This window comes from Humulus lupulus, chromosome 7 (assembly GCF_963169125.1).
Source record: "Humulus lupulus chromosome 7, drHumLupu1.1, whole genome shotgun sequence".
Classification (NCBI taxonomy): Eukaryota; Viridiplantae; Streptophyta; class Magnoliopsida; order Rosales; family Cannabaceae; genus Humulus; species Humulus lupulus.
The window spans coordinates 174,552,705-174,696,883 of NC_084799.1; the positions used below are offsets into that span (position 1 = coordinate 174,552,705).

At 40.2% G+C, this 144,179-nt stretch overlaps 2 protein-coding genes and 2 non-coding genes across 4 annotated transcripts; 3 read left to right on the forward strand and 1 right to left on the reverse strand.

Moving 5' to 3' along the window:
- Positions 1 to 44,601: 44,601 nt before the first annotated feature.
- Positions 44,602 to 49,244, reverse strand: LOC133792383 (uncharacterized). Its single transcript, XM_062230284.1, has 7 exons — positions 48,644 to 49,244; positions 47,946 to 48,508; positions 47,622 to 47,816; positions 47,238 to 47,579; positions 46,630 to 46,934; positions 45,796 to 46,513; positions 44,602 to 45,498 (listed from the first exon to the last, which is right to left on the reverse strand). The coding sequence occupies exons 1-7, from the start codon at positions 49,242 to 49,244 to the stop codon at positions 44,602 to 44,604; spliced, it is 3,621 nt and encodes a 1,206-aa protein (XP_062086268.1).
- Positions 49,245 to 49,332: 88 nt separating this feature from the next.
- LOC133793328 (small nucleolar RNA R71) lies at positions 49,333 to 49,439 on the forward strand. Its single transcript, XR_009874776.1, has one exon. It is a non-coding gene; the product is annotated as a small nucleolar RNA R71 (small nucleolar RNA).
- Positions 49,440 to 57,970: 8,531 nt separating this feature from the next.
- On the forward strand, positions 57,971 to 69,943 carry LOC133788848 (serine/threonine-protein phosphatase BSL3). The gene is made up of 21 exons (XM_062226467.1): positions 57,971 to 58,894; positions 59,572 to 59,632; positions 59,751 to 59,829; positions 59,930 to 60,009; positions 60,104 to 60,198; positions 60,313 to 60,412; positions 61,987 to 62,056; positions 62,534 to 62,635; positions 62,746 to 62,827; positions 63,317 to 63,496; positions 64,828 to 65,095; positions 65,183 to 65,420; positions 65,490 to 65,660; positions 66,333 to 66,571; positions 66,792 to 66,876; positions 66,973 to 67,071; positions 67,154 to 67,353; positions 67,472 to 67,547; positions 68,811 to 68,946; positions 69,037 to 69,176; positions 69,281 to 69,943. The coding sequence occupies exons 1-21, from the start codon at positions 58,396 to 58,398 to the stop codon at positions 69,362 to 69,364; spliced, it is 3,084 nt and encodes a 1,027-aa protein (XP_062082451.1). The 5' UTR covers positions 57,971 to 58,395; the 3' UTR covers positions 69,365 to 69,943.
- Positions 69,944 to 141,559: 71,616 nt separating this feature from the next.
- Positions 141,560 to 141,666, forward strand: LOC133793125 (small nucleolar RNA R71). Its single transcript, XR_009874585.1, has one exon. It is a non-coding gene; the product is annotated as a small nucleolar RNA R71 (small nucleolar RNA).
- The last annotated feature ends 2,513 nt before the right edge of the window (positions 141,667 to 144,179 follow it).

Below are 144,179 nucleotides of genomic sequence, written 5' to 3' on the forward strand. Positions count from 1 at the left end.
AAATGGATAAACCGCTTATGTTGTTTTGTGACAATACAGGAGCGATAGCCAACTCGAAAGAACCTCAAAGTCACAAGAGGAGTAAGCATATAGAAAGGAAGTATCACATTATTCAAGAATATGTGGTCAGGGGAGATGTGAAGGTTATGAAGATTGTATCTGAAGACAATCTTGCGGATTCATTTACAAAGACACTACCAGAAGCTACATTTGATAAGCATATCAAGGAAATAGGATTAGTAGAATTAAGGCATTAGTTTCAATTAGTGCAAGTGGGAGTTTGTTAGGGTTTTATGCCCTAATTAAAACCCAAATTCTTTGTAATCTCATTTTATTATCAATAAAGGAATAGAAATCATTTTTTGACTTGGTCAATCAATTTGCTCACATGTTTTATTTTCATGATTATTTGATTAATATAAACTTCTATTAAATCACGAGCATATAGCTAATCGTATTTATAGTGACGTAATCACAGTAGAATATAAATATGATTATATGTTAAAAATAAGTTAGTCCTAAGATTAGTCAGTGCACAGGATTTACACTAACTTGCCAATCTACGATATGATCTACTTACACATTGTAGTGTTATGTTCTTTCTAGAACATTAGCAAAGTAGATAAGAACGGATGTATTTGTTACATCGGACTGGACCGATATTGACAATTGATAAGATAAGTAAACATACTGTTATTATCTATTCTAGTCATATCATAAAGTTGACCATAGGTCAATTCAATCTCAATTCTGAGTGGTTAGCCCATACTTACATCTTGGGAACTTGGTAGTATAATTGAGTGGGAGTGTTAATCATAGATATGAACATCTATAGCTTCTGATGAAAAAGTGAAACAATGGTTTCCTTTTAGTTTGGTTCATGGTGTTAAATGATAGAGATCTCATTTTAGTAATTAAATTAGTTTACTGAAATATCATTTACAAGGAACTAAGTGTTTTAAGGATAAAATACAATGAGGGGTAAAACGGTATTTTAGTCTTATCTCATTGTAGACCGTCTATAGAGGATTGAGTGACAATTTTGATTGTAACGATGGATAATTAATAACGTATCTATATTTGTTATAAAGTGTTCTATGAATTCAAGAGTGCATTCCCGAGTTTATAGTGGACTCACGAGGAATTAATAAGCTAGTAAATTTATTTGTTAGATTTATGATAACTTTTGTGAGCTTGATTTCATAGGCCCATGGTCCCCATTGTACCTTGGATAAAATCATCTAGATAGTCTCAATTAATTGATTTAATTATCAATGAGAATTATCAAAGTTGACCAGGTCAATTTTGGATAATTTCACAGAGTTATGTAATTTTGAGAAGAAAAGAGAAATTATGGCAGATTTATTAATTAAGATAAATTGGTATCTAAATTAATAAATAAGTTTAAATCAAGGTTCAAATTATAAATAATTAATTTAATAAAGGATTTAAATTATTATTTAATTAATTAAATCAATAGAAAATAATACAAGCTTTGATTTTAAGTCCAATGGGCTTATAATCAAATGAGAAATTTCACGGGCCTAAAGCCCATGATAATTTCGACCTAGGGCTTCAAATTGGATATTATTTTATTGATTTTTTAATTAAATTAAATGGCCCAATTGAGTCTATAAAAGGAGTGCTTAGAGAGAAGTCAATTCATAATTTATGAGAAGTTCATAAAGTCACAAGTCAGATTTTCTGATAGGTTTTAGATTCTCTCTTAACACAAGTCATTTTCTAAACCCCTTTGTTATTTTCTCTTCTTCTCTCTGTATCTATCTCATGTGTTGAGAATTGTACACTCTAGTCTAGGTGATTCTAAGGATACTTTGGAAGATTGTGAAGATTGTAGAATAACGGTTCAGTTTCTTGATAATACTATGCGACAAAAAGGATACAAGAGTTAGAGAAACTGAAGGAATGACTCTTTCACTCTGCTGCGTATACTGTAAGTATTCTTATAATTGTTTCTTTTTTAATTCAATTTTAGAAACATGTTCTAGGTTATCTCATATTAATTTGTTTAATATTAGATCTACATGAAAATAAATAAAGATCATGTATAAGTTTTCCCAACACTACTGATCTCAGTTTGAACGAGAGTGATTATTTCTCAGTGAAGTGGACTTGGGGGTTTAGGCTGACCACCCCATGAAAGATAGGGTGGGTCTATCACCTAGGTTTCTCTTGGGCCTTCTTAGGCCGACCACCCTAGGGGTTGAGGTCAGGCCGACCGCCCCTAGTGGTCCTTGGGCAAATTGGGGCCGACTACCCTAGGGGTTGGGGTCAAACCGACCACCCCTAGGGGCCTTGTGCATGCTAGGGCTGACCACCCCCGGGGTAGGGGGTCAGGCTGACTACTCCTAGGCTCTTGGGCCTACTTAGGCCGACCATCCCTAGGGGTAGGGGTCAGGCCTACCACCCCTAGGGGGTTTAGGCATGGTCGACTTTCCTAGGTCCTTGACCTATCTTTTTTGCCCTTTGTTCTTTTCTCAATACTTTGTCGTTTTTCACTGATTTGTGATGTCACGTGTCACATTCATTCGCCACGTCATCCTCGTATTTTTTAGGGATAACAGATAGCTTATGGATTATGTGAACTTCTTCTTCCTTACTGTATATTAGCTCATTATAGTTACTCTGGTTGTAGGTAATAAATGAGTATGTTTTCTTATGTATGGGGGTGATGGGAGGAGCCTGGACCTCATAGCATATGTATACCGTAAGGATCTATAAAACCTTATGACGATCAAGAATGATGGAAACATCAAGTTCTTTTAAGTTTCAATGTAGTTTATACAAGTTTTATTACGTGTTTAGACCAATGAGTGTTTTATTGCATTTAAATATGCTATTTTATTTCAAAGGTTTTAAATATTGCATGTTTTATGAAATTTTTTAATAAAGTTTTATTTTAGCAATATTTTTAGTTTTGAGTTATTGGATGATTTAAAATGTTGAGATCTCGAGGTTAGAATTTGGAGGAGTTACATCTAAGAATGTCTTAAAAGTTTGGAAGCATTTGGAGTTGTTTAAAGTCGCTTTTGAAGAAGTTGACCAACTATTCAGGCGATGTGTCGCCTATAGACACGCGACATATCGCCTGTCTGGTTCGTACAGTGTCATTTTTTTAGCCCTAAATGAAGTGTTTAGAAGCTATAATCACAATTGTAATGCCCCAAATTTCCTAATAAGGTTTAGGACTTTGATTAGGAGGCCGGGAGGGCCATAATTGATCTATTATGCTATTTAATAATCATAATCATATGCATGTTCATGTGAATTATATTATTATATGGTGGTAAATGCATGCATATGGGAGTATTTATAGTTATGAGGGCATTTTGGTAATTTGGCCTGTTGAGGGCATATTTGTAAATTGGGTGCATAATGTAATTTGTGAATGAGATTTTATTATTATGGAGATATATTCAAGCTATTCGACATGAGACGGTCATATATAATGGATTAGCGGTTTTGTCATAACGAGGTCAATTTCGGGGTAATAGAAATGTTTATTTGGTGATGAGTTTGGAGTATTTGAGATCAGGATGGAATTCTGGAAGTTTTGACTATAGTATCCCCGGGGGTGTTTTCGGGACCCCGAGCACTAAGTTTTATTTGAGGTTACTTAAGCTTGAAGTAGCTTGTCAGATAAGAACGTACGTTAGGAAACCTCTCGTTCTCTCTCTCGACTGTCCGTTTTACCGTTTGAGCGTTTTCGAAGATATCTTGAGTTCTAGGAGTCGGAATCAAGCGAGGGTCGAGGCATAGCTATCCTAGGAAAGAATAGAAGCTTCTTAACCGAAGGACTTGACGAAAAACAACCCAATCAAAGGTGACCGCTAAGGGCTTAAAGGTTGACCGTTCTCAAGGGTCGTTCTTATATTGGTTCTAGCTCAGATTTGAGGTAAGAAAGCTGCACCCTGTGTATATGTGACATGCATGGTTATTATGATGCATGTTGGTTGATTATTATGTATGACATGCATGGTTATTCTTGATGCATGTCGGTTGATTATTATTTATGACATGCATGGTTATTCTTGATGCATGTCGGTTGATTATTATGTATGGCATGCATGGCTATTCTTGATGCATGTTGGTTGACTGTTAAATGTGACATGCATGGCTGTTATTGGTGCATGTTGGATTGGTGGGTATGTTGCACATGATGCATGGGAAACATGTGATTAGGACATGCTTTGTATACTGGGTGTGATATCATTCAGAGCTTGAGCCTCTGTGTTAATGCATAGTCCTAATTGTACTAATATCTGTTAAGTAAGCATGTTGAATACCTTGTTTATGAATATTGGACATGTGATATATGTTTGGTGGCATGGCTTACCTGTGTATGGCACTGACTTATTAGTCAGAATCGACAATGGTGTCAGATCCGTCAGTGAAGCTGTGACTTATTAGTTAAGTTCACCACGGGCTGAGCACTGGTCGTGTTTTATCGACCCAAGGGTCAGAGGTGGCAGTGCGTTGCAAACGCCGTCCCAAATAAAGATTAGATCTAATCGAGGTCGGCATTGAATGACTCATATGGGGTATTAGTGCTGGACCGACCAGAAGGTCAATGAGAACTATAAGCGCTTGCCTGGTCTACGACCAGATGACTATAGCCAAGGTATATGACCCCGGTGACTGTTTGTCACAAGGCTAAGGGACGTTGTCCATAGTTTCGACTCTAGAGTCGTGAGGAAGGTTATGTTGGTGACAAATCATCTTGCACCTATCCTAACCAAGCTTATGAAAGAACCACCCTATCGTCACGTGGTTAGAGGGAGCGATGCTCATTACTGTGACTTTTGGCTATTGTCACCTATCTGTATGGACCGTTGGTTCCAAATGGTTACTATGTTTATTGTTGATATCATATCATGTTATATGGTGTTTTCTTGCTGGGCTTTGGCTCACGAGTGCTACGTGGTGCAGGTAAAGGCAAGAGGAAGCTGGACCATCCTTGAGTTGGAGAGCTTAGGTGATGACGTGCACATATGCAGTTGCTCGTCCGTCATGGCCGAGGTTTAAAGTGGAACTAGGGTTGAACCCTCTTTTGCCGCTTAGAACGGCCTGTTGTAAATATTTTCTGTAATAAACTCTCAAACTTTATTTTCGGGATCCCAATGTATATATTAAACGTTCTAGTGAAACGTTACATCTTAACCAAAATGTTTAGACCCTAAACCGCTAATCATACTTAGTTACACGTTTTGGCCAAATGACTCGATTAGCGAGTTTAGCACTGTTTACAAGGCACACCGTAACGGTCCCTGGAGTTTGGGGCGTTACAACAATCGCTTTTCTGATATGTACAATATCTTTTTTAAGCCCCAAATGATTTGTTTAAAAGCTCTAATATTATTTGTTAGACTTAATGATGGTACCTACACTATAAAAATGACTCTTTTAGAGTTGGAAGCTTCGATCACCTCTCTAAACTCTATCTCTCTCTAACCTCTTTCTAGCCTTCAAATCTCATAAGTTTTCTCCAATAAATTCATCGAGAAAGTGCTTATCTTGAGAATTTCAAAGGCCTGTTCAACTCCAATTCCCTTTCTTCTTAGAAAAAGCCTCAATCATCAAAAGTGGGCTAGGAAATAGATAGTTTGGACATCGATACTCCTCGTGTATAAGTCTTTTACTGTTCTCCCTCAAATTTTGTTGTTCTCTAACATAGAGCTATTTGGTTTTCGTCTTTTGATTTCCACTCTGTTATTTTGATTATTTCTAGGTTCATTGGATTGTGTTTATTGTTCAGAATCTATCTAAAGTGGTGGTGTAGTCTCACTCTCCCCAATAATCAAATTCTCTATTTTGTCATTTATATCACCATGAATGAGTTTTCTTCAATTTCAACTTTTAAATTTATGACTCAAGATTTTGTAAGACTTGATAAGTTTGATGGAACCAACTTTGTGAGATGGCAAGACAAAATAAGATTCATCCTCATAACTCTTAAGGTGTATTACATCTTGGACAAGGATTTGAAGGCCTTAGATCCACCAAAGGAGAATTACTCTCAAAAGGGCATTAAATAAAGGAAGAAGAGCTCATTTGTCGGGGCCACATCCTCAACCCTCTCTCAAATCGTCTCAACTACCTCTACACCAATACCAAGTCCGCCAAAGAGATATGGGAGACATTGGAAAACAAATACAAATTCTAGGAAGAATGTACATTGAAATTCCTTTTACTCAATGCATGGAATTTAAATTTATTGATGATAAACCCCTCTTTCCCCAAATCCATGAACAACATATTATTGTTAACAATATCTCCACCCTAAAGATTGTGCTGGTGGAGAAATTCCTTGTTGGTCAAATAATAGTCAAGTTGCATCCATCTTAGAGGGGCTATAGGAAGAAGATTCTTCATAAGAATGAGGAGATCTCTTTGGAAGAGATTCTAAAGCACCTAAGAATTGAGGAGTCTTATTCTAGGGACAAGCATGTAGATGAGTCCATTAGTGGGACCTCCAAAGTCAATGCAGTGGAAAAACCCCCTTACAACTAAGGAAAAAGGCATAAGAAACCCTTAGGCAAAAATGACAAGCCCTTGGACTCTAAGAAGAATGAAGGGAAATTCAAGAGCACCAAGGGTCCTTGCTTTTTATGCGGCAAGAATGGTCATTTTGCAAGGGATTGTAGCTTCAAAAAGAGCCACAACAATAAGGCCAAGGTGGTCACAACCGAAGAGAAGTTATTTGCAACCTTGAGTGAAGTGAATTCCATCAATAATAAAGTACAAGGGTGGTGGTATGATACGCGTGCCACCATCCATGTCACATATGATATGTCTCTCTTTAAGACCTTTGAGAACATAAGTGATGGGGATGAAATCCAAATGGGTAATGAGAAAAGATCCAAGGTTTAAGTCAAATGAACCATTGATCTTTTCTTCACTTCTTGAAAGAAGGTTCAACTAATTTTCTACATGTACCAGATATAAGTAGTTACCTAGTGAATGATGATTTGCTTGGTAAATCGGGCATCAAGGCGGTGCTTGAGTCTGACAAGCTCATTCTGTTAGAAGGAGGAATATTTGTGGGGAAGGGATATGCATGTAGTAACGCCCTACTTCCTTAGAGTCGTTACTAAGTGTGCTTAAAAACGTGCTAAACACTCTCTAATCGAGGTTTTAGATTAAAAGTGTAGCTAAGTTGAGATAAAAACCTGTTCCATTCATTAAATACAAAATATTTGGCTACTCATTGAAAATGCCATAAAGTTTTACAGTTGGGATCCCAAAACACTGTTTAGAAATATTTACAACTCAAAATACAATTAAGGTCGACTAAACGACAAAATTCAGGTTAATACATAACATTCCCCAAAAATACCCCTGGTCGTGGCAGCCAGGCAGGCCGAACATGTACACGTCGCTTCACGCTCTCCGTACTCGTGGTTGGTCAACCTTTCCTTTGCCCTTACCTGCACCATAGAGCACCCGTGAGCCAAAGCCCAGCAAGAAAACTCAACACAAACAATTAACATATGCATATCTCTCAATCAGCATATAACAAAGCATCCAGCAGGCTAAACACATAGCGACCATGTCGTCCCAGGCGCTTTACCAAGCCCTGGAATCATGGTCTACACCATGAGGATGACTCAAGCATCTAAGAAGGATCTCACCCTAACGGCTTGCACTCCGCGTGCTCAACGGCGCTTCCGGCCCTTTGCCGTACTCGGCCTTGCACTCCACGTGCTTAACGCCGTTCCTGGCCCCTTGCCGTACTCGGCTTCCTGTCGTTCTTGACCATCGTCATTTCCGGCCTTCGCTGTTCATTCAAAAATATGCAACACATAGCATATAATCAATTAATACTTAAACAAATACATAACATAAACAATAGAGCTACGCCCTGCAATTCAATCACATAGCGTCGTGCCCTGCAATACAAACTATAGGGCCACGCCTTGCTCTACGGGTACAACATTTTTCTTACCTGTGACCCAAGCTATCCGAGCACCGCTTCACGAGCACAGTTCTCTAACCCGAGCCTTGAAGAAATCCTAGTTACAATGCATGAATAAAAATCAACTATCAAGTTCTAATCCATTAAATAGCTTCGATACATAACTCTAGCCTCCGGGACCTTGGTTTCTACCAAACTAGGTAGTAGAAACCTTCTCAAGCCCTAACGTTTAGGTCCTCGAGCTAAAAACCCTCAAAAATCCAAAATCATGCAGGCCGCCAGCCCAGCCCCCCTTAAGGGTCGCGGCGTACCCCAAATCAGAGGCAAAATGCCTCTCTACTGGGCAACACGGGTCGTGGCACCCAAACCTTGCGTCACGGCGCCTGGGAAATTCTTCGATCTATAAACTCAAGCGGGTTGCAACACTGATGAACAGGGCCACGGCACAAGCCTGAAACCCAGAAATTTTCCTCCACTTTTGGACCTCTAAATCCCCTGCAATACAACCCAAACCTATACTAAAGCCATAATTCACTCCCAAACCACTCATACCAAACGCAGGGCAGCACAAAAACTTAAAGAAACTAAACAAAAGTCCTACCACAATCCAAGTATAATTATCTAAATTTCAACCTCCAAAACTCAAACAAAACAGAGAAACTCAACAACAACCTAGCCCTAATTCTTACCTCAAATATGTAGAACGACCTCCAGCTCCATTGGCTTCAATCCCTGGCCTGATTTCTCCCACTTTGATCCACAAACTCAGAAATCCTTCCTTGGGTTTTTAACTTCCTCTAGAGCTTCAAAAAGACTCAAGAAAAATGTCAAGGTGAGAAGAAAACGTGGAACACTCTCTTTAGCCAACTATCTATAATAAGGCCAATTACCACTTTGCCCCTCCTACCAATTAAATTCCTATACTAACCCCAAGGGCATTCCGCCCTTTGCCTTATTCCGCTAACTTTTCGAGTGAACCTACAAACCCCCATTTAATCCCGACATATTTCAATTATTACTAAATTACTACCTGTTACTCAATAATTCTCGAACACATATAATATTCCAAAAATACCCTTAGGCTCCTCCCGAGCCAAGTATTTGACCCCGTTGTGACTTTCTAGCTAAACTGCTCCCTAGGACTGTCTCGGATTGTGCATCACAAATATATCACCACTCACACGTGGTATCAACCACATAATACACAAATATTGCATTTATGCCCTTGGTGGGCTAAAATTACAGATATGCCCCTAACAACCAAATGGGGCCCACATGCATATTTAATTCACCTAACACATGCATTTCTAATCACATAATCATCAAATTCACATAAAAATATAATAGATCAATTATTGTCATCCAGGCATGTTAATCAAGGCCTTAAGCCTTATTAGCAAATTTGGGACGCTACATATGTGATGTGATATATAAACTTTGTACCTCAATTTATGTTGTGAAGAATAATAAAGCTTTCACTTCTTATTCTTATATGCTTGACTCATACTCTACTACTTTATGGCATAATAGACTTGCAAATATTGATTTTAGTACTATTAAAAGTACAATTAAGTGTGGGTTTATTTATTGTGATGTTTTTGAGGATGATAAATGTGAATTATGTGTGAAATTTAGGATTGTCAATTCATGTGTATCGTGTCGTTGTTCGAGTCAATACGATTTTCACACGACACAATTAAATAACTTGTCATAAAATGTAAATTCGAACCCATTACGTTTATAAACAAGTTAACCTATGACACGACACATTTAACACGATATTTAAATAGATCATATTCAGGTCGTGTTAACCTTACATGACACATTTATATTTTGGACCTATTTATAACATATTTAGCCTACATAGATAAAATAAAAATGATAAACATGTTCGAACAAGTCATTTTAACCCATATAACACCTATTTATATGTTACATAGATTAATTTTAACTGATGTTATAAACTCAAAATTAAAACATAAATCTAATATTCAAAATAGAAGATACCATACACTAAAATAGTAAAATACAACATTATATAGTCATAAAATCTCCAAAATAAATTTAAATGAATATAGTGAACATATCATAAATAGGTTAAGTTTAGGTTAACCTATTATGAACTGTTTAGTAATTTATACTAAATCGAGTTAAACAGGTTAATTTTGGGTTTAGTGGGTTAACATAATTTTAACCTGAAATTTAATCGTGTCTAATCAGGTTTAACCTATTTTGACCCGTACCTGTTTATACTAAACCCAAACCCGCTAATTTTGTATAATTTTCAAGTTGTGTTATCGTGTCGTGACCTATATTGCCAGCCTTAGTGAAGTTTAAATGGGTTAAGAAACATTTTCCTAGCGTTGATAGGAACTCTAACTTGTTAGATTTGATACATAGTGATTTATGTGAACTAAATAGTATGTTGACTAGAGGTGGAATTATGCATTTTATTACTTTCATAGATGATTGCTCTAGGTTCACATATGTTTATTTGCTTAAGAACAAAGAGAAATCATTTAATGTGGTTAAGATATATAAAACCAAAGTTAAAAATCATTTGGAAAGAAAAATAAAAGTGCTTAGAACTGATAGGGGTGATGAATACTTTTCAAATGATTTCAACTTGTTTTGTGAAATGCATGGTATAATTCATGAATATACCGCTCCATATACTCCACAACAAAATGGTATATTGGAAAGGAAAAATAAGACATTTTTGAAATGGTTAATGCTATGCTATTACATTATAAATTGAGTTTAAGTTTGTCGGGCGAGGCCTTGTTATTTGCATGTCATATTTTAAATCGTATTCCTATGAAGAAAAATAATATATCACCATATAAGTTATAGAAAGGAAAGAAACTAAACATTGGTTATCGTAAAGTGTGGTGGTGCTTATTACAAGAGCACGAAACCTAGAGGACCAAGTTGAGTCCTAGGACTGTAAGTGTGTTTTTGTTGGCTATGGCTCAAATAGTAAAGTTGATAGATTATTAGACTTGAAGTCTAATATGTTAATTGAATTTAGAGAGATTGAGTTCTCTGAGAATATGTTGTATGTGACAAAAACTCTGAAAAACCCATCATAATTAAAGAGTCTTAAAAGGAGATTTTGACAAAGGTTGATGAGCAACCTACATAGCCTAGAAGAAGCCAAAGGCTTACAGAATTGGAATAAAATGGGAAATGTTCTCCAGTGGAGAAATTTTACTTAGTAGAGGGAAACCTCGAAGAAGTCACTTAAAAATTTCTAATAGTTCTTCAAATCAATGACGATCCCAAAACTTACAAAGAAGTAATGTCTTCAAAGGACTCCACTTTTTGGAAGAAGAACATAAATGATTAAATTGATTTAATTACTTCTAACCACACTTGGGAATTGGTTGACCTTCACAAGGACCAAAATCAATTGGGTGCAAATGGGTATTTCGAAGAAATATCACACCGATGGCACTATATAAACCTTTAAGGCTAGATTAGCAGCCAACTGTTTTAGACAAAATGAAGGAATATATTATTTTGACATATATGCACCGATAGCAAGGAAAACTTCTATTAGAATGTTATTTGTCTTATCATCAATATAAAACCTTTATGTTCATCAAATGAATATCAAGACGACATTCCTAAATAGAGACCTTGAGGAGGAGGTCTATATGGAACAACCAAAGGGTTTTGTTCTTCAATGGAATGAACATAAAGTGTGTAGACTTGTTAAATCTTTATATGGTTTGAAATAGACACCAAAATAATGGCATGAAAAGTTTGATAAAGCCATTGTTTTGGATGGGTTTAGATACAACAATGTGGACAAGTGATTATATTATAAGAATTGCGTTGTTGGGGGAAAGTGAACTTACACCACTTATCTAGATATATTTTAGATAAAACTTACAGTATAGAAAATAAAAAAATCAAGAGAAAAACCAAGTGTGAATCGAAAGACGAAATCCAAACTATGACTAGAAAAAGAACACCACTTGAAAACTTCAAAGTTGGGGGAGAAACACCAAAAGGCTCACACACAAGGAGTATAGTTGTCCAAATTCTCTATTTCTTGGCCCACCATAAATGCTTGAGGTTTTTTCTAAGAGGAAAAGGAATTAGGATTGAACAAGCCTTTGAAAATTCTCAAGACAAACACTTTTTTGATTAATTTCTTGGAGAAAACTTATGATCTTTGAGAGCTTGAGAGAGAGAGACGCTAGAGAGAGTTGAGAAAAGTGATAAAGGCTTCAAAACTATATATTACACCCAAATTTCGAAAATAAATAAACAACCTCAAAATGTAGGCTCGTAAAGTGTAAGCTCGGGATTAACAAGTGATAGCATTATACTTGTACAAACTATCACGAAGTTCCAGAGCTACGTCATCAATGCTCGAGCATGAGTTGCAGGCTTGAAAGAAACAAGAGTATCCTCCAAAACATGAGTTTGAAATACTAATCAAGCAAAGAGGTAGTGACAACTGGAACGATGAGCTCGAAGCTACATGTGATCTCGAAGACGCGTTTAATAAATACACTGAGATGCTATTACGAACTCTCTATAATTAGGAGATTAGGTTCAAATCGTGTAATCAACCCTATTGATTAGGGATATTTATTTCCAATACATGTGATTGATTGTTTTTAATCTACGAGATTTGTTGTCCCAATTAAAACTTGATATGGGTAACAAAATATCCCTAAGCTTAAGGGAGGATTGTTATAACCAGGCCTATAAATAGTCTGGGAATAACCATTTGTAGATAGGGGATTTTGTACAAAGAAAGTCTCTGTGAAATTGCTCTCAAAATTATTGAACACAGACCTCAATAAAAGTGACCCGTGGACATAGGCAAATTTTAACTGTTGGACCACGTAAAAATCTATGTTCTTATTTTATTCCTAAATTATACATTTGTTTAATTACTCTTGTTTTTAGTTGATGAAAAATGTGGTCAACAATTTGATGCTTTCATTGAGAGCATTAAGCATTCTTGTTCTATATTCCTTTCGTTGAACAAACGATGGTTACACCCGCTAGCAACGACCCTGGGTCTAGAAATGGTCCACTATTACCCAGAATCCCCAAGGAGAAACTCAAACAGAAGAACCTCCCCATCAGCATGGCAAACAGTCGGTGAATGAGGAAGATCCTACAGAAGGAAGTCCATCTTCGGCCCCACGAGAACCTGGTCAGGGGTCTAGGCCGCCTAACGAGGATTATTATAATCCCGAGAGGTATGTGCCAATGGTGGAGTTGGAAAATCGGAGGCTGCGAGAAAGTCTGGCTGAAGCTACGCGGTTGAACGAAGAAATGATGATAATGGCCATAGAGTTGCAGGTGCCCCCATGATGGACTAGGGACGTCCTCGAGGTAGCACTGCGGCAATGGCGGTTGAGCAAAGAGTGGCCCAACAAGGTTAAGCTACAAGGGCTGGAGTGAGTACTATAATCAACCAGTCTGGGGTGTCATCTCGAAACCCCTCACGAACCAACCAGCCAAGAGAGTTTCTGATCTCCATTGGGAACAACTGAGCTACCCCACAAGTAGCCCAGAATCATAACCCAGAACTAGCAAGGCTAGCCGCAAACAACGAGAGGCCACCTCCATCTCTAATTAGGCATCCTCCATCGCCCATTAAACATCCATCTCCGGCTCGAAATGTACCCCAGCAAGCTCCTAGTGGAAATCGACCTGGGATAGAGTGCCTCAGAGGCCTACCCAAAGTGCTAGGAGTGGAATTCAGGACAGCAGCCATCAAGCTCGACCCAAGCAAATGGGTGACTGCGAGGTCCCACCAAGGGCACATCAAGGACATAGGCAGGCTAGACCACCCAACCATCAGGAACTTATGTGTCGAGGTCACGTGCTACTGGGGTTAGGGTGCATGTGAATAATCCACCTCAAAGACATGCCCCACGACAGTAGTAGCAGCCTTAAAGGACTATTAGCTCCCTAAAGGGAAGCCAGGATTATAGCAGGTCGGTGAGTGTCAATAACACTGAGCCTGGAAAATTCGAGAACTATCAGAATGATCATCCTGATCTTTGAGATCATCCAAACCAGAATCGAGGGCAATCCAACCAACCAAACCCGGACCTAATGACGCACTTATTTGCTCAAAGGGAGCCTTTACAACATGTGTACGAGAATTACTATAACCCTATACTGCAACAAGGAGCTGAAGTTCCTATGAACAATAACCAGTTCTCGGTGTACATGCTCCCCCCGGTAAAATCATTTCAAGAAAGACTTAACCAACTCAAGGAAGAATTCAGGCTTCTTCGAGATAAGAAAAACAAGGATAAGGCTTGCAACTCAAATGAGGAGCTTGAACCCTTTGCTCCACAAATCTTGAGTGTGCCTTTCCCCAATGGATTCAAGATACCTCAAATGGCACCCTACGACGGGACTACCGACCCGGGTAGCCACCTAAGCACCTTCAACATGGTAATGAGGGATAGTAATGTCGGATACAAGCTTAGACAAATGCTCTTCCCAACCATACTCACTAGACCAGCAAAGAATTGGTTTGACAGATTTCGAAGGCACTCGATCTCATTGCGGGAACAAATCTCTAAGGAATTCAAGAAATAATTCCAGGTTGCGAAAAGCACCAAGCCCGAGGCTTCCTCCTTGACAAATATAGGTCAACAACCGAGAGAATCGCTAAAGAGTTACTTGGCGAGATTTAATATAGAAGCATCCTGAGCTCACAACGTTGATGACATTGGTCATCCCATGGCAGTGCGAGCCGGAGTATTTTCGAGAAGTCCCTTTTGGGACGATATGCAAAGGAAGCCCATGAGAACGGTAACTGAGTTCACCACTCCATCTCAGAGGTTCGTCAATGTAGAAGAGGCAAGGTCAGCACTTAAACTGGCTCCCCCCCCCCCCCCTCAACAACTACAACAACCAACATTAACTCAACTACGAGTTCGGCCACGCCACCAGCGGCTCAACCTTCAGGAGACAATTCTTCTAAGAGAAATAAGAATAAGGGAAATAACCCTGAGGCAGACAGGGGTAAAAAGAAGAAATGAGATAAGCATTTCTCCATATACACCATGTAAATCGAGCTCACAGACACTCGTGAGAACATATTTTTCGCACATGAAAATCAGGTCCCGTTTAGACGACCTGAAGGAATGCAACATCGACGCAGAAAAAGAGATTTGAATAAGTTCTGTAGATTCCACAGAGACTCGGGTCATACAACTAAGGAATGTAGACAGCTGAAAGATGAGATCGAGGGGCTACCTCAGACAATATGTCTGAAACCGGAACCAAACCTAGGCTTCTCCTAATCAAAGGGGGGCTCTGGCTCAACCCCTCAACAAGTTACGGCACCACCTGCAAGGGAGGATAATCGACCTCCCCCGATCGATGGAGAAGTCGTAGTAACCATCGCTAGGGGACCTCACATTGTGGGGGCAAGCAGAAATGCTCAATTAATCAAGAGCTGAAGACAGGAGATGGATCTCCCTACGTGCCCAAACTGCGAGCTTTGAAATAACAGAGGGTCGAAACCCAACTGATCACTTTTATAGAAGAGGATGCTTCCCACGTCCAATTTCCTCACAATGACCCCTTGGTCATAACATTCCAGGTCACAAATAAGATGGTTCGCCGAGTCCTCATCGATAGCAGGGGCTCAGTCAATATCATTTATAAGGCAACACTGGAAAAAATGGGGTTATCTGTTCAAGACTTAACTTGCGCAACAATCCTGTACAGATTCTCAAGGGAGGGAATTGCAAGTACAGGATCCATCGAGCTCCCAGTCACCTTAAGAGACTATCCAGTCTTGATAACTAAGATGATGGAATTTATAGTAGTAGACACCCCATTAGCCTACAATGTCCTGCTTGGGAGACCAGCCTTAATCGAGCTTGGGGCAGTCACATCTGTTAGGCATTTGGTCGTAAAGTTCCCAATGTCTAATGGTATCGAGACGTTGAAAGGAGATCATTTAGCATCCCGAGAATGCTACAGTACCTCCATGAGAGGGAAAGGCCAAACTAGTGCACAGGCACATATAATTCTAGAGGAAATTGAAGAAAGAATCTACAAGGTCGAAGAAGAAATTGACCCCAGGATAAAAGAAGACAGGGCCGACCTCGGTCCCAGTGAAGAGCTTGAAGACATTCAGCTCGATGATAAGAAAACCACAAAGGTGGTCAGAATTGGGAAGAACCTCACAATGGAAGCGAGGTAGCAATTAATTCTCTTTCAAAAGGAAAATCAGGATGTATTCGTGTGGTCACACTCAGACATGATCAGGATTAGTCCCAATGTTATAAGTCACGCATTGAATAATGACAAAAACTTTCCTCCGAAGCAACAAAAGCGAAGACTCCTCGACGATGAGAGGAAAAAGGCCTTGAAAGAGGAGGTCGACATATTGAAGGAAAACCAGTTTATTCAAGATGCTTTCTACCCGAAGAGGGTAGCTAACCCAGTACTGGTTCCAAAACCAAATGGCAAGGGGTGAACTTGCATCGACTATTCAGACCTCAACAAAGCATGCCCGAAAGATTGTTTCCCTCTGCCTCAAATCGATCAACTTGTGGATGCAACCTCACATCACGATATCATGTCATTTATGGATATGTATTCTAGATATAACCAGATAGCCATGCATGCACCCGACCAAGAGCATACGAGCTTCATGACGGATAAAGGGATATATTGTTACAATGTGATGCCCTTCGGGCTCAAAAATGCTGGGGAAACATATCAAAGACTGGTAAATAGGATGTTTGCTTAACAAATAGGAAATTACATGGAAGTGTATGTGGACGACATGCTAGTCAAATTCAAACACAATTATAACCATGTTGACGACCTCACAGAATGCTTTGTTATACTTTGAAAATATAACATGAGACTCAACCCACAAAAGTGCTCATTCGGAGTATCTTCAGGAATTTTTTTTGGATTTATAGTGAATGCTCAAGGCATCGAAGCAACCCCAGATAAGATAAAAGCCTTAATTGATATGCCTTCACCTCGAAAGCATAAAGATGTCCAAATTCTAACTAGATGTATGGCGACATTAAGTAGGTTTATCTCAAAATCTACAGATAAGTGCCTACCATTCTTTAACCTTCTGAGAGGGGGCAAAAAGTTCGAGTGCTCAGATGAGTGCGAGCTCACCTTCCAGGCTCTCAAAAAGCACCTCGGTGAGCCACCAATGTAATGCCCCGAAATCCCTAATGTGGTTTAATGGTTGGATTAGCAGGCGGGGAGGGCCATAATTGATTTATTATGCCATTAAACTATTATATGCATGTTTATGTGAATTATATTATAATATGATGTTAAGTGCATGCATGTGGGTCCACTTTTCATTACAGGGGTATTTTGGTAATTTGGCCCGTTGAGGGCGTAATTGTATATTTGTATGCATGTCGGTGATATATTTTTGAGGCCACATTATAATGTGGATTTGTTCGAGCTATTCGGCATGAGACGATCTTTGAATATTCAGTAGCGGTTTAGTCATAACGGGATTAAGTTCGAGTCTCGGGATGTTTTAATGATTAGAACGTTGCCGTGAATTAAAGGGTAACGAGATGTGAATTTTTGGTATTTGAGAACATTGAGAATAGCAGGAATTGGAGAGCGTTCTTGAGGTAAGAAAATTGTACCCTGTGTATATGACATGCGTGGTTGTTATAGAGGCATGTTGGTTGTTAAATGTGGACATTGATTGCATATTAAATGCTTAGCAAATCTTGCTTACTTGTGTGTGGAACTAACTATTCAGAATCATCACTGGTCGCGTATTACTGACCTAAGAGTCAGGAACGGCATAAGCATCATGAACGCAGAGCCGATAAAAGATTATATCTAATCGATATCAGCGTTGAATGACTCTAGGAGCATTGATGCTAGACCGACCCTAAGGTGGATGAAAATTATAAGCGCTTGTCTAGTCTATGACTAGTTACTCAGAGCCAGGGCCTAAGGCCTAGGTGACTGTTTTGTCATATGGCTAGGGAGCGGAATCCCATGGTTGTGACTCTATGGTCATGCGGTAGGTTATGTTGGTGACCATTTCATCAAACACCTATCCTGTTTGAGCTATTGAAAGGATCACTTATTTGTATAGCCCAAGTGACCCTATCATTACACGACTAATAGGAACAGAACCCACCTTAGTGACTTTTACAACTGTCACTCCGCTATTTTGGACTGAAAGTCCTCAATGATTATTATGATCATTGTTGATATTATATTCATGCAGTATTGAGTTTTCTTGCTGGGCTTTGGCTCATGGGTGCTATGTGGTGTAGGTAAAGGGAAGGAAAAGCTCACCCAGCCTTGAGTGGAGAGCTTAGGTGGTGATGTGTACATATGCGGCCGCTTGACCACCACAGCCAAGGAGTTCTTAGGGGAACTAGGGGGTTTATCCTATTTTTTCCGCTTAGATTGGCGGGTTGTAAATTTCAAACTATAATGACCTTTTTGTATTGTAAACAACTTGTAAACATTTTTATGGGCCCATGAACAGTTTTATGTTTTAAATAAAATATATCATTTCCTTTTGATTGGTTTTCCACCTTAACCTATTAATAACACCTAGAAGCATGTTTTTAACCAAGACCTTAGAGTTAAATCACGGTTCAAAGTTCACCGTAACTGTCTTGGGGTAACAAGGGTGTTACAACCAATCTTATCCAAACCAGTAATGGGGGAAATATTGTACTTGTACCTCACTACAACCGAGCATGAAATTAGTACAACACTTGTCCGGGAGGATAAGAAAGTACAAAGACCAGTCTACTGCATTAGCAAAAGACTGTTGGAAGCTGAATCGAGATATCCACTGATGGAAAAACTAGCACTATGCCTAGTTCATGCATCTTGATTCTTGAAAGCTTTGACATTACTTTCAAATGCATCATATCCATGTGCTAACTGATCAACCACTAAGACAGATTTTAGTGAAACCTAAAGCATCTGGAAGACTATTAAAGTGGGCAGTTGAACTTGGGCAATTCAAGATAACATACCAGCCGAGAACGACGATAAAAGGTCAAGTCTTGGCTGACTTTATAGTTGAATGTACAGGAATCACCAATGAAGAAGTCATAATCCCAACTCATGAGTTATGGAGACTTTATGTCGATGGATCCTTCAATGAGACCCGATCAGGGGCATGCATTACCCTAATGACTCCGTCAGGAAACAGGTTTCACTCAGCCTTACATTGCTATAAAGATTCTCAGTTGGTAGTCAACCAAGTGTAAGGAGAGTATCAGGCTCGAGGGATTACGATGGCAGCATACCTGGAAAAAGTTAAAGAGGCATCCAAACAATTTGAGTTCTACGTGATCGAGCAGGTTCTGCGAGAACAGAACTTTAATGAAAATGCCCTAGCTCGACTCGCCACAACTAGGGAGGCTGACACACTCAACATGGTACCAATGGAGTTCTTGCTAGAACCAAACATAACCGAGCCTGACGAAGTCGAAGTCCACATGATAGGCTCGCAGCCTACTTGAATGACACCCATAATTGACTACCTAGAAATTGGGAACTTGCCTGTAGATCGGAACGAGGCCCAAAAGCTAATGTACAAAATACCAAGGTATACTATCTTCAATGGGAGATTGTACAGAAGAGGGTATTCCATGTTGTTATTGCGATGTGTAACCCCACTCGAAGCTAAGAAAATCCTTGAAGAAAATCACGAAGGATTTTGCAGAGATCACGCTGGGGGGCACAACCTCTCAAAGAAAGTAGTAAGGCAGTGATTTCTAGCCAACTGTAAAGGCAGATTGAACTCATTTGAATATGTAAAGCATTGCGACAAGTGTCAATGGTTCGCCTCGTTACCTCGAGCAACACCTACTGAGCTCGCCATGATGAATTTCCCCTTTGCCATTCGCGGTATGGGGAGTCGATCTCATTGGATCCTTGCCAATGGGAAAAGGTGGAGTCAAGTATGCAGTAGTTTCCGTGGACTACTTCACAAAATGGACCGAGGTTGAACCTCTGGCCACAATCACCTCAAAGAAGGTTCTGAACATCATGGTAAAGGACATCATTTGCAGGTATGGGATGCCAAGGAAGATAATCTCAGACAATGGAACCCAATTCAAAAACGAGTTGTTTACACAATTCTGCGATAAAAATGGGATTGTTGAAAGCTTATCCTCAGTAGCCCATCCCCAGGAGAATGGTCAGGTCAAAGCCATAAACAAAACTCTCAAGAGTTCTATAAAGAAAAAGCTTGAAGAAGCTAAAGGTAGATGGCCCAAATAATTACCACAAGTCCTTTGGGCCTATAGGACTGTTATCCCTCAAAAATATGAGGATGACGTGACAAATGAGAATGCGACACGTGACATCACAAATCAGGGAAAAACGATGAAGTATTGAGAAAAGACCGACGGGAGAAAAAGATAGGTCCAAGACCGATAGGGAAATTGACCAAGCCTAAACCTCCTAGGGGTGGTCGGCCTAAGTCGGGCCAAGAGCTCTAGGGGTGGTCAGCCTAATCCCTACCCCAGGGGTGGGTGGCCCTAGTGTGTCCAAGAGCCCCTGAGAGTGGTCGGCCTAACCCCTACCCCAGGGGTGGTCAGCCCCAGTATGCCTAAGGACCCCTAAGGGTGGTCGGCCTGATGTACTCAAGAACCACCTGGGTGGTCGACCCACCCTATTCTTCATAGGGTAGTCAGCCTAAACCCCCAAGTACACTTCATTGAGAAATACTCACTCTCGTTCAAACTGAAATCAACAGGCCTAGCACCCAGAAGGTCATAGGCCTAGCACCCAGAGGGTCAACAGGTCCAGCACCCAGAAGGTCATAGGCCTAACACCCATGCTCAGGTCGTCGAGCTTAGCACCTAAGTCCCATATACCAACAGAGACTTAACATCTTCCTAGAGGTTTCTATCGTGCATTATCCACCACGATCTAGGGAAACAACGAGAAGACCCACGATCTCATAATCATAGGGAGGTGGACACGTATCTCCACTACCTGATAATTATGTACCAAACCAAGATCCCAGTATTACTGGTCATGTAATAACCCTGGGTACTATAAATAAAGGACCCAGGGCTTCATTTCAAAGGATGAGTTTTTCTAAAAAAAAATTAGATCTATAGAACATTTGGGGAGAAATTATGGGAATATCATAAATGAGTGAATACTTTTTTTCATCAATGTAATTGTCGAGTAATTCAATACTAAAAGCTAAGTGAATTAGGTTATTACTGTTCATTAGAACAAGGCTGAACCACTATAAAATTTATGTGTGTTTACTTAAGATAATCGTACTCTGTCATTTATTCTATTTATTTCATTCAAAAGGTGTCGTATACTGTACATACAACCGTTGGCCAATTTCATAGGTCAACATTTTGGTGCTTTCATTGAGAGTACGAAATCAAGAAACACACTTTCATCATTTTTACGATGCCTCCAAAATCCAGTCAGACCAAGAAGACTGCTCCCAGGGATTCCACCACCCAGGATCCCATAGATCCCGTTAACGAACCTCAGGTGGAGGTTGGAGATCAACCTGATGAGAAAAATCCACAGGACGCTCACTAGGAGGAGATGACACAATTTCTGGCGAGGCAGGAGGCCTTTGCTGCAGAAATTTCCCTTCAGATGGCGACTATGGAACGTCAACAATGGGAGATAGATGAGTAGGTCCAGAGAATGATCCAGAGGGAGCAGGAAGCTGACTGGAGACATCAGGAGGCTGTTGTGGCCTTAGAGGTGGCTACTCAATTAGCCTGAGATAATGTTGAAGCTGTTGCTCAGGCGGTGAGGGAGGCTCAGGCCAAAGCAGCAGGAAATCAAGGCAATAGTAACAGAGAGTCCCAGGGGAGAAGTAGGACCCCAAGGACACTCTCAGAACCACTTTCTCAGAGATAGGATGAAGAGGCACAACCCAAGACTGCCTCCTCCATGACTAAGAAGAATAACACTTCATCTCGGAGTAGGGGTATTACTAACCCGAAGGCCCTCTCCCAAGGGGACCGACGAAACAACACAAGAGGTGAGGGTTAAACATCTGAGAGGTGTGACAGGAATGGAGATGGCAGCTCAAAATCAAGTAGGAGGGAGAGGCTTGGGGGCAGGTTCGCACCGACTGCGGCAAGGCGAACCTACCACCCCTACACCCTTAATCTCGCAAGTGAAATGAACCGATGAATAACACCAATGCTGTGTTCGATAGGCTAGGGAAAGATTCGCAGCCTTAGGATTTGAGGGAGGTCATCAACAGGAGGACCAACGCTCAGGAGGGGGTACCAGGGACATCTACCCCAACTGGAGCAGTGATCCCACCAGCAGTGCAAGCTTAAATAGATGCACTCGTTATGGATGTTCAGTGTTTAATAAAGAAACCTTCATATATCGAGCTAGCTCATAGAAGTGGGAGTCATTTTAGTGCCAAAATCCAAGCTACCCAACCACCACCGGAATACAAGACCTCAAAAATTCCTACATACATTGGGAAAGAGGACCCAGTACGACACATTGGGAAGTTCGAGGATCAGATGGAGTTACTCAATGTGGAGCATGATTATAGGTGCAGGGTATTCCCCACCATTCTCTCTGACTCAGCTAAGGAATGGTATTGGAAATTCAAACCTGGATCCATCACTTCCTTGGAGCAGTTCAGGAAAGAATTCTGCAAGGTATTTAGTGTTGGGCTGATTCAACCAGTTTATGCCAATTAGCTAGCTGACATCAAGCAAGGGAAAGATGAATCCTTGAAAGACTGCATCCAAAGATTAATGAGAGAGGCAAACTGAGTGTCCATGGTAAGAAATGAAGGGAAGTTCGTTGCCATCTCAGCATGAATAATTTATCGTAGTCCCTTGTGGGATAGTATACATAGGAAACCTATCAACACCTTGCAGGAGTTCCTAAACCAAGCTGACAAATACATGAAGCTAGATGATGCTATCATGCAGGAAGAAAAATGCAATAACCATCCGACCGCGGTCAAGTTAAATAAGAACAGCGCAAACCCTCAGGGCGCTAGTTGTAACATCCCAAATTTCGTAATGTGGCTTAGTGCCTAGATTACGGGGCTAGGAGGCAATAATTGAGTTATTATGTGATCTATATAATAATATAATTATGTTTGCATGTTAGAGATATTAAATATGAGTATGTGGGCCCGTTTCTTATGAGAAGGGTATTTTAGTAATTTGACTCGTTCGGGGAAATAAATGCAAATGTGTGTGTTTGTGTGATTGAGACCACATTATTATGTGGATATATTTGGGTTACTCGACGAGAGGCGATCCTGATGAGCAAGTTAGCAGAAAAGCCACAATGGGGTTTTAATACCCGGCTCAGGGTAAGCTTAGGGGTATTTTATTAATTTAGTACATTACCGGGAATTAGTGGGTAATGGGAAAATTTATTGGTAACCATGTGAGAAAATTGGAAGTAGCGGGAATTATAGGATGCAAATTGTGGATAGCGGGATTTAAGGAAAATGACAAAATTGCCCTTGTGAACATTTGAGGTATAAGCTAAGGACAAGGGGCAACTTAGTCATTTCCACTCAGGTTTAAGACTTAGCTGGCTGGGATATACTCAGAAAGTTTGAGAAATTACATGAAAAAGGAATTCAGCAGCTCCCTTTCTCTCTCCCTCGTTTACTCTAGGTGCCATGGAAGCTTAAGGAGTTTTTTTTTGGGAAATTAAGGATCAAAGCTTGGGAAATCAAGGTGTTATGCTTGGGGATTAGTTCAAGGGCATTTTTCATCTATGAGGTAAGATTTAAACTCTGTTTCTCTTGGTGATTCTGTGATTGTTGATTGAAGTTTAAAGTATATGCATGTTAGATAGTTGGAAGGTTGAGTTTGTGAATTTTGATAAGTTTTATTATGATATATGGCTGGGTTTTGTTTTTGGAAAGCATTGTGATAATTATGGGAATTGAATTGGAAGGTTAGGGTGGAATTAGATGGGTTTTAGTTGGGTTCGGCTGCAGAAAAAACCCATAAATTCTGGGTTCGTGGGGCTGAGCCGTGGCCCTTTTCTGGTGAGCCACGGCCTGCGAAGGGAATTTTGAGCTAGTAGGGCTCGATGGTAGGGGCGGGCCGCGGCGCCTCAGGGGCGCGCCACAGCGCGCGTTGGTTTTCAGGGAGGCCGAGCCTCTAGATTTTGAGGTGGGTCGCGACTCGGGTGTGAGGGGTCGCGGCCCTTAAGGGGAAAATTGGCTTAGATGGAATTTTCAGATTGGGAACTTAACCATTTGGACTCGGGATCGATTCTACTTCCTTGTTAAGTGGAATTTGATGTCCTGGAGGCTAAGATTTGGACTGGAAGCTTTTATTTATTTGTTGTTGATGGAACTTCCTTATTACGGTTGTGACTAGGTTTACGCTAAGGGCTCGAATCGGGGATCGTACTCAAAGGGTCGTCGTTAGTAACTCGCACTCGGACCGAAGGTAAGAAAACTGCACCTGTTATGTGAATGCATGATTCGAGCTTTTCAAGGTGATGAACATGATTATTATTATTATTATGTTGATGAATATCTGATTAGGTACATTGTAATGTGCATAATTATGATTATGCTTGTGACTGTTGTGTGAATGTATTATAATGCATTGTGATTATTGATAGGTATGCTATGTGAAACAAGTGACTGTATGTTATGACTGTGAAGCTTGGTTTATAACCTAGAGGATTATTAGGGTGTTAAGTGGGGATCAACTTATTAGTTGAGATTATATTGAACTCTGGGAGACTCGCCTCATAAGTTGAGAGTCCCAAAGCTTCAACTTATAAGTTGGAGGCATGTGGTGGCTTGACTTATAAGTCAAGGGCGTAAAGAACTTAGTTTATAAGCTCAGATTGGCATAATGCACATGGAGTGCAGGCCACCATGGCTGGGCCACCCTGGGAGTGCGACATGCACTTGACTGGCTCGGATGCCAACAGCTTGAAAGAAAGTGCAACATGCACTTGTGTGACTCTATGGTCTCCAATTTGGTTTAATGAATGCATCAGTTTCAGTTATTACTATTTGATAATTGTTTTATTCTGTAAGTTGTCGAATATGTTTTCTTGCTGAGTCTTCTGGCTCACAGGTGCCTTGTGGTGCAGGTAAAGGTAAAGAGAAGCTTAACCAGCCATGAGTCGGAGGGCATTAGCAGTGGTATGCACATATGCAGTCTGCTTAACCACCACGGCCGAGATGCTCAGGGGAACTAAGGTCAAACCCAACCTTTGCCGCTTAGGTCGGCTTATTGTGTAACCTGAGTATTGTAATTGACTTTTAAACTGATGTTTTTGGGATCCCATGTAAAGAACATGTTTTTTTTAACTTAATGGAAATGTTTATGAGTTGACCAAAAGTTTTAATACCTAAACCGTTAGTGGCTTAATCACATGTTTAGTCCAAATGACTTGTTTAGCAAGTCCAGCACTGGTTTTAAACACACTTGGTAATGGTCCCTAATTCGCAGGGCGTTACGGTAGTGGGGGCAATGGTAAGAAGAGGAATACCTCAGGGACCGAGCAGGGTGGAGAAAAGAAAGCTAAGTCAGCACCTGCCAACAAACAACCTAAGCATCAATCCTACCAGCCTAGGTTCACCAATTATATCGTCCTGACTACATCAAGGGCTGAGATTTACTTGGCAACATACCAAGAGGTACCATACCGAAAGCCACCACCCTTGTGTTCAGAAGGAAAGAGGGACAAGAATAAGTTTTGTCGTTTCCATAATGATTATGGGCACGATACAAACAAGTGCAAATAATTGAAAGATGAGATAGAGTTCATTCTCCGATCAGGAAAAATCTCGAGGTACCGAGTCAAGATCGAAACCCCGAGCAAGAATCCAGAATTCCAAAGGCAGAAAAGTCCACCACTGGAGCCAGCGATCGTAGACTTCACACTGGATACCATATATGGGGGGCCCCGCATAGTAGGTAACAGTAACAATGCTCGTGAGCGATATGCAAGGACCCTCAGACATGAGGTAGGGGAGTCTTCCTAGTGCATGGCAGTCGAGGAGCAGTCTCCAAAAAATTCGAAGTATGAAAGTGAAACTCTCACTTTTACAGAGGATGACGCCAAACACATGAGGTACCCCCACAATGACCCTCTGGTCCTTACCATTCAAATCACCAATGCCTGAGTGAAGAGATGCTTGGTGGATACAGGAAGCTCAGTAGATATCATCTACAAATTATCCCTCGAGAAGATGAAGCTCACGGTCAAGGACCTGACATTGTGTTCCCAAGTGATATATGGGTTCACGGGAGAATATCTTGCACCAGCAGGAACTATCAGACTACCGATCACGGTGGGGGATGCCCCCAGGCACGAGACTATGATGACAGAGTTCCTGGTAGTAGATTGCTCATTGACTTACAATGTAGTGCTCGGGAAAGGAACATTGATGGTGCTAAGTTGAGACCCTATAGTTTTTCGAGTTTTGGAAAGGAACTAGAGAACAAATAGAACAGAGTGGAAACCTGGAATTATCGGTTGATTGCAGATGGAATAGCAATCTGAAAGCTTAACAGTTATCTTAAGGAATTAAGCGTTGAGTATGCGAATACTTGAGATATTAAGGAAAGTGTAATCCTTGATGAGTTAGTCACGATGACGAATACTAGAGTACAACTAAGGTGACACGGCATAGGACATGGTAAGATAAAAAGCAAGGAGTATTATGCGAAGTAAAGAAGTGAAGGATAGTGGATACTACGGTTTAGTATTGGTTCAGGGGGAAAACCAAAGAGGTTGTTGGAATTCTTAAGGCAGGAGTGTCTGCCTATCTGAAAGGACATAAGAACTTGTAAATTGTTAATTTTGGAATATAAGGGGCTGATTGGTAGTTAATTCAAAAATATAGTTTTAGAAAATTATTTTCAAATCAAATGATTTGAAAATATTGAATTTAAAAATAAACTATAAATTTTTGAGATCTTGAATGGTTTAGTGTTTTTTAAATTTGAAATTCATGAAATACAAAGAAAACAACAAATTATTGTTTTCTCTTTTGCTGAAGGATTTTAACTCAGTTTTCAAAAATGGTTTTTTTTTATTTTCTAAAACAAGTGTGCCAATCAAGTTTTCATGGGAGTTTTTATTTTTTAAGTTTTGAAAATGATAAAATCATTTTTGAATCCCTTACCAATCAAACCCTAAAGTTCCGGGATGAGAGATTTGTATCTCTCCAAGTAAGTGTAGACAAGGAAAAATATGGTTTTCATAGAAAGAAAGGGGGACGTTTTGACTCCCAACTCGTCACAAATTCTGAAATTGTACCAAGGGTTAGGCCGAGGGCCTATAAACTGATCCCACCCTAGTTGGGGTGATGACTCATAGGTATTTCTGGTATCAAGGATAAGACAATGAAGTGATCGTTGTGAACTAAGCAGAACCTGAAGTTTTGGCAGGTTTGTGGTGAAAGCGGGGGTTAACGAAAGTATGACTATTCGACAAGATCTTGTGAAACAAGATTGTTACTCTCGTAGGAGTATTATCGAGGAGTAAAAGTAAAAGCATTGGACCTTGGGAACTATGGTCAGAGTTACGAGGTTTACTATCTGATGTGTTCAAATAAATTTCGAGGATGAAATTATTAGAAGGAGGGGATAGTTGTAACGACCCAAAATTACTAATAAGGCTTAAGGGCCTTGATTAGTGTGTCGAGATGGCACAATTGGAAGTTACGTGAATTAATGGTGAAAATGCATGATTATATGAAAAGCCTGCTTATATGATTATTTGGATAAATGTGATGCATGACTATGTGTATTAGTATCCATGTAGGCCCTGATTACGTTATAAGGGTATATTCATAATTTTGGCTCGTTGAGGGCATAAATGTAAATATTTGCGATAAATTGTTGAGATCACATCATTATGTGGATATATCTGCTGTTTGTGACTCAAGGCGATCCTAGTGAGCGGTTTAGCAGAAAAGTCACGGCGGGGATTTATTACCAGCTCGTGGGAGTCCAGGGCTATTTCTGGGAATTTGAGTAGTATGTTGGAGATTAGTTGATACTGAGGAAAATAATTGGTGATTAGTTAGGTGTCGGGATGTAAGCGGTAATTATTAAGGACACTCGAGGCATTAGCGGGAATTTGGAGCAAATGACTAAAATGCCCTTGGTATGCTTTAAGGCTTAGGATTTAATGGGAGGGCAAAATGGTCATTTGACTAAAAAGAGATAAGTGTTATATTGCCTTTTTAGTTTTAGTGGAGGCTGTAGAAAGTTTCAGAAGTTCAGGGAAAGAAAAGAGAAGGAAAGAAAGAAGAAAAACAGGGACTCTTTCTTCTCCATTCGGTTTGCTCTATTCCTCGCCATTCTTGTGAGTTTTGGAGCTCGAATCTCAGAGTAAGCTCAAGCTGGAACTTAGGGCTAAAGACCTTGGTGAAGCTAAAAGAGTTAGCAGGGATTAGCTACTCAATTGAGGTAAGTTTCAAGATTTCTGATGAGTTTTTCTGAGTTTTATTGAGGTGATTTCTAAGCTTGAGTTTTGGAAGGAATTAAAGGAAATAAGCTTGAGGAGTTGAAGGGCTTGAGGCTGGAAGGATACTAGAGATAACCTAAGGTCGAAATTCTCCATAGAAGGTAACAAATTCTGGCTTTGAAGTTCTAAGTTTCTGGTTGAATTCTTTTCTTAGTTTGATGATGCATGTGATTAAGTCTTGTGTTATTGGGTTGTGTGGGGTGAGACATAGGTGATGGTAGACTCAATTTGGTGTGTAGTTGAGGTTTGGAAGGGTTCCAAGGGGTTTTGGTTCCAGGAAAATCGAAGGAGGAAAAAAAAACAAGGTGTTGTTGGTCTGTGACTAGCGCTGTAGCGCTAGCCTTTGGGCGCTACAGCGCTAGGCTTGGGTTTCCTAGCGCTTTTTGCTCTGCTTGTAACGCTATAGCGCCCACTTTGTGGCGCTATAGCGCTACCCTGTTTCCAGAAGTGGGTTTTTGAGTTATTTCATAGGGTTTTTGCCCAAGGGCTCGGGGTTTGATTCCACCACCCCGTTTGGTGGAATTAGGGCTTCCCGAGGTTAGGTTTTGGTATTGAAGTTTAGTGATGGTTCTAATTTGTGGCTGTGACTAGGTGTATGCTAGGACTCGAACGGGATCGTGCTTGAGAGTTGACTTCATTGAACAAAGCTAGCGGAATCAAAGGTAAGAAAATTGCACCCGGTTATGTGAATGTTTTAGGACTAAGAGCACCCTATATCTGTGTGATGTCATAGATGGTATTATGCCATGGGACATGTGATAAATGGCCTAAGAGTGCCGAAATCAATATTTGTGCACAGGGCGCGGCTCGGCCACTAGTAGTTGAGGACAACTTGATATTCACTAAGCTCAGTTTAAGCGGCCGGGAGTCAGTGGGATAAATAAGGGGTGCGACCTAAGGGCATCGACCCTAGTTATTATATGTGAATCGGTTATTATGTGTGAATTGGTTATTATATGTGAATTGGTTATTAATGTGAGTTGATGAGCTTAGTATGCTAAATGCATGGTTATGAGAATGGTTTGGATTGTTGAGTATATGGTTATACTGTACGAGTTATCTGATTGTTTGATTGTTGATTATGCTCTGTTATCACGTTTTCTTGCTGGGCCTTGGCTCACGGGTGCTACGTGGTGCAGGTAAAGGCAAGGGCAAAGTGGACCAGCCTTGAGTTGGAGAGCTTTGGGCTGAATGTACATAGTCAGTTGATCGGTCGCCACAGCTGAGGAGTGGTACAGGATGGGAAAAGCCTAAATGTCAGTTTTACCCTTAGAGTTGCTGGTAGCTGTACTTTTAACCTGAAATTTTTGTAAACTGTCTTTTACACATTATTACTTTTGGGATCCCATGTAAAATAATGTTTGAATATATGAAATGTAACTTTTGTGACCGAAATCTTTTAACCCTAGTTCAAATATAGTCTCAGTAACACGTTTCTAATTAAATGACTTGATTAGCAAGTCTTGCACATTTATAAACACACAATGTAATAGTCTTAGCTATCCAGGGCGTTACACATATTCTGGGTATAATCAAATAATTATGCAACCTCCCGATGAGGAACATACCAGCTTCCGGACAGACAAGGGATTGTACTATTATAAGGTGATGCCATTCGATGTAAAGAATGCAGGAGCCATCTACCAGCGTTTAATGAATGGCATGTTTTGAGACTTGATCGGCAAAAATATGGAGGTATACGTCGATGACATGCTGGTCAAGTTCAAAGAAGCTGGAGGGCATGTGCAAGACTTGGAGGAATGCTTTGCAATACTTAGAAAGTATGGCATGAAGTTAAACCCTCTCAAGTGCTCGTTTGGAGTTGGTTCTGGTAAGTTTCTCGGATACATAGTCAATTCACATGGAATCGAGGATAACCCAAAGAAGATCAAAGCATTGATCGACAGGAAGTCACCTACCACAATCAAAGAAATGCAAAGCTTAATAGGAAAAGTAGCTGCCCTCAGTAGGTTCATATCAAAGTCTACGGACAAGTGTGTCCCCTTCTTTAACCTACTGAGGGGCAGCAAGAAGATCCAATGGACCGATGAGTGCGAGAAAGCTTTCCAAGCCTTGAAGGAGCACCTAGCTCAACCTCCCGTCCTAGCGAAGCCAATATATGGTGAAGTACTATTCATCTATTTGCCAATCACCGAGCATGCAATCAGCGTTGCTTTGGTAAAAGAAGAGAACATGGTACAACACTCTGTATACTATATCAATAAAAGGCGGGTAGGTGCGGAGTCTAGGTATCCCCCTCTTGAAAAGCTAGTCTATTGTTTAGTAATCGCCTCTCGAAAGCTGCATCCATATTTCCAAGCTCACTCGATCCGAGTCCTGATCGATCAACCGCTGAGACAAGTTCTTCAAAAACCAGAGGCCTCGGGACGATTACTCAAATGGGCGGTGGAACTAGGACAGTTCGATATCACTTATCATTCGAGGATGTGATAAAAGGAAAAGCATTGGCAGACTTCATAGTCGAAGGCACCAACCTTGAAGACCCTTCCTACCAATCGGAGAATGGAGATACCGAGAAGGAAGGAGATACTCTTGTATGGAAGCTATATGTTGATGTAGCATCCAATGAACACAACTCAGGTGCAGGAATCATACTAATCACTCCAGAGAATCACCAAATCCATTGCACTCTCCGATTTTGATCCAACACTTCAAACAACGAGGCTGAGTACGAGTCATTATTAGCAGGATTGCGCTTGTCTCGGGATGTGCATGCACAGTCCCTGGAGATATTCAGCAATTCCTAGCTAGTGGTGTACCAGGTACTGGGGGAGTATTAAGCCAAGGGACTTAGGATGGTGCAGTGTCTGAACAAGGTGAAGGACTTGTTGACACAGTTCAAGAGATACTCGATTACACAAGTCCCGAGGGAGCAAAATGCCAATACTGATGCCTTAGCCAAGCTTGCTAGTGCCAAAGATGCGGGCACCTTGAATGTCGTTCCCATCGAATCTTTGGCGGAAAGAAGCATAGCCAAGCAGATGCAAATGCATTATTTTCGAATAATCAATGTAACAGCCATTGTGCTTCAATGAATGAATGAATTTAATTTCTTAAGTTTCACTTAATTCTTTAAATTTCTTTCAATGAGGGACTTGTCCTTTAGACCTGTCATCCCCATCGGATCATGTTCGATTTTGGTCCTTGAGGGACCTATCGACCCATACGATCCAAACGAGAGACAGTTCCTAGGACCTTGTCGCCAAATTTATGGATCATGTTCAATTGTGGTTCTTGAGGAGCCTATCGACCCATAAGATCCTAGAAAGACAGGTCCTAGGACCTTGTCATCAAGTTATCGGATCATGTTCGATTCTAGTCCTTGAGGGACCTATCGACCCATAAGATCCAAATAAGAGACTGGTTTGAGGAACTTGTCGCCAAATTATTGGATCATGTTCAATCTTAGTTCTTGAGGAGCCTATCGACCCATACGATATAAAAGAGAGATAGGTCCTAGGACCTTGTCGCCAAATTTATGGATCATGTTCAATCTTGGTTCTTGAGGAGCCTATCGATCCATACGATCCAAACGAGAGACAGGTCCTAGGATCTTGTCGCCAAATTATGGATCATGTTCGATCTTGGTTCTTGAGGAACCTATCGACCCATACGATCCAAACGAGAGACAGTTCCTAGGACCTTGTCGCCAAATTATGGATTATGTTCGATCTTGGTTCTTGAGGAGCCTATCGACCCATATGATCTAAACAAAGAGACAGGTCCTAGGACCTTGTCGCTAAATTTATTGATCACGTTTGATTCTGGTTCTTGAGGAACCTATCGACCCTTATGATAAAAAAAGAGACTGGTCTGAAGACCAGTCGCCATCATTGGATCATAATCGAATCTGGTCCTTGAGGGACCGATCGATAATTTGATCTAAGACTCGTTACAGGCTTGATTCTCCCATCTAGACCTGGTTGGTCCAACTTAGACACTTCTGTATACAATCATTATAACGAGTACACAAGAGAGTACGTAGATTGTAATCGACACTTGCTACACAATATGCATCTATGTATAGGTATCATTACTACTGAATATGAAACCATCACCCGACTACCAATGAGGGGCAAGCATTTGCTGCTTGCATCATTGGGTGAAAAGGATAGTACTATGTGTCTAACGCTTGAAGCAAGGCATGGTCAAGTAGCAAGTGACCAAGGCTTTTAAACCCATGACCACTTGGGGGCATATAGTACATATTGATTGGGGTATACACAAGCAATGAGGGCGTGGCCTTAAGTACTAAGCAAGCTCAAGTTTTTCTAGGACATTTGTTCAAGATATGTTCTGAAAGTGCAAAAAACAAAAACAAAAAAGGCATTGGTAATTGACCTATCACCCATGGGGTGGTTGACTTGACCTATTTTGTTCATGGTACTTGGTGAAGTATCATACTACTCACATTACCATGGTTGTTAGCATGAAAAACATAAAAGAGTAAGGTTAGTATGGCACGTGAAATATATGTGTTCAAAGTATACTGATACCTGAACCAATGAGGGTTGTGAGTTGATATACTTAGTAAGCATTGGAAATAAAAAAATTCAATCAATACACTGAGTACTCATAACAAAAAAGCATAAAGGCATAAAATGTCATATGTAAAAATTGCCAAGTACAAGTACAAGGTGCCCCACCAATGGCATGGAAGGAAAGACAGAGTAAAAGACCAAAAGAAGACTAACTAGGGTGAGGAGTACCATCTGAAAGACCACCCTAAGCCTTGACAGCCTCACGAGCCAGACACTTCCTAAGCTCCTTCACTCGCGTCTTCTCTGGAAGGAAATCCAAGTTCAGATCTTTGTTTGACTTCCAGATCAAGTAGAAGCAAGAGAAAGTTGTCTCTGAATACTCCTCTCGAGCCTTATCCCGGGCAGCTTTGACCTCTTGCTCCTTCTCAACAAGAGTGCCCTTCCACAATTGGTCCATGTCAGCAATCAACTTCAGACTGTTGGAGCTGATCGACAAGTTTCACCTCCATCTGGGTTATCCTGAGAGTCAACTCGATCACTTCTTGCTGTTTGAGCTCCATGGTACTATAAAGGGTGTTGATCTCTTCATCCTTAGAAGCAATGTCAGCATCCCTAGAGCCAAGAACGCGCCTAAGGTCCAACACCTCTTGGCGGACAGCTTCAAGCTCAAATGAAGGCTGGAAAGCGTAGATGGTATACTCCACAGACCTATCACAGACACGAGAGACAAGCATCAGTGCCTCCAAAAAACATACAAGTGTTAGATAAACGTCAGAACACGAGCTAACTAGACAAGAAGAGAACTGTAAAGGACTCACACTCTGAATGTCTAGGAGTGACTTCGTTAGAATGGTGCTTAAGTCCTCATTCTTAATCTCATTAAAAGTTGTTGTCGTTTGCTCTAGATGAGATGCTCGGTCCATGAGGGCACCTAAGTTCCGTATAGCAAACTGATGTGGCTTAGGTAAGGGAGCAGGCGCAGAACAGGAAGCACCCGCATTAATGAAAATGGGAGGAACTGGTGTAGACAAAGATGGCTCTACCTCTGCGACAGGACTAGACGCCAAAAGAATTGGACTAGACACCGAAGGAGTTGGAGGAGACACCTCAAGAGGAACCTCCATGACCGACTCAACCTCAACCCTAGCCCTTTTTGCCACTCGAATAGAAGGACTGGCCTCGGTGGGAGTCTACCTCTGCTGCGTATGAACAAAACTAAACTTGTCTGAGCTCGCAAAAGAAGATAAAATGTTATAAGGATATTAAGCACACAAGAATCCTAAAATAAAGGTGATAAAGTGTCGAACCTTCTGAATGAGATTTGGGTTTGAACGTAGTTTCATCAAAGTCGTCCAAAGCAAGCAATGAGTACGCGACAGATACACCCACCTCATCACCCTCATGTCCTGCTGGCACCGGCGAAGAGGGTACCTCCTCGACATGAATGGGTCTCGGGGAGTCTATGGCGATCACGGGCTCACCATCGTCATCCGAAACATTAGCTATAGTAGGAGGAAACAGCCCCACCTTCCTAAGGTTCTCTGAAGTAATGAGGGTCTTGACATTCTTCTCCTCAGGGGTCATGGCAATCAGTGCCTTGGCCCTAACTTTCATAGCCTGGGTCAGGAGCGGTCTATAAAAAGGCCCAACATGTTTAATCTTGGAGTAGTTGGCCTCTGCATCCTTAGTAAAGAAATAGATGTCGACGTATCTAAATGCCTTGCTATTTCTAGAGATATCTTCCAAGAAGGTGTTGGTACCCTTGCTCATATAATGGTGGAAGTGGAAATACCCCGAGTTGTGCTGAGAAGGGTTTGTCTGCAGGTCAAACAAGTAGTGGATCTCATGAGGCACTAGAGCAGTCCATTTTCTGCAGTGATAGATAATGTACAATGCAGATAAGACCAAGAACGCATTAGAAGCCAGTTGAGAAGGACTTATAGCAAAATAGTCTGCAACACTACGAAAGTATGGATGAAGAGGAAGTAGGGCGCCATACTTAATGGCAGAACATGTCCAAGTGCACATACCCAGAGGGGGCTCCTCAGCTTTGTCATCTGGACCAGGGATAGTAATAGGCATTCTGGAGAGGTCATTTGGATTCCTTAAGTTTTTTACCTTCTCTTCAGTCATGTCAGAGGTTGCCCAACCAAACAACCTCATAATCAGCAGGGCGAGGCTTCTCAACCGGTTTCCATATGATCTCACTGGCGAAAGTGGCCCCAGAATCTGATGAATGGAACTCTTTTTGTCGTCTCTTCTTTTGTTGCGTAGCTGACGAGACTGTCTTGCTCTTGGAAGGGGGGCGAACCACCTTAGGCTGGTACCTATGAATAAAACGCTCCTAAGGATGAGTAGCATAGTGATGAGAACCCTTAGTATGTCCTTGCTGAGAAGAAGATGATGGGGAACCCGACTAGTATCTCGGTGCAAAGGGTGTTGCAATGAGTCTGGCTGACCTGACCTATGCCGCTGAGAAGAATGACTCTGCTAAGATGTGCCTTGAGAGCTGCGGGGCATACTGTGCTGAGAAGAGCCAGGCGAGGAGCCCTAAGTGATGTGCTTGGAAATATGAGGATCATCTTCAGAAGGTTGTTGAGTCGTCTGTTTTACTCTCGCCATTGGGCAATACCTTTTCAAAAGATCTTCCTCACTTAACAAATATAAAGCGGAGCGAGGGAGAATCCTTTTCACCATTTCTAAGAACTCCTGGGGAGTACACTCGCTTACTGAATTATCTGATGAAGAGGAGGTGGATATCTGCAACAGAAGAAAAATGAAGATTAAAGTTAGTAAATGAGCATAATGAAGCCAATAGCTGAGGGCATGTCCATGAGGAGTAAAAATGAAGAAATCAGGAGAAAAATTCTATATAGGGGGTCGACCTAGTGAGCTTAAGCCTGGGTCGACCACCTTGAATCCATCCAATTACAAAGCATGAAAAATGGGGCATAGGTGGTCGGCCTACCACCTTGGGCCAACCACCCCAAGGATGCAAGCCTCAGAAAAATGCCAGAGGATTGTTCAAGTCTCTAGAAAAAATAATTTTTACAGTACAAGGAAGATCCCCAAAGAGATCAGTTGAGAAGAGAAAAAATTATTTTTTAGGGTCCCCGGGGGGTCGGCTTATGCTTGGGCCGACCACCCTAGATCCCTGGAAATCGCCCAAGGGTGTGGTGCTCGAACCATGAGGTGAACACTGCTCGACCCATGAGGGAATAGACATCTCTGGAAATCTCCAGCAACATAAGGAAACTCTAGGGGTGGTCGGCCCTAACCCTAATCCTAGACCTGGAAATGGCACAAGGAGAGAAACCCTAGAGGTGCTCGGCCCATAATGAAGCCCTAGGAGTGCTCGGCCCATGAAGGAGTAGACATCCCTGGAAATCGCCTATGTTAGGGTTTGGAGTCCTAGAAATCGCCAGGCTAGTGAGGTGGTCGACCTAGGATCTTACTTCCCTAGAAATCGCCCATCTAGGGTTTCGCAAACCTAAAGTCGTATGTGCTAGGGTTTGTAACCCTGGAAATCGTCCAGGAATTTTACAGAGAAATCTTAACTTGATTCAAGTAAGTCAATTATTTTGGATCAAAATAAAACAAAACAAGAAGATTCAGACAAAATTCCTCAAAGATTCAAAGTGTTTCTTCTAAATCTAAGCACATTTTAATTAAATGGTGTAAGGATTAGAAGAAAGTACTTACCAAATATCTGAATTTGATGAGGAATTGGAGAAATCAGGCTTTGAATTCGTTTGGGAGAGGCGCATAAAGCAAGAATGAGAAGAGAAGCCCTACTTATAACCTCTCAGGCAGACAAGATATTTTTAGGAATTCAAATTTCCTTGAAAAAGATCTCGTATGGTTAAAATTTCAATTTCCTTGAAAAATATTTACAATTTTAGGAATTTAAAATTCCTTGACAAGTATCTATATTTTTAGGAAATAAAATTCCTTGAAAAAATATCTTATATTTTTAGGTTAAAATTCCTTGAAAAATATTTTGTATTTTTAGGACGTCAAAGCTCCTTGAAAAATATGTTATATTTTTAGGATTTCAAATTTCCTTGAAAATATATATTAGATTTTTAAGAAATTAATTTTCCTTGAAAAACCTAATTATTTTTAGGAATTACTAATTATCCGTGAAAAACTCGTGCTGAGCAAATTATCGATAGTTAAAAAAGTACTATGTAATGTCCTAAGGGACTTGACTATTTAAGTACTACTACGGTATGTTTCTTGGGTCAAGATCAAGTTTACCGTAATGTTGAAAACATTACAATAAACTTGGGGGGAAAGTTTTATCCCTAAAAAATACGAGGATGATGTGGCGAATGCGAATGCGACACGTGACATCACAAATCAGGGGAAAATGACGAAGTATTAAGAAAAGACTGACGGACAAAAAAGATAGGTCTAGGACCTATAGGGAAATCGACCAAGCCTAAACCTCCTAGGGGTGGTCGGCCTGACCCCAACCCCAACCCCTAGGGTGGTTGCCCTGACGTGCTCAAGAACCACCTGGGTGGTCAACCTAAACCCCCAAGTACACTTCACTGAGAAATACTCACTTTCATTCAAACTGAAATCAACAGGTCTAGCACCCATGCTCGGGTTGTCGGGCCTAGCACCTAAGTCCCATATACCAACAGAGACTTAACATCTTCCTAGAAGTTTCTATCATGCATTATCCACCATGATCTAGAAAAACAACGAGAAGACCCACGATCTCATAATCATGGGGAGGTGGACACGTATCTCCACTACCTGATAATCATGTACCAAACCACGATCCCAGTATTACTGGTCATGTAACAACCTTGGGTACTATAAATAAAGGACCCAGGGCTTCATTTCAAATGATCGTTTTTTCTGGAATTTTTGAGATCTGAAGAACATTTGGGGAGACATTCTGGGCAAATCAGAAATGAGCGAATACTTTTTTTCATCAATGTAATTATGGAGTGATTCAATATTAAAAGCTAAGTGGATTTAAATATTAATGTTCATTAGAATAGGGCTGAACCACTATAAAATTTATGTGTTTACTTAAGATAATCGTACTTTGTCGTTTATTATATTTATTTCGTTCAAAATGTGTCGTATACTATACATATGACCGTTGGCCAATTTCACAGGTCAACAAGGATGATAGCTTAAACCTCAACCAGACACAAACCATTCTCCCTAGCTTACGGCTGCGAAGCGATGTTACCAATTGAGGTCGAAGTTCCTACTATAAGGCGTGAAGAATATAACCAAGACATAAACCAATCCTAGCTCGAAGAATCCCTAGATCTAATTGAAAAAAGTGAGACGAAGCCCAGCTTAAAAATGGTGCATACCAACAAATGACTATAAGATATTTCAACAAAAGGGTTCGAGATAGACACTCTTGTGGATGCCAAAAATCCACCAAAGAAAAAAGGTCTGGTCCCATATTGAAATAAATGGCTAAGGGTCACTTAGTCATTCTGTCGGGCTCGTGCCTGTAGGTCTCACGAGACCACAATCTAGGCAACACTCCCAAGTGCCCCACGAGGTCCCTGCCTCATTGAAGACTCAAGCGCGCCAAGGAGAGGCGCGTCTTGCAAAGGTTGTACATCATGCCAGCAAAGGCGCCTAGCGCCTAGGAGGGACATGCCTCGCGCGCCCGTTTGACGCCACCACAAGTACCTCGTGCCAAAGGTGCCTCGCAGGAGCATCGGGCGCCTGGTGCCCCAGCTGCCTTGTGGGTGCATCATGCGCCTCGTGCTTCAGCTGCCTCACAGGTGCATCAGGAGCATTGCGCCACATGTGCATCAGACGCATCGCACCCTAGCTGCCTCGCAGGTGCATCAGTCGCCTCATGCCACAGGTGCATTCGATGCCTCGCACCCCAGCTACCTCGTATGTGCATCAGACGCCTCACGCCCCACCTTCCCCTCTAATGCATCAGGCGCCTCGTTCCACATGTGCACCAAGCACCTCGCGCCACAGGTGCAGCAGGCGCCTCGCGCCCCAACTACCTTGCAGATGCATTAGCTGCCTCGTGCCACAGATGCCTCACATGTGCATCATGCACCTCACGCAAGACACCTTTCCTTGCCCATAAGAATCCATGTGAGATGCCATCTCGATAGCCTCATCACAAACATCACCCTCCTTGTTGAAGAGGCCCTACCTCACCTTCTTAGGTAGGTGCCACTAATGAGGCACACCCTTACCAATAAGCCAGCCAGGACATTTTACAAGATACAAAGTTCGGAACTTCGTGACTATATGTAAGGGGAGGACTAACTCACAAATAATAGGAAATACCCTGTAATGATTTGGTACCAAGTTAGAATTGAAAAGGCCAACCAAGTATGTCGTTCAAGATATTCCACAGAAGACAAGAAGTACGATCAAGGTACCCTTAGGTAGGTACGTATAGGTCTGTAAGGATCAAGGCACATACCTGCCACCTGTACCGACAAGTAATGTAGGTAAGGGATAGTACGAGGAGTGGTAACACCACCTCCACGCCTCTGACATGCACCAGACCCACCACCACTCTCCCAACACCACTACCGTCTACACCACAACCATCTACAACACGTCAGTGTGCTATTGTATCCCCCTGAGACCATGATCACCAAAATATAACACGCAAGTATACGCGGTCTAACCAAGTAATATATGATAAGTCAAGTGTCGATCCCACGAAGACTGATATTAACCACCAACAATTAATTTCTAATTCTAATTGATTTGATTAATAATTTCAGATTGACAATTAAAATAATTATTACTAAAATTTAGGAAACTACTAATACTTAAATCAATGCAGTAAAAAGAGTTGATTTAATTTAACAGATGCAAAAGTTAGGGCTTTAGTTTCATCAACTTTCCACTTATGATTTCTAATCAATTCTCAAGATTTTTTTAATTCTGTTACGGTAGCAGATTACAATTATATATTATAGTCTTGTTAGGATCTATAATTCTCTACAATATATTATTTCCTACATCTCTGTGGTAAATCAATACATTGCAGGCTTTAAGCACAAAAACCCTAAACTACACAACTCATAAAAGTACTTTCGTCTAATATGAAATTGCGATTATTTATCTATAGCATAATTACCCTTTTCTTTTCAGAGTTTAGGTTAAAATCATATGAACATGTAAATGATGATCAAACATTCACAAGCATTAAATGTATGATAAATAATCCACAGCAGAAGAAAGAAATTCAGGAAAATTTCATTAAGAAATCAAAGTTTCAAGAAGAATCCACTAAAACCCTAATAACAAGATTAGTTCAAAGCAGACATAATGACATCAATCAAATTAAATATAAACATAAACATCAGTAGAGAAATTACAGAAGAGAATAAGAATTCAAACTTTAGGTCCTCAATGTTTTTCTTCTGCCTCCAAAGACTTATCTCTCTCTAATTCTGCATAATCCCCTAATAATTAACTCTAAAAACGTATTTAAACAAAAACCCTAAAAAATCTAACAAATTCGACAATTCTGAAATTCACGTTCAGCCACACGCGCCGCGACCCTAGCATCCAAGCGCCGCGGCGCGCGTCAATGTTTCAGCGCATCCTCTCTGACTTCAGCAAGCGCCGCGGCGCGTCCCTCAGGCACTGCGGCCCTTCAAAATTCCAGAATTAAGGCCCTTTCTGTTTCTCCCTTGCGCCGCAGCTCTCCATTCAAGCGCCGCGGCCCCTCAAATTCTTCCAAAATCTTGATTCCAAACTCCAAATCTACCAATTATTTCCGCAAATGAGTCTTCAGCTTCCTTCTTATCAACTTTTAGCACAAATTGCCCAATTTCAACTGATTTTTCAGTCATTTGCCAAACTTCACGATTTCTTCTCCTATTTCCTGAAAACATACCAAAACAAGCATAATACCGCAACACGCTCCACCAAAAGTGACTCAAACTTATCCTAACCACATGTTAAAACTATTTTAAAAACAGACTCATCAAATTCCCCCAAACTTGACTTTTACTCGTCCTCGAGTAAACCAAAACAAACAACTCAAAATACAAACAAACACACACACACACAATTTTTGAATCAAGCCAACAACAACAATAATACTAAGCCTCAAGCTATGACAAATAACTTACTTATATAATCTTCAAAGAACTTAACTTTAAATCCAGAATTTCAGTTGAAACAATTATTCCATTCAATCAAACAACAAAAATAATAGCTCTCAAAATCATGATTAACAAATAATATGTAATTGAATTCCTTTATGCTCACTGAGTTTCCATTCCAATCCACAACCAAATAAAATCCCATAAGCTTGCTATACTTGCTAATCTCCACTAATGTAGACAAAACATGCTCAGAAATCAGTAGGTCTTTTCAAGCTTATAACTGAACGGCTTAGGCAAAGGTGGATGAGAAAGTCATTTAAGCTTAACATATACCATGAACACTAACCAACCAACTCTATATTCAATACAAATCACAAATCCAATCCCACTGTTCCCAATATCTTATCATTTTTTAGAGAACTTACATAAACAAATATTTTCTTCTGTTTTTTTTTTTCATTTAACATTACACTCCCCCAAACTTATTCCTTGATAATACTATTTGGAGTGTAATGTTATCTCATCATTGAAATATATATATTTTTTTTTTCTTCTTTTTTTTTTTTTTCTTTTTTTAGATTCTCTCAAAATGATTTTCTTTCATTGTTAACAAACCTTTCCATACATAACCCCCCCCATTACAAATCAATCCCAATTATCATTCATATGTTCATGGTATACACAAGGGAAAGACAAAATAATAGTTAGGTTTTCTATAACTCAAAGCAAATGTCAATCAATAAAAGGTCAATTTAGGCTCAACAATGGGTAACTAAGGATTAAACATATCAAGGTTGGCTTGAAAGGCTCAAACGGTCCAAAAAAAAAAAATTTGCCTAAATCATTTTTCTAAGCATGTATGACCTAAGATTTCGCCTCAAAAAGCAAGCAAACAAGTTCTAGGATAAACCAATCCAATCTTCCTTTCCTATTTCAAACTTAGCAAGCATAAATTTTATTCTGTCACATACAATTTATTAAAATCATGATTAAGCTCTCAATTATTTAAGTGTTTGATAAAAATTAAACAAAATATTCAACCAAGCACACAGATTTTTGTTTTGCTTTATTCTCATTCAATTTACACAGTTCATCATTCAATCATAGTATCATTGGTAACTTGATTCAACTCACACCCTAAACAAAACATGACTAACACGATTAAAACCAAAACAAAACTACACAAAAACCAAAACAACACAAACACGACTCAGACAACAATAAATCTCTTCCCTCAAACTAAACCTAAACATTGTCCCCAATGTTTGCGAACAAAATAAAATAAAACAAAAATGTAAGGAAAAGAGACTTACCATAAACATTTAAAATGGTGGAGGCGGCGGTGGCGGTTGATACGGTGAAAACGGAGATGGTAAAGGAAATGGAGCCACATCTTCCTCGTTCCGGATAGACCACCGATTGACCAAAGCATTTAGTTGGTCCATGTGAGCAATTTGATACTCACTTTGCTGCGCCATGTAGTGCTGCATATGCTGCTGCTGCGCAATCTGATAATTGTTTTGCTGAACCAAGTACTGAAATTGATTCTGTATCAGCTGCATGTAAGGATCAAAAATACCCGCCGCAGGTTGAATAGGCGGCTGTTCAACCGGTACTTCTTGCGCAAACTCCTTCGGAATTGTACCCTCCATACCCGCTTCATTATCCTCTTCGTCAACTTCATCTACTCGGGGCCTTTTATCAATAGCACGCTGCCGAGGTGGTGGTGCTTCTAAGGTCGGTAGTTCATACCCCATCACCCTATTCGAAGAAATTGCCGACATGGGTTTCCGAACTACATCACTTCCAAACATAACCACTCCATAAGTTCGGCATAAATCAGTGATTAAGGAACCATGACCTAATCCTCCCGTAGTGGTCAACATACTGATATCATTCATACTCTTCCTAATCACTCGGCCTACATCAATTTTCATGCCAGTCATAATGGCATAAACCAACAACAGCCTCTCCTTGTTGATATCTGACATATGAGTTGTCGGCATTAGCCTTGCACTCACAAAGTGCACCCAAGCCCGCGCCACATGATTTAATTGATAGCGCCACATGTATTTTGGCACACCACCAACAACAGTAAACCGAGCTCCCGGTATACTCAACGTTTCCGCCACATGGGCCCAATCAATATCATCTCCATGAGCCCATTGATGATATTCATCATCCTCCCGTTCATATGGCGGCATATCATATAATTCAACAATAGTATCTATACCAACCGGAACTTGAACACCTCTAACAAATACGTCTACATTCTTCATCTCCACATAGTTTGCATAAAATTCTAATACCACTGACAAGTTGGCATGGCTAACATCCTCTGAAGCAAACATAGCCCAACCCCTGCTTTGAATTTCCCCCCTAATTTCTTCATAAGTTGAGAGTTCACATGGTGATTCCGTACACTCAAAACCCCGCTCACTGATTACCTTCCTCTTACGAATCCTTGTATAACGCTCAAAAGCGGCTTTACTTATGAATTTGGTAACATCATAATCTGGGGGTGGTTCGGGTTCCTTAGTAGTTGATGGCCTAGAAGAAGATGGTATATTGGTGTTCCTAGAAGAGGATGCCCTAGAGGGATTTCTCTTAGGTCCCATAATATGCTACCAAAATTTGGACAGCACCTCCCCTGTTTTTGCAATATTCCCCCAATTCCAAATAACTTCTCAAACAGAGGCAAATCAATGCACTACCAAACTACACAATCCCCACTATACTCTTCAATCAAAAATCTCTTCTTTCCCTTCTTTATAAAGAAATTACCAACAAAAAATCTGAATATTTGGAGAAACACTTACTTGACAGTGATAATCTCCTCTTGAACTCTCCAATTGCACCAAGTAAGCATGAAATCACCACTTCAATTGATAGAAATTGAAAAGTTAGGGCTTGAAGAAATTTTTGGGGGTTTAGGGATTTCAAACTCAGATTAGGAAATGAGAAGAAGAAGAAATATGTGGCCGAATTAATATGTGGATTGAAGAGATAATAAGGAGAAATGGGAAAAATTTCTTGGTAGAATGAAGAAATTTAGAGAGAAAATGAGGAGAAAGGAGTTGTGGATTTTTTTCAAAATGGGGAGAATGGGAAAAATAAAAGAGGGAAACCTCCTTTAATGTTCGGACCCGCATGCGCGCCGCGGCGCGCCCTTCCAAGCGCTGCGACGCGTATCAATTCTGGATTCTCTGGGAATTCGCCAAGCGCCGCGGCCCTTCCCGTAGGCGCCACGGCGCGCTCCTCCGAACTGAGCCTCTTTCTCTGACTTCGTCAAGGGCCGCGGCTCTTGTTGCATGCGCCACAGCCCTCTCTCCACAAGGCCAATCTTCAATTTTTTTATTTTTGTTTATTTATTTTTTTTATATATAGTTTTCACGATTTCCACGGTTCTATTACATTAAAAGAAAAACTAAAAACTAAACAAAATAATAAGTCCAACCACAACTAAAACTAAAAATTGTTCATGCTTTTTACATACTAACTGAGCTAAAAATTAAAAACAAACATAGGAATGCCTCCTACGAGCGCTGTCGTTAACGTCATTTAGCCGGACGCTGCTTTAGTCTTCAGATCAAATCAATTCCAACTCGACCACGGTCCTACATGTCTCCACCGGTCCCTCCAAGTAATGCTTCAATCTCTGTCCGTTCACCTTAAAATCTCCCGTCTTTTCACTATGAACTTGTACTGCTCCATAAGGAAGTGAAAAGACTACCGTATACGGTCCAGACCATCTTGACTTCAATTTTCCAAGAAAAAGTTTAAGCCTAGAATTAAAGAGCAAAACTTTATCCCCTGGTTGAAAATCCTTCCTCAATATTCTCTTATCATGAAAAGCCTTCGATTTCTCCTTATATATCTTCGCATTCTCATAAGCTTCATTTCGGAATTCCTCAAGTTCATTTAACTCCATAAGCCTATTCTGCCCCCCCATGAAGAGATCAACATTCAGCTTTTTCACAGCCCAAAAGGCTCTATGCTCCAATTCCACCGGTAGATGGCAAGCCTTACCAAACACCAATCGATATGGTGACATACCAATCGGAGTTTTAAATGCCATGCGATAAGCCCAAAGTGAATCATCGAGCTTCTTCGACCAATTCTTCCTCGAAGTATTTACTGTCTTTTCCAAGATACCTTTTATTTCTCTATTCGATACTTCAGCTTGGCCATTTGCAATTGGGTGATAAAATAATGCCTTGCGATGATGAACACCATAACGAGCACAAAGAGCGGTGAACCACTTATTGCAAAAATGACTTCCCTGATCACTAATAATAGCCCTTGGAGTACCAAATCGAGTGAAGATATTTTTATGAAGGAATTTAATAACTTCCTTCCCATCACAAGTAGGAGTTGCTGCAGCTTCTACCAATTTAGAAACATAATCCACCGCAAGCAAAATATACTTGTTATTATACGATGATGGGAAGGGTCCCATAAAGTCGATCCCCCATACGTCAAATAGCTCAACTTCCAAAATACCGGTCATCGGGATTTGATCTCTTCTTGATATGTTCCCAGTCCGTTGACAACGGTCACAACTTTTGACAAAATCATTAGCATCCTTAAATAATGTAGGCCAGTAAAACCCACTTTGCAAAACTTTCGCAGCTGTTCTTGTTCCGCCAAAATGACCACCGCAATGCAAACTATGACAGTGAGTTAAGATTGACAACATCTCCTCCTCAGGCACACATCTACGAATAACTTGATCTGGGCAATGCTTGTACAGAATAGGCTCCTCCCAATAATAATGCTTCACCTCCGAATAAAATTTCTTTAATTGTTGCCTTGTTATTTCAGGGGGTATAACCTTTGCAGCCAAATAATTTACATAGTCCGCAAACCATGGAACCTCATTACCAACATTCACTTCGAACAATTGCTCATCCGGAAAAGCATCATTAATCTGAACTTCTTTATTAAGAGAATTTACCCCAACCTCTAAACGAGACAGATGATCAGCCACCAAGTTCTCAGTACCCTTCTTATCCTTAATTTCCACATCAAACTCTTGTAATAGCAAAATCCACCGAATAAGACGAGGCTTGGAATCTTTCTTAGTCATAAGATACTTTATTGCCGAATGATCCGTATAGACTACCACCTTATTTCCAATCAAATATGGACGGAACTTATCGAAGGCATAAACTATGGCTAGAAGTTCTTTTTCCGTTGTTGCATAATTCAGTTGAGCATCGTTTAAAGTTCGACTAGCATAGTATATAGTTCGAAATACCTTATCCACTCGCTGCCCAAGAACCGCTCCAACTGCATAATCACTAGCATCGCACATAAGCTCAAATGGAAGGTCCCAATTAGGAGTACATACTATCGGCGCTGAAATGAGCTTCTCTTTGAGAGTCTTGAAAGCAACCAAACAATCATCATTAAGATCAAAAGGAACCCCATTCATCAACAAGTTAGACAGCGGCTTTGAGATCTTAGAGAAGTCTTTAATAAATCTCCTATAAAACCCCGCATGGCCCAAGAAACTCCTCACTCCTTTAACTGAAAAATTGGTGGTGGCAAATTCTCTATAGTAGAAATCTTGGCCCGATCTACTTCAATTCCTTTCTTAGAAATTTTGTGCCCCAATACAATGCCTTCACTAACCATAAAGTGGCACTTTTCCCAATTAAGCACCAAATGCGACTCCTCACACCTTCTCAACACCATCTCCAAATTCGTCAAACATCTATCAAAAGAGGACCCATATACCGAAAAATCATCCATTAAAATTTCAATGCCTTTTTCAACCATGTCAGAGAATATTGCCATCATGCACCGTTGAAACGTGGCTGGTACATTACATAACCCGAATGGCATCCTCCGAAAATCAAAAGTCCCATAAGGACACGTAAAAGTTGTCTTTTCTTGATCCTCCGGTGCAATTACGATCTGGTGATAGCCCGAGTACCCATCTAAAAAACAATAGTAATTATGCCCCGCCAATCTATCCAACATTTGATCAATGAAAGGTAAAGGAAAATGATCTTTCCTCGTTGCCTTATTCAACTTCCGATAATCAATACATATCCTCCACCCCGTCACTGTCCTAGTTGGAATCAATTCATTGCTTTCATTCTTTATCACCGTCATACCCCCTTTTTTCGGTACCACTTGCACTGGGCTTACCCAAGCACTATCAGAAATTGGGTAAATCACCCCAACATCCAACCACTTCAAAATCTCTTTCCTCACCACTTCTTTCATTGTTGGATTAAGCCTTCTTTGAGCGTCAATAGTCGGTTTCGCCTCATCTTCCATCAGAATTCTATGCATGACTGTCGATGGACTAATTCCTCTTATATCAGCCAAAGTCCACCCTATAGCAGTTTTATGAGCCCGTAACACCCTCAACAATTTCTCCTCCTCTACCTCCGAAAGAAATGATGAGACTATAACTGGAAGAGTCTCTTTCTCCCCAAGATAAGCATAACGAAGGTGGTCTGGTAAAACCTTTAACTCTAAAACAGGTGGCTTCTGAATCGATGGTAATGGTCTGTCTGGTCCTGCACCCAACTCTTCAAATTTCTTATGTTTCTAAGGCTCAGCTGATTTTATCCAATTTAAATAACTCATCACCTCTTCATTCCCCTCACCATCTACATCTTCAACTGTGAGACTCAACTCAAGAGGATCCTCCCTTAATGTTTTTCTTTCCACTACTTCTTCGACCACATCAACAGAGAAACAACTATCACTTATTTTAGGATAAGTCATAGCCTTAAACACATTAAATACTACTTCCTCCCCTTGAACTCTCAGCTTCAACTCTCCCTTTTTCACATCAATCAATGCTTGCCCAGTTGCTAAAAATGGTCTCCCCAAAATAATTGGAACATTCTCATCCTCCTCCATATCAAGGACTATAAAATCAGCCGGAAAAATAAACTTGTCCACCTTTACCAACACATCTTCTATAATACCACGAGGATGCTTCACAGATCTATCAGCCAGCTGTAATGTTACTGTAGTTGGCCTAGCTTCCCCCAAACCAAGCCTTTGGAATACAGACAAAGGCATTAAATTAATACTCGCCCCCAAATCACATAGGGCATGCTTACATTCGAACTCTCCAATAGTGCATGGAATGGTAAAACTCCCAGGATCTCTCAACTTTTGAGGAAACTTCCGTTGCAAAATTGCGCTGCATTCTTCTGTTAATGCCACTGTTTCATAATCACCCATTTTTCTCTTATTTGAGAGAATCTCCTTCATAAACTTTACATAGCTAGGCATTTGTTCCAATGCTTCCGCAAATGGTATATTTATGTGTAGCTTCTTGAACACCTCTAAAAACTTTGCAAACTGCTTATCCAAATTATGCTTGCGAAGTCTTTGTGGATATGGAACTCTAACATGATGCTCAATAGTTACAGGTGGGGTCTCCTCTTCTTCCTTAAGGTCTTCAGTAACCTTTTTATCATCCAACTTCTTCTCTCCTTCAACTGACTGACTCTTCTTTGGCCCTTCATATTTCGCTCCACTCCTCAAAGTAATAGCTTGGCACTGTTCTTTAGGATTTACTTCTGTAGTGCTAGGCAAATTTCCTTGAGCTCTATTAGTCATTAAAGTAGCCAATTGCCCTATTTGAGTCTCCAAACTTCTTATGGATGCCCTAGTTTCAGTCATGAACTGGTTAAGCACATCAGGTTGAGGTTCAGCTGGTTTCATTGGTATTTGGGGAGGTGGTCTATTTTGTGGTTGATAATAGCCCGGTGGAGGATTTTGGTGTGCATATTGTTGTGGATATGGTGGCCTATTTTGGGTAGGTATATAAGGTGGCTGAGGTTGAAGATAAGGTTGGAGGGTGTTTTGGTTGTTAGACCAAGAAAAATTGGGATGGTTCTTCCAAGCTGAATTGTAAGTCAAGGAATTTGGATTGTTAGGCTGTCTTTGGTAATTTCCTATGGCTTGAACTTCTTCCATGGGCATATTATTCATGTCTGTAGCAGGGCATTGGTTTGGTTGATGGGATGTACCACACACTTCACATGAGTTTTGAACTTGCATAGCTTGAGAGGGGAGTGTGGTCTTTTGCAATTGCTTTGTCAAGGCTGCTACTTGAGCGGTAAGCATGGTTATGGCATCCACTTCCATCATTCCAGCCACCTTCTTTGGCTGCCCCCTTTCATATGGCCATTGGTAATTGTTCATCGCCATCTCCTCTAATAGCTCATATGCCTCATTAGCACTTTTGCTCATAAAGGCACCTCCCGCCACAGCATCTATAATTGTTCTTGTCGTCCCATTCAACCCATTATAGAAATTATGCACCAACATCCACTTTTCTATTCCATGGTGCGGACACTTCCTTAGCAACTCCTTAAAACGCTCCCAAGAATCATACAGTGACTCTCCATCCAACTGATAAAAATTATTAATCTCACCCCTTAACTTTGCAGCCTTCGCTGGAGGAAAGAACTTGGCAAGAAATTTATGAGCTAACTCCTCCCATGTAGTGATCGAATTCGCTTGTAAAGAAATCAGCCAACTTTTCGCCCTATCCCTCAACGAAAATGGGAATAGCCTCAGTCTTATAGCATCATCGCTCACCCCATTCATCCTGAACGTAGCACATAACTCCAGGAAATTAGCTATGTGTAAATTAGGGTTCTCCGTCGGCATACCTCCAAACTGAACAGTTGTTTGAACCATCTGAAGGATGGCTGGTTTGATCTCAAAGTTGTTGGCAGCAATGGTTGGAGGTCTAATGCATGAATGCACTCTTGTAACAGTAGGAAGTACATAATCTCTCAGTGTTCGTGCTCCTTGCTCCCTTGGAACCTCAGCAGCCCCTTGACCATTATTAGCACCATTTCCCAGATTATCAGCCATGGTGAATTCCAATTTCCTTTTTATCTTCCAGTTTTTCGTGCACATTCTTTCAATTTCCCGGTCTATTGGTATAACCTGTTTTTGTCTATTGATTCGCATATACCAACTAGTCCTGAAACACAAGAGAACCTTGATCCGGATTAAATGTAAAAAAAAAAAAAAATCAATTTAGAACAAAAATTAACTTATTGATATTAATAAAAACAGTCCCCGGCAACGGCGCCAAAAACTTGATCACCAAAATGTAACACGCAAGTATACGCGGTCTAACCAAGTAATATATGATAAGTCAAGTGTCGATCCCACGAAGACTGATATTAACCACCAACAATTAATTTCTAATTCTAATTGATTTGATTAATAATTTCAGATTGACAATTAAAATAATTATTACTAAAATTTAGGAAACTACTAATACTTAAATCAATGCAGTAAAAAGAGTTGATTTAATTTAACAGATGCAAAAGTTAGGGCTTTAGTTTCATCAACTTTCCACTTATGATTTCTAATCAATTCTCAAGATTTTTTTAATTCTGTTACGGTAGCAGATTACAATTATATATTATAGTCTTGTTAGGATCTATAATTCTCTACAATATATTATTTCCTACATCTCTGTGGTAAATCAATACATTGCAGGCTTTAAGCACAAAAACCCTAAACTACACAACTCATAAAAGTACTTTCGTCTAATATGAAATTGCGATTATTTATCTATAGCATAATTACCCTTTTCTTTTCAGAGTTTAGGTTAAAATCATATGAACATGTAAATGATGATCAAACATTCACAAGCATTAAATGTATGATAAATAATCCACAGCAGAAGAAAGAAATTCAGGAAAATTTCATTAAGAAATCAAAGTTTCAAGAAGAATCCACTAAAACCCTAATAACAAGATTAGTTCAAAGCAGACATAATGACATCAATCAAATTAAATATAAACATAAACATCAGTAGAGAAATTACAGAAGAGAATAAGAATTCAAACTGTAGGTCCTCAATGTTTTTCTTCTGCCTCCAAAGACTTATCTCTCTCTAATTCTGCATAATCCCCTAATAATTAACTCTAAAAACGTATTTAAACAAAAACCCTAAAAAATCTAACAAATTCGACAATTCTGAAATTCACGTTCAGCCACACGCGCCGCGGCCCTAGCATCCAAGCACCGCGGTGCGCGTCAATGTTTCAGCGCATCCTCTTTGACTTCAGCAAGCGTCGCGGCGCGTCCCTCAGGCGCCGCGGCCCTTCAAAATTCCAGAATTAAGGCCCTTTCTGTTTCTCCCTTGCACCGCAGCTCTCCATTCAAGCGCCGCGACCCCTCAAATTCTTCCAAAATCTTGATTCCAAACTCCAAATCTACCAATTATTTCCGCAAATGAGTCTTCAGCTTCCTTCTTATCAACTTTTAGCACAAATTGCCCAATTTCAACTGATTTTTCAGTCATTTGCCAAACTTCACGATTTATTCTCCTATTTCCTAAAAACATACCAAAACAAGCATAATACCGCAACACACTCCACCAAAAGTGACTCAAACTTATCTTAACCACATGTTAAAACTATGCTAAAAACAGACTCATCAGACCACTTTGTACTAAGAGCCATTAGAGCCTCACTTCATCATTAGGGGGGGGGGGGGTCGAAAAATTGGGCATTATAACCAGAGACTATGGAGTAATACAAATATTCTCCCCATGTTCACTCTGTAACTTGATTCTAAGTTCATATAGTTATCCTAAGTTCTCCAAAGCTTCTTTATTGCTCTTCATTTACTCTTAACCTCATAAGTTTTTCGATCTAACTTGGTTGACAAGTTCTTAACCTCAACAACTTTGGATTGGGAGACTTGGTGTTGAGGTACGTATTTTTGGCCACGCGAGACCCCTCGGTAGGTGTGCTCGAACCTAATTGGGAGGGACCTAACCAAATTGAATCTGTCATTCGACCTAGAGTCTATAAACTAGCTCGATTGAATGGAGAATCAGTCCCACAAGCTTGGAACGTTGAACATCTATGACTATATTATCAATAGATTAGGGAATGATGTCCATTTAGTTGTAATAAAGCTTGTATATTTCCGAAGGCACTCTTTTCCCTTCTTGAGATTTTCCCACAGGGTTTGCTCTTGAAGGTTTTAATGAGTCCTTTTATTAATAAATGTTATTCATTTTCATTATTTTTATTGTTTTTCGCAAGCTCTCAATATTCAATAACCTAAGATTTCTCAATCATAGGAATTTAAGGGGGCATAAGTGGTATACAAACATACCATCAACTCGAAAAAATATAACAAAAATAAAAATAATTGCATGGATCAATAACCAAGCACGATCATAACTCCATTGCAAGTCTGGATTAACCAGTGTAAATAAATCGATACAAGGATAAAGTTGGAATTCTAGATTAACCAACAATATTCATAAATTGATATAGAGCTGGAATTTTTTGCAAAATAGTTTCAACCTTGCAACCTTGAGACCATACTCGAGGATGAGGAAAGTTACTATCACTAAGCAAGAAATAACTAGACTGACGAGACTACATGCCAACAAGTATTTTTAAACGCAAAAATACATGGTATAAGTAGTATTCGACCTTGAATATAATGAGGTCGAAATTGAGCAATCAAATGAACCATGTATGATCATACGGAAGTTTGAACTTAAGCTCGAAAATGTGCTTGTGTGATTAAACAAGTATGAAAGCAAGCCCTTAGTAATAAGCTCGAAGTATTTCGATTCGGAAATATGATGCATGATATTAAGGAAAAAAGTTATAAGTAGATAATGTGCAAAACAATTTTCGAGCTAGAGAATTGAAAGCATAAAAACTACTATTAAGTCAGTATAAAACATTCACAAGATAATAAAAATAGCTCAAACACGAGCTATAAATTGTCTTTGCCCCAAGGGCATCAAAAATGACAATTATAATTATAAAAAAAATGCCATGGGTCATAGCCCATGTTTGAATCCTCAAGGATTGGTGGCTCCGACATCCCCCAATCTAGCTTGTTCCTTGGCCTTCGCAGCCTCTTGGGCTTCGAGCTTGGCCTCATTCTTCTCCAGTCGAACTTGCCATCTCTTTAGATACTCATCCTCTTTGCCAATAAGAAAGCTGATGTCAAGGTCGAGATTCATGGCCCAAATCAAGTACATCGCAAGGTCATAGGCGTTGTCTTTCTTGGCCTTAAATTCTTCCAAAAGATGAGCCTTTTCGCCTTCCATGAACTCGAAGGTAGTGATTTTTTCCTCCTCAAGCCCGGCGTTGAGCTTCTAGACACATTCAAGCTCAGTTTTTTTGGAAGACAACTCTAGTGTTTTTGTCTCCAGCTCCTTCCTAACTTCCTCAAGCTCTTTCCTCGCCTCCTTGAGGGCATCTTTAGCTCGGGTTTGAGCAGCCTTGACATTATAAACTTGTCCGAAACTGGTGGCCATTCCATGGCTCAAAATTTGGAACTAGTGAATGAAGGTTAAAAGGCTCTACAAAAAAAAAAATAGAACAAGCGAAGATGAATAAAAATAGTTTTGAACTCGACATGCAAGAATACTTACTGAGGTGAGCAACTCTCCAGCCTTATCAAAAAGAGTGGTGGCATTATCACAACCCCTCAAGAACTCCCAATGAGGACCTTGGAGATTATTGCAAGCGCGTCTTATGCGAGTAAGGGCCTTTGAACCAAGCTCAACACCAGAGGTGCCAGCCTCGTTGTCAACCACGAATTTAGGCTCGTGGGGAGATATGGTGCATTTTCGGGCTATTATTGGTGTGTGAGCAGAGGGGACTTTCTTTCCCATGTTGGGAGCTTTGCCAGGAGTGGGAGGGGGAGGAGCAGCCGAGCTTGGAGCAATTGGAACCACGACTTTTGGCAGAGGAGGGACCGCTAAAGGAACGACGACAAGATCTGAGGAGATAGCGGGAACATCCGAGGTTGTAGATGTTGGTATTAAATGATCAAATCAAAGGCATGCAACGGAATATATGGACCCATTTTAATAAATATTAATACCAGCCAGGATCATACACATATATAAATATTAAATCACATATAAATAGATTAGGGATTACCTCTTGTAGCCTATCAAGTATCCTTGAATATTTTTGTATAAATCAACGACCTTCCTATCCAATGTTCTAAGATCTCACACCCTGATCTTCCAGACCAATCCTCAAACACACAAGGACGTGTGTGGGCACGTATGATTCAAAAGGATGAATTATGTGACTCCCTAGATGTACTCAACACATGAGATCTAGAGAGTTTTGACAGAGAGAATGTTTAGAATAGTTTTCAAGTTTAGAGAAAACTATTGCTTTAGAGAGAGATAGTCTGTATTTTTATTATTCAAAATAATAATCAAAACTTATTTTGAAAGTCACATACTATCAAACTTATAAAGCTATTTAATCTAATTAAATAATCTTTATTTAATTAAAATATAATTCAAATTAAAAACTTATTAAATATTTTTATTTAATTAATTATTTAAATCATATTTAAAAAGAATAATTAAATAATTGATTAAAAAAACTTATTTGAAATTCAAAATTCAAATCCTAAGGATAAGGAGCCTCTGAATCTCTTGAGATCCTTCAATATGCGTTCTGTCCAAGTCTCCATGAGCTGAATATCTCGTTCGAGCTCGTGTTCAACGACTATCTAAACCCTAGCTCGTAGTAAGCTTAGAGCGCCCAAAGTTGGATCTGGTTATTATAAGTCTCGAACTCAATTGTTATCCTGAGAGACGGTCTGATAATAACCTGTGTATCGTGTTGTCCAGCCCCCAAACTCAAGTTGTTCACATCACTGTTACAAAGATATTCTATTTGGCTATTTTTTCCACATATTCATCTGCCAGCTTTACCCGAGCTGAGTAATTGAACTCGTGCTAATTTCAGGGTACAACACTAATGTATTTCTCCTCCTTCCAATTGTGTTTCCCTTCCTTTACGTAGGTCTCTTGGTTGTGACCTAGCCCCTAGATACGTCCTTGACTTATTCAAATTTGAATTTGAATACCATACAAGTTGGTCAAGGGTGATTGGAGTTGAAGCCATCATTAGAGCTTATGCTAGATTTTCCTTGGCATGCTTGGCCAAGCATGTTCTAGGAAACTTCACACCAATGTAGGCTAAACAATTGGCTTTGTCTTTAAGCCTCCATTGACTTCAAGCTCTTGATTTTTCTATTTCAATTGCAGAAAGTGATGTTAAAAATATTCTTCTATCAACTCTTAGCAAACTTATCATTCTCAATGAGGTTTCCTCGTTGAGGATATTGTTTCCATCCACATGTTTCTTTAGTCCATATGCCTAAAAGTTGTAATTTTGTTGCACATACATAAGCTAAACATGTACTTTTAAGGGATATTAGTGGCAAAACTTCATATTCTTTTACAAAAGTTACCCCCAATAAAAAAATTTAATGGCAAAACCCCCTTCTGTCAATAGTTTGTTATAAGCAAGCCTTTTTAGTTGATAAATGCCACATAAGCTCATTAAGTGTCAACTAAAATACACGTGACAATATTTTATAGAGCCACATGTAAAAAAAATAATTAATTATTTTAAAATATTGTAAAGCTTTTTTCAAAAATATTTTTAAATATTTAAATAATTAATTATTTTTAAAAATATTTGTTCAAAAATATTTAAAAAAGCTTTACAATATTTTTAAATGATTAATTATTTTTTTACATGTGTCCTTATAAAATGTTGACAATTGTATTTTAGTTGGCACTTAAAGTGTTTATGTGACATTTGACAGCTAAATGAGCTTATTTGCAACAAACGACTTAAGGGTTTTGTAGTCGAAATTTTTTATTGGGGGTTTGTCAACTTTTGTAAAAGAATTACAAGATTTTGCATCCTTTTAATAAGGATATATTTGGTTGGAATATATTTCTTCCTGTAATTTGAGTGATGTACTTAAAATAATTTAGTAATGAAAGATTGGTCTTTTGAATTTTTTTTGTAATTCTCATCCCATAAAAGAAAAAAAATATTCTATTTAAACCGAATGGCATAAACAAACAAATAACCAATTCAGTAAAATATATACAATTAGAAAATGTAGTCAACTACAAAGCTAAATGAACAATGCAACTTCAACTGAATAGTTTCAATTTTGACTCATAATGTCATTCCAACTATCCTTTAGAAAAAGCATTTTTGTCGAGGAAAAAAATAAAAATAAAAGACACCTATTTATAAAAATAAAAAAATAAAAAAGACATATATTTTCATTTCAAACATTCCGCATTTCATTGGTAAATTAGTTATTTTGATAATCATATTTGAGTTTCGGACAAGAGTAATCTGTCAAAAGAGAATTCCCATGTGGCATGTCGTACTCTACACCTCGGCTTCCCGTTAAACAATTGCTTTTTCTTTTTCTTTCCTATTCCACTATCTAAAATTCCATATTTTGCATTCCCGTTTATCAACTGTTTGTATGTTTTTCTGTTTTTTTTTCCTATTCCAATGCCTAAAATTGCATATGTTGTCCTAAGCAATACGACTGTCCCATTCTTAAAAAGAAAGAAGAAAAAAACTAATCTAATATATATATATTTTGACAAAACAACTCCAATGCTTAATTCACCCCAAAACTTAGTTCTTTTCCTTATAAATCCTCTTAAATATAAGTTTTTTTTTTAATTTACTTTTTCTACTACTGAAAAGAAAAATAATAAAAAAGACTAAAGGATTAGTGTATATTCATTTTGCTTTCTCTTAAAAAAACAATAAAGAATGCTTTTTATAAGTTATTTATGTTTACTTGTATGGGTTTGTGTAAGAGAAGAAAGGAGTGCTTTCGAATCCAAGAAAAACTGGTAACAAGATGCAGTTAATAAATGATAGGAACTTTTGTGAATAACTGCAAAACATATAATACATAAATATTTTAATAGTAACGATAATGATATTTTTAGTATCAAACCAAACCCAGCCAGCTCTCACCCCATATGTATTTGTCAGGCCGCATGTTTCATTTACCCACGCTCTTCTCATCTGCTGTGAACACCACGCTCTTCCCATTGCCAAATAAAAATATTATTTAAGCTTAAAGTGCAATATTATCATAAGGTTAAATGTGCATTTTATTTACTGATACTTTTATATTTACGTGTTTTTAAAAAAAAATTATTGTTAGCACCTTTCTAAATTTTCTTATATTATAAATAATTTTTTTTTTATATTCTAGAACTTTTTTTGTGTGGCAAACTTACCACTAGAACTTTGGTATTACGTGCTACTATTAAAATTTTAGGACATTATCATCGCAATAAAATATCATATATTTTGCATATTCTTTATAATGTTACTTTAAGTCAACATGAAAGAATTGATATCCTACTACAATATATTTCTCTTTATACCACTAAATCAATGAGTGGTACTACATTATTAAAAATAATAGTTTGAGAGCATAAGAAATGTTGTTGCATTGAGTGTTTGAAAGCATAATAAATTTGCAGCAAATTGCATTGAATGTTGGTGCTGTTAAACAAAAAATGAAGTAGAAGACATGTGATCGAATATAAGGTAAACTTATTACCAAAAAAGAAAATTAAAAATATATGTAGAAGGAGCGTGAGTTTTACCCTCTTCTAAATGCAATTTGCTTCGAGTAATTAATCCCATGTTTAGTGAAAAGAAAGAACTCCGTAGAAAAAGGATTAAAACCGGTGATCACCGTTTATAGTTATTTACCCTTCCGGTTAATCCGGTAACCCACTCCGTTTGGACCCTCAACAACAGCACCATTACTAGGCGGCGCTCTTCCACCTTTAACCGGTGGATTAGGTTAATCTCACAGCAAAATAATATATTTTTCTTGTACGTAATAAAGTAATATTAATTGAGGAAACCTAAAAATTGAAAAATAAAACGACATGAGCGACAACAAACCAAAAAATGAAATGAAAATATAATATATATATATATAAATAAAAATAAAACAGCAACACCGTTCCCAATTCATATCTAATCATCAATAAATAACCAAAAAACAGAAAAATTAATTAAAAAAAGAAAAAGTGATAACAGATTAAAATTTGCATATAATTTTTTTTAGACAGAGAAAGAAAGCCAGCGATCGGTAGAGAGAGAAATTAAAGAGATTTTTAGAGAGAGAGAGAGAAATAGATAGGAAGAGATTTGGTTTTATTTTATTTTATTTTATTTTTGGCTCTCTCACTTTTGATGTGCTTGTAATTGTATTGGGGTGGCCTTTGAGATTGTCTCCTTTTTCTATTCCTCAAGCTCAAAGCGCTACGGAGAGGAAAACCTAGAGATTTTCTCGGGAAAGTTTTATCAGCCTAATTTTCTTTTCTGGATCATAAGACAACTGAGAAGGATCCGGGCTAGGGTTTGATTGTGGGGATTTATTGGTTTTTGTTTTTGGGTTGGATTCTTAGAAGTCGATCGAAATGTTGATTAGGAATGTTAATTCGGTGAAATTCTAGCTCCGATCTTGATAGTAGGACTTGAATCAAAGGGTTGAAATAATGGATGTGGATGCGTCGATGGTGCCGGAGAACGATCACGATCCGGCGGTCGAGAATCATAGCACGACAACACCTGCTCCGCCCCCCGCCATGGATAGGGAGCAGCAACAGCAACAACAACAGCAGCAGCAGCAGCAGTTAGGTGAGCAGTCGCAAGCCGGAGGTGGATCTCCTCCGCAGTCACCCACGCAACAGCCGGCGTCGCAGCAAACTCAGCCGCAGCAGCAGGGCGTCGCCCCTGGTGCTCAGGTGCAGCAGACTCCCGTGGTCGGGCCGCGCCATGCCCCGACCTACTCGGTTGTGAATGCAATTATAGAGAAGAAAGAGGACGGGCCGGGGCCGAGGTGCGGTCATACATTGACGGCGGTCGCAGCTGTGGGAGACGAGGGTACGCCGGGTTACATTGGCCCCAGGTTGATTTTATTCGGCGGTGCCACCGCCCTTGAGGGAAATTCCGCGGCTTCTGGGACTCCGTCTTCCGCTGGAAGTGCCGGCATCCGTACGTTCTTCATTTTGATCTCTTCTAATATGATTTTATTGGTTTTTTTTAATGTTTGGAAACCAACAAATTATTAAACTCTAACTTAAGCTGCATGTTTTGTTGTCTATGCCTTTTAAGTTGTTTCAAGTTATATTGGTTTTTATTTTACATTCAGTAGGACTGAGTGATTTGTTAACCCTAACTTTATTGGTTCTTATGCAATTTTTGTTTAGAGGTTGGGCGTTTTAAAATATGCTACCCTGCTAATTTGAAATCCTAGTTCTTTAGGCTTCAGCTAGTTCTATATCTTCCTAGTTATGGAATCATAAACAGCTTGTTCTCGCCAAATTTATCTTATACAATACAGCTGAGCACCATTGATTAGTGGCTGCAAGTAGACAATCAGTACTTTGTTATCGTTTGTAATGATGCCTATAGCCATGGAGATATCAACCCCATAGTAGCGTACTGAATTGAACTTATTGACGTGTATTTTCTGAGAAAACATAAATATTAGTGTATCGGTATTTTTATTCTATCGGAAATTACTTGTATCACCTGTCACCTGAAGTTGATAAATTTTTGTTACCTATCTTTTAAACAAGGCCATATCTTTTGAGCCTTATATAGAGCAGTTGTATTTTTCGTAATTACATGAAACTCTGATGACCTTTACGAGTTTGCTTGAATTTCAGGACTGGCAGGTGCCACTGCTGATGTCCACTGTTATGATGTGTTAACAAATAAATGGTCTAGGTAAGCCTGAAATTAAACAAATCTGTTTATTGTTGCACCCTTGTCTGCTTTTGTATCTATTTTGTCCTCTCTACTCCATTTTCAATTTGTCGCTTAAAATGTAGTTACTTTGTTGTAGGATCACTCCTTTTGGTGAACCGCCCACACCAAGGGCAGCACATGTAGCAACTGCTGTTGGAACTATGGTCGTTATTCAGGTTGGAATATGATGTATTCTTTTATGTTTATGCTTTCAAATCATATTTCTGTTTTCCATTTTTTATTTATTTCCTCACTGGAATCTTCATGTTTGTATAGGGTGGAATTGGTCCTGCTGGTTTGTCTGCTGAAGATCTTCATGTTCTTGATCTCACACAACAAAGACCGAGATGGCATAGGTTAGGGATTGTGAATGTTTGCTGGGTTGTTAGAGGATTTTGCTTTCACTTTTTCTTTTATATGTTGTGTAAACTGGAGCTATTGTTCTTGTAGAGTTGTTGTTCAAGGCCCAGGACCAGGGCCACGTTACGGTCATGTGATGGCTTTGGTGGGGCAGAGATATCTGATGGCAATTGGTGGAAATGATGGTGAGCACTTTAGGTCTATCCTTACAGTTTTTATTATTCGAACAAAAGAAATAATTACTAATTGCCGAGAATAAAAAGAATTCTGGAAAAGGTAACTGAGTGTGTGCTTTCCAGGGAAACGGCCTTTAGCTGATGTTTGGGCGCTAGACACAGCTGCAAAGCCTTACGAATGGCGTAAGTTGGAACCAGAGGGAGATGGTCCTCCACCGTGCATGTAAATCTCTCTCTCTTCTCATATATTATCAAAGTCTGTGTGAACTTGGTGCTAGATCTTTCTTTTTCTTCTTTTGAAAAGAAACTTCTTTGTATTTATATTGTGATAATACAAAGAGAAGAGGCCAAATTTGACCACAAAGTGTTCGAATGCAAATATGATTATAATGAAATAAAACTGATGGTGCTAGATCTTTCTTAAGTGGTGTCTTACTTTTATTTGTTAAATGAGTGCCGTTATGCAAGTATTGCTCTATCAAAACGTGTAACCCTTGGATGCTTTAATGATTTAGTTTTCTGCGTTTATTGGCCTAAAATGTCAAGCGAGGGTGGCAGTTCTATGACAGTTCATATTATATTGTTGTGGAAAATGTTAGTTTATCAATATATAACTAGATGTCGTAATTGTTTGTTCTGGTGGAATCTCTGTTCGGTTAGTTCAGACACTGTTGCTTGGAAATTGCTGTAATATCGTCCTTTGTATCCATGGAGCATGTATGAGTCAAGGAATCTGGCTTGGATTTTGTCAGTATTAAGTTTCTATATTCCAAGAATAGGTTGTTGCAGTGTGCACAAAAACTCAGGTCTTAAGACAAGAGGTTATAAGTGCCTAAAAGAAAACCAGGAATGTATCAAAGGAATACGTTATAGTGTGCACAAAAACTCAGGGCTTAAGACAAGAGGTTATAAGTGCCTAAAAGAAAACCAGGAATGTATCAAAGGAATACATGTTAAGTTGTGGATTAAATCGAGTGGTTAGGTACATGGTTCACTACCATAAGGTCTGGGTTGGATTCATTTGGGAGACCTACCTAGAAATTTGTTAAGAGTTTCCTGCCTCTCAAAAATTGTAGGGTTCAGCTAGAGGGACAAGTATCAGGAAAAAACAAGAAAGGAAGAAAGAAAAGAAAAGAAATCTATGAGGCGATGGTTGGAGATTTATGTAATGGATCCTTACTTCAAGGTCTCTCTCACGAGGTTGCAGGTTCAATTCCTCTTAGCAGTACGCTGAAGTTTTACCTTCCAATAATCTTAGGATTCATTGAGAGGACCAATACAAAACATATCTAATATGTTGGCAAAATTTGTTGGTATGAAATGGTGACATAGGATTAGATAAAACAGTTGAGGAATTCAAAGAGTTCCTTGGCAATATTTTCCTGTTTTAGTTATGCTTGCAGCATGAATAAATCTATCACTTCTTGTGTTGCACGTTGGAGTAATTTTCTGTTGTAATTATACTTGCCAATAGGCAATAATATTGAATTAGATTGAATATTATTGCTTATCTAGGTGTTAAAAGTTTCACCATATAGATAGAACTGTATTGAATTTTTCTTTTACAAGTACTGATATCCTGAATACTTTGATATGCTAAAAGTTTCACTAGATAGCAGAGAACTCTGTTTACACGCTGCACTTGCAAACTGATACTATGAGTAGGATTCTTTTAGTGTTTTTTTTTTCCTTTTATTTTTTAAGACTAATTTGCCTGTGTTTTTTTTTCACCATCATTTCATCACATTGTATTTCATTGAGTTGATAACCATTTCTTTGTTTTTTCTACTTGACAAGGTATGCAACTGCAAGTGCACGCTCTGATGGTCTTCTTCTTCTTTGCGGGGGGAGGGATGCTAACAGTGTGGTGAGTTAAATTATTTGTTAGCAAATGTTTTTATTTTGCTTGGTGTAAAATTTAATTGCCTTTTCTTGTAAAAATGTTTTGTTGCATTTAGTGTTTGCACATGGTGGTTCTAGGAATCTATTGGCATTGGTTTATCTTATTTAAATCTGGCTCTCAAGAATAGAGTGTGAGATTCCTCTCCTCTTTTAATATATAATAAGCTTTTAAATGTAGATACTTGTTCCTTGTATCGAAGTCAAACATTTGTATACCCTCTTAACAGTTTATGAACAGTAGGGTCTTTCATAATATGTGTACGAATCTCTTATTATGTCTCTATCACAAGAATCTGCATATTCAGTTTGCAAAAGTTTTCTTTTCTGAAGCCATGTATTGTATCCTGAGAAGTGGTTTGGTTTCCTTTAACTCAACGATTTAGTAAATTCTTTAATAAGAAGCACATTTTCTTGTATAATAGTTGCTTGGTTCTTTGTGCAGCCACTGGCAAGTGCATATGGGCTTGCTAAACATAGGGATGGCCGTTGGGAATGGGCTATTGCTCCGGGTGTTTCGCCATCTCCGAGATATCAACATGCAGCCGTGGGTTTTTTCTTTTGGTTTTGTTGATGCATTTATGTTGTTTTTATGTTATTTTTTTCATACAAAAATGTTATAGAATGTTGAATCTCTTTTATATTTTGTGATCCTAGGTTTTTGTTAATGCACGATTACATGTCTCTGGGGGTGCACTTGGCGGTGGACGCATGGTAGAAGACTCATCAAGTGTTGCAGGTATACGATTATGCAATTGACAGTTTTGGAGTTTTTGGACATGGTATGCTGGAATAGCAATTCCAGATGTTCATGTGGCATGTAATTTTTATTTAATGTGTTCTTTGCCATTTCATATTTTTTCCTTTTGTTTAATTGGAGTTCGTTGTTGCTTCTAATATAACATCTACAAAGTTTATCAATTAAAGTTGACCTTCATTCTCTTGACTCATTGCATTGCATCTATTGGTTTATTTTCTTTTTTGTCTTCTCAATTTGTCTTGTTTTCTGGGAAGAAAAAAAATCACAAAAGTGCTAAAAATTTGATTTATTGCTGGCTTTTAATATAATTGATAGTTTCTCATTAGAAATTTTTGAAACTGATCTATCGGTCAGCAGGAAAAAAAAATCTCTTCTGCTGCATTTCTGTCTAATGCTGGGTAGTAATTCATATTCATGCCACATTGTTTGAGGTTGCTGTAGAAAATCTTACAATTCTCTTGTGTGCAGTGTTGGATACTGCAGCAGGGGTTTGGTGTGATACAAAATCTGTTGTTACAAGCCCCAGAACAGGCAGATACAGTGCTGATGCAGCTGGTGGAGATGCTGCAGTAGAGTTGACTAGGCGATGCAGGCATGCAGCTGCTGCGGTTGGTGATTTAATCTTCATCTATGGCGGTTTACGTGGTGGTAAGACATGAAACTATTATTTTGATGATAGGATTTGTTTTCATTCCTCATCTTAGAACAGGAATCCATCAACCAGTTACAATTTATAATCTGAATCGAACTAAATGATAATTCAGTGATATCAGAAAGAAGAGGTGGTTGGAGGATGCTGATCCTAGTATTGACATTATATAATTAGCCATTACAATGTTCTCCATAAACCTGACATGAAAGATAATAACAATCTTTGGGTTCCTCTAGGTTGATAATTACACCACATGATAATTACTTAATTATTACACCAAAGTTTCGTTTCTTTAAAATAAAAAAAATGCTTGCTCTGTGTTGCGTGGTTTTTATTTTAAAATTGTATTTTCCATCATTTACTGGTGTTATATACCTTTTATTTAACGCAAATTCTGTCCCTTATTTGTTTCTGTTGTTGGTATAGATTTTATACATATAAGACTTTATTACTGATGAGTTATACAGGAGAGTGAATCATTATTTAGGAAAAAACCAGCCAATGCAAGACCATGGGTGAGAAAAAAATATTGGGGATAGAAAGTAGAAGAACTAGTAAGAAATAGGAGCAGTAGTGAGAATCTGAACAATTCTGATAATTTGATCAGCAAATTTATGAATGTTTGACACTTACTAATCCTATTTATAGATGGCTATTGCCAACTCTCTTGGGAAACTAATTTTAAGAATCTCACTTATTTAGAGTAAAAATGGAATATTCAATGAAAATAGTTGTAAAGGTATGGAAAACAGATATTATTACTTTCTATAAGAGCTATTTATTGGCATGCACACCTTTTCAAAACGTTGCTGAATTTGTCTTGAATGGTTTGATGCAAGTTTGTATTAGCTTTGTGTCCATTTGGATATAACCAATGAAACCTGATCTGGAAGGGAAGAAATAAATGCACTGCTATATAATATGTATTGAAGATAATTTTTTTTTCACTTTGTAATAAACTTTATAGGCATAAAACCTGATTGTAAAATCCCACTATTTTAGAGCTATAAAACAACTACTAATGCCTAACAAGAATTTAAATTTAAAATAAAATATCAATGAAAAAATAATAACTAACTGGTTGTTGAGTAGCCCTAGAATTATGCAGTTTCTAATACTAAGGGCATATTTTAATTGTGATTATTTTCATATCATGCCCTTGTGGAGGAATTAATATATGAATTCACGAAGTGTCTTTTATGGAGGACTTGAGAACTTTCATCTGTTGGAAATTATTATAGCCTTTTTGGAGCACGAGATTCACATTGCCACTTTAGCATGGTAAGCTAATAGTGTTACATAGTAATGTGGTTTATTTGTGCGATAGGTGTGCTGCTTGATGATCTACTTGTTGCCGAAGATCTTGCTGCTGCTGAAACTACAAGTGCAGCTTCACATGCTGCAGCTGCAGCTGCAGCATCAAATTTGCAAGCAGGTCGTTTGCCTAGTAGGTATTTTGTTGATGAAAGAACAAGGTCATTGCCTGAAGCAGCTCCAGATGGTACAGTTGTGGTGGGAAATCCAGTTGCTCCCCCTGTTAATGGAGACATGTATACTGATATAAGCACTGAGAATGCCTTGCTCCAGGGAACCCGGTAAGCTGTTGTGTTGCATTGGCTGTAGAAATTGTGCCTTCTCAGTTTGCTTGGTAAAAGAGCGACTAATTTTTTTATACTATGCAGGAGAACGAGTAAGGGTGTTGAATATTTAGTTGAAGCGGCCGCTGCCGAAGCAGAGGCAATCAGTGCCACATTGGCTGCTGCTAAAGCACGTCAAGTCAACGGAGAAGTTGAGCTACCTGACAGAGACCGTGGTTCAGAGGCAACCCCTAGTGGGAAGCAAATATCTACCTTAATCAAACCTGATTCTGCAGGGGCAAATAGCATTCCTCCAGCTGGAGTTCGGTTGCATCACAGAGCTGTCAGTATTCGTATTTAGATTGCTACTTAATGCTGCTATACTTTATATTCTCACACAAACATTTTCCAGGTGGTTGTAGCTGCCGAGACTGGTGGAGCTCTAGGTGGCATGGTCAGACAGCTTTCAATTGACCAGTTTGAAAATGAAGGCAGGAGGGTTTGCTATGGGACTCCAGAAAGTGCGACTGCAGCGAGGAAATTATTAGATAGACAGATGTCTATCAATAGTGTTCCTAAAAAGGTATAGCATGCCTCAGTAAACACTGTTGAACTGTTCTTTAGTTTATTATTCAATGTCCCAAACTATTGCTCAGTGGCATGCCTTAAGAGGTCACTTTTTGTTAACTTCCTTGCATATTTGTGTGTTTCTTTACTATGAATTGATTTCGCCGTGCCCCAGAAGATTTCAAGGTTAAATTGTTGTCCCTTCAAATTTAATGTTGTATTATTCACATTCCATTAACTTTAACCCCTATGCAATCATGTTGGATTATGTCCCTGAGATTTGAATGATATGAAACCTAGTTGATGTTGCTGTTAAAGTCAGTTATGCATTTTAAACTAAATAGTAGTCTCTCACTCTTGACCTGACTCTGTTTGACTGTGAACTTGGGAACTTTTTTTTCTTTCTGAGAAATGATATGACTAAATGAGTTTTGTTGACTGTCCCCAGTGGGACACACTGGACCAATGGTTGTGATAGTACAGATGCATTTTTTTCCTAATTTAGGTGTAATCTCTGAGCCGTGAGACTTGGATCTTTTTTGGCTTAGGTTTATACAAAAATGATGTGATACTTTTTCTTTGGTGGAAAGATTAAATTATTGTTTTTTTTTTCTTTTCATGTGTATGTTTAAGTCCTAAAATTGTCAAGTTTTGTCATTTTTAACGAGTTTCTTATTTCTTCCTTCAGGTGATAGCACATCTTTTGAAACCTCGTGGCTGGAAACCTCCAGTTCGCCGACAGTTTTTCTTAGATTGCAATGAAATAGCAGATCTTTGTGATAGTGCTGAGAGGATATTCTCGAGTGAACCTAGTGTTTTACAGCTTAGGGCACCTATTAAGATATTTGGTGACTTGCATGGCCAATTTGGAGATCTTATGCGCCTTTTTGATGAGTATGGCTCACCTTCCACTGCTGGGGACATTGCGTAAGTCATAATTATTTAAGCATTTTCATGTAAAGCCCTTATTTATGTTTCAAAATTCAATTTTTTGTCAGTTAAGCCAATCTTTAGTCAACATGATCCACCTTACCTAAGCAGTGTAGTCATGATGTGCTTTCTTTATTTGTGTCTTACTGGTCCCAGCTTTATACAGCATGCCTTTTTTGGGGTCTTGTGATACTGATTGTTTGTGAATGGAATTCAGATATATCGATTATCTCTTCTTGGGAGATTACGTTGACCGAGGGCAACACAGTTTGGAAACCATTTCACTTCTGCTTGCTTTGAAGGTATGATCTGTCTACTTCAGCTGCTGCTTTTGCTAATTATTATTATTATTTGTGCTGAAATTTTCTGGCCTATTGTCTAAATTATGGATCTTGCAGGTTGAGTACCCCCAAAATGTACATTTAATTCGTGGGAACCATGAAGCTGCAGATATCAATGCCCTTTTCGGCTTTCGAATTGAGTGCATTGAGCGAATGGTATTAAGTTATCTTAGTTAAGTATTCTTCGTATTTTTCCAATAGACTTGTTGAATTTACTCACTTTGTGATATGTGTACAGGGTGAGCGAGATGGGATTTGGGCATGGCATCGGATAAATCGCTTGTTTAATTGGCTACCTCTAGCAGCTCTTATTGAGAAAAAAATTATTTGTATGCATGGTGGTATTGGTCGGTCAATAAATCATGTGGAACAAATTGAGAATCTTCAGCGTCCAATTACAATGGAAGCAGGGTCAATTGTGCTAATGGATTTATTATGGTGACTTGCCTATGTTTCCCTCATTATGGTGTTTGTAGAAATGTTTTATTTTTATAAGAAAATGTGATATGCTTACTAACTTCGGATAATGACATTTGAACTTTTTGGTCCTACTTAGGTCTGACCCTACAGAAAATGACAGTGTGGAAGGACTGAGACCAAATGCCAGAGGTCCTGGTTTGGTTACTTTTGGGGTGAGTTTGGTTACTTCATTCAAAATGATGTTACATTCATGCTCTTGAAGTTTGTAGACGTTTGCATGAAATGGATGCAAGTGTCATACATACATATATATAAATTTGAAAAAGTTGATGGATCAAAGTCAGCCAATGGTGGATTGTATTGGAGACGATGTAAGGATGACAACACAGTGCGTGTTTGTCTAGTATTCCATAACCAAATATCTTTAATAGATCTGATTATATTATGAGAATTATTTTTCTGGATTTAATTGTGAAATATCTTATTTCATCATCTTGCAAGGTTGTAAATTAAGACTTGGTTCAACTGGAATTAATATTTTGTTCCACTAATTTGTGTGAACCATTCTGGTTTTTCAGTATACAAGTATGCGAATGCTGAAACCAACAGAGAACTTAGTTTCGATTAAAATGTTTAATTTTGTTTTTGGAGAAGTTGAAAAGCTTAGCTTTAATTTGTGGTTGTATATTTTCAAGTGATGTGTGTGAAAATGGATCCCTCTACTTCAGTCAAATGGTATGGTAAATCAAGTTCAGTCTTTATTTGTTGATAATCACTATTTGCATTGCATTACCAATATAATTAGTTTCATATCTATTTAAGTGCAGTAGTTCCTTTTAGATTTTCGGTTAGGCTGGTTTTTTAGTAATACCAATCTGTTGAGTCCTGCGTAAATGTGTGTAGGAACCTTTATTAACTGTCTAATAAAATATTATTCCTTGTAGAAAAACTTGATTGTAATTTAATTGATGCTTTTGAAATGGGATTTATGTTTTGATTATTCTGCATATGTGAGATAAAATTTTGTTGGTGTTTTTGTTTGTTTGTAATATTGATTCAATTGTGATGATCTTGCAATAACTGCTAGTCAATTCATAACTCATGTTGTATGATGCCTGTAGCAACTTTTGTTTCCTTCATCAAATTAAATGATTTTATGATTTTGTTTTATTCTTTTTGGGTTTTAATACCATCAGATGATCTGGAACAGAAAGAAAGTTGATGCCTTTAGTTACTATTAAAGCTCATTTTTTATGTGACCTTCTTAAAGATTTTAAAGGATCTTTCACTGATTTTATCAGGGACTGGCATAATTTTTTGGCTTCTGGTGTTAATGTGAATTTTTGTTTTGTGGGTGTCTTTCACTCGCTTTTTCTTGTATTAACTATCTATTGTTTATACAATTTTAGGTTTTGTTTCCTTTCTTTTATAATTTTTTTTTGTTTACGTAATCTGATGAAGTACGGATTTTTCAGCCTGATCGTGTGATGGAGTTTTGCAATAACAATGATCTTCAGTTGATTGTTCGCGCACATGAGTGTGTCATGGATGGCTTTGAGCGTTTTGCCCAGGGGCATCTGATTACACTTTTCTCTGCCACCAATTATTGTGGTATGCTCTTGGAGTCAACACATTCTACACAGCATTTTAAGCTCCTCATAAATTAAGTATTTCATGTTCAGCTATTGTTGTTTTTGACAGGTACGGCAAATAATGCGGGGGCTATCCTAGTTCTAGGTAGGGATCTTGTTGTGGTTCCAAAACTTATTCATCCCCTTCCACCAGCAATTTCGTCTCCAGAAACCTCACCAGAACGCCATATTGAGGACACATGGATGCAGGTATTGGATTGAATATAAAGCCTATTAGGTGCTGAAGTTGTATCTTTGGAATTATTAGTTCATGTGCATTGAGTAATTTTGGTTTGGTAAAACTATCAAAACAGGAGTTGAATGCTAACAGACCTCCAACACCAACGAGAGGCCGTCCCCAAGTCGCAAATGATCGAGGCTCTCTTGCTTGGATATAGTTGATTGTTCCAACAATTTGATTCAACGAATTTATTCAGAAAGCTTATACTTCCACCTGGGGTTTCTGGTTTCCTGTATAGAGCATATGTGCCACACATGAATTTCTGAAATCTTTTCCAGAAATGGGATGAAAGGCTTTTTGAGTTTTTGGTTTCTTGCCACTCAATTGGTAGGCCTTTAGATGACGAAAAGATGCAAGTTTCGGAACCAGGTTGCTGCCGGCGGGTAGGTTATTTTTACATGCTAAAAAGTTGCAGTTGATCCACTCTCACCCTTGTAAATTGAGCCACAGGCAGGTAGAAATCAGTCTTCGATGCTCTTCCTCTGGATTGCTAGTGCTGAGTATTTCTCTCATTAATTTATATATTTTTTTATTCCTCGTGTTAGGCCTATTATTTTTTTTCTTCTTCCTTTCCTTGCTTCTCTTTCTAAGATGACATACTTGTGGTGAGATATATAAATGTTAGAATCCTTGTGAGCGTCCTTCTTGTATCATAGAGGTGTTGCTTTGTGTATTTACATCTCTGCTTTTGTACAATGTAACATTTGTGTGAAGATAAGCCACCTTTTTTTGTCCATCATGCGGAATTATTGGCAAGTTTTGGTCTTTAGAGAAAATATGGTATGAATGAATCTTTTCTCTGGCTACAAAATCACTTGATCATGTTTTGGATTTTGTTAATATTATTATTATTATTATTATTATTATTATTTTGCACCCTTGTCTGATGAGATTCACCTGTCTCAATTTATTACGTTTGTAAAAGTCTGTGATTTAAACTAATGTATCCGCTAACTGTATCTGTAATTTATGAAGTCTGCACACACTTGCAGTTTGTTTTTTTGATGCAGCAGAGCCCTAAAGAACATACACGATGTGTTTGGTATAACTTACGAAACTCTTTAAGCACGAACTGTACCAGTTTATTGGTTCATTTTATTGTAACGATTCTCGTAATATTTAATTATCTTCTAATAATTGTTGGAAGGATGACTGCACACCAAATCTCCAGTAATGAAAAGGCCATAACTTTTAAAATTACAGATGTTAAAAGCATTCCTGGTGAGTGAAATGGCTCGTTCTTCAAAATTTTGGAGAAATAATAATAAAATTACATGCTCCATCAGATGAGTTTAGCTCACCAAGAATCTTTCTCTCTCTACTTTTTTCTTATTTGAATGAATAGAATATATAGTATTTAAATAATGTCAAGAAAATATAAAGAAGTTGATTAAGATGTAACATAAAAGTAAGGTTAAATAGAGAAACGAGTGTTGTGATGTATTTTAAAAAGATAGAGCACTTCTTTTGGGAGTGCTCTTAGTATGTTGAAATGAAGTATGTTTTTACTTTGTTAAACTACAATAGTATGTTGGTTTATAGTTGTTTTATGTCCTTTATTTCTTGTTTAAATAAGGGAGTTGTTATTTCCCGCTTTCTTTTGGAAGTTTATTGGTTGATTGTCATTGGTGGAGTTGATCGATCATTGCTTTTTTGTACTTCATTAGACCTATAGTTGAATGTCTACGAGGGTTTTCTTTCTATTGATTATTGTAAATGACTTGGTAAGCATATTGTTGTTTGTGCTTACACCACCAGACACGTGGCAATTAGGAGTAATTAACGACAAAACAAGACAAGACAAGACATGATGTTCTCGGAGAGTGAACTCCTCCAGGTACCCCGAACCGACCAAACGTGGATGTCTCCAAGGGAGGCCACCCCCCGAGGTCGATTCTCGAGGTGTGGATGTCTCCAGGTGAAGCCACGCCCTGAGGACCATTTTAGAGCTCCTCGCGCCTTCTTCAGTCAGCTGTCCTCCAGGTCTAGGATTTTATCCTCGGGATCTAGAAGAGCTCTCAGGTGTCAGTCACTGTGAATGTGAGCCACCAGAGGATTGTCTAATATCCTTTTGGAGAGCCTCGAGTAGTGGTGTCGAGTCATACACTCGACAATCAACATTTCCCACTACACTGCTTCACAGGGAGAAACGTGCAGCCACACCTTGACACTGTCAGAGGCATGTTCCCCATAAAGTTGGTAAATAACTTTCTGCAATGGGCCTGTGCAATCTGCCTGGGTTGTAGTCTCTATTTAGTGCAGTCCTTTTCGTTTTGATTCAACATTAATACCCCTGTAATGAGAGGGAATTCGTATTAATAATACATGATTGACATTAATAACCCCATTCTCTATAAATAGGGCTGTGGTATCTCCTTGTAAAGAGTCCAGATTTTAGAGAGAGAAACTCTGTAACTCGGTGCAATATATACGCTGCCTGAAAACCATCATTGAAGCTTGCTCAAATAAGCTTCAAGCACACTAAATATCAGAGACTCGTGGACTAGAGCTCTTTTATAACCTGAACCATGTAAAATCTTTGTGTTCTTTTCCATTATTTTCTTTAAACTCTCGGATTAGGTTGATAGCGAAAAATGCATTCAACATTTTGGTGCTTTCGTTGAGAGCTTGAAGAAAGCTTGAAGGACATATGCATGGTGACCACTCGGAAAAACGCACCAAACGATGTAGGTCCTCTTACCAAAGTTGAGGGAGGAGAAACCAGCCGTCCCCACCACAGGACCTCTGGTGGAAGACTACGATGAAAATGTCGAATATCATGGCGTAGACTATGGAGGCAACAACGAGTATTATGAGGAGGAATATCCTCAGCCAATGGATGCGGAGGAGATGCCAGAAGTGGTGGCGCTCTGCGACTAGGTGGCCACTCAACAACAGAAAATCGACACCCAAGAGGGTAATATCGTCGCCCTACAGGAGATGGTTAACGCCATGAGGGCTACTTTGGCGGCCCAAGGGGTGCGAGTGGACCCCATGGCGAAGTACCAGCCAGGCAGCCAACTGGTGTGTCACTTGTGCACCCAGCTAGAGTGCCACCTATCGACCCAGCTAGTGTGCTTCTCGAGCACCCGGCTGATGTGGAGCGAGATCCGCCAGCTGACATGCCCCCGTGAACCCAGCTGGAGTTGGAGCCCCACCTGTGCCGTAAGATCGTGGCAAAGGTAAGGTCGACGAAGACCCTGATCCCAAGCAAAAGAAGGCTCGTCGGACCCCCGAAGACAACCAGACCTTGAGGCCAACTAGTAGGGATAAATGCCTAGGTGCCCGAGGACACCGCTAGGCTGTCATCACCCGTGGAGCCCAGGGCGTTCTACCCAAGCGCACCAATACGGATCACGCGAGGCCTGGAGGTGGTGTCCCCCCAGCACCTCGCGCATCACCAGAGGAACAATGGCCAAGGAGCCAACAAGTGAAACATCTCCGTTAACTGAGAATGAAACATCAATATCTCGGTTAACAATGAAAATATTGATTCCGCCAGGGAAACAAAAGTAGCATACCCCGCGGGCAGTGGTGCATTCCGAGGTCAAACTGATCTACGAGATGACTTGAATGCTCGTAGGGGTAACAAGGCTCCCGGGTGCGAACCCGAGAGGAAGAGCTAACTAGACCTCCGAGACAGTCTCAACACTTGTAAGAGAGACAACCCGACACAAAGTGCCAACCAAGACCGCGACCCCCTCCGTGCGGATTTAGAGAGCTTGAAGAGGATAATGCTTAGAATGGCTCCACAAGAGGGCCATGACTTCGACTTGGAGGATGAGGGTGGGGAGCCATGCGATCCTCACATTTTTGAAGACCTGTTACCATGAGGCTTTAAGATGTCTACCACACATCTTATGATGGCAGCACGAATCCCATCGACCACCTTTCGAAGTTCAATAGGTTGATGTCGGTGCATCGCGTCTTCGAAGATGCCAAGTGTCATGTGTTCTAGTTAACCTTGACGGGACCAACAGATGAATGGTTCAAGAAACACAAGCCAGAATCCATTCATTCGTGGCACCAGCTGTCATCTTCATTCCGAAGACAATTTGTAGCTGCTCGGAAGGTGAGCTTTGAGGTCAATGCTTTGGCCAACATAAAGTAGGGACCCTTCGAGACTCTTAAAAGCTTACATCAAAGCTTCAAGGAGGAAGTTGTGAGAACCAAGAGGGTTGACGACGACCAGCAGCTGATGGCCTTGCAGGCCGGCATTCGTGCGAGGTCTCTGTTATGGGATGACCTCCAACGAAGAGGATGTTGTAGGCTCGACGACTTCATTCTTCGAGCATGAGAGTATATTAACTGGGAAGATGCCCAGATTAGAGCATTTGGTGGGCCTGTCACCTTTCCCACTCTGACGACGCCAAGCCTCGTGGTTTCGGGGACCCAATATCCACCCTACACTCCTGTCCAACTGAGTGTGGTAGGTCTTGCTAGCTGGCTTTAAAGTCACCCCACCCGCTAGTTTCAGTGCCCCTCCGATGGGAAATGGAGCAACACCCACTGGATACATTGCTTGTCAGCCTGCATTCAGTGTTGGAGTTTTTGCTCCATCCCAGTCAACCAAACCCAGCGAGACCCCTAGCAACAGTAGATGCGAGGACAAAGGCAAGGGCAGAAAGCCCAAAGGAAATGAAACTGTGCATACAGGACAGGGAGCTGCCCCTAATGAGAAGTATGTCTCGCAATACTTCTAGTACACCGACTTAGTGGACTCTCGAGAGAACATCTTTGTGGCCATGGAATAGCACGTCAATTACCAGAAGCCACAACCCATTCAGAGAGACAGGAAAATGCGAGATCCCAACAATTTTTTTTCGTTTTCATAACGATGTGGGGCACCACACCAATGAGTACCGCCAACTCAAGGATGAGATCGAAAACCTCATCAAACTGGGACACTTCCAGCAGTATGCTCGGGATGGAGCACGCTAGCCTCAGGCCCTGACCACGGGAGCACCTGCACAGCTCGCAACTCCCCAAGCTCCGCAACAACAGATAGTCCACGAACCTCCCCCAGTGAATGGGCGAGTAGGGACCATCTTTGGAGGACCCCACTTGGGGGGCACCTCCCAAGGCTCGTAGAATAGGTATGCACAGGCCTTAAACCATGACAATGAGGTGTTGGCATTAGCTAAATGTCTAGCCCAGATGCTAAGGATGCCCAACCAAGTCATCACATTCTCCGAAGACGATGCTTGAAGAGTGCACTTTCCACACCATGATCCTTTGGTGATCGAGAGCCAGGATTCCAATAAGATAGTGGCGCGGATCCTAGTGTACAACGGGAGTTCAGTGAACATCTTATTCAAGTTGGCCTACGGGAAGATGGGATTGACCACAAGCGACTTGTTCCCGTGCACCTCAACTCTATATAGGTTCTCGGGGGAAGGTCTCATATCGATGGGCCAGATCAAGTTGCCAGGCTTTTTAAGTACTGGACCTTCGTGGTGGTGGATTGCTCCTCGGCGTATAACGCCATCTTGGGGCGTCCAACCTTAGTGGAGTTTGGGGCAGTCACCTCCATTTGGCACCAGTGCATGAAGTTCCCCTTGGAGTCAGGATTGGCACAGTCCGAGGAGACCAAAAAGAGGCGAGTCCAGTAATGGTAGTTGAGGCGTTGGCCCCCGAACATCCTATTTTTGAGAAGGTGGAGGTGCAGGTTGTTCAGGTTGATGAAACCAACGAGTTGGACCCACGGGTTCAAGAAGAGAGGACCCTGCCCCGACCATTGCCAAGACCTCCACTGGCCACTCGCCATTCTCTATGGCCTATGGGTATGAGACCATGCTCCCAGTTCAGGTAGCAATCTCCACGCACCGACGGGATACGTTTGATCCAACCACAAACCACACTTTACTCCGAGAGTCTCTGGACCTTGTGGAGGAGCTCCGTGAAGCTTCTTAGCTTCGAGTAGTGTCCTACCAGCAGAAAGTAGCCAGATCTTTAAACTCTAAAGTGAAGGATAGAAAGTTTGGGGTCGGAGATCTGGTATTGCGAAAAGTCTTCTTAGCCACTCAAGACCCCCGTGCGGGAGTGCTGGGACCTAACTAGGAGGGCCCATACCAAGTTGAGAGCATTGTATGTCCGGGGACATATAAGTTAGCCCAACTGAATGGGGAATTGATACCCAATGCCAGGAATGCCGAGCATCTTCGCCGGTATTACCAGTGGTATAAGCAGTAAATTTATTAGTTTTTGTAATCTCCTTGTAGCCTTTGAGCACAGTTAATGATAACCGTGTAGACAAAGCACGGTAAATTTTTTTGAGGTTCTGCTTATATTTGTTAGTTTCCTTTATTCTGTATGTACTACTCGCAGAGCACCCGCTCGCTGGCTTTGACAAGTGAATGCAGACTAGTCTCTGATCACTTGGGGGCATGAAGTTAGGGAAGCCTCGCAGAGTACTAGTCCTTGCGGAGGATGAACTAGGAAACTAAGCTTGTCAAAAGCGGAGTAAGCCTAGTGTTAATGCCCTGAGAATAGAATAACCTAGGAAACTATGAAGTCTTGAGTCAGCGACCTAAGAAGCAAAGCTTGTTCAGAGCGGAGTAGGCTTAGCATCTAGATACTAAAGACTTAGAATCCTAGTAGTGTGAGAGAGAACTTGGGTAACCTCCCGTGGACATTGCGCCCGAGGAGCACTGACCAAGTCCCTTGATCTCGAGATGTGAACGGAATACTGAGTCCCCTGTACTTGGTCTTGAGGCGTGGGCTTAGATCACCTCCCGTGGAAATTGTGCTCGAGGAGCACTGACCAAGTCCCTTGATCTCGAGAAGCGAACAGAAGACCAAGTCCTCTGTACTCGGTCTTGAGGCATGGACTTGAGTCACCTCCTGTGGACATTGCGCCCGAGGAGCACTGACCAAGTCCCTTGATCTCGAGATGCGAACGGAAGACTGAATCCTCTGCACTCAGTCATGAGACATGGACTTGGGTTACCTCCTGTGGACACTGGGCCCGAAGAGCACTGACCAAGTCCCTGGTAAGCCGCAAGCAAAAATAGCATCGAGAAGTCGATGACCTGGGAAGCTAAGCTAGTTGACGAGTGAAGCGACCCTAATGTCATGAGACCCCATGGCTAAGTGGCTTGGGAAAAACCCAGTGCTGAAGAGATCCAAGTAACGCGAGATTGGATTTAGCATATTCTCCCAAGGAAAGTGCGTGTGCGAGGAGTAATAACCAAATCCCAATCCTCGAGATGTGAACGGAAGCCCGAGTCGTTCGTACTCGGGCATGAGCCTAAGTCGCCTAAGACTTAAGCAGAATACTTTGCAAGAACTTGGCACTGATTGCTTCAAAATCATGTGAAAATGGACTTAGGATTACCTTCCGTGGATTCTATGCCCGAGAAGTAATAACCAAGTCCCTCGATCCCGAGAAGCGAATAAGGGCCTGAGTCACTTACACTCGGAGTCAAGAATCGATCCTAGGAGTAAAAAACCAAAGTAGCGCACGTACAAGCTGAGGTTGTATCCCGAGGACACCGTGCCCAAAGAGTAATGACCAAGTCCTATGATATCGATATGCAAACGGAAGCCCGAGTCATTGGAACATGGAGCTAGACCTCAAGTGCTAAAACTTGAGTATTGCAAAAAACCTAGTCTAAGGGCGGGGAACTCGATTAACTTAACCTGGGATGATGAGTTCACGACTTCCACGTGATTAGGACCTGAGTTATGCACTTGGAGGCAAACTAAAAGGCCCGAGCTGACCCACCGGTGACCCCGTACCCGGGGGGCAGGTAGCTTAGTGTGAATGACCTCCTAGGGGCCAGGGTCATTGGGATTCTAGGACACAGGACGACATTAAAGTTACCTTCAAGGAAATCGAGCCTAGAAGACAACACTAAATGTCCTAAGCGTCAAACACTAAGGCAAAACCCTATAGTGTAACAGACCTCCTAAAAGCCTGAGTCTTTGAAACTCAAAGGCGTAGGATAGCCAAGTGCCCTCACTTGACACTGCATCAAAGTTACTCTTAGGACCACGAGCCTAAGAAGAAACACTAAATGCATAAGTGTCTAGACACTGGCAGGAAGATCCTTAAGCTCTAAGTACTACAGGTTGACCCCGTCCTGAGTTGTTGGGACTTGGGGATGTACGGTCACGTCAAGTGTATCACTTGACCTCGCGTTAAAGCTACTCTCGAGGATCGTGAACCTACAGAGCAACACTAAATGCCTAAAAATTGTCGAAGTACTAAGAGAAGTCGATAAAGAATCGAGTCTTCAAGACTCGAGCATAAGACCTAAGTCAACGACTTGGGACTCTCGTGAGTTACGTTACATTGAGTTGAATTAACAAAGTCCAAGTTTCCTATTTACTAAGTGTCAATTCGATAATAATAGTGCAATCATGGCAATAAAGTAGTGCAAGCTGCATAAGTTTAAATGGACAAATATTTACAACAGTGCTCAGGGACTCGAGCATTAATTGTTTATACCTCAATAAACTATCGGACACATGCCTACTTAGCTAAATATATAAAGCAAAACTACTAGGGCCCTTGGCCTGGAGGAACCTCTACCACCAGCTCGATCACGGGATCAACTTTAGGGCTGCGACCCGCCGCCGCATCTTCCCTCCCCTTGGCCGCCCTAGCCTCCTCTGCCTCAAGGTGCGCCTCGAGCATTGTCCTCATGTTGGGCTCCTTGGTGAATGAGAGATCCATATCTCTGTTGCTCTACCACGCAATAAAGAGTGTATCATCGACTATCACATCGAGGTCCTTTTCTAGTTCTTCTGCTCGGAGACGGAGGTCTTCAACCTCCTTGGCGAAAACTTCAGCAAGAGTGGCTGCTCGTGCATCATCCTCCCTAGCCTTGGTCAGCTCCTTGGCGCGGGCCAAAGACTCCTCCTGGCTTAACCAAAGCTCTTCATGGGCCTTAGCCAACTTCTCCTCCACTTCCTAGGTGTGACCCGCGGCGTCCTCTAACAACTTAGAGAAAGTATCCTCCAGAGTGGACAACTTTGACCGCTCGGTGGCTAGCAGAGTCTCCATCTCGCAGACACGGGCCCTTGTGTCCTCCACCTCCTTCTGGAGTTGCAGGTGCTCCTCCAGTGGGACCACAGTTTCCTAGAACTGCATAAGCTATTCTCGAGCCTCCTTCAACTCAAAGGACCACATCAGTATGAGGTCCCCGAGCTGTTGGTTGAAAGCTGCAGTCCGTGCCAAGTTAGAGTATCAGATCAGTAAAAGAAGCTGATGAAATAAATAATGGACTGAGAGAAGCACTTGAAGACTTACCCTTATGGAGGAGTGGCGGCTGGCAGCTATCAATGAAACCTCGTTGTTGCTGCCACAACGAGCGAAGCTACGGGAAGGCATCTTGCACATGGACCCCATTATCCCTTGGAGGAGCTCTGTGGTGAGCGGAGCAGTCTTCCCTCCTATTCTCCCTGCGAGGAAAATCTCTAGCTCCTCGCGGATGGGAGGAGCAACATGATCCTGCGGCTGGTCCTCGTGCAGGAACTCAACGAGGAGTCTGAAGTCCTCACTGCCCTCATCAATACGGGTGTTGTAGTACTCCACAACCCATTTATGCTTCTTGAAGTCTTCCTTGTCATAGTGCTTTAGGAAGACTATCAATCGAGGTGCCCTGACCGGAGGGCAGTCGGGCACCTTGGAAGGGATTTCCTTACCCTTTTTTGGGGATCCCCCTTCTTGAAGGGGGGAAACCTTGTAATTCCCTACTACCTTAGAGCCGTTACTAGGTGAGTTTAAAAACGTGCAATCACTCGCTAATCGAGGCTTTTAAAGCAAAAGTGTAATTAAATCATAAACAGAGTAGAAACATTAGAAAAAAAAACTCTATTTCATTAAAAATCATAAAAGTTTAACACTTGGGATCCCAAAATATTGTTTAGAAATATTTACAACATATAAGTACAACCAAGTCGACTAAACGACAAAATCTAGGTTTTATTACAATCATCTCCCAAAGTGGCAGCCAGGCAGGCCAAACATGTACACGCCGCTTCATGCTTGTTATACTCCTGGTTGGTTGGCTTTCTCCTTGCCCTTACCTGCACCACAGAGCACCCGTGAGCCGAATCCCAGCAAGAAAACCCATAAATAGATAACATATGCAAAACAAACACATAGCATATATAACAGGCCATCAATAGGCTAAACTCATACGGCTAAGCCGTCCCAGGCGCTTTACCAGGCCCTGGGTTTGCGGTCAACACCGTGAGGATACCCAGGTATCCTTTAGGGTCTCGCCCTGGCAGCTCACACTCCACGTGCTCGACGCTGCTCCCGGCCCCTTGCCGCACTTGGCCTTGCACTCAACGTGCCCAACGCCGTTCCCGACCCCTGCCGACCTCGGCTTTCGCCATTCCCGGCTCTTGCCGAACATTCACATAATCACATTCATAGCATAATAAACATATTCTGAACACTAACAAATTCAATCAATGGGCTACGCCCTGCAATTCAGACATATTGGGGCTCAGCCCTGCATACAAGTTCTATGGGAGCATGGGTTTTCTTACCTGCGTCCTGAGCTCTCCGAGCACCGATATCCCGAGCACAGTCCTCTAACTTGAGCCTCGCCGAAACCCTAGTCACAACACATTAACAATATTCATCCATCAAGTTCTAATCCATTAAATAACTTTGAGCCATAACTCTAATCTCCGAAACCTTGAATTCTATCAATCCGGGTGATAAAATCCATCCCGAGCCTTAACCTTTGAGTTCCCAAGCCTAAACACACTTAAAAACACAATCTGGAACTAAGAGCCGTGGCCCTACCCACAAGCACCGCGGCTAGCCTCGAAACAGAGGCTAGCACCTCCCTGAAGCACGCATGGGCCACGGCGCTCTTGGCCAAGCGTCGCGGTGAGCATCAAACACCATGGCCGCGCACGCACACGGGCCGCGGCATGCCCCTCCTAGGGCCGCGGCCCTCGCCTCCAAACCCAGAAATCTCCATCTTTTCCTGCATTTTCCTCAAACCAATTCACCCAAAACCAAACTAGCAATTCCAGATTATCACCACAAAGGTTATAACACAGTATTAGCATCAAAACCCAACAAAGTCTAGCCCCAAACTCAGCCAAGCAACCAAGAACAAATTTCAAACTTAGCTAACATGCAAACTCAGATATTCAACCTTAAAACCAGCTGATAATTTGACACAATTCAACATATTAGGAACTTACCTTTGCTAGATTATACTTCTGAGCCAATCCTCCAAATTCCAAGCTACAATTCTCCAAAGGCCCAACTTGAAACTCTGAATTTCCTAGCTCTCTTCCTCAAGATTTTCCCCTTAGTACAGCTTTGAGAGTAAAGAGAGAGAATGGTGGAGTCTAAGGTCGGTTTCTCCAAGTTTCCCAACAGTTCTCTTATTTTGTTTTATTTAACTTAAATCTATAGGGTTATCTCAAGGCTCGGGGTACCGGAAACGTCCCCGAGGCCAAAACGGTAAATTTCCCCAATATTCCTTCCTAGACATTCTATCCTCAAATATATCTACAAATATTTATTTCCATAATCCGATAACCCCATAATACATCTAATACCCAAAATACCCCTCGACTCGCCCTGAGTCGGATTCTCAACCCCATTGTGATTTTCTGGCTAACCGCTCCCCAAGACTGTCTCGGATCGTGCTACACAGAAATATATCACATGCATATCATATTTATCACATTTACGCCCTCAACGGACTAAAATCACGAACATACCCCTAATATCCAAACGGGGCCCACATGCACATTTAACTCAACTAACACATGCATCTCTATCACATACTCACATAAATTCACATATTAACATATTAAATTATTTATTGCCCTCCAGGCACGCTAATCAAGGCCCTAAGCCCTATTAGCAAATTTGGGTCGTTACAACTATCCCCTCCTTACAGAAATTTCATCCTCGAAATTACCTAAACAACTCGGGATACCACTCCCTCATCTCTAACTCAAGTTCCCACGTCACCTCCTCAACCTTGTTGTTCCTCCATAGCACCTTCACCAAGGCAATGGTCTTGCTCCGCAAGACTTTATCTTTTCGATCAAGAACCTGAACCAACTTCTCCTCATAAGATAAATCTTGATCAAGCTCCAGATTCTCATAACTTAGAACGTGCGTCGAATCTGACACATACTTCCGAAGCATAGATACATGGAAAACATTATGAACCCCTGATAAAGCTGGAGGCATCGCTAGTCTGTAAGCTACCTCTCCAACCCGTTCCAGGACCTCGAAGGGGCCAACAAACCTAGGGCTTAGTTTGCCCCGAACACCAAACCGTTTCACTCCCCTCAAAGGTGAAACCCTAAGAAACACATGATCACCAACTTGAAATTCCACGCCCCTGCGTTTCAGGTCTGAATAGCTCTTCTGACGATTCTGGGAGGCGAGCATTCGCGCTCTAATCTTCTCAATCGCCTCATTGGTCCTCTGAACCATCTCTGGACCCAGATATCTCCTTTCACCTGTCTCATCCCAATGAACAGGTGATCTACACTTCCCTCCATAAAGCATCTCATACAGATCCACTCCGATGGTCGCCTGATAACTGTTGTTATACGAGAACTCGATTAAAGGGGGATACTTACTCCATGATCCCCCAAAATCTAGCACACAGGCTCGCAACATGTCCTCCAATATCTGAATCGTCCTCTCAAACTGTCCATCTGTCTGAGGATGATAAGCGGTACTAAACCGTAGCTGCGTGCCCATAGCCTTCTGCAGACTCTCCCAAAACTTGGAAGTAAAGGTGGGGTCTCTGTCAGATACTATCGACCTCAGAGCCCCATGAAGTTGAACAATCTCCTTCACATACAACTCAACATACTGCTCCACAGTATAAGTTGTCCTAACAGGCAAAAAGTGGGCGGACTTGGTATACCTATCCACAATCACCCACACCGAGTCATGCTGTCCCACGGTCCTCGGCAAACCAACCACAAAGTCCATGGTGATATCTTCCCACTTCCATTCTGGGATCCCCAGAGGCTGCAACAACCACGCTGGCCTTTGATGCTCAGCCTTAATCTGTTGACAAGTTAAGCATTTGGCCACATAATCCACCACATCCCTCTTCATGCCCGACCACCAGTACAAAACTCTCAAATCCTGATACATCTTTGTTGTACCCGGGTGCAAAGAATAGGGAATGGTATGCGATTCATCTAAGATCTCTCGTTGGATGTCAGAATCCATCGGAACACAAATCCAACCCTTGTACTTTAGTAACCCCATCTCTGAAATAGAAAAGTCCTTAGTCGCTCCGACTAAAGCATTCTCTCTGTGACCTCTCAACTGGGAATCTTTCCCCTGCGCCTCCTTGATCCTCTCAAGGAGTGTAGACTGAAGAGTGATGTTGGCCAACTGACCAACCACCAACTCTATACCTGCTCTGGTCATCTCCTCAGCTAGCTTATCAGATATCTGCCTCGAAATAAACAACTGTCTTGGGCCTTTCCGACTCAATGCATCAGCCACCACATTAGCCTTCCTAGGATGGTATAGGATATCACAATAATAATCCTTAACCAATTCCATCCACCGCCTCTGCCGCATATTCAGGTCCTTCTGAGTAAAGAAATACTTTAGGCTTTTATGGTCAGTGTATATCTCGCACTTCTCACCATAGAGATAATGTCTCCAAATCTTAAGTGCGAACACCACCGCTGCTAACTCCAAATCATGCGTGGGATACCTCTGCTCGTACTCCTTTAACTGTCTCGATGCATAGGCTATCACCTTACCAACTTGCATCAACATGCACCCCAAACCCTGTCTGGATGCATCACAATAAACCACAAACTTCTCATCATTTGTCGGCAAGCTTAACACTGGCGCGGTGAGCAATCGCCGCTTCAACTCCTTGAAACTGCTCTCACATCTGTCCGTCCAGACATATCTTGTCTTCTTCTTTGTCAGTTCTGTCAACAGCGTAGCTATTCTAGAAAACCCCTCAACGAACCGCCGATAGTACCCCGCTAGGCCCAGAAAGCTTCTCACTTCAGGAACATTGCTCGGTCTAGGCCAATCTCTGACCGCCTCAATCTTACTTGGGTCAACCAGGATCCCCTCCTTACTGACATTATGGCCCAGAAATGTAACTTGTGGTAACCAGAACTCACACTTACTGAACTTAGCATATAACTTATGCTCCCTCAACCGTTGTGGAACCAACCGCAGATGATGCTCGTGCTCTATCTCTGACTGAGAATACACCAGGATGTCATCAATGAACACAATCACAAACTTATCCAAATAATCCTTGAAAACCCTATTCATCATGTCCATAAAGGCTGCTGGGGCATTGGTTAATCCAAAGGACATAACCAGGAATTCATAGTGTCCATACCTCGTTCGAAAAGCAGTCTTTGGCATGTCCTCCTCTTTAATCCTTAACTGATGGTAACCTGATCGGAGGTCTATCTTGGAGAACACTGTTCTTCCCTGTAACTGATCGAATAAATCGTCGATCCTAGGTAGTGGATACTTGTTCTTAATGGTTAACTTGTTTAGCTCCCTGTAATCAGTACACATTCTAAGGGATCCATCCTTCTTCTTAACGAACAATACTGGAGCACCCCATGGCGAGAAACTCGGTCTGATGAACCCCAAATCAAGTAACTCTTGCAGCTGAATCTTCAATTCCTTCAATTTCGCTGGAGCCATTCTGTAAGGTGTCCTAGATACTGGCTCCACTCCTGGTACTAATTCTATAACAAAGTCAACCTCCCGCTGCGGCGGCAACCATGGCAAATCTACCGGAAACAATTCCGGAGACTCACACACCAATCTAGTCTCACCCGGTCCAACCGACGCCACCCTAGAGGTATCCACAACGCTCGCTAGGAATCCCATGCAACCTTCCTGCATCAGGTCTCTAGCCTTTAATGCTGAAATCATTGGTACTCGCGGTCCACTAACTGTCCCCACAAACACAAAGGGTACCTCCCCTTCCGGTTCAAAAGTCACCATTCTGCGCTTACAGTCAATCGTTGCCCCATACTTCGATAATCAATCCATCCCTAGAATTATATCAAAGTCATCCATCTCTAACTCAATCAAATCAACAGACAGCTCCCTACCATCTACCTCTACTGGCAATGCTCTAATCCATTTCCTAGAGACTACCAATTCTCCTGTTGGCAACAAAGTCTGAAATCCCCTAGCATACACACCACTAGGCCTACAAAGCGGATCTATCACTCTAGCAGATACAAACGAATGGGTAGCCCCTGAATTAAACAATGCAGTATACAGAGAACCAGCACTAGAGATTTGACCTGTCACTACTGAGGGGCTAGCCTCCGCCTCGGTCTAAGTCAAAGTAAATACCCTGGCAGGAGCAAGACTGTCACTCTGCTTCTGCTCCTCCTTCTTGACTTAAGGGCAATCCCTCTTCATATGACTGGCACTCCCACAAACAAAGCAGGCCCTGATCCTGCACTCACCCTGGTGTCGTCGCCTGCACCGCGGACACACTGGAAAGCTCCTCCAGTTGTCACTTCCAACCTGACGGCCAGTAGAAGCACCCCGTGCCCTCCTATCTGAGCTGGGAGGAACAAAGGAATCTGGGGCCTTCCTCTTCTGCTCACTAGAGCCACCACCCTGACTGGATCCAACAAATGGTGGCACTGTCCTCCTGGCATCGCGCCTGACAACGCTCTCCCTCCATATCTGATCCTCGGCCCTCTCAGCTGTAAGGGCCTTGTCCACTACCTGTGCATAAGTAGTAGTCACTGGATCCAAAGTAATATTCACATCGTGGGCGATCATAACATTCAACCCACGTACAAAATTGTCCCTTCTTGCCGCATCAGTCGGCACTAAATCTGGCGCAAACTTCGCCAATCTATCAAACTTTAAAGCATACTCTGTCACTGTCAATTGGTTCTGAGTCAAGTTGATGAACTTGTCAACCTTCGCAGCTTGAACTGCCACACTGTACTACTTCTCATTAAATAAATTTATGAACTCTTCCCAGGTCATAATTGTTACATTCCTTCTCTGAACCACCACGTCCCACCAAATGCGGTCATCCTCTCTAAACATGTAGCTAGCACAAGCTACCCTCTCATTTCCCTGAACCCTCATAAAATCCAGAATTGAGGAAATCATATTCATCCACTGCTCTGCCCACAGTGGGTCTGGTCCACCCTCGAAGGTGGGAGGATGCTATTTCCTAAACCTCTCATACAAAGGTTCCCACTTATTCTCCATAGCAGATTGAACCAGCACTGGCACCGCAACCTACTGAATCGACAGCCCAGTGACCTGAGGTGAGGCCTACTGCCTCAAATGTCGCAGCTCTTCCTCTGTTCGCTGCAGTCTCGCTTCCATCTCGGCAAACACCTCTTGCCAATTCTGTGGGGCAGGTGGAGGGTCCTGACCCTAGTTGTCATCCTCGGCCCTACTGCCGCGGAGTCTAGATGATTGTCGAGGCATCTCAACGAATATGCCTGCAACCAATGACACCGCTCATCAGGCATGATAACAACATCCAAAATCACCTCCCAAACACATCAACCATCCACAAACAGTAATTCACATAACATACATATAGCATATAGCACACAACGGGCCATGCCCTGGCATCATGCATATGTTAACTCATTCGTCATGCTCTATGTGAAATAAGCAGGCAAACAGGATATTCAAGCACATATTCAAACATATTAATCAATCATACCAACCAACCCTGAGTCGAGCATGTCATTGACAGCGAGCGTACGTGTTCGGTCAATCTCCAGGATCATAAACCTTGGCTCGCTCTGATACCAAGTTGTAACGCCCTACTACCTTAGAGTCGTTACTAGGTGAGTTTAAAAACGTGCAATCACTCGCTAATCGAGGCTTTTAAAGCAAAAGTGTAATTAAATCATAAACAAAGTATAAACTTTAGAAGAAAAAAAACTCTATTTCATTGAAAATCATAAAAGTTTAACACTTGGGATCCCAAAAAATTGTTTAGAAATATTTACAACATATAAGTACAACCAAGTCGACTAAATGACAAAATCTAGGTTTTATTACAATCATCTCCCAAAGTGGCAGCCAGGCAGGCCAAACATGTACACGCCTCTTCATGCTTGCTATACTCCTAGTTGGTTGGCTTTCTCCTTGCCCTTACCTGCACCACAGAGCACCCGTGAGCCGAAGCCCAGCAAGAAAACCCATAAATAGATAACATATGCAAAACAAACACATAGCATATATATCAGGCCATCAATAGGCTAAACACATACAGCTAAGCCATCCCAGGCGCTTTACCAGGCCCTGGGTTTGCGGTCCACATCGTGAGGATATCCCAGGTATCCTTTAGGGTCTCGCCCTGGCAGCTCGCACTCCACGTGCTCGACGCTGCTCCCAGCCCCTTGCCGCACTTGGCCTTGCACTCAACGTGCCCAACGCCGTTCCCGGCCCCTGCCGACCTCGGCCTGCACCGTTCCCGGCTCTTGCTGAACATTCACATAATCACATTCATAGCATAATAAACATATTCTGAACACTAACAAATTCAATCAATGTGCTACGCCCTGCAATTCAGACATATTGGGGCTCAGCCCTGCATACAAGTTCTATGGGAACAGGGGTTTTCTTACCTGCGTCCCGAGCTCTACGAGCACCGATATCCCGAGCACAGTCCTCTGACTTGAGCCTCGCCAAAACCCTAGTCACAACACATTAAAAATATTCATCCATCAAGTTCTAATCCATTAAATAACTTTGAGCCATAACTCTAATCTCCGGAACCTTGTATTCTATCAATCCGGGTGATAAAATCCATCCCAAGCCTTAACCTTTGAGTTCCTAAGCCTAAACACACTTAAAAACACAATCTGGAACTAAGAGTCGCGACCCTACCCACAAGCGTCGCGGCTAGCCTCGAAACAGAAGCTAGCACCTCCCTGAATCACGCACGAGTTGCGGCGCTCTTGGCCAAGCATCGTGGCACGCATCAAACACCATGGCCTCCCATGGTCGCGCACGCACACGGGCCGCGGAATGCCCCTCCTAGGGCCGTGGCCCTCGCCTCCAAACCCAGAAATCTCCATCTTTTCCTGCATTTTCCTCAAACCAATTCACCCAAAACCAAACTAGCAATTCCAGATTATCACCACAAAGGTTCTAACACATTATTAGCATCAAAACCCAACAAATTCTAGCCCCAAACTCAGCCAAGCAACCAAGAACAAATTTCAAACTTAGCTAACATGCAAACTTAGATATTCAACCTTAAAACCAGCTGATAATTTGACACAATTCAACATATTAGGAACTTACCTTTGCTAGATTATACTTCTGAGCCAATCCTCTAAATTCCAAGCTACAATTCTCCAAAGCCCCAACTTGAAACTCTGAATTTCCTAGCTCTCTTCCTCAAGATTTCCCCCTTAGTGCAGCTTTGAGAGTAAAGAGAGAGAATGGTGGAGTCTAAGGTCGGTTTCTCCAAGTTTCCCAACAATTCCCTTATTTTGTTTTATTTAACTTAAATCTATAGGGTTATCTCAAGGCTTGGGGTATCGGAAACGTCCTCGAGGCCAAAATAGTAAATTTCCCCAATATTCCCATGTAGACATTCTATCCTCAAATATATCTCCAAATATTTATTTCCATAATCCGATAACCCCATAATACATCGAATACCCAAAATACCCCTCGACTCGCCCTGAGTCGGATTCTCAACCCCATTGTGATTTTCTGGCTAACCGCTCCCCAGGACTGTCTCGGATCATGCTACACAGAAATATATCACATGCATATCATATTTATCACATTTACGCCCTCAATGGGCTAAAATCACAAACATACCCTTAATATCCAAACGGGGCCCACATGCACATTTAACTCAACTAAACATGCATCTCTACCACATACTCACATAAATTCACATATTAACATATTAAATCATTTATTGCCCTCGAGGCACGCTAATCAAGGCCCTAAGCCCTATTAGCAAATTTGGGTCGTTACAAACCTAGATGTCAATAACCTCACCGAGAGCCATTGTCCTTGGGGTGAGGACCAGTGGAGCAGCTGCATGAGTTGCTGGGGCCACCGAGGCTGGAGGTGCAGTAGCCGGGGGCATGGACGCTGTGGTTGACGCTGCTAGGAGGTTTATCTGAGAGGGTCCTGAAACCTTATGACGATTCGACCTGACCAATTCAGACATACCCATGCTTTCTGCATAAAGAAAACAAACTAGTTAAGTCCTTAGAAGGAAAGGAAAGCAATAAAAACAAGCAAAAAATTGCATGCAAGACTAAAAATAAATCTCTTTGGGAGCCCCACCACGATGAGGCTCCTCTGGGTGAAGGACTAAATGAGAGAATTCATGGATTAGTCGACCCATCTCCTGCGTCAGATTGATCTCTTACTGCCAAAATCATATGGCGTGCATAGACGTCACCTCGTCCAAAGGAAGTTCATCACCTCGTACTGCCAAAACCCCTTCCTCGGACACTGCCGAAAGCTATAGACATACAGTATCTCAGCTGGGGAAGGTGCAGGCCAGTTGTGTCTCATAAACAGAACATAAAGTCCGGCTAACACCTGATATCCATTTGGGGACGACTGAAAATGAGCTATGCTGACGAACTTGAGGAAGACAACATAGTACTGGTGCAATGACAGGGTTGTACAAGCCTGGAGATAAGAGGCACTCTAGTGCCCGAGTCCGTGGATGCTCTCATGCGTCCTCTCATCCTCCTGAGACAAGCACACCAACATCTCATGGGTGTCCAACCTGTAGTGGGTAAGAATCTTCTCTAAGGCCCCCCGGTGTCGAAGCTTGCTAGGGATCGCCTTTGCCTTGAATCCCGCGACGGTTTAGGGTTTGTTTGTGGCATCAGACCCTCATTGGCTTCTTCCTCCGAGATGCCAACTCAAAGGGTTCTTGCTGCCGCCAGGGCGGGTCCCCTCGTACTAGAGGGTTTGGCTGTTACTAGCCACTTGTTTCCCTGTCTTGGGGTGTTTCCCAGCTTCTCGAGTCATCTATAAAATCTCAATGTCGAAGGTGTAGAACCCTTGTTTGTGTAGTTGATGATGCTCCTCGGACATTTGAAACAAAAAACCAAGTAGTTAGCGCCTTGGCCCGAAGAAAGATGGGTCAAAACGAGAACCCCTAAGACTACTGCTCGGGGAGAAAGGAGGAAAGAATGTCTAAGGACTTGGGGTGCCCTCGAGGCCAAAGAGTCGGCACTATAGAACACCACCAAAGATTATGAACATCGCCGAAATCTGGGAATTTTCTAGATTCTGGTCGAATGCCCAGAAAGAAAAAAGTTGCATAAGGTGTCTAGTATGCCATTTTGACCACTTCTAACGTCAAAATATGCCTAAAAATACCTACAAAAGGTCAAAATAGCCCCTCAAGTGCCACAAAAGCACAATTCTAAGCATGCACCTAACTCTCAAATGAAACTTAATGCAAATGCAAAGCCAAACACAAAACCAGTAAATACTTACTCAAGATATAATGCCGATAGGTGCTGAAACGAGTCCGAACTCTGAATAATCACTTGCCGTTCACCCAGAAATAAGACAAATCTCGGCAACAGTCCAAAATTGCAAAGAAAACTTAGAAATGGTTGAAGGTATGGGAAGCTTGAGAAAGAAGAGAGAGTTTTTGAGTTTGGAGATTTTGAATTTCGAATGATTAAGGTGAATACTGAGAGGCGGTTCTCGAGTTTTTATACTCATAAAACTTGGGGTTGAAGCAACCCCATCTCGACCGTCAGATTACCTACAATGTAGGTACTCGAGAACAATCTGACGGTAAGGATCCAAAAGGAATTGATCATGATCATTAGCATTGGAAAAGGACGCCTCAGGCATGGGGTGAAGGGATGCCTAGGGTACGGATTAGATGTTTTGGGTCGTGGAGTTGACCCCTCATTAATTGTACGGATTGATGGGCTCAACAATAGGAGTCAACACATGGCGTGACTTTCAAGAGTGACGTCAAGGGAAGCCCAAACGTCTCCCCCCGAAGACCTTTCAAATTACCCTTCTCAGTCTAAGTCTCTACTGCCCGAGGATGAGTGAAGACTTGGGGAGAAAATGTTGTTCGTGTTTTTACCACCAAACAGGTGAAAATTAGGAGTAATTAACAACAAGACAAGACATGATGTTCTCGGAGTGTGAACTCCTCCAGGTACCCTGAATTGGCTAGACACGGATGTCTCCAAGGGAGGCCACCCCCCGAGGTCGGTCCTCGAGGTGTGGTCGTCTCTAGGTGAGGCCACGCCCCGAGGACCATATTAGAGGTCCCCGCGCCTTCTTCAGTCAATTGTCCTCCATGTCTAGGATTTTATCCTCAGAATTTAGAAGAGCTGCCAGGTGTCAGTCACTGCGAATATGAGCCACCAAAGGATCATCTGATAGCCTTCGGAGAGCCTCGAGTGGTGGTGTCGATTCATTCATGCGGCAATCAACATTTCCCACTACGCTGCCTGACATGGAGAAACGTGCAGTCACACCCTGACACTGTCAGAGGCATGTTCCCCATAAAATTGTTAAATAACTTTCTGCAATGGGCAACGTGCAATTCTTCTGGGCCGTAGTCTCTATTTAGTGCAACCATTTTTGTATTAATTCAGCATTAATACCCCAGTAATGGGGGAATTTAGATTAATAATGCATGGTTGACATTAATAACCCCATACTCTATAAATAGGGCTTGGGTATCTCCTTGTAAAGGGTCCGAATTTTAGAGAGAGACACTCTATCACTCAGTGCAATATATACGATGCCTGAGAACCACCATTGAAGCTTGCTCAAATAAGCTTCAAGCTCACTAAATACCATAGACTCGTGGACTAGGGCTCTTATATAGCCTAAACCAAGTAAAATCCTTGTATTCTTTTTTATTATTTTCTTTAAACTCTCGGATTAGATTGATAGCGAAAAAGGTAGTCAACACGTATGTTGGTTGATTTTGCGCTATGATTGTTATCTTCTTATATTGGGCTATGTTTGACTGACCAATTATTAATGAATATTTCTTTTACCTAAACAAAAAAAAAAAAATCTTAATGCATTCAATTTAAAGCAACTCGTTATTTGGGTGAGATATTTTGGGGTTTTATGCCCTAATAAAAACCCAATTTCTTTGTAATCTCATTTATTATCAATAAAAGAATAGAAATTATTTTTTGACTTGGTCAATCACTTTGCTCACATGTTTTATTTTCATGATTATTTGTTTAATATAAACTTCTATTAAATCCCGAGCATATAACTAATCGTATTTATAGTGACGTAATCACAGTGGAATATAAGTATGATTATATGTTAAAAAATAAGTTAGTCCTAAGATTAGTCGGTGCACAGGATTTACAATGACTTGCCAATCTACGATATGTTCTACTTACACATTACAGTGTTATGTTCTTTCTAGAACATTAGCAAAGTAGATAAGATCGGATGCATTTGTTACATCAGACTGGACCGATATTGACAGTTGATAGGATAAGTAAACATACTGTTATTATCTATTCTAGTCATATTATATAGTTGACCATAGGTCAATTAAATCTCAATTCTGAGTGGTTAGTATTCTAACTGATTGTATTATTTGAGTTCTTTGACTTGTTCGTTACCAGCTTACCCTACGGACTAGCCCATACTTACATCTTGGGAACTTGGTAGTATAATTGAGTGAGAGTGTTAATCATAGATATGAACATCTATAGCTTCTGATGAAGAAGTGAAACAATGGTTTCCTTTTAGTTTGGTTCAAGGTGTTAAATGATAGAGATCTCAATTCAATAATTAAATTAGTTTACTGAAATATCATTTACAAGGAACTAAGTGTTTTAAGGATAAAATACAATGATGGGTAAAACAGTATTTTAGTCCCATCTCATTGTAGACCATTTATAGATAATTGAGTGACAATTATGGTTGTAACAATGGATAATTAATAGCGTATCTATATTTGTTATAGAGCATTCTATGCATTCAAGAGTGCAATTCCGAGCCTTTAGTGGAGTCACGAGGAATTAATAAGTTAGTAAATTTATTTGTTAGATTTATGATAACTTATTGGAGTTGATTTCATAGGCCTATGGTCCTCACTGTACCTTGGATAAAATCATCTAGATAGTCTCAATTAATTGATTTAATTATCCAAGTTGACCAGGTCAATTTTGGATAGTTTCACAGAGTTATGTAATTTTGAGAAGAAAAGAGAAATTATGGCAGATTTATTAATTAAGATAAATTGGTATCTAAATTAATAAATAAGTTTAAATCAAGTTTCAAATTATAAATAATTAATTTGGTAAAGGATTTATATTATTATTTAATTAATTAAATCAATAGAAAATAATACATGTCTTGATTTTAAGTCCAATGAGTTTATAATCAAATGGGAAATTTCACGGGCCTAAAGCCCTTGATAATTTCGATCTAGGGCTGTTAATTGACTATTATTTTATTGATTTTTTAATTAAATTAAATATCTTAATTGAGTCTATAAAAGGAGTGCTAAGTGAGAGATGAAAACATAAGTTAAGAAGTCAAAAACACAAGTTTCTTATAGTTTTTAGATTCTCTCTAAACACAAGTCATTTTGTAAGCCTTATTTTTCTTTTATCTTCTTCTCTCTGTATCTATCTCATGTGTTGAGAATCGCCCACTCTAGTCTAGGTGATTCCAATGATATTTTGGAAGGATGTGAAGAAAGTTGAAGACTAGTTCAGCTTCTTGGTAATACTCTGCGAAATAAAGGATACAAGGGTTAGAGAAACTGAATGAATGATTCATTCATTCCGATGCGTATAATGTAAGTATTCTTATCATTATTTCTCTTTGAATTAAATTTTAGAAACATGTTCTAGGTTATCTCATATTAATTTATTCAATATTAGATCTACATGAAAATAAATAAAGATCTTGTATAAGTTTCTCAACAACTGGCCTCAGAGCAATTAGTAATTTTTATTTTCATGCATGAACATGTAAAATATTGAATTATTTGATGTGTTTGAATAATTGGATGAATTTTCATGTTTTTATGAAGCATATTGATTTTATGTGATTATTAACAATTTTTAGGTTATTTTGTTGTGTTTTCTATCTCATTAATTTTTTTTATATATGCTTTATTTTGTGTAAAACATGTTAAAAATTAATTAGAAAATATTTTTGGTTTGAAAAATTACACAAAAAAATTTCTGGAAATTTTTTGGCCTGGCTGCCATTGCGTGTGCGCATCTGCACACCGCACGCGCACCAGCCGCCTGCGTGCGCCATACTCGGCAGCCAGAAGACCTCACGCGCGCGCACCTGCCATCAGCGCACACGGTGAACGTCCGGAATTTTTTTATTTTATTTTTTGAAAAAATTCAAAAAATTAAATTGTGAAAATTAATTATTTATAATCAAAGCCAAAAATATCATATTTGTTTTATCATTTAAAATTAATTTTTAAAATAAGATATTTTTGTTAGTTGAGATTTAAATAATTAGATATTTTTACAAAGATTAAAATTCAAATTTAAAAATAGACTAACAACTTAATTTTAAATCTTTAAATATATTAAAATATTATAATTAAGATCAGATATTTAAGATATTTTCTTTTAAATACTTGTTTTTTTTATTAAATATTTATTTGAAAATATAAATATCTGTTTATTCTATAGTTTTTAATATTTAAATTATTTGAAATTTGTTAGTTAGATATTTTCATGGATATTTGAATTTGTTTAACTGTTTTAAGATATTTGAGGTTGTTATAACCATTAATGTTTGTTCTTTTTTTAAATAGTTAAAATATTAGCTTATATTTGTAACAACACAAGATATTTTTGAAAAACAGTTAAGATATTGATTTTAAAATTGAAAATTGGTTAAAATTTGAAAAATATCATTTTTTTCAACCAATTAATAAAATATTTTTTAATAAATGGGATTTAAATTAACTTTGGTTAATTGTTAATAAATCCTATTTAAATTAAATTAATATTTTTCAAATTAAACTAAACCAAGTTGATTGTTGATAAATAAAATTTAAATTAACTTTTGTTAATTGTGGATAAATTTTATTTAAATTGACTTATTTTTGTAAAAAATTAATTAATTCGAATTTTTTGATAAATTCTAAATAATTAATTGTGATATTTTTGCAAATAATAAATTGTGGCATTTTTGCATAAATTCATATACTTGCTCATATAGTAACATGATTAGGCCCATCTAATTATAACATGTCTGTTTGCACTATATGTGGTATTTTTGTAATTGGGCTTAGATGCATATAGTGGCCCATATGTACGTTAGATATATGGATTTTTCCAAATAAAATATTCATAAAATGATAGGTTTTATTTGGGCCCATTAGAAAATGTAAAGTTTAAATTCCTCTCTTGTGGGTGATTCCACTTGTTAAGGCCCATTTGCTTTGCATGACTATAGTGGGCCTAATCAATTAATAACAATTAATAAAACGAATGTTTAAATTCCTGTCTTTTGGACCTTGTATTGAAGATTGGGGGCCCTTGTAGTGGGAACGACACACTCGACCCAACCCTCCTCCATACAAGCCCAATTGTTAAGGCCCATTTCCTTGAGTTGGACTTAATTGTATATGTTCATTATATTAGTTAAACCTAAATATTGATTAACAACAAATTAATTGAATTTGTTTCAATATGGCATTTTAGAATTAATAGGAAATTATAGGATTGTGGTTTTAAAAATTCTAACCTTACAATTTTGGAGAACCATATTCATTAATTTTCAAAAATTAATAATAAAAATACAAATTTTTTAAATTTTATAATGAGCTTATTTTAAGAATTTTTATTCGATCTCCACTGTTGGTTTAACATAGTCAATAACTTAATGAGGCCTCAAGACGCTTTAATTTGTCCCCCTGCAGAAGGTGTTCATTAAATATTTTGACAAGGTTAGATTTTGAAAGATAGATAATTATAGGTCAAAATTCTACTAGACTCACCCCAACGGTGACTACTAGGACTAAATCTATGATTATCGAAACCGTAGGTCTAGCTCATAAAATAAGAGATTTTGTTTTCTTATTTTGATCGAATAGTAGGTTGTTAATAATGATGTCCATTATTAAATAAGTTTACAACTTTATTTAACTATTGGTATTTTTGACTCTTGCCAACCGGGACAAGGATATCATAGATTAATTAAAAACCTAAAGAAATAGAGATATGATTATTTTGGTATTTTTTTCTCATATCTTACATATTTTTTATATATGTTGTGCTATTTCTTGAAATTTGTGTGAATAGGAGTTTTATTGAGAAAATGTGATTGATTTCTATTTTATTGATAATTTGTAGTTTTAAGTTAAGTAGTGTCTGTGTCTACTCCCATCCTTTCTCAACTTTCGATGGAGAAACTTACTAGAGAAAACTTCCTTAATTGGAAGCAGAATATCAACATAGAGTTGATTGGGGACAACTCCGAGTTCGTCATGATTGAGGAATCCCCAGAACGAGTACCGCATCTGCACGTTCGTGATGGCACCATAAATACTTGGATAGCATCGTCTCTGCAGATTCGTGATGGCACCGTCAATGCTCAGATGGCACCGTGTCTGCACGTTTGTGATCAACTCAACTATGGTCTGACGCAACTCATGAACGAGCATCAGAATTTTGAGTCTATCATGAGTGGACCTAGTAAGGGAGGAGAAAATAAGGCTACTGCTGTTGCTGCTAATCCAACTAAGACTGAAGCTAACCCAGCTTCGTCTTCGAAAGCGGGAAATAAGAAGAAATGTGGACAAAATAACAACCCCAAGCATGCAAAGGCTGCAAAGATGAGTGCACAACCAAATGCACAGACGCCTAAGGAGAAGAACAAGAAAAACAAGAAGGTAAAGATAAGTGCATTCATTGCAAAGAGAAGGGGCATTGGAAACAGGATTGCCCCAAGTTTCTAGTAGCAAAAAACAAAGGTAATGATTATAGTTCATTTATCTTAGAAACATGTGTTTTATAGAATGATAAATCTGTTTGGATTATTGATTTTGGATCTACCAACCATTTTTGCAACTCTTCATAGCTTCTTGAATCGTGGGAGGAAATGGACGAAGGAGGCTTAAAGCTTAGAGTTGGGAACAGAGCATTCATTGCGGTCCAAGGTAGAGGAAAAGCTCGTCTGAAGTTCGGAAATAAATACTTAATTTTAAATGATGTATTTTTTATTCCGGATTTTAGTAGAAATTTAATTTCAGTTTCCATGTTGCAATTAGAATGATTTGTTATGATTTTCACAAGTTCTAATATATCTATTTCTTTCAATGGATCACAATTGTGTATTGCATGTTTGGAAAACATACTTTATATTCCGCGACCTAATGAACCCCTCGCTCTTAACAATGATTTATTAAAAGTAGCTAAACCTAGGACTAATAAACATCAAAAGACCGATAACGATAATATGACGTATTTATGGCACTTGAGACTAGGTTACATTGGTTATGATAGGATTCAAAGACTTACAAAGGACATGCCTTTGAGGGAACTCACCTTAGGTGAATTACCTGTCTGTGAATCTTGTCTAGAAGGCAAACTGACCAAGCATCCATTCTCTGCAAAGGGTGATAGGGCCAAAGAACCACTTGGACTTGTGCATTCAGATGTTTGTGGACCTTTGAATGTACAAGTTAGGGGTGGTTTTGATTATTTCATCACTTTCATTGACGATTACTCTAGATACTCATGTCTTTACCTAATGCATAGGAAATCAAAAACATTTTCAAAGTTTCAAGAATTCCTAGCGATGGCTCAGAACTAATTAGGTAAACCGTTAAAGATCTTGCGATTTGATAGGGTTGGAGAATATTTGGATATGCAGTTCCAAGATCATTTAACTAAACTTGGGAACTTATCACAACTTACTGCCCCGGTTACTCTGCAACAAAATGGTGTTGCGGAACGCCATAACAGAACTTTATTGGAAATGGTTAGATGCATGCTTATTTACTCAACTCTACCAACTTCGTTCTGGGGACATGCAATTGAAACTGTGAATGACATTCTCAATGTCGTGCCATCTAAATCAATCCCCAAAACACCTTTAGAATGCTAGAATGGATGTGAACCTAGTTTACGCCATTATAGAATCTGGGGATGTCCCCCCCACGTCCTGAGGAAAAAGGAAGGAAAGCTAGAACCGTGAACTGAAGTTTTCATGTTTGTTGGCTATCATAAAGGTACTCGGGGTGGACTTTTCTATAGTTATTCAGAAAAGAAAGTGTTTACTTCTACGAATGCTACTATTCTAGAAAATGACTATGTCCAAAACTTCGAATCATGCAGTAAAGTAGTTTTAGAGGAGATGGTTAAGAATTGAATCCAACCAATGTTCCATCATCATCAACGCAAGTTGATGATGAAATTCCCACTCTTCATGTCCAACCGACGCAAGTCGATTTAAATGAAGAAAGTACCACTATTCCTGAGCAAACAGTTATGGAGCCTCGTCGTAGTGGGAGGGTTTGTAAGTTCCCAGTTCGCTATGGTATGGATGGTGAAACCAATATGGTTGTTGGTGACACTAGTGATGATGATCTATTGTCTTTCTAACAAGTAATGGCTAGCCCTGAAAAGGAACTATGGCTCGAAGCCATGAAATAGGAAATGGAGTCCATGTACTCAAATTACCTCTAATATCTTGTGGAAGCACCTAGTGACTTTAGGGCCATTGGGTGCAAGTGGATCTACAAGAAGAAATGAGGTGTTGATGGAAATATCGAGACTTATAAAGCTCGATTAGTGGCAAAGGGTTATACCCAAAGCAAAGGCGTGGACTTTGAGGAAATTTTTAGTCCAGTAGCCATGCTCAAGTCCATTTGCATCCTCCTATCCATAGCAGCCACGCTCGACTATGAGATCTGGAAAATGGACGTCAATACAACTTTTCTTAATGGGAAGCTTGATGAAGTCATTTATATGGATCAACCAGAAGGTTTTAAAGTAGCTGGATAAGAAGGAAAAGTTTGTAAGTTGAATAGGTCTATTTATGGACTTAAGCAAGCTTCTCGTTCCTGGAATCTTAGGTTTGCTGAAGTAATCAAAACCTATGGCTTTGAACAAAATATTGATGAGCCTTGTGTTTACCTACTGAAGGCAAATCAAATAGTGGTATTCTTGGTTCTTTATGTAGATGATATCTTATTCATTGGAAACAATGTTTAGAAATTGTCAGATGTGAAGAATTGGCTGAGCACTCAATTCCAGATGAAGGATTTGGGTGAAGAAAGTTATGTTCTAGGTATCCAGATCATTAGGGATAGTAAGAACATACTCTTAGCTCTATCTCAAGCAACTTACATAGATAAAGTGCTTGAACGATTCTCAATGAAAAATTCCAAGAAAGGACGTTTACTGTCCTGCCATGGAATTCATCTTTCAAAGAAGTAGTCTCCCCAGACTCTTGAAAAGGAAGATGCAATGAGAAAATTTCCTTACGCATCTGCAGTTGGAAGTCTGATGTATGCCATGTTGTCTACTAGGCCAGATATCTGCTATGTAGTGGGAGCAGTGAGCAGGTATCAGTCAAACCCAGGACCGGAACATTGGATGGCAGTTAAGCATATCCTGAAGTATTTAAGGTAGACGAGGGACTATATGTTAGTCTACAAGGGTGGTGTTCTGAACTCTGTAGGCTACACCGATTCAGATTTTCAGACTGATGTTGATGACAGGAAGTCTACTTCTGGAATTGTGTTTACTCTTGGGGTGGAGCTGTGATATGGAGAAGCGTAAAGCAGTCTGCAATCTCAGATTACACCATGGAGACTGAGTACATAGCCGCGTCAGAAGTAGCTAAGGAAATAGTCTGGCTAAAGAAGTTCTATTAAGATCTTGGTGTTATTCCAAAAATGGATAAACCGCTTGTGTTGTTTTGTGACAATACATGAGCGATAGCCAACTCGAAAGAACCTCGTAGTCACAAGAGGAGTAAGCATATAGAAAGGAAGTATCACATTATTCGAGAATATGTGGCCAGGGGAGATGTGAAGGTTATGAAGATTGCAACTGAAGAAAATCTTGCAGATCTGTTTACAAAGACACTACCAGAAGCTACTTTTGATAAGCATATCGAGGAAATGGGATTAGTAAAATTATGGCATTAGTTTCAATTAGTGCAAGTGGGAGTTTGTTGGGGTTTTATGCCCTAATTAAAACCCAATTTCTTTGTAATCTCATTTATTATCAATAAAATAATAGATTTCATTTTTTGACTTGGTCAATCACTTTGCTCAAATGTTTTATTTTTATGATTATTTGTTTAATATAAAATTCTATTAAATCCCGCGCATATAGTTAATTGTATTTATAGTGACATAATCACAGTGAAATATAAATATGATTATATGTTAAAAAATAAGTTAGTCCTAAGATTAGTCAGTGCATAAGAATTACACTGACTTGCCAATCTACGATATGATCTACTTACACATTACAGTGTTATGTTCTTTCCAGAACATTAGCAAAGTAGATAAGATTAGATGTATTTGTTACATCAGACTGGACCGATATTGACAGTTGATAGGATAAGTAAACATACCGTTATTATATATTCTAGTCATATTATATAGTTGATCATAGGTCAATTCAATCTCAATTCTGAGTGGTTAGTATTCTAACTGATTGTATTATTTGAGTTCTTTGACTTACTCGTTACCATCTTACCCTATGGACTAGCCCATACTTACATCTTGGGAACTCGGTAGTATAATTGAGTGGGAGTGTTAATCATAGATATGAACATCTATAGCTTCTGATGAAGAAGTGAAACGATGATTTCCTTTTAGTTTGGTTCAAGGTGTTAAATGGTAGAGATCTCATTTCAATAATTAAATTAGTTTACTGAATTATTATTTACAAGGAACTAAGTGTTTTAAGGATAAAATACAATGAGTGGTAAAACGATATTTTAGTCTCATCTCATTGTAGACCGTCTATAGAGGATTGAGTGGAAATTATTGTTGTAACAATGGATAATTAATAGCGTATCTATATTTGTTATAGATCGTTTTATGAATTCAAGAGTGCAATTCCGAGTCTTTGGTGGAGTCACGAGGAATCAATAAGTTAGTAAATTTATTTGTTAGATTTATGATAACTTATTGGAGCTTGATTTCATAGGCCCATGATCCCTACTGTACCTTGGATAAAATCATCTAGATAGTCTCAATTAATTGATTTAATTATCAATTAGAATTATCAAAGTTGACTAGGTCAATTTGGGATTGTTTCATAGTGTTATGTAATTTTGAGAAGAAAAGAAAAATTATGGCAGATTTATTAATTAAGATAAATTGATATCTAAATTAATAAATAAGTTTAAATCAAGGTTCCAATTATAAATAATTAATTTAATAAATAATTTAAATAATTATTTAATTAATTAAATCAATAGAAAATAATACAAGTCTTGATTTTAAATCCAATGAGTTTATAATTAAATGAGAAATTTTACGGGCCTAAAGCCCATGATAATTTCGACCTAAGACTGTTAATTAACTATTATTTTATTGATTTTTTTAATTAAATTGGTTGGCCTAATCGAGTCTTCTCAGTGAGAGATAAAACATAAGTTCAGAAGTAAAAAACACAAGTTTCTGATAGTTTTTGTATTCTCTCTAAACACAATTCATTTTCTCAGCTTTATTGTTCTTTTCTCTGTATTTATCTTATGTGTTTTGGAAGGCTGTGAAGAAAATTGAAGATCGGTTCAGTTTCTTGGTAATACTCTGCGACAGAAATGATACAAATGTTAGAGAAACTGAAGGAATGACTCATTCATTCCGCTGCGAATAATGTAAGTATTCTTATTATTATTTCTCTTTGAATTTAATTTTAAAAACATGTTCTAGATTATCTCATATTAATTTATTTAATATTAAATTAACATGAAAATAAATAAAGATGATAATGTTCGTATACTTTTGTGGTTTCAATAGGACTTCTCCTAATAAATTTTGTTGCCCTTGCTTGAATGATCTTCACGGTCACGGGCCAGAATATTTTCATACCCTTTGTGGTCTGAACAACTTTCCTTTCCGATTTTTTTAACATGTGTAGCTTGCCACATCTTTAGTCCTTTAGTAGCATCTTTTCATTTCAAGACCATCAAAATTTGGTTAGATTTTGTGACCTTCACACCTTTTGGAGATTCAACTTGAGTTTGTGTTCTAATGAAATACGTTCTTTTTACCCAATTGGTATGAATAGAGTAGAGCTTGTAGAGCTTGTAGAAATATACATCTTGTTAATATATATTTTTTATTATCAACGTAATCGGAGATGAATAGGAGAATGAGTCTCACTATAGATGCTAAAAATCATATTAAGATTTTCTTTGTAAATATTATCCAACATAATTTCATTTATGTAATTTAACAACATGAATAACATGAAATCCTATTAATTTAATTCGATCCATAGAAATCTTATGCAAATGACCATATTTTAATTTCAATTTCAATGATATTTATTACTTGTGTATTTTTAGAAAAATTTATATGAAATTGGAATTTTAGCTAAATTCACTGAACTTAGTTGAAAGAACTGCTTACTTACCTTACTTTAGGGGATGGAGTCACTTATTAAATAAGATTTTTTTAAGAGTTGAACGTTTTAATGAATGATCGTGTATAGAAATTCAGGGTAATTTTGGAAATTCATGAAATTCTAGTAAATAATCATCTTAAGAAATTAAAGACTATGTTAGAGTTTTTTTTTATTATTAAAAATTACTGTTGAATATTTGGAAAATTTCAAGACAAATGACTTTTATGAAATTTTAAAGTTGCATTAAAAATTTGGAAAAAGAAGAAGTTATAATTTGTGATTGCACTTAGCTATATTAAGAAGATATATAGTTCATTATATATTTATGTAATTTTGCAAATTGTGTGATGAATTTTGCCTGAATCATCTCACTTAGAAATTTGTTAAGATATATTACTTCATTTAGAAATTTAATGCAATGAATCACCTCGCTTGGAAATTTTGGAATATAATTTTTTTTATCTGAATTTGTTTGTCTTTTCTATGTTTCACCATTCAAAATTTGACATATCATTATCATTTAAATTACTTTTCATTTATGTGTGGAATAGTAAATTTAAAGGAATGCGTGAGAGGGTGAATTTAAATAAGTGGAAATTATACCACACACTACTTTTTTTTTTTTGCACTTTTAAGGGAATTTGCATTTGGTATTGTTTCTATGGCTTTTTTTTTTTAATTAATAGTTTTTAAATTCTCAAATAGATTTTAATAAGCCATAGTTATAAGACTTTCTTCTCTTGCCTCCGCCAACTCTGGTGCCAATGTTCTGGCCTTTGTCAACTCTGTTTCAAAGTCGTTCTCTTCATTCTTCTTTTTCCCATTATATATTTTTTTCCTAAAATCCTTCTTCTTCTTCTTCTTCTTCTTCTAGGTTTATCCTTTCTTTCTCAAATCTATCAACTCCTATTCCACTTCTTCATTCTTCATCTCTGGCGATGTGATTGGTAGTACTCTGCATTGTATCTTATTGCTGCATTAGTGTGGTCTGATTTTTTATTTTTTTGTATTTTTGTATTGTGCTTTTGTTTGTGTAATTTCATTATATTATTTTCCCAGTATGTTTAGTTTAGTAGGGAAGAAGTAGTTTATGACGAAGATCTTATTTTCACCTAGGAGTTTGTTTAGGAACACTGTTGCTGGCATCACATTGTACTGATGAAAATTTGAATTAAGATGTAAAGGTAACTAGTTAAAATGTTTTACTGTGAATTATTATAACTAGTTACAATATACAGTTTTATGTATTATTACCTGAGTATTTTATTTTTTGTGTTTTTAAAGCAATTTGTTGATGTATGTATTCTGAAGGTCATTGATGATTTTGATATCCATTATGACTAGTTGAATGAGTTGGATCAAATGTTGCTAAAGAACTAGAACTTGTTAAAGATGAGAAGAAACATATTGACGACGAATAAGAAAAAAATGGGAAGATTGTTCATTCATGGGTCAATTGAGAAGTTGCCTAAGAAATAATCTGATCATGCAATTATTCATGATGACCTTGCTGTGTACTTGTATACTCACGCAATGAAGAAGATTAGATTGAGAAATGTTATTGATCTTGAAGATCTAGGCAAGAATAAGAAGAAGAAGAAAAAACAAAGGGCCTTAGTTTTAGGTTTATGTGTTTTAGTTTTATTTTGTTATGAACAAATCAAAATATTTAGATTTCTTTTTTCTAATGCTATTTGTTTGTAATGTAAAACTTCTTTAAGTAATGAAGTTATTTGTTTTTTAGTACTTTGCAAGCTATTGGTTTACTTTTTAATGTACATATTTGTAACAGGTTACAATATCTTATATATATATATATATATATATATATCAGAAAGACTCACTTTGTAACTTGTTACAGTTCCTTGCTAGTTGTATTACTTTGCTTTTTTATTGTGCAGATTTGTAACTGGTTACAATTACTTTTTTGATTTCTAAATTTGATTTTATTTGTCTTAAAAGTGTATTTATATGTTTTGTGATCTTGAAGAGCAAATTTGTGCAATAAAAAACCAACATGTATAATTAGACCATATTTGTAACTAGTATTAAAAAATTAATAATAATCCTGAAAAAATAATTATATAAGGCATAATAGTGTAATCAGTTTCAAACCCGTTTACCCATGGGTACCCTACCCTAATGTATAGGGAATTACACGATAAATTAGGGTTTTTGGTAGGGTGAGGGTACAAAAACATGTACCCAATGCGGGTATAGGGTAGGGTACGTGTATAGGTGTACCCAACCCTATTGCCCTACCCGACTATACCCGATTATATATGTATATTTATTTATAGTTATTTGCATGTACATATATAAATTTATATGAATATATTTAAAATTTAATTATATTTTTTAAGATATAAAAAATAGAATTCTATTAGATAAATTAAAATATATGTAGACAGATTAGTATATCTTATAAATATAAATACTTGTCATATAATATATATTATAAATAGTTAATATACATTTTCAATTATAATTTATACACAAATACTTAATCATCTAAATTTATAAAATCAATTAATATCTACTATGTAAATATTATAAATATAAATATAATGTATCCTATTAGTATTTAGGGTCTTTAACACATTATATTGCATTTTAATTAACTTTATAAGTATAAAAAATATATATTATATTAACTTTTACAATCTCTGTCACATTGTATTATATTTTTATTAATTTTATAAGTATAAATAATGACTTATTAGTATTTACCATTTTTAATGTTTAATCATGTTATATTTCATTTAATTTTATAAGTATAATTATATTGATTTTTTTTTTATAATTTTAAATTTTATTAGGGTAGGGATACCCATGGGTACCCTATATTTGTTAGGGCAAAATTATACCCCTACACATATCTCACCCGTTGTCATCCCTAAATGTTTGATTTATTATTGTAATACGTTTTCATGCATGTGTTGGAGTATTTTTGTATTAAATTTGTTTACCAAATCGAATTGATTCATTAATTAGATTTTCAAGCTTAAAAATTAGGCAAAATAGTGTAATCGATTACAATTTCCTTGTATCTTGTTTTTGCAGTAATCTAGCTTTTGTAGAAACCATATTTTTTATATTATCAATATAAAATTCCCGAATCATGAGTTCTTAAGATCTATTATATATATACACACATATTTTACATTGGATTTGACTATTGTCCTTGTTTGTTTTAGGTTATGGGATGACCATTAATGAGTTTTGCAAGGATTTTTGTCATGATCTTGGAGGATGTATGTTGGGGGTTAGAGACATATAACATTAGTTTTGTATTACAACTCAAAGTAATAATTACAAGTAATCTAAACTCTAATGGAAGATAATTGTAAAGTACATAAACAAAAATAAGCAAATATAGAGTAAACTTTTCTTGAAGAAGAACCTTCAAACATAAAATCACAAGACTATGATTTTATGTGAACCACAAATGTAACAAGGCTTAACAATGAAGATTTCTTGTAAAAAAATCTCTATTCCTAGCATCCTCCTTGAGATTTCTTGAAGCTACAACAATGGAATGATATTGGTATTCACAAGCTTTGAATCTTCATACAAGTCAAGTTTTTTTGATGAAGATCTTGGAGAAAACTAGTAATCTTGAAAGCAAGAGAGAGAGAGAGAGAGAGAGAGAGAGAGGTGAGCGATCAAGTCACCAATTAACTCAAATGAACTCATTAAATAGTACAGGAACCTTATTAGACTCAACCAACGATATTAGAGCATTTTAATTTAAATTTTGGATCCAAAACACGTCACTGTACGGATTCGTACAGACAGCCCAGGCGATGCGTCGCCTGGGTGCTTCTTTCATAAACGAGCTACACGGCGCTTCCTAGAGGCAACGCATCGCCGCTGCATCTCACTTGGCACTCCAAGTTTTGTCTCAAAATATCCCCAAATGCTCTCAAACTTTTTGGGTAATCTCATATACTCCAAAGAAACACTTTGGACCCAAAAAGATGATTTATAAATGCCTACACCGAAAGTCAACTCTCACATGTTGACTTTTGTGAAATCGTTCTGGTTTTTACACCTCTTTGTCCCTAACCAATTTCTTTATGTATTTAACCAATCATAACATTCTTCCACTTGGTTAAATACATCCTCAATCCTCTAGCCAAATGGTATTAGTGTATAAAATAAAGTACATTTTGGGTTTTAATTTTATCTTAGTGAAAACACTACAAAGCTTCTACCAAAATGCTAAGGTATTCTTAAAAGATTAAACCCAACATTCCTAGTGATAAAACCGGTAATATCTCACACACCTCTATCTGATTACTCATGTATTTCCCACTTTTCACGCTTAGCACTTTTATGGCCTTGTGCTTGATCCATTCATGAACCATCCGGAGAGAAAACTCCTACTCTCTTGAGAGGCGGCACCACCTCTAGGTTCACATAGGTGAAATTATTACAATAGCTTTGATACTTTTAGAGATGCTTGTTGTTGTTCAACTAAATTTCATTAAAAGCCTATGGATTAACCCTCATGTCCGGTAGCAACTAACATTAACTCATCCTTGATGAGTCCTTTAAGTTGTTAGTATTGAATCTATTCCTTTATCAATGATTTATTCTTACCCACTGAACTCTACACTTGATGTATACATGTTTTGAGTTGGGTTTCCACCATTGGGGAATCTATTGGTCACAGAGTTTTAGTCACATCCCTCTATTTTTAGAACTCACCAAATCTCTTCCAAGACGTTTGGTAAATAGATCCGTTAAGTTCTTACAAGATTTCACATATGAAATTGATATGATACTCTTATCAATCATTCCCCTCACATAGTCATGTCTTAGACTTATATGCCTAGACTTCCTATTATATATCTTGTTGTAAGCTCTAATCAATGTGGTTTGATTATCACAATGTATCGAAATCGTCAATACATCAACTGCGGCTTTCAGTATCTCCAACATGAGATCTCTTAGCCACTTAGCCTCTTTGCCAGTTGCTGCTAGAGCTACAAACTTGAACTCCATGAGTGAGTAACATATACATGTTTGTTTCTTAGATCCCCAAGAAACGACACCCCTACCAAGGCTGAACACCCAACTGATTGTGGAGAGATTATCTCTTACACTGGTTATCCAACTTGCATCATAATATTCCTCAAGTATCTTAGGAAACTTAGAATATTGGAGGCATAACTCTTTGGTCCTTTTAAGGTATCCAAATACTTTTTCCACGACCTTCCAATGTAAGATACTTGGGTTGCTAGTAAACCTACTTAGTTTACTAACCACAAATGCAATGTCCACTCTAGTATAATGAGCAGCATACATAAAACTCCCAATTGCACTTGGATACTCTAGTTGAGCCATCGCTCTCCCTTCATTCTTTTACAACTTTAGACTTGAATCGAAGGGTGTGTTTGACTCTTTGATATTAAGATGACCAAACTTGTCAAGCATTTTCTCAACATAATGAGCTTGACCTAAGGCATACCCATCCACATTTCTTTTAACTTTGATACCTTGTATGGTATCAACCTCTCCAAGGTCCATCATCTTGAAGTTAGAAGATAAAATCTCTTTGTTTCTGTTATGCCTTTCATGTCATTACTTAATATCAACATATAGACACACTAGAATGACATAGTCATCACAAGTCTTAGAGTATAAGCACTTGTCCGCACTATTGTGTCTAAACCGATCCAAAACAATGGCTTCATAAAACTTCTCATGCCATTGTTTTGGTGCTTGTTTTAAACCATATAATGATTTAACAAGTTTACACACCTTATGTTCATTTCTCCTTAGAATAAACCCTTCTGATTGTTCCATGTACACCTCCTCATTGAGGTTTCCATTTAGGAATGTCGTTTGGACACCCATTTGATGATCATATAGGTTGTGTATTGATGATAAGGCAAACAACAATATTATAGATGTTGTCCTTGCTACCGGTGCATAGGTATCAAAATAATCAATGCCCTATTTTTGTTTAAACCCTTTGGCCACCAATCTTGCCTTATAGGCTTGAATGGTCCCAATAGTATTGTATTATATTTGAAATACACACTTGCAACCTATTGGCTTTGATCCTTGTGGTAGAATAACAATCCCCAAGTGTAGGTAGACATAATTGAATCCATCTCATCATTTATTGCCTCTTTCCAAAAGTTAGAGTCACTTGAGGACATAGCTCCTTGGAAAGTTTTAGGATCATCCTCCACTTGAAGTACTATAGGATACTTACAAGTGTCTCCCTTGTGGTTTCCCTTTACTAGGTAAAGAGTCTCCACTTGAGAGGCTTTATTTTGTGATTCACCCTCTTTAAGCCTTTGGTTTTTGTTATATAGGTTGCTCTACAGCCCTTGAAGGTAACTCCTCTTGAGTTCTTTTTAATGAATTAGTTCATGAGGCTGATTGTCACTATACAACAAATTCTCAAAGAACTAAACTTCTCTTGATTCAATTATCACATTAGACTCCATGTATAATAGCCTATAGGCCTTGCTATTTTAGGCATAGCCTACAAATACACATTTGATGGCCCTAGGACCTAACTTGGTCATTTTAGGCTCTGTGCTCTTGCAATAAGCAAGATACTCCCACACTTTGAGATACCCTAGGTTGAGCCTATTTCCTTTCCATATCTCATATGGTGAAATTTGATCCTTCTTTAGAGGAATCTGGTTTAGAATATGACAAGCGGTAAGCAAGGCTTCTCCCCATAACGTAAAACTCAAATTTGTATGTAATAACATGTCATTTATCATTTTAACATATGTTCTATTCTTTCTTTCCGCTATACCATTTTGTTGGAGTGTATAAGGGGTTGTACATTCATGTATTATACCATGTGTTGACTCATTTTTTCGTCAACTTGCACAGAGCAATAAATGAAGAGTTGTTTTGTGTGTAATACCTCAAAGCATATCTTAATGATGAACAGTGAGCTAAATAAAAGAGAAATAAATGCAGTAATAAATGAATGAGGCAAATATTTATAGTGGTTTGGCCCAAAAAAGATGACCTACGTCCACATTAGTCAGTATTATTTATGAATTTTGAACCCTCAAGAACAAGCTGAGTTTGATCTTCTTCTTGGGGCAGTTCAGTAATGGAGAGTAGGAGCTCTCTCCGAAAATGAACAGTTACTGACTTGTTTTTATCTCGAATGTTCGATCTTTGTTACATTTCGATTTGCACTATTTATAGACGTGGAGATGGGAAGGGGTGATGGTGGCACCTTGCTTCTCGATTAGGCTAAATTTTGGTACACTTGGTTGGAGACAGGTTTGTGTCTCACCAAAAATGGTAATCCGACGTGTACTGTTCATTTAATGGTGGAAGGTGCACTCGGGTGGCGACGGCAACCGGCGAGCGGTGACTGGTGATAGGTGAGAGCCTCGGGGACAAGCTATGGCTGATGGTGACTTTAGCAGGTTCGACTTGTGTGTCTAGCAAGGGTGATTGGCTAGGTCTTTTTTCTTTTTATGATTGGTGTTGGCGTGGCCATCTAGGGATCATTTGGCTTCATGTGATGGGAGAGGTAGGTCGGCTCTAGCCAATCGTACTTCTTCTTGAGTATTGGGGAAGTGGCGCGAACCACTTCTCGCGATGGCTGGTGGTGACTATTGTGTCTTAGAACTTTGTCTTGACACGTCATCACTTCGTGGGCCGCCATGTGGAAGTGTTGAATTTTGGATATAACATTTGCTCCACAAGTTAGGCTCCACATTGGCATGGGGCTGACTTACATAGCTGAGGGGCTGTCCGCTTGCTGTAGTTCATCACTTCATCGTTTCTTGGCTCGTTCTTGCTTCAACTCCTTTGGTTGGGGAGTCACCGAGCGGAAGAGATGTAGTTGAAGCTCTTCATGAAGACTACTAGGAAAGCTTGTCCTCATCACTGAGACCTCAACTTCTACTCGCTCCCCATCCTTCTTCACCCGTGACGGGGAATGACTTCTCCTCCATTCTCGCTTTCTAACTCATACTCGTATTCCGATCATTTTATTTCAAAGGGATTGTGTGAGATGTGTAGTGCTGGTCATTGAGAGTGTATGGTGGATTCTTGGGGGTGTGTTTTTTTTCTAATGGTGCACAACTAGCTCATATTTATAGGCTGTGAATCTTTGCTATCTATAGACCCGTACTGCCAGTACTATGCAAACACTCAATGAATGATGGGCGTCTTGACGCTTGGGACTACGGGACATCTACTCAGCCCTTACTTGCGTGGTCTGAATATAGTCAGAGAATCTGATTCTCACACTTTTTTAATGTAGATGAGTGTGGTCTTTGTTGGTGGGGTGCTAAATGGAGATCGAAGGCAGGGGCTCCAGCGAGCGTTATGGGAGCCCATGCGTTGCCTTCTGGTTGGTACTATTCGTAGTTTTTCTATTTTTAGGAATCATCTTGAGCACTGAACATTTCATTTCCCGTCGAAAGCAAGTGGGTCCCGCCTTAACAGTTCATTCACTGGTGGTGGTAGGGAGACACCTGGGAACTCCTTTTTATAAGGTGGAAATGAGGGAGGGGCCATGCACCCTCACTTCATTTTTTTTAATTCAAGAGGAGCTAAGCCACCTTATCTCCTTCTTCCTCCTTCGCGTGGAACTACCTAGTTTTCGGTGCGCTGGGTTGAAGCGCTAGCCAAAGGGGCTTAGAAAGGTGGTGACTCACCCACTTCATTGAGAACTTGCTTCAAGGATCTCCCCATCTTCATTTCCTTTGTAAGATAGCCACCCTCTTTGGGTCTTCTCCTACCATTAGGTTCGTGCCTCTCACCATTGGGTCATCTTCCACAAGCGTTCTCTCCATCATGGTAAGCTTCCTTGTCCACCACTCTTGCACATTGTAAGAAATTTAATTGATTCTTGTTGAATGCATGTGTTCTTTAATGTTCTTGGGAAATTTCTCTATTTCTCGCTTGACTCATGAAATTAATGGTAGAAATTGAGTGGGCTAGGTAGAATAAGATAGATCTTGGTGAAATTCCTTGTTGGGTTGTCCAATTTCATGATGGGAAAATTTGGGGCGCTTTTGGGTGCTTAGACTTGGCCATGGGCATGACCGGAAATGAGCTCCTATGGTGGTCGGCGACGGTGACAACGGAGGACCACCGCTGAGCTGGGCTAGCGTAAGGGCTGTGTAAGGGGTGATAGTGCGGGCTGCAAGTCGCCATGCGGTGGCAAACAAGGGTTGTTGGTCGCCAAGGGTCGCGGGTCGCTAGGTAGTGGTGGATTGGGGCTGCAGGTGCTGAAGAGTGGGTGTGTGATTGCGTGGGTGTGCGCCGACGAGGGGAGCAGACGATGGGGAGTGCTGGTGAGGGGGCGCACTGGCGTGGGCACGGGAATACTGGCAGGGGTGCGCGCAGGTGTGGGCTAGTGCCAGCGAGGGCGTGCGCTGGCATGGGCGAGGGCCAACAAGGGTGTGGGCGTTGGCGATGATGAGGGGCGCGCACTTAGTCGTGCTCAGGTTCCTGGGACTTTGTTTGCTCAACATGTCGCTTCCTCGCGCAGCAATGGGCATTTCCTAACTTCCCACTTTGTCGAAAGAGGCAGTTGAGACATCTAAAGGAGTCATCCCTCGGTCAAGCCACCGAGGCCTCGGGCCTTCCCGTCAACTCCCGGGGGTGATGGGCGAGGTATTTTGCATGTTTTTATGAATTTTCCTTAGCAAGTTGTCGCACTTTTTTGTTTGCGGAGAGAGGGCCCATCATGTGGATTATTTTTTCTGTTTGATTGTACTAGCTCTTTGAATGTTGCTTATTTCAGATATCCTTTTGATTGTCTTTATGGGTCCCCAATAGCCTCCTCGGGATCCGGCTCGCCTAAGGTGAGGTTACATTCGTTCTGCGATCATTGAGTCAGGGTCATCCTCTAGTAAGGACTCTTCCTTGGTCGCTAGGCGGGCTTGCGATACGCTACCCTTGTCAGTTGAGGGAGACTTTTCTTATATTCCATCCGTCATGAACGCGGCTCAACATGAGCAGATGATCTCCCACCATGTTCTTTCAGATTCCGTTGAGTGCACGCTACCAAGGCCTGACAAGCATCAAGATCACCCTCTTGAGGGATGGCATGCGTGGAACCCTCGACACTATTACCCTGGGGCTATCCTCCCGTTGCACGATTATTTGGCCAACGTTGCCAACTATTTTCAGGTGGTGCCCTTTCAGTTGACACCCAACACTTACCAGATTATTCTCGGGCTTCATGTAGTATACTGCAGCTTAGGCTAGGAGCTTCCTAAACCTTGATAGATTCATTATCTATATCACCTTCAGTTCAAACCGGATGGGAGGACATATGCATATGACCATCTTCGCGTTCAGAACGGGCTGTCAGACTTAGTAGTCAGTGAGAAATCCAACGCTGGGGAGTACACTTACAAATACTTGTTCATGAGGGGTGTCAACTCCACCCACAGAGTCTTTAGGAGAGTTGGTAAGTACTTTCCTCCATTTCTTTATGAGATATTATTTTGGAGCATTGGGGTTATATTCCCGTCATCATGGATGGGAGTCCTCGCCATTGGCGATCGACGAGCTTCCCCACGAGGGTGTTAGGGGTCACCTGACTATTCCTGACTTGTATTTTTCCAACGTGTACATTGTTTTTGATAGGTTCCCTTACTCATATGACAACGTGGCCCGGATACTAGGAGCGCCTAGAGCTTCTACAGACTAGAGTGGCGGAAGAGTGCAAGACTGCACACTTTCTTCTTTCTGACCATAGCTTACGACTTTGTAGATTTTTGGGTGCTCGCTAGTTCCTGAATATAGTGAAGATGGTTGAATGCATATGGGACGTGGGATCTCGTTGTTCCGTGAGGGAGGCATAGGGGCGACCGGTGATGGCGGGCCCATCGCAATCGGTGACCGATGACTAAAAATCCCTGAACCGAGAGGTCTTTCAGCTACTTGCCCAACACACTCATCGTCCTAAGACTTCTGACACTTCGGTGCCTCCAGAGGTCACCATTTGCAGGACCTCCTCCGCGGCCAGCCCTTCAGGACCTACTCAAACACAGGGGGATCATCGTGGTCCTCGTTGCGCTATCCCTTTCCTTCTCAGTGGGATGAATTTTTTGGCTGCTACCGTGGTAAAGCTTGCCTCGTTGTTTTTCTTCTCCACTGATCTGAATGACCATAGGCTTAATATAGAGGGTGAGCCATCAGTGGGGTCCCTTTTGGGGAGATGGGCCGATATAGGTTTTCTAGATCCTCATCCGAGTGGAGGGGCGCGTTCCAGTGGGCTTCTTTCACAGACTTATTGGGTATTTAGTACCTGCCTGATTCCAAAGCTATTTGTTTGAGCTTATTCATGTGATGTCAGGATTTTGCTTCTACCTTGTTTGATTCATTGTTTGATTTCTAAATTGCAGGGACAATGGACCCATCAAAGTATTTTTCTCAGCCCTTGAATATTCCAGAGGGTTCTAGAAGGCAGAAGAAATGACCTTCATCCCAAAGCTAATAGCACGAGAAAGATAAGAGGGTCTGGATCCGACCTCTAGCTATCACATCTACTAGTCCCACTCCATCAGGTGCTCTCCTGGAGGGCACTCCATGTTGAGCGGTGCCAGCGAGCGTGTTGCCCTTACTGCGCTGACTTCCTATGAGTTTCCACCTCACACGCCTGTTCAGGCAGGCATTAGTATGGTAATGGGAATGCTAGAGTCCGTAGCACTAGGCCCTTGCATTCTCTGCAACTTGCCATTGGCAACCACTGGATCCTCTCTCGACTTATCTCGCCAACATATGGAGAACACTATTATGGTGATAACTTTAACTTGCCTCCTTTTCTTTCTATTATGAGTATGTTCTCACATTTTTCTTTACTTTTCAGGCGACATTGATTGTGGCGAACCTTCATCGCCAACTAGAGCGGGAGACCAAAGATCTCTAGAATACCCGCTCGGAGCTCGAGAGTGCCCTTTGTGACCTTGAGAGTGCTCATTGCACTTATTTCCTTGGATCAGGAGCTCGTGAGGGCTCGCTCTGCCTACAAGGATTCCACCAGAGCCGTGGCATGCGCTCAGTTGGATGTTGAAGTATGGAAGATTCAACACGATGCCATAGACGTGATCCTCATGGATGATCGTGCCATGTTCCTTCGCGAGGTTAAGGCTGCTCATAGGGGCGACATTGAGAAGACTAAAAACATGTTGTTTTCTCTTTGATGTTCAACCGCAGTCTCAACTTCAATTTTATGGGCAAGCCAGTGGCTATGAACATCTTGAAATACTGCCAGGCTCACCTAGCCAAGGAGACAAGTGAGGATGAGGTTGATGATGGAGTCATTGAGGGTTCAAGGGACGCCACTGTTGAGGTCGCTGGTGAAGATGCCACTGATGACATTGCCCCAGAGCAAGGTGGTGCTGAGGGGGTTGCACCTATTGAGGCCAATATCGACGAGGTGTCCCTTAGTGAGGGTGCCACGGACGAGGGCGCTGCTGGCGAGGGCGACCACTCCACTGACCCTGCATCGACTTTTCATCACTATTTTTCTTTATTTTTTTTGTTCTTTAAATTGAGCTTTTATCCTATCTGTATGAACATTGGCCTTAACTCGACCGCTTTTTGATGTATATTGATGATGGCTTCTGCTTACTTTTTGCATCCATGCTTATGTTGCTTCGCAAAAGAATATGAATTTCACTTTTTTGTTGTTGCCTATTTGCATGCTTCATTCTGTATGCACCTTGCACGAACTTTACATGCACTCTATTTTGTTCCATGCACACTTCTCATGAACTTTGCTTGTCCGCTGCTTTGTTCCATGCACATGATATCCCTTATGCCCCCCAAGTGACTAGGAGAGCAAGGGAGCCTGGTCACTTGTGTTGTGACCGACCCTCAGAGTGACGGGGGGACCTACGAGGGGCGCCTCTAGTGCCTGTGACAATTCTCGTGAAATTCAAGTAACTTGCTTTATTTTGCATGATCACCTATAGTGGCTAGCAGGGAGGGCAAGTTGCTTATGTTCTACTTGGTCGCCTGTGTTGATGTAGTTTTTCACCAATAGTGTATTACGTAATTAGCTGGAATAAACTAGTGCTTAAGGATAAACCGCAGTAGTAAGAATAATGACTCTTAAGGATGCTTAGAATGATATAGTAAGAACACTCGTTCCTTTTTACGTGGTTGGGAGGCTAAAATCCCCCTAGTCCACGAGTCTATATTATTACTGTATATCTCTCTATATTTCGACAGAGTATTCGCCTTACACAGAAAAAACTACCCCTTCCCTATCCAAGGTCTTGGTATTTATAGAAGAACCATCTCAGGATAGGTGCAAAGGTCATCGCGTGGATACCCATCCTATATGTGACCTGTCTTCCAAAAATGATGAATATTACAATATATATTAAGGTATGGTCTAATCATTAGGTAAAATTGATCATGGGTCGTCTGGCATAATCGGACATGTGATGTTTGATCGTGCACGTTTATGTTACGTGTCCGAGAATTCATGGATAACGGACATATAATGTCTGACCACACACATTTATAAATAATGTATCCAGGTTTATAAAGACTCCTAGACATGGCAGGTTGTCAGAGTACTACGACCTGAACATAACGCTAGCTCGTGCCCAGGATGCTGTATTTTATATCCGTCTCCAGCTCATGCCTTAATGCTTCATATTCCTCAACTCGTGTTATTACCTAGGGAGTCGCATTTCCTTCGCAAAGGAAATATCAACTTGTGGGTCCCTTAGTACTGTTCTTAGCTAGCCAGCTGTACTCGAGTTGCATAGAAGACTCGGGCTGAATATCAGGGCGTACATTTGCCCCCCAAGTCCCTGCCTGTGTCTTATGACGTCATTCTCTGACTGACACGGTGGGGACTTTTAAACTTCTATTGCGATTACCCATGTTTGTTCATTACCCGAGTACTGAACACGTGGAATGATGGGATTGGCGTCTGTTCGGGTTTCAAGGATTGCATTAAATGGCCTGGCCACCTTTTTACCGCCGTTTAATCTTTTGAAACATGGCCCTCATATCCCACGTTTCTTTAGGCCTATTACGTATAAACAGGGCTAGAAGTTTTCAGTGTTCATCACCTTTCATTCGAAACTTTTCCTAATTTTCTCTCTTCTGAACTTCAAAAACCCTTCTTCCTTTTCTCATAAAATCCCATAAATCTGTCACCAAAACCTTCGAAAACCCAGTCACCAAGGATCTTTTCAGGAACTCTCCTTATACGTTGCTCATTCCTTTCGTCGAAGAACACACTGTAAGTTTTCTGTTTTACTGGAACTTTTCTTTTACTGGTTTTTGTGTGTTTCTCTTCTTTCTTTATCATACTAATCTACACTTCACCGTCTCTAGCATTAGGCTGTTCCCAAACGTTTTTGGTATATAGGTTTCGGTTTAGGTTTATTGAGTAGGTCCTAAAATATATCTAGGATTGTGATGCTCATAAACTGGGTAAATCTTTGGGTGATTCCTGGGTAATTTTTAGAAAATATCCATTCCGCATGTAGAAGATGAAAGGTTTTTAGGGTTCGACATTAGGTTGCTTAGGGGCTACGCTTCTTGGGTGGTTTTGTTCTAAACCGCTCCCCAAGGAGGGTAGTGGCCTGATTTTCTGACACACGGATCCCTAAATATCAGGGGTCTGCTGGGAAACCTAGGTGCGTAGCATAGGTAGCGTGTGGCACTACCCCGCAGGCTAAGATTGCATCAGCTCGTGTGTTAGAATCCTCAGCCTTTGTTATTTCTTGCCTGTACAAAAAATTCTACGTCGCCCACTAAAAATTCCGTCGTTCTTGTTCGATAGGCGAGCTGATGGCACCCAAGAAAAGCACGCCCAAAAAGAACATAGCTGGCTCGTTGTCCCAGCAAACTCACAAGGGAAAAAAGGTCGTCCCCGATTCCCCCGTTCCTGAATTCGACCCCATAGTGGAGAAGGAGGTCGCAGTCGCACCTGACGCATTTTTCGAGGCCGAGAGGATAGTCTCCAAAATAACGACCCAAGGAAGGGTCAACAAGATCATGTTGTTCCACAACATCAAGGTTGGGATGGGCGCTCTCATCGCCCGACCTCCCTTCGAGGGGGAGAGGAGCTGTGAACCACTCCAGGACGATTTCGCAGTTTGGAGTGATGAACACTTAAAGGTCGGGGCCTTCCTCCCCTTCGACCAGTACTTCACTGACTTCCTCAACTATGTCAAGTTGGCGCCATTCCAGCTCCCCCCAAACTCATACCGACTGCTGGCGGGGCTGAAGTACCTCTTGTTGGGGTTTTATGCCGTAATTAAAACCCAAATTCTTTGTAATCTCATTTTATTATCAATAGAAGAATAGAAATCATTTTTCTACTTGGTTAATCACTTTGCTCACATGTTTTATTTTCATGATTATTTGTTTAATATAAACTTCTATTAAATCTCGAGCATATAGCTAATCTTATTTATAGTGACGTAATCACAGTGGAATATAAATATGATTATATGTTCAAAATAAGTTAGTCCTAAGACTAGTCAGTGCACAGGATTTACACTGACTTGTCAATCTACGATATGATTTACTTACACATTACAGTGTTATGTTCTTTCTAGAACATTAGCAAAGTAGATAAGATGGGATGTATTTGTTACATCGGACTGAACCGATATTGACAGTTGATAAGATAAGTAAACATACCGTTATTATCTATTCTAGTCATATCATATAGTTGACCATAGGTCAACTCAATCTCAATTCTGAGTGGTTAGTATTCTAACTAATTGTATTATTTGAGTTCTTTGACTTGTTCGTTACCAGCTTACCCTACGGACTAGCCCATACTTACATCTTGGGAACTCGGTAGTATAATTGAGTGGGAGTGTTAATCATAGATATTGACATCTATAGCTTCTGATGAAGAAGTGAAACGATGGTTTCCTTTTAGTTTGGTTCAAGGCATTAAATGATAGAGATCTCATTTCAGTAATTAAATTAGTTTACTAAAATATCATTTACAAGGAACTAAGTGTTTTAAGGATAAAATACAATGAGGGGTAAAATAGTAGTTTAGTCCTATCTCATTGTAGATCGTCTATAGAGGATTGAGTGACAATTATGGTTGTAACAATGGATAATTAATAGCGTATCTATAATTGTTATAGATCGTTCTATGAATTCAAGAGTGCAATTCCGAGTCTATAGTGGAGTCACGAGGAATTAATAAGTTAGTAAATTTATTTGTTAAATTTATGATAAATTATTGGAGCTTGATTTCATAGGCCCATGGTCCCCATTGTACCTTGGATAAAATCATCTAGATAGTCTCAATTAATTGATTTAATTCTCAATTAGAATTATCAAAGTTGACCAGGTCAATTTTGGATAGTTTCACAGAGTTGTGTAATTTTGAGAAGAAAAGAGAAATTATGGCAGATTTATTAATTAAGATAAATTGGTATCTAAATTAATAAATAACTTTAAATCAAGGTTAAAATTATAAATAATTAATTTGATAAAGGATTTATATAATTATTTAATTAATTAAATCAATAGAAAATAATACATGCCTTGATTTTAAGCCCAATGAGCTTATAATCAAATGAGAAATTTCACGGGCCTAAAGCCTATGATAATTTTGACCTAGGGCTTCAAATTGGCTATTATTTTGTTGATTTTTTAATTAAATTTAATGGCCTAATTGAGTCTATAAAAGGAGTGCTTAGAGAGAAGTCAAAACATAAGTTACAAGTCAGATTTTTTGATAGTTTTAGATTTTCTCTAAACACAAGTCCTTTTCTAAGCCTCTTTGTTATTTTCTCTTCTTCTCTCTATATTTGTCTTATGTGTTGAGAATTGCCCACACTAGTCTAGGTGGTTCTAAGGATACATTGGAAGATTGTGAAGAAAATAGAAGATCGGTTCAGTTTCTTGATAATACTCCGCGACAGAGAGGATACAAGAGTTAGAGAAACTGAAGGAAGGACTCTTTAATTGCGCTGCGTATACTGTAAGTATTCTATTATTTGTTTCTCTTTGAATTCAATTTTAGAAACATGTTTTAGGCTATTTTGTATTAATTTTTTTAATATTATATATACATGAAAATAAATAAAGATCGTATATAAGCTAATCTAACACCTCTTCCTAAAGCAAATGTGGGACGTCCCTACCCCTGCGGACATCTTGTACTTTTTTTGCCTCAAGGCTAGCCCGGACCAACGGGGACGAGGCGACGGGTTCTACTGTCTGACCTGCTTCCTAAATTCACCCGCAGTCATTGAGCTGCCTTGCCACCCCAACGACTTCAAAGATTAGTTCTTTATGTCGAATGGGTTTCGCAACTGCGAGCACCGGTACTTCAACCGCCCTCGTAAGTTTCCTTTACTTTCTTAGCTCGGAGAATTATTCTTTCCATACTTAGTCTTCTTGCGTGTATTCTAACTGGAGTATCTTTGTGCATACATTTTTGTGAGGACGGCCAAATCCGTGACCCTTGGGGGTAAATACGATACCTTGGTGGGGCTTCCGCCTAGCGAGAAGGACTATCGCTAGCTCGTGTCTGATGACATGATGTTGGCGTGTAAATTAATTTCTGAAGGCCAGGCTTTGGCCTTGAGGAGGATGCGGGCTAATTTCCCGATAGCCTGTGAGCTAGTGCCCATCCCAAAGGGAGGCGCTACTGTTGACGACGGTGAAGAGAAAGAAGAGGACGAGGTGCCGCTCGTTCGGAAGAGGCGAGCTCCTGAGGCCTCTTAGAACCCTGACACAGACCGAGCTCTATCAGGGGTAGCAGCTGGTCCCTCCAGCCAAGGTAACCCATACTCTTTTAGGGATCTAGATAGGGTTGCTGCCGACCTTAGGCTAGTTAGGTTTAACCCTAACCAGCTCATATATCGCCACCCTAGAGATCCTGCCTATAACACAACCTTGTTTTAGTGCATGGACCAACTAGTGGTACGGTGCGACATGGGCCATCCTAGAGGGACTGTAGTCATAGATAACACTTTATCCTTTAGGTCAGCCTTTTTTGAAGAGTATGGGACCAACCTTAGGTCGTGGGACTCCCTGTGCGCCAGGGTATCCTTGCCCCTGGACTTAGGCAATATGTAGAGGAGTCCAGCCCTGAGCTAGAACCTGAGCCTGAACCTCCCCTAATCCAAGAAATCATAGATCTAGGCTCTCCCTCTCCTGTAATGGTTCTGAGGATAGAGGTCGTGGCAATAGACTCCTCCTCTAGCTTGGAGGGTAGGACTCTATAATATCCTTCACATGCACACATTATGTAGATTGATGAATTTGTACACATACTGACATACTTTTGATTCTTAATCAGGTGAGGAGATGGCACAATGAGGGGAACCTGACATCCGCGCGATGTTCCAGGAAGGGAGATCCAGCTTGGGTCCCCTTGTGAAGAAACTTCGGCCCACATAAAAAAATATGCCTCCCCCGGCTGCGACTGTTTCCAAATCCCCGGCCAAGGGGATAGGCCCGGGCTCGGGAGCTCCATCTGCTGCAGCCCAGGAGAAGAGGGGTCTGGATGCACCTCCTCCTTGTTGTAACGACCCAAATTCACTAATAAGGCTTAAGGGCCTTGATTAGTGTGCCAGGAGGGCAAGATGGGAATTATGTGTGGTTATTATGATTAAGATGTATGATTATGATTTTAAGCATGTTATATGACTATGTGAATTATATTATATGATAATTATGATATGTGAATTGTACTGTGTGGGTGCTGTGATACAAACGTGATGCACGTGCCAAGACGGTCCTAGGAAACTAGATAATGGTAACTGGTGATTTGGTAACCTGCGTAACCGTTAGTAACTATAGAGAGTAACAGGTCTTATTGGGAAAGTGGTAGAATTGCAAAGTTAGGGAAAGGACAAATAAGCCCTTGAGGTCTAGTTAGTAAGTGATATTAATGGAGGGTTAAAATGGTATTTTGGCAGTTAGTAGATGAGTTTCAGCTGAAGAGGGAATATCATATACGTGTAACACTTTGGGAGTTGGTTATGCTGAATTGTGGAGACCTAGAATAAGAGCAAAAAGGAGATAGAAAGGAGAAGCAGAAATCTAAACTCTTGGAAGGAGAATCAAGGGATGTTTGAAGTTATCAACCAAGCTTAGGCCAAGAAAACTCAGAGGTAAGATTTTGATTATGTTATATCCAAGTTTAAAGTCTGAATTTTAGTTAAGGAAGGTGAATTGAGATGAGTTGGTGGCTGGTTTTATGTAATTTCAGAATTGGGAACCAAGGGGGGAAGGAGGTCAAGAGCTGGAGGTTGAACCTATCACTTAAGGTAAGGTCTCTGTATGTTTATTAGGTTTGTTTTGTTAAGGTATAGGGAGTTTGAAGTGTGGGTTGTGCTTGAGTTCAAGCAGTTCATAATTTCTCTGGTTTGAGTTGTCAAGTGGGAAATTCAAGAGTGAATTTTAGGATTGAAGGTGTGAGTGAGCTTGGGCATGATGTCTTTGAGTTGTTGTGAGGTTTGTTAGGGGTTTAGAGTTGGTTTTGGGGCTTAGGATAGAGTTTGGGGTGATTTGGAGAGGTTGGAGCTCGGGAAAATGCGAAGGGAAACCCAGAAATCTGGGTCTGCGATGGTGTGCCGCGGCATGGCTTTTGCTTGCCGCGACCTAGGGGTCTCTGGAGGTGGGTGCCGCGGCACAAGGAATGTGGTGCCGCGGCACAAGGCAAATTTCAGGGAGTTAAATTTTGCAATTTTTGGTCTTTGCTCTGGGGGTTCGGGGGATGCCTCCGGGGTGTTATTCTAAGGTTTTGGGGGTTCCGAGAGTGTGGATTAGGTACCGGGAAGGTAGTCTTGGATTGGTTAATGACAAAGAATATTATATTTGTGTTTTGATTAGGAATTTGGAGAGGCTCGGGGTAGAGGACCGTGCTTGTGGCTACGTGGCATCGGAAATCAGTAAATTGAAAGGTAAGAACACTGCACCCGAGTGTATGATTGTGATGGGACTAAGTGCTCCCGAGAACTGTTTTGTGTCATCGTTGGTATTATGCCAAGGGACACGTATAAGCGGTCTAAGAGTACCGTTCATGATTTTTTTAGCGCACGAGGCGCGAATTGGCCACTGGGAGCCAGAAATAATAGGATAACAGAGGGAGCAGCTTGCGAGCGCTAGCCCTGGTTATCATTTGTGCATTGTGTTATATGAGCTGATATGCTTTGAATATGAAATACTTGACTATTGATATGCTTGAAGTTTATGAGATGCCATATGTGAGATTGACTTGACAGCTAAATGTGCATGTTCTATTGTTGATATGTGTTCTTGCTGGGCCTTGGCTCACGGGTGCTACGTGGTGCAGGTAAAGGCAAGAGCAAGCTGGACCAGTCCTGAGGTGGAGAGCTCCGAAGTGAAATGTACATAGCCAGCCGCTCGATCACCACGATCGAGGAGTGTGTCAGGACGGAGATCACCTAACTGCTCATTTTGCCTTAGTATGGCTGTTAATGTATATAAACTTTGTAACTTTTGTAGTATGGCTTTTAAACTGTCATTTTTGGGATCCCATGTACATAAACAATGTTTAGCAGTGAAAATGTATCTTTTGAGACCAAAACGCTTTTAACCCTAGTTCCTCTACTATTTCAATAACACGTTTTTACTTTAATGACTTGATTAGCGAGTCTGGCACTTTATAAACACACAGTGTAGCGGTCCTGGCTATCCAGGGCGTTACAACTTAGTATCAGAGCGTCCTAGGTTTATGGGTCCTGAAGACTGGCTGGGTATGTACATTCGCTGCGGGAGACAAGCTCAACTCAGGGTTTGGTAACTGTATATGTATGATTATGTGTTTCAATGATTTGAGTGAGATATGAATATTGATATCTGTCTGTTGAATAGGGAGCATGAGATTCTGATAGGGCCTGGCCCTTGACTATTGCATGATGTTATTGAGGCGTGCTTATTAGCATTGCTGTGTATGTGGATGAATATCTGGATAAATTGTTATACTTGCTTGCTTGTGTAAGATTGGAGTTTTGGTGGTGGATTATGGTGAGATTATCACCCTGTCATCTTAGCCTAATTGCCGAGTCGTTGTTTGCAGATTGACTTGAATAGCTATGCGTTCAAGGAAATCAACACGACAAGCCGGCAGGTCTGGGGCTAGAGAGGATGATCAGGGCCCAACCCCTCTGCCAGTCCCTGAGAACTGGCAACAGTTAATGGCAGAAATGCAAGCTAGGCTTCAGAGCCAAGATGAGTTGATCAGAATGCTGCAGCAGGCTCCATCTGGGAGTGTTGCCCCAGCTGGGCCACCGGCGCTGGTACCTGTGGTACAGCCTGTTGAGATTGGTAATAAAATGGAACCGTTGTATGAGCGGTTCAGAAAGCAGCAGCCCCCGATCTTTGAGGGTGGGCCAGATCCACTAAAAGCTGAGCAGTGGATGACCTTGATTACCACCACACTTGATTTTATGAAGGTAGAAGGACATGATAGGGTGGCCTGCGCCACTTATATGTTGAGAGAGGATGCCCTAATCTGGTGGGAGGTGGTATCGCAGACCAGAAATGTTGCCACGATAACTTGGGAAGAGTTTAAAGATTTGTTCAACCAGAAGTACTATAACATTGCCATCAGGGCAGCAAAGGTGAATGAGTTTGTGGGCCTTGTTTAGGGCAGTTTGACTGTTACAGAGTATGCCTTAAAATTTGATAGACTTGCAAAGTTTGCACCGGATCTTGTGCCTACCGAGGCGGCCAGGCTAGACAGATTTGTTAGAGGATTGAATGTTATGGTATCTCGAGATGTGAGGATTACCATAGTCCCTGGAGTGACTACCTATGCCCAGGCTGTGGAGAGGGCTTTGACTGCTGAGGAAGCAGAGAATAGAATTTGGAGAGATAATGCAGCAAGAAGGGAGGGCCGTAGACCGGTGCCTCCGTATTCTGGTTCTAGTAGAGGTGGAGGTGTTAGTGATTTGAAGAGAAAGACTCCAGAAGCCCCATTTGCTCCTAGGTTTGATAGAGGAGGTCGGGGTACTCAGGGTGGTCGACGGGGAGGCGGTGAATCGTGGAGGACTTACCCAGAATGCCCGAGGTGCAGGAGACGCCATTTGGGCGAGTGTCAGGCTAAGGCCTGTTATGTATGCGGGGTGGTGGGACACCTCAGGAAAGATTGCCCAACAGTGAAGAGGGGCGAGGCAGGAAAGGTGGACAGCTTGACTCCAGCTCGAGTGTTCACTTTGACGCAGGCAGAGGCCGAGGCTAGTCCCTCGGTAGTGACAGGTCAGCTTTCTAGTGCTGGCACTTCTTTTACTGTTTTGATTGATTCTGGTGCTACGCATTCATTTGTTTATGATAGGGTGATTGATAGATTGTGTAGACCTAGTGAGGTTAGAGCTTCAGGGTTTGGGACAATTTTGCCTACGAGAGAGCTGGTGGTGTCTAGGAGATGGGTTAGGGCACTGCCAGTGTTAGTTGATGGTAGAGAGTTGTCAGTGGACTTGATTGAGTTGAGTATGGAGGACTTTGACATGATCTTAGGTATGGACCGGCTTATTAGGTATGGAGCTACCATTGACTGTAGAAAGAAAATGGTGACTTTTGAGCCAGAGGGTGAGGTTCCCTTTGTTTTTGTGGGAGCGGTGCGTGGACCCCGTGTACCCAGGATTTCTGCGTTGAGAGCCAGAGATTTATTACAGGGTGGATGTATAGGCTTCTTGGCTAGTGTGGTGGATACCACCAAAGTTTCATCAGTTGGACCGGAGGAGACCAGACTGGTTTGTGAGTTTTTAGATGTGTTCCCTGAGGATTTGCCTGGGTTACCGCCGCGTAGGGAGATTGAGTTTGTTATTGAGTTGGCACCGGGGACAGAGCCAGTGTCGAGGGCACCATACAGGATGGCACCAGCGGAATTGAAAGAGTTAAAGATACAACTGCAGGAACTTCTGGATATAGGGTTCATCAGACCTAGCTATTCGCCATGGGGTGCTCCAGTCTTATTTGTTAAGAAGAAGGATGGGACTCTGAGAATGTGTATTGATTATCGGGAACTGAATAAGTTAACTATTAAGAATAAGTATCCCCTACCGAGGATTGATGACTTGTTCGATCAATTGCAGGGTAAGATGGTGTTCTCAAAGATTGATCTTCGATCTGGTTATCACCAGCTGAGGATCAAGGATGAGGACATACCTAAGACAGCTTTTCGGACGCGTTATGGGCATTATGAGTTCTTGGTCATGTCTTTTGGTTTGACCAATGCCCCAGCAGCCTTTATGGATTTAATGAACAGAGTGTTCAAAGATTTTCTGGATCAGTTTGTTATAGTCTTCATTGATGACATCCTAGTGTACTCCAGTTCAGAGGCAGAGCACGAGTTTCATCTTCGACTAGTTCTTCAAAGGTTGAGGGAGCATCAGTTATATGCTAAGTTCAAGAAGTGTGAGTTCTGGTTACCTGAAGTGACATTCCTTGGACACATTGTAGGTGCGGATGGGATTAAAGTGGATCCGTCTAAGATAGAGGCAGTTAGGGATTGGCCGAGGCCAAGGAACGCCTCAGAAGTGCGGAGTTTTCTTGGTTTGGCAGGCTACTACAGGCAGTTTGTAGAGGGCTTCTCGAAGATAGCAGCACCGATGACAGAATTGACAAGAAAGAATCTAAAGTTTATTTGGTCAGACAAGTGTGAGGGCAGTTTCCAAGAATTGAAGCGACGACTCATCACTGCACCAGTGTTGAGTTTGCCTTCAGGAGAAGGGAAGTTTGTTGTTTATTGTGATGCATCGAGGTTGGGTTTAGGCTGTGTGCTGATGCAGAATGAGAAGGTGATAGCTTATGCATCACGACAGCTGAAGGAGTATGAGCAGCGGTATCCTACTCATGACCTAGAGCTGGCAGCAGTGGTCTTTGCACTGAAGATTTGGCGGCATTATCTTTATGGGGAGAAGTACGAAGTGTACACTGACCATAAGAGCCTGAAATATTTCTTCACACAAAAGGACCTGAATATGAGACAAAGGCGTTGGCTGGAGTTGGTGAAAGATTATGATTGTGATATTCTTTACCATCCAGGAAAAGCCAATGTGGTGGCTGATGCATTGAGCCGTAGAGGTCCAGGTCAGTTGTATAGTTCTGTTCAGGTTTCGAGGGAGTTAGCAGATGAGATGGTTAGAGCGGGAATAGAATTGGTTGTGGGCCGATTGGCTAATATTACTCTACAGTCGACCCTGCTAGAGCGGATCAGAGAGGGGCAGTTGATAGACGCTCAGTTACAGAAGGTTAGAGAGGATGTTTTAGCAGGAACAGCCAAGGACTATTCTGTTTCAGAGATTGGTTTACTACGGTATCAGGGACGAGTTTGTGTTCCAGCTGACGAGGGGATCAGACGGGAGATACTAGATGAGTCTCATACGACACCGTACTCGCTTCATCCGGGTACCACAAAGATGTATCAGGATTTACGGACTTTGTATTGGTGGGCCGGGATGAAGAGGGATGTGGTAGAGTACGTTGCCAGATGCTTAACCTGTCAACAGGTGAAAGCTGAACATCAGCGACCAGCAGGGTTGCTTCAGCCTTTGGGTATTCCTGAGTGGAAATGGGAGGATATTACTATGGATTTCGTAGGAGGTCTACCTAGGACAGTAGGGTTTCATGACTCAATATGGGTGATAGTGGATAGATATACCAAGTCAGCCCATTTCCTTCAAGTGAGGTCAACTTATACTGTGGATCAGTACGCTGAGTTGTACGTGAAAGAGATCGTACGTCTCCATGGGGTTCCTAAGTCTATTGTGTCAGACCGGGATCCTATTTTCACTTCCAAGTTTTGGGGAGGTTTGCAGAAAGCTTTGGGAACTCAGTTGAAGTTCAGTACAGCTTTTCATCCTCAGACTGACGGACAGTCTGAGAGGACGATCCAGATACTGGAGGATATGCTCAGAGCTTGTGTGATTGACTTTGAGGGTTCTTGGAGTAAGTACCTTCCGTTGATTGAGTTCTCGTACAATAATAGTTACCAGTCAACAATTGGAGTGGCTCCCTATGAAATGTTGTATGGGAGGAAGTGTAGATCGCCTATCCATTGGGACGAGATGGGTGAGAGGAGATACTTGGGACCGGACATGGTCCAGAAGACGAGTGAGGCCATAGAGAAGATCCGGGCTAGGATGCTCGCATCTCAGAGCAGGCAGAAAAGTTACGTTGATCCTAAGCGTAGGGATGTGGAGTTTCAGGTTGGTGATCACGTCTTCCTTCGAATTTCACCTCTGCGAGGGGTGAGGAGGTTTGGTAAGAAGGGCAAGTTGAGCCCTAGATTCATTGGACCATTCGAGATCCTGGAAAGGATTGGTCAGGTGGCTTACAGGATAGCCTTGCCGCCATCGTTGTCTGGAGTTCATGATGTGTTTCATGTCTCTATGCTTCGGAAGTATGTCTCAGATGTAACTCATGTATTGAGGCATGAAGATCTGGAATTGCAGGCAGATTTGGCTTATGATGAGAGGCCAGTTCAGATCTTGGACCGGAAAGACAAGGTGTTGCGAAATAAGACGATTCCTTTAGTTAAAGTGCTGTGGAGAAACAGTAAGGTCGAGGAGGCGACCTGGGAGCTTGAGACAGCTATGCGGGATCAGTATCCGGAATTGTTCAGGTAAATTTCGAGGACGAAATTCTTATTAGGAGGGGATAGTTGTAACGACCCAAATTCACTAATAAGGCTTAAGGGCCTTGATTAGTGTGCCGGGAGGGCAAGATGGGAATTATGTGTGGTTATTATGATTAAGATGTATGATTATGATTTTAAGCATGTTATATGACTATGTGAATTATATTATATGATAATTATGATATGTGAATTGTACTGTGTGGGTGCTGTGATACAAACGTGATGCACGTGCCAAGACGGTCCTAGGAAACTAGATAATGGTAACTGGTGATTTGGTAACCTGCGTAACCGTTAGTAACTATAGAGAGTAACAGGTCTTATTGGGAAAGTGGTAGAATTGCAAAGTTAGGGAAAGGACAAATAAGCCCTTGAGGTCTAGTTAGTAAGTGATATTAATGGAGGGTTAAAATGGTATTTTGGCAGTTAGTAGATGAGTTTCAGCTGAAGAGGGAATATCATATACGTGTAACACTTTGGGAGTTGGTTATGCTGAATTGTGGAGACCTAGAATAAGAGCAAAAAGGAGATAGAAAGGAGAAGCAGAAATCTAAACTCTTGGAAGGAGAATCAAGGGATGTTTGAAGTTATCAACCAAGCTTAGGCCAAGAAAACTCAGAGGTAAGATTTTGATTATGTTATATCCAAGTTTAAAGTCTGAATTTTAGTTAAGGAAGGTGAATTGAGATGAGTTGGTGGCTGGTTTTATGTAATTTCAGAATTGGGAACCAAGGGGGGAAGGAGGTCAAGAGCTGGAGGTTGAACCTATCACTTAAGGTAAGGTCTCTGTATGTTTATTAGGTTTGTTTTGTTAAGGTATAGGGAGTTTGAAGTGTGGGTTGTGCTTGAGTTCAAGCAGTTCATAATTTCTCTGGTTTGAGTTGTCAAGTGGGAAATTCAAGAGTGAATTTTAGGATTGAAGGTGTGAGTGAGCTTGGGCATGATGTCTTTGAGTTGTTGTGAGGTTTGTTAGGGGTTTAGAGTTGGTTTTGGGGCTTAGGATAGAGTTTGGGGTGATTTGGAGAGGTTGGAGCTCGGGAAAATGCGAAGGGAAACCCAGAAATCTGGGTCTGCGATGGTGTGCCGCGGCATGGCTTTTGCTTGCCGCGGCCTAGGGGTCTCTGGAGGTGGGTGCCGCGGCACAAGGAATGTGGTGCCGCGGCACAAGGCAAATTTCAGGGAGTTAAATTTTGCAATTTTTGGTCTTTGCTCTGGGGGTTCGGGGGATGCCTCCGGGGTGTTATTCTAAGGTTTTGGGGGTTCCGAGAGTGTGGATTAGGTACCGGGAAGGTAGTCTTGGATTGGTTAATGACAAAGAATATTATATTTGTGTTTTGATTAGGAATTTGGAGAGGCTCGGGGTAGAGGACCGTGCTTGTGGCTACGTGGCATCGGAAATCAGTAAATTGAAAGGTAAGAACACTGCACCCGAGTGTATGATTGTGATGGGACTAAGTGCTCCCGAGAACTGTTTTGTGTCATCGTTGGTATTATGCCAAGGGACACGTATAAGCGGTCTAAGAGTACCGTTCATGATTTTTTTAGCGCACGAGGCGCGAATTGGCCACTGGGAGCCAGAAATAATAGGATAACAGAGGGAGCAGCTTGCGAGCGCTAGCCCTGGTTATCATTTGTGCATTGTGTTATATGAGCTGATATGCTTTGAATATGAAATACTTGACTATTGATATGCTTGAAGTTTATGAGATGCCATATGTGAGATTGACTTGACAGCTAAATGTGCATGTTCTATTGTTGATATGTGTTCTTGCTGGGCCTTGGCTCACGGGTGCTACGTGGTGCAGGTAAAGGCAAGAGCAAGCTGGACCAGTCCTGAGGTGGAGAGCTCCGAAGTGAAATGTACATAGCCAGCCGCTCGATCACCACGATCGAGGAGTGTGTCAGGACGGAGATCACCTAACTGCTCATTTTGCCTTAGTATGGCTGTTAATGTATATAAACTTTGTAACTTTTGTAGTATGGCTTTTAAACTGTCATTTTTGGGATCCCATGTACATAAACAATGTTTAGCAGTGAAAATGTATCTTTTGAGACCAAAACGCTTTTAACCCTAGTTCCTCTACTATTTCAATAACACGTTTTTACTTTAATGACTTGATTAGCGAGTCTGGCACTTTATAAACACACAGTGTAGCGGTCCTGGCTATCCAGGGCGTTACATCCTTGATTTCCCTCAGCCTCTGCTCGGGACCAGGGAGCACCAGCTGGTCTCCCAGCTCTGATAATCCCCACCGCCACTGTTTGCATCCCAGTTAACACCCAGGACCTGGAGCAAATTCCAGACACTTTTCGGGGGATTGTCTACGAGACGGCGAACCACGAGGTGGAGCACTTTTATAAGGCCAACCCACAGACTTGAGGGCGATTGAGGAGAGGATCCCGGAGAATGTTATGGAATCGGCTCTGGGAATGAACCTCACAATAAGCACCTTCCTTGACCTGACATTCTTTTTTATTTTTCCCTGGCATGTGCCTAACTGTTTCCTTGCTTTTTGCAGGCGGTCTTGGCTCAACATTGCTGCATAGCTCAGGCCAGGGCTAGGAATGATGAACTTAATGCCAAGCTCCAGACTGCTCAGGCCGCCCTGACTGCGACTCAAGCTGCCCTCGCCGCCGCTCAACAAGGCGAATAAAGTGCCAAGGCTGCCTTGACGGCGGCCCAAGCAGGTGAGCAGGGAGCAAAGGCTGCCTTAGCCGCGACTTAAGAGGGCGAGCAGCCTGCAAAGGCTACCTCGGCTGCCTTTCAGGCCGATCTCGCGGGGACCAAGGCCAAACAGCTGGAGGCCGAGCTGCTATTCAGGAGGAAAAGAAGGCTTCGACATTCTCCATGGAGAGCATGTTGTACCACTGCTGGACCTTCAATCAAGACGACAACTCTCCTTTATGGCCTCTAAAGTGTGGGGGCACTACCTTGAGAAGTTCAAGGCTTGGCTTCAACAAGAGCTGTCGTCTGAGACCGGGGAGGCCTCTGCCACTGGCGAGCAAGAGACCGAGGAGGTGACATCCTCAGAGTGACCTGGAGGGTCTTAGTTTTTATTTTCCTTCATTTACTTTACATGTTATTTTTTTTTGTAAACGCTTAGTACGAGGTTATTTTCCTCGAGACAATTTATCTATAATTTCAGTATCTATTTTTTATTTATTCCTTGATTTCATTCTCATGCTTCATGACTTGTACGCTTAAAACCTTAGGAAATGACTCTTAGGTCGAGATAGATACTTTAATTTTGGCCGTAACCAAAAATGATGATTTATATCCTACCTGTTAAGTATCAGGCCTTGGACCCGATTGTATCCAGGGTTTTTAATTAAAAACTTAGTTCACGTTAGTTTTATCGACACCTCGCTTTTTTTAGAAAAAACTGGTTAATCAATTATACCAACTTCTAAGTTTCGGAACCTGGTCGTATTCAGGATATTTAATTAAAACTTAGCTCGTGTTAGTTTTATTAGCCTCGCGTTTTTTAGAAAAAAAACTGATTAATCAATTTTACCAACTTTTAAGTTTCGGAACCTGGTTGTATCCAGGATATTTAATTAAAACTTAGTTCATGTTAGTTTTCTTGACACCTCGCGTTTTTTTAGAAAAAATACTGGTTAATCAATTTTAACAACTTCTAAGTTTCGGAACCTGGTCGTATCCAGGGTATTTAATTAAAACTTAGTTCGTGTTAGTTTTATTGAAACCTCACGTTTTTTTTAGAAAAGACACTGGTTAATCAATTTTACCAACTTCTAAGTTTCAGAACATGGTCGTATCCAGGATATTTAATTAATACTTAGTTCGTGTTAGTTTTATTGACACCTCACATTTTTTAGAAAAAACACTAGTTAATCAATTTTACCAACTTCTAAGTTTCGGAACTTGGTCGTATCCAGGATATTTAATTAAAACTTAGTTCATGTTAGTTTTATTGACACCTCGCGTTTTTTTAGAAAAAACACTGGTTAATCACTTTTACCAACTTCTAAGTTTCGGAACCTGGTCGTATCCAGGATATTTAATTAAAACTTAGTTCGTGTTAGTTTTATTGACACCTCGCATTTTTTAGAAAAAACATTGGTTAATCAATTTTACCAACTTCTAAGTTTCGGAACCTAGTCGTATCCAGGATATTTAATTAAAACTTAGTTCGTGTTAGTTTTATTGACACCTCGCGTTTTTTAGAAAAAAACACTGGTTAATCAATTTTACCAACTTCTAAGTTTCGGAACATGGTCGTATCTAGGAAAATTAATTAAAACTTAATTCGTGTTAGTTTTATTGACACCTCGCGTTTTTTTAGAAAAAACACTGGTTAATCAATTTTACCAACTTCTAAGTTTTAGAACTTGGTTCTCGGGTTATATGCCCCCCAAGTAATCAGGAAGCAGACTTTCTGGGTTACTTTGGACCAACGCTACCATCCGAACTAACACGCAGATGAAACCATACCAAGTTACAAAAAAAATATACCATAATTTTTATTTCTTAACTTAAATGGTTTTTATAATCGAGCCTTACATAGACAGGTGGTATGATCATTGATAGTGCTTTTTTAAATGCATAGCATTCCAGGTCCGTGGAACTGTTTCTCCATTAAGTCGAGCCAATTTGAAAGTTCCCTCCTATATGACTTCCACTATCTGATAGGGCCTTTCCCAGCTCGGACCCAAGGCACCATCTTTGGGGTCCTTGCTTGCAAAAATACCCTTCGAAGTACCAGGTCGCCTAAACCAAATATACGCTTCTTGACCTTTGAATTAAAATAACGAGTGATTTTTTGCGTGGTCATTCCGCTTCTTGACCTTTTCATTTTTCATCAATTAGGTCGAGGGATGCGCTGAGTAATTCATCATTCCGCTCCTGGCTGAAGGTCTGGAGCCTATGCGTGGTCATCTTTGTTTCGAGGGGAAGGACGACCTCACTCCCGAAAGTCAGGGAGAACGGGGTGTGCCCCGTAGAATTTTGGTGAGAGGTCCAGTATGCCCATAGTACCTGCGGGAGCTGCTTGGACCAGACTCCCTTGCCTCGTCTAACCTCTTCTTAAGGCTTGCTTTGAGAGTTTTATTTACGGCCTCAACCTGCTCGTTGGCCTGCGGGTAAGCCACCGAGGAGAAGCTTTTAATTATGCCGTGTCTTTCACAAAATTCGGTGAAGAGGTCGTTATCGAACTGGGTTCCATTGTTTGATACAATCTTTCTTGGCAGTCCGAACCGGCTAACAATATTCTTGACCACGAAGCCAAGGACTCTTTTTGAGGTGATTGTTGCCAGGGGCTCTGCTTCCGCCCACTTCGTGAAACAATCAATGGCCATCATGGCATAGCGAACTCCTCCTTTCCTTGTTGGCAGGGATCCAATTAAATCGATTCCCCACACCACGAATGGCCATGGGAATGAAATCATTTTCAGCTCAACCAGTGGAGCTCGGGCGATTGTGGAAAATCGCTGGCACTTGTCACACTTTTGGACATAGGAGATGGAGTCCTTTGATAACGTGGGCCAAAAGTACCCATGCCTTAATATTTTTAAGGCCAGGTTTTGCCCCCCAGCGTGATCCCCATAGAAACCTTCATGCACCTCCTGCAATATAGTTTTGGCTTCCTCTGGCAGAACACACCGCAGAATAGGCAAGGAATGGCCACGTCGGTAGAGCGTTCCGTCTATGATTGTATACCTTGGATCTTGATAGAGTATTCTCCTCGTGTCTTTTTGCTCGTCAGGAAATTTCCCTGTCGTAAGATACTCTATTATGGGAGTCATCCAGGTCGGCCCGATATCGATCATCTCAACCTCCATCGCACTTTCTGCCACGCTCAGACTTTCCAAGAATTCCACTGGTACTATGCTCAAAGTTTCAGCTTCTTTGGAGGTAGTGAGCCTAGCCAGAGCGTCTGCATTGGCGTTTTGCTCGCGAGGGATCTGCTCGACTAGGCCATATTCAAAACCGGATAGCTCCTTCTTTACCTTGGCTAGGTAAGCTTCCATCTTAGTCCCTCGTGCTTGATATTCCCCAGACACTTGGTTTATCACGATCTGGGAATCGCTGTAACATTGGATGACCCTGGCCTTCAACTCCTTTGCCACTCTAACCCCGGCCAACAAGGCTTCGTACTCGGCTTCAATGTTGGATGCAACGAACCCGAACCGCAGCGCGGAGTGGAAACGATGCCCTTTTGGGGATATTAAGATGATCCCAGCTCTAGACTCGTTCTTGTTAGATGACCCGTCCACAAAGATTCTCCATAATTCCTGCACTGGTTCTCTCAAGGGATCCTCCTGGAATCCAGTGCATTCAGCCATGAAATCAGCAAGGGCTTGGCTTTTGATCGCAGTTTGGGGTATATACAGTATCTCGAACTGGCTGAGCTCGACCGCCCATTTCAACAGACATCCCGATGTCTCAGGTTTTTGTAGCACCTGCCTTAAAGGCTGATCGGTCATGACATGGATTGAATGGGATTGGAAATATGACCTAAGCTTCCTGGAGGTCGTAATAAGGAAGAACGCCATCTTTTCCATTAGAGGATACTAAGATTATGCTCCGAGAAGTCTTTTGCTTATATAATATACTGGCTTTTGAACTCGGTCCTCCTCCTAGACCAGCACGGCGCTGGCCGCACTTTCCGTCACAGCTAAATAAAGAAAACGGGGCTCCCCCGCCATTGGCTTAGACAACACTGGTGGCTCGGCCAAATGTGTCTTTAGATTGAGGAAAGCCTGCTCGCACTCATCAGTCCATTCAAACTTTTTATTACCCCAGAGTAGGTTGTAGAATGGCAAACACTTGTCGGTGGACTTAGAAATAAACCGATTAAGGGCTGCCACTCTTCCTGTCAGACTTTGGACATATTTATGCGACTTGGGCAAAGGCATTTCTAGCAACGATCTGATTTTGTCGGGGTTCGCCTCTATCCCTCTGGTGTTGACTATGAATCCCAAATATTTTCCCGACGCCAGTCAGAAAGTACACTTTTGGGGGTTTAACCTCATACTATACCTCCTTAGGATACCAAAACATTCCTTCAGATCGGATACATGGTTATCGACAATTTTTTACTTGACCAGCATATCATCAATATACACTTCCATGTTTTTTTCGATCTGGTTAGCGAACATTCGGTTGACCAATCTTTGGTAGGTCGCCCCCGCGTTCTTCAGCCCGAAGGGCATGATCGTATAACAGTACACGTTGGTTGGAGTCATAAAGCTAGTATGCTCCTGGTCCGTGGGATTCATAGCGATCTGGTTATATCCAGAGTATGCATCCATGAAGGACATGAGCTCGTGCCCTGCGGTGGCATCCACCAATTGGTCAATCCTTGGCAAGGGGAAACAATCCTTGGGACAGGCTTTGTTCAAATTAGAGAAATCGATGTAGGTCTGCCATTTTCCATTTGGCTTTGGGACCAAGACAGGATTGGCAACCCAGATCGGGTATTTATCCTCGCGAACAAAACTACACTTCAAAAGACGAGCTACTTCTTCTTCTAGGGCCTCAGCTCGGGGTTATACCCAGACGCCTTTGTTTTTGGGATTTCGCAGGCATGCTTTTGTCCAAGTTAATGGTATGCATGATGACACTCGGACTGATCCCCACCATGTCTTCATGGGACTAGGCAAAAACATTGAGATTTTCCTGTAAAGTTTTTACCAGCTCCGCCTTTCTTTCAACGTCAAGGTTTTTCCTGAGTTTAACCACCCTCAAAGCATCTTTGGGATCGATGTTTACTTATTTGAGTTCTTCAATAGCCTGGATCTTGGACCTATCTTTGCCTATTCGGGGATCAATATCCTCATCTGGGGTGGTTCCCCTGCAACTGACTTGCTGAGGTCCTTCCATCCCAGGATCAGCTCTGACTTCTTGGGATTCCTCGCCCCCATCCTGCACAACCATCGTTTGTTGTCCGGGTTGTGATTTTCCCTTCATGGAAATGCTATAGCATTCCCTAGCAGCTATCTGATCGCCTCTGATAGTACATATTCTCGTAGATGAGTGGAACTTGATCACAAGGTGGCGGACAGAAGTTATGACTTCAAATGCCATCAATGTGGGCCTACCCAAGATTGCATTGTATGCGGTCGAACAATCGATGACTACAAACTCGAGTAGCTTGGAAACAGTTCGTGGCCCCTCCCCCAAGGTTATCACCAACTCGATCGTCCCGATAGCTGCCGATCCTTTGCCGAAAAATCCATACAGCATCATGGGGTTGCCTTCAGCTCGGTCACGGTCAATCCCATTTTCTCCAGTGTGGACCTGAATAGTAGGTTCAAAGAACTCTCGTTATCAACTAGTGTCCGCCTAACTCTCCGATTGGCGAGCTGGACGGTTATGACCAGAGGGTCGTTATGCGGGAACTGGACATGACTGGCATCTTCTTTAGTAAAACTGATTGGTTGCTTCTCCAATCATTGCTGCTCAGATAAACGCTGCTCCGGGACGAACTCGACTCCATTGTGAGACGTCAGCTCATTGAGATACCTCTTTTGGGCATTTTTGCTCATTCCTGCCAGATGAGGTCCTCCGGAGATGGTTGTTATCTCTCCCCCTGTTATCGGAGGAGGGGTATCCTGATTTACCAGAGCTCCGGTATGATTTGAGGGGGTTTCTGGAGCTGATTGAATGTTTTGCCCAGTGAACTAATTAGGGGAGATTCGATTCCGGGCATACTGAGCCAGGGGCCTAGCCCTGATGAGCATTTCAATCTCATCTTTCAAATGCCTGTAGTCATCAGTGTTGTGACCAATGTCATTGTGGAATCGATAAAACTTTGAAGGGCCTCTCTTCGCCCTTTGATTTTTTAGAGGCTCCGGCTTTTTCCACGGAAGGCGGGCATAATTTGCCAAGAAGATGCGCTCCCTGGTATCCGTGAGGTCGGCGTAAGTTACATCGATTTGTTTGAACTTCTCCACGAGCTTATTCTTCTTTGAATCGTTCTGGCCGCCTTCGCTATTTCCCTTTGTAATGCCCCAAATTTCCTAATAAGGTTTAGGACCTTGATTAGGAGGCCGGGAGGGCAATAATTGATTTATTATGGTATTTAATGATCATATGCGTGTTAATGTGAATTATATTATTATATGATGATAGATGCATGCATATGGGTGTATTTATAGTGATAAGGGCATTTTGGTAATTTGGCCTGCTGAGGGCATAATTGTAAATTGGGTGCATATTGTAATTTGTGAATGATATTTTATTATTATGGAGATATATTCAAGCTATTCGGCATGAGACGGTCATATATATGGATTAGCGATTTTGTCATAACGGGGTCAATTTCGAGGTAATAGAAATGTTTATTTGGTGATAGATTGGGAGTATTTGAGATCAGGATGGAATCTTGGAAGTTTTGACTATAGTATCCCCGGGGGTGTTTTCGGGACCCCGAGCACTAGGTTTTATTTGAGGTTACTTAAGCTTGAAGTAGCTTCCCAGAAAAGAACGTACGTTAGAAAACCTCTCGTTCTCTCTCTCGACAGTCTGTTATAGCATTTGAGTATTTTTTAGGAAATCTTGAGTTCTAGGAGTCGGAATCAAGCGAGGGTCGAGGCATAGCGATCCTAGGAAAGATTGGAAGCTTCTTAACTGAAGGATTTGGCGAAAAACAACCCAATAAAAGGTAATCTAAGTTTTAAGTTTTAAGTTTTTAAGCTTAGAATTGGACTTTGTGAATTGTTGAGTTTTGGGTTAGTTTGAACCTTGGGTTTTGAGGGTTTTGGAATATTGGGAAGCTTGGGAACTTTGATTTGATGATTGGGGAATGTTTGGGTATGTTTTTGGAGGATTTGAAGTGCTTAAAACACGTTTGGGAATGGCCCAGGGTTGGGGGCCGCAGCCCTGTTCTTGAGCGCCGCGGCCCTAGTTCGATGAAGCAGGTGTCAAGAAATTGGCCTTGCTGGGCGCCGCGGCCCTTGCCTCAGATAACCCTGGGGGCCGCAGTCCAAGGTGCTAGGGCCGCAGCCCTTGCTCTGTTTTGACCCCGTTTGCTCGTTTTGACCCCGGGAACTTAGCTATGGGCCTTGGGAGTGTCCCTACTACTTGGATTGGGTTGGATTGATCTCTTGGAGGCTAGATATTGGTTTGAAAACCTTTGATTATCATGTTATTGATGGTGTTCCATATTTGGTTATGATTAGGTGACCGCTAAGGGCTTAAAGGTTGATCGTTCTCAGGGGTCGTTCTTATATTGGTTCTAGCTCGAATCTGAGGTAAGAAAACTGCACCCTGTGTATATGTGACATGAATGGCTATTATTGATGCATGTTGGTTGATTATTGAGTATGACATGCATGGCTATTATTGATGCATATTGGTTGATTATTGAGTATGACATGCATGGCTAATCTTGATGCATGTTGGTTGATTATTGAACGTGACATGCATGGCTATTACTGGTGCATGTTGGATTGTTAAGTATGATGCATGTGATGCACGAGAAACATGTGATTAGGACATGCTCCAAAAACATGCGTTGTAGAGTCAAGGACCTCTTGAACATGCGTTCAAGGAAGGTTAAGGAAGGCCTCACAACAATTCGATATGAAGTCAGAAGAGGTACATAATGCACTTACAAACCAAGAGGAGTTAGAGTACGGCACAATGCCCACGCTAGACAAGTAGTGGCAGTAATAGAATGGTACATAGAAAAGACTCTCAAAGCACGCCTATGACGTTCGTACCCGACAAGTAGTGGAGGTACGACACAGTACCAAGGCAGGAGTACTTTTGCAGACCCTTGACATATACTGGAGCCGACCACCGCTCCTCTAACACCACTACCACCTGCAGTCTGGATATGCATCTCCTTGTCTCTTCGAGACCACAATGTACCAAGAGTCATTAGAGCTCACCTATAAATAGAGCCTCACTTCATCATTGAAGGGGGTTGGAAAATTCATTGTATACTCAAGCTATTAAGCAATATACGAGTTTTTACTCCATTGTTGATCTGCATTTATCTTTCCTCAAGTCTATTCTAAATTCTCACTTAGTTATTATCTTACTAAACTTTGTGTTTTCCGACCTAACATAGTTGACGAGTTCTCACCATCAACACAAAGACTATTGCAAGTAATTCCTTCTCAGTAGTCACATAATTTTATTAAGCATCATTCAAGTTTCGACTGGCATAATAAATTGTTCGAAATACATTGTCAACTCGCTATCCAAGAACCACTCAAACTGCATAATCACTAGCATCACACATTAATTCAAAAGGAATTTCCCAATTCGGTGATACAACAATTAAAGCAGAGACTAGTTTTTCCTTCAATGTATTAAATGCCTTTAAACAATCAGAATCAAAATCGAATACCACACCATTCATATGTAAGGTAGATACGAGCTTTGAAATTTTTGAAAAATATTTTATAAACCTCCTATAAAATCCAACATGGCCCAAGAAGCTTTGAATCCCTTTAACGGACACTGGAGGGGAAATTTTTTCTATTGTTGATATCTTGGCCCTATCTACTTCAATTCCATGGCGTGAACTTTTGTGGCCCAAGACTATTCCTTCTATCACCATGAAGTGACATTTCTCCTAGTTTAAAATTAAATTGGACTCCTCACATCTTTTCAAAACCCTTTCCAAATTAAGTAAACATCCATCAAAAGAGGGTCTAAAAACTGAAAAGTCATCCATAAAAATTTCAATACCTTTTTCCACCATGTCCGAAAAAATTGACATCATACATCTTTGAAAGGCGGCGGGAGCATTACATAACCTGAATGGCATCCTCCTAAAGGAAAATGTTCCATAAGGGCATGTGAAGGTAGTATTTTCTTGATCCTTCGGTGCTATAGGAATTTGATGATATCCAGAATATCCATCCAAGAAACGGTAATAAGGATGGCCGGCCAATCTATCTAACATTTGATCAACGAAAGGTAAAGGAAAATGATCTTTCCTGGTGGCTTTATTTAGTTTACGGTAATCAATACACATTCTCCACCCCGTCACCGTACGAGTTGGAATAAGTTTGTTATTATTATTTTTAACCACTAGCATATCGCCTTTCTTTGGAACTGCTTGGACAGGACTAACCCAAGCACTATCAGATATTGGGTAAATTACTCCAGCGTCCAACCATTTAAGAATTTCTTCCCTTACCACTTCTTTCATTGAAAGGATCTAGCCTCCTTTAAGCATCAATACTAGGCTTACTATCCTCCTCCGTTAATATACAATGCATTACTGTTGAAGGACTAATACCTTTAATATCCGCTAAAGTCCATCCAATTGCTAATTTGTGAGCCCTTAATACCCTCAGATGTTTCTCTTCTTCAATCTCATATAAAGAAGATGAAATAATAACTAGGAGAGTATCATTCTTACCTAAAGAAGCATACTTAAGATGATCAAGTAAGGTTTTTAAGTCAAGAACTGGTGGCTTCTCAATAGATGGAAAATGTCTCTCAGGCACTTGCCCTAATTCCTCATATTTCTTTTTATATATTTGCCCTGATGAATTCAATCACTTAACATACTCACCGGCTTCAATACCAGCACACTCTCCAAGACTTTCTATCAGACTGAACTCCAGTGGATCTTTAATAGACTCAACCCCTTTAATTGGTTCCTCCAATACATTAATACAAAAGCAACTATCACTAGTTGAAGGATATTTCAAAGCTTTGAAAACATTAAAAATGACTTCATCTCCTTGTACCCTAAGCCTTAATTCTCCTTTCTGAACGTCTATTAGCGCTTGCTCAGGGGCTAAAAATGGTCGTCCTAATATAATAGGCACATCCTCATCTTCCTCCATATCTAATATAATAAAATCCGCTGGGAAAATGAACTTATCTACCTTTACTAGAACATCTTCTATAATACCTCTGGGACGACTTAAAGAACGATAGGCTAATTGAAGAGTAACAGTAGTCGGTCTAGCTTCCCCTAAACCAAGTCTTTTAAATACAGAAAGTGACATTAAATTTATACTTGCACCTAAATCACATAAAGCTCTCTCACAATGAAAGTTTCCAATAGTGAAAGGTATAGTAAAACTGTCCGGATCTCTTAACTATTGAGGAAGCTTTTTTTGAATAATTGCACTAGTTAATGCAACGGTTTCATAATCCTCTATTTTTCTTTTATTAGACAATATCTCCTTCATAAACTTCACATAACTAGGAATTTGTTCTAGAGCCTCTACAAATGGGATGTTAATATGAAGTTTCTTAAATACTTCAAGGAATTTGGAGAATTGCTTGTCAAGATTAGCCTTTCGAACCGTTGAGGATATGGAATTTTTGGTGTAGGCTCAGAATATTTTGGTTTTTCTGGTTTTGGAAGGTCTTTAGTAACCTCCTCTTGAATTAGACTAGTAACTTGTTGTTTCTCTATATTCTTCCTTTTCTCTTCCACTGTAGGTCCATCGTACTTAGTCCCACTCCTCAAAGTGACCGCTTGACATTGTTCTTTAGGATTTACCTCTGTGGAACTAGGAAAATTTCCTTGTTGTCTACTAGAGAACATTTGATCCAATTGACCTATTTGTGTCTCCAAACTTCTGATAGAAGACCTTGTCTCTGTCATGAATTGATTTAATTGGTCTGGCTGAATTGTTGGTGGGTTCATTTGAGTAGGTGGTGGATGAGATGGATGTGGGTTTAGATCATAATATGGTCTAGCATGTAATCCATAAGTTGGTTGTTGAGGTGGGTACTGTGGATATTGTGGTTGTAACCCTCAATTATTTTTCCAAGACAGATTAGGATGATTTTTCCAGGCAGGTGTATAGGAATTTGAGTAAGTATTGGGTGTAGGTCTTGAAAAACTACCTATAACCTGTGCTTGTTCCAAGGGCATATTGTTTACATCTGTTGAGCAACTAGCTGTGCTCGGGCATTGTTCATAAGAATGAGATCCTCCACAAATCTCACAACTCATGACATTTTGTACTTTCATTGCTTGTGTGGTGAGATTAGTTTGCTACGGTTGTTTGGTTAGAGACGCTACTTGAGCAGTCAATAGCGCTATTGGATCAACTTCTAAGACTCTCGCTACTTTCTTATTATCTCGCTCAGTAGGCCAATTATAATTATTCATATCCATCTCTTCCAACAGCTCGTATGCTTCATTCGCACTTTTTCTCATAAACGCCCCTCCTGATGCTGCATCTATTATCGTTCTTGTATTTCCTCCCAAACCATTGTAAAAAGTATGAACTAACAGCCACTTCTCTATTCAATGATGTGGGCATCTCCTTTGCAATTCCTTAAATCGTTCACATGCATCATACAAAGACTCCCCATCCATTTGATGGAAGTTATTAATCTCTCCTCTAATTCTGGCTGACTTAGTAGGAGAAAAATATTTACCAAGAAACTTCTGAGCCAAATCTTCCCAAGTAAGTATAGAATTGGCCTGTAAATAATTTAACCAACTCTTAGCTTTGTCCCTTAGTGAAAATGGGAATAGTCTCAATCGTACAGTATCATTACTCACCCCATTCATTTTAAATGTCACACAAAACTCCAAAACGTTTGTGATATGTAGATTTGGATCCTCATTTGGTAATCCCCCAAATTGTACATAATTTTGCACCATCTGAATAATTGAGGGTTTGATCTCAAAATTATTAGCCTCAATAGTTGGAGGATGTATGCTTGAATGTATCCCCGTAACAGTAGTGAGTACATAATTCCTTAATGGTGGATCAGCTTCAACTGCATTACCCATATTTGCATTATTGTTGACAACGTTATTTGTGTTCTCAACCATGGTAAAGTCCAGCCTTTTCTTTATCTTGTGATTCTTTCTACACGTTTTCTCAATTTCAAGATCTATTGGTATGATTTCATTTTGTCTAGTTCCTCGCATATACCAACAATTCCTAAAACACAATATAACCTTGACCCAAATAAATATTAAACAATAAAAATAAATAAAAAAAATATAAAAATACAAAATTAGAACAAATAACAATTAACTAAGATATTGGAAATTCAACGTTGCCAAAAACTTGATCATGAAAATATGTATATACGCAAGTACACGCAATCGATTCAAGTAATATATGATAAGTAAAGTATCGTTCCCTCGAAGACTATCTTCCAAGTACCACTAATTGTTCTTTAAATTTTTATTTGGCAACTGAGAATTTGATTTTTAAATTTAATTTTAAATTTAAAAATAACTTATAAAAACAACTAAATAAAAGATTTAAATCACTATGAAAAAGACATAGGGTGTTAATTTCATCAACTTTTCATTCTACTAATTGTATTAATCAATTATAGATTTCTTTCTTTCTATTCTAAGAGCAGGTTAACATAAATCGATTCCTATTCTTTTTCAAGATATAAGATCTCAGCCTATATGCAAGTTTTCTACATCTTTGTGATAAACTTAAACATATAGAAGACATTAAGCATGGAAACCTAATTACTACACAAGTCATACATGTACTTTCGTCCAATATGCAACCTATGTCTATATAATGATAGCATATTCAATTCTCATCTTTCGAATTTTGAATCAAAATCATTAAATCAAGCAAATAGTGATCAAGTATTTACTAGAATTAAACACACATTATATAGATTAGAATAAATAAGAAAAATCAAAAGAAAATCATAATTCAATTAGATAGAATTCCAAGTGACTACACTACATTAAACCCTAGATAAAAATTATTTAGTTCATATCAGACATGACTAAATCAACAAAATAATTATTCAAAAACATAAGATTCATAAACTTGAAGAAGCAATAAAAATATAAAACTGCAGAATTTATAGCCTAAGAACCACAATTAGTCTCTAAAAAATATTTTAAAAACTGACCTAATGACTTAGTAGAACCCTAAACACGAATTTATAGTAAAAAATTAAAAGCTTCTGAGTTTTTCCTTGTGCGGGCCGCGACTTGGCCTTTTCTGAGTCGCGACCCATGTCTATTTTAAGGCCTTTTATTTTCGTTTAATGGCTTCAGGCGTCGCGACTTAAGATTCTCAAGTCGCAGCCCGTGTTTGCATTTCCCCTTAGCTAAGCCTCTGTTTCCCTCTTGAGTCGCGACTTGTAAGCCCAAGCCGCCACTAACTCTTTCCAACAAACATATGCGCCTTTGACTTCACCTCAAGTCATGACTCATAAGTCCAAGTTGCGACTTGAATTAAATTTTTTTCTCAGATTTGATCGTTCAGCTCATCTCTTCATCAAAACCTATCCTTTAAGCATCCTTGGTATCATTTTTAGTCCAATAACCGCCAAAAGCCTCGTTTTCCCACCATTTTAGCTTCTTTTTGCATTCTTCTCGTGATTCATCACACCAATCTATAACAAAGACAAACAAAAGCGTAATCTTGCACAAAATACACATAAACACTCAATATTACCACAAAACACACCTTCTAAAATGACCCTAAAATGAACTTATCACTAGTGCATTCATATGAGAGAAAAAAAAACAACGCAGTAGTAGATAACAAATGTTTGACAAAAACAAAGAGGAAAAAATAAATAAGCACTTACACGAAGGAAGTTGATGATGAAATTGGAGTGATGAATGAAGTAAGCTGTAAAGGGAAGTTCTTGGGAATTCTTTGTGAAAGAGTGGATATTTTGAGGGATAAGTTGGCTCTAGATTTATAACAGCAGGATTAAGTTTGCTGTCTTAATCCTATAGTTCAAAGTTGATCTTAAAATGGTAGAAAAAAAGGCAAGTGTAAGGACATGGGCAATGTGATAGTACTCGAGTATTGGGATTTCCCACTTGCAAGCTGACACGCGTACACACTCGAGTGTGATAGGTGAGCACGTTTCCCGATGAAAGAAGTTCAAAAGTTTATATCTCAAAGATCG

Bases quoted from the DNA above. Each gene is read 5' to 3' on its own strand.
- LOC133792383 (XM_062230284.1), bottom strand. From the start codon at position 49,244: ATGAGCAAAAGTGCTAATGAGGCATATGAGCTATTAGAGGAGATGGCG. The intron at 47,580-47,621 runs GTGATGAGTTAT...GCTGAGCCTTAG, and splicing joins ATGGTGAGGGGAATGAAGAG to AAACATAAGAAATTTGAAGA. The intron at 46,935-47,237 runs GTGAGGAAAGAG...GGCTATCACCAG, and splicing joins ATCCAACAATGAAAGAAGTG to ATCGTAATTGCACCGGAGGA.
- LOC133788848 (XM_062226467.1), top strand. From the start codon at position 58,396: ATGGATGTGGATGCGTCGATGGTGCCGGAGAACGATCACGATCCGGCG. The intron at 60,199-60,312 runs GTGAGCACTTTA...TGTGCTTTCCAG, and splicing joins GGCAATTGGTGGAAATGATG to GGAAACGGCCTTTAGCTGAT. The intron at 62,828-63,316 runs GTATACGATTAT...TCTTGTGTGCAG, and splicing joins AGACTCATCAAGTGTTGCAG to TGTTGGATACTGCAGCAGGG.